Genomic DNA, 144,179 nt, shown 5'->3' on the forward strand with positions numbered 1-144,179 from the left:
TGAAATATTCACCAGTGGTTATTCCGCACTGCTGGGCTGCGATCAGTGCCACAGATTAAACTATTAACTAAACTGGAAACGAATTTACGCGCGCTTGTATTTCGAATTTCGATTCGAGCCTACTTATTTTGTTTTTTTTTTCAATGGCGATAAAGATAATAAAGCGAGGCCATTGTTAGTCTGGGAATTGCGTTATAATTTTATAGCTTTGTCATCTATACGCAGAGACGTTTTTTAATACTTACAGTCTGGCAAGAAAGAGTAGAAATTAACAGGGGCCTAGTAGGTACATGTAGGTACTTATCCGTTTCTAACATGACAGACTGTAAGTAACTTGTTACCCACATTTGTTCGTAAGATAGTATCATCATGATAGTATATATTTTTTTGTATTTCTAAATGGCCGCAGGATGCGATTTTTACGACCATGGAAAATAGGTACGCTTTCTAATATTAGAGTAGATTAGAGAGTTGCTCATAACATAAAGCCGTGTTCAATCCGCTACCAGCAATTTCCCGCCAATTAGCTGTTGCTAGGCAACCAAACTGTGATGGCGGATCACACACAATGCCCAGTATTGCAAGCCAACTGGAGCCAACAGCGAAAATCCTATTCGTTGCAGCGCTGATCTTTTTTTGTGTCATTTTTATTTGAATGCATGTCGCATGCAGGTGGTAAATTGGCGTCCAAAATAATTAGGTATATTTTTAGAGCTATCGGTTTGTAAGAAAAACCTTATGTTTTGTTACAGGTTACATTAATTACTATTCATCATTATTCTGAGCATCCTATATTGGTAATATTACACGAAAAACTTGAACGAATTTTCATGAAATTTGGTATGCCGGAATGTGATACGATGTATGAACACAGAGGCAACTTATCCCGGAAACCAGATTATTCTTCCGGGGTTTTCAGCCTTCAGTTTCAGGTCCCTTTCACAGGTATAAAACTAAATGAACTGTCCAAAATGGTTTGTACATAAGTTAACTTCTCTCTTGCACCTGTATACAAATGCTAAATAGTTTGGACGGTACTTTAAGCTGACCCCATTGATGCAGGTACAGAATAAAAGTGCATTGTACGAACAACATAGGGTGACTTTACACTGAACACCTGTAAGAGATTAAATATAATTATTTTGTGACACTTCCGCTTCATCGGACCGTGTTAATTAACAATGAACGGTTGAGCTGCCATTTTCTGCAAAGTGAGCAGCGTTTTAAAAAATTACACCTTCATACTTATCCGATTAAATCTTTTATAATCAGGGAATTGCCTAAAGAATATACAAAATATATGATTATGGCGTACCTAAAGGGCATAAGATGGTTTCAATATCTGTACTAAAAATATAATGCTGTAAAAAAACGGAAATGTATCCGAATTAATTGTGTCACCACAAATGTGTTAAACAGATTTATCAGTCGATAAGCAATAGTTATAAAAAATATTTGACTAGTAAATCTAGATTTCATAACTAATTATATATCAATTTTATGGCATCAATTTAAACTTTAATGGCGATACAGCTCCCAAGTCTCACAAGTGTTTTGAACAGTCAACAAGCTATTACAATATTCGCAATCATTACAACATTACCACACAATAAACTGCAATTCTTATCGCACCAAACAACGGCGACAACGAAACAAAATGCCAAATGCCTTTTATGAGTTGCCATTGTGTTGCGCTAAAATGACAAAATACCGGCCATATGGGTAACTCGTAATCGCCTGTCATTAAGAATAACTACGAAGGGTTGCCAGTTCGATTCCCCGTGCAATCCTCGAAGGAATAGATACATATTATGGGTGATCATTTATTTTAAATGCCACTAAATTATGCCAAACAATGTAGAGGCCTGATTTGATGGTTATCGGACTAACCGCGGTTTATATTGTATTTGGCCTAGTGTGAGCGTGTTGTATTAGATATTATATTCAGTGGTTTGTTTGGTGACGATGATATTATAATGTTTGATTTTAAATCATAAATATAATAGAGATGACAATCAAAAAATGCTGATTAAATTAAATTTTATCCACAACGTTCAAAACCCTTGTTTAAATTAAGTGGGACGCGACATGCCTCTCAACATTATAACCATCTCAGGTGGCGCCAATACAGTAAGTAAACACATTTTTATAATTATCTGCTTTAGTCATTCAAACTCTGGTGAAAAATAAATCAGTAATCTTCTAGTCGACCGATCGGTGGAGTTACACTCGCGAGAGTCGCGGGCGATATATAAAATGTTCCGTTTAATCTTTTGGTTTCGAGAAGCTTCCATAGCGCTAGTTTTGCAAAACTTAAGTCACAGAATAGGGTAGCAGTGGCCTCAACTGCTAATAAATTGCATCGCAGGCGGCGGCGGCGGCGGTGGCGGCGCGGCCGGGCAATGCAAATAGCCAACTCAAACATCGGACCCCAAGATCATATTTAGAAACTTTCCTCCAGGGAGCAGGGGTTGCTGTGCTGTGCCTGCGTTTATTTCTACTGTGTTGAATTGGGAAGTCAATTTACGGATAGATTACCATCTGATCACGAGCATTACACATGCTCAGTTAGTATTCAGTTGTATCGCTAGACCCGAATAGAACTAGCACTAGGAGGTCAATGGATTCGGATATGTAGAGTGGCGCTGGGTATTGACGCGTTGACAAGAATGAAGAACAACTGTGACCACCATCATTACTGTACGCGCTAAAACAACACCCAAGCAAGATACCTAACAATATCCTTTTCATCCACACAAAATACATAGAGTCAACAGCCAACAGCGCGCGATGCGCCGCCATTTTTGTCTCTTTAGCGCGTCACTACATAAACAGACTAATAGCACTAATTAAGGTCGTGCACAACGTTTATTAAGCGCCATTGTCGCGCGTACAATTACGAGCGAGCTATAAATTGTGTTGGGAATATTTAATAATAATTGGCTCGGCTTTGTTTAAGGGGTGGTGGGCGGCGCCCCCGCCGGTAGCGATAGCAGAACTCGGACCTCGAATGTTCTGAATTTGAATGTGGGGCGGATACGGAAATAGTTATTTGTTACTAATTAAGGCCGCCTTTTCATGGCCGCGTGTCTCACAAACTGAAACTGAACAATGCTCTCGCTATGAGGCCACGTTTGCTTTTGTCCAATAGGTATAGACTATATCAGGATTTTTGGTAGGGATATAATAAAATTATACCTACCTAGTTTATGCGGGAACTTGGAAAGTTTGATTCATGTCATACGATGGTAGTTTAGCCTCTTTGGTAGGACCTATGCTTTACTGTAGGGTACCTCAGGCTTTAATTGGCTGGTTTTTACAGCATGCTGAACATGAACAAATATATTGTATTTTTTTACTATGCTATATAAAAATATCATGACTATTATTTTTACACCAATGAAAAAACATTATTAAATAGCATAAATGCAGTGTTCACATTAAAAACCTATTTCTTACAGACAATCCTTGGGTAGATGAGTGGAACACAAAGCAGTCGTTTTTGCTGTCGGTCCCGGAAGCGTGTTAAACCCCGCCCGTACTGTCGTCATAGTCCTGAGTTATAATTGTCGCGATAACGCGCCCGAGTAATCGACTCGTCCGCTTAATGTACACAAATACTTGCCGTTTTATACATACATAGGTACATAATTACATAGGGACTTACTTACATACGCTTTGAAAGTAAATAGGTATTGTATATATCTGACACCGTTCTGACTGGCTAATTAGTAAGTTCATTATGCATTTATTAATACAATACATCTTCCATACGCAATGTTTAAAAGTTCAGAGATGTAATGTATAGTTAAAGTCCGACTTCAAAAATATTCCTTTCTTCTCAATAAAAGTATAGAGATACGGTTCGTTATCTATATAACTTCAGAACAAGCGTCTCGTCATACGTATTACTTACTCATTAATTAAACTAGTTAATTTATAAATCAACCCGTCAAATGAGTTAACATTAACACCGATTTAACTGTTAATCCTTTAATTGTTACAAAACTGTCACATGTTATTCATTAATAATAATTGTTTCGATCATTATTACACTTGTACAAATACAGCGAATAATTTATAAAGATCGAAATCAAGTTACTATCATTAATAAAGATTACAAAGCTTTATAAAATAGCTTTAAAGTGTTATAAGTAGCAGTAGAAAGCTTACTGTAAGCTATGAAACATATTGTCAAGGTGAAATATTTATTCAACTTTTTGGCTATAACAATATCTATTGTAGGTGTGGAGACACTGGTCTCTCAGGGTCTCTCCGAGAAGTTCTAAGTAACCTAGGTCGTCTGCTGACTTTCTAACGTGAGCTTGAGTGGCTTATCAGCTATTCACCCAGTAGGCATTTCACGCATAGTGGCCCACGTTAGAGATACATAGATAGGCATATTTTAGATAGGGAAACAAAACAAGCTGCCTTTACACCCTATCCAAAGTTAATAAGTATCATTTGCTAAGATCGGTCCAATTCAAAAGGTAGGTGCTTAATTTCGTGAACCTTTTCTGACAAAATTAACTTCGAACCCGAGTGGCTGGTATCGTAGCACTCGGAATTACCCAATCAATCCTTCGACACTACTGCATAAGGAATAGATAGGGGGGGGCCTGTTCTGCTAATTTTTAAACATTCACCAGTAAACCTAGACTCATCGCAAGGACAAAGAGCATAAGATATGCAAAATTAGGTAATTTTACTATTAAGTATACTAGATAGTATAAACGGGTAAACATACCGACGGTTAGCGACTTTTTTTACATACATGGAAAGGAATAAGTGGGGCGGCTTGCTTATAAGTCGTCCGTGCCTACCCCATGGGGGCTTAGGTATAGTCGTGAGTGTGGCAATAATAACTACTTTTATAATATTATCTACGCCAACGTTTTATATAAATAAATCACAAGACTCGGGTTCGAATCAAAGCACAACAAACAGGTGAATAAACGAACAAATAAGATCGGAACCGACAACTTATCAGCGCGGTACATTTGTGGGGTGCAAATGTGACCCCCGCCCCGGTGGGGGGTCTTGAGTGATCTTGGTCCTAACTGATCACTGCCATCATCCTTACGGATAAGTTCAAAATATTTTTTTTAATGTGTCGGGTAAGATTACATTTGACTACGAGTATGGATAATTAGATATAAGATGGGATAAACTATTTTTAAACCTACACTTTAAATATTAGTTTTATGCAATGTAAGATGAATGATTTTTTATTTATTTTTTATTTTATTTATTTAGGTCTTCTTACAGCGAGTGTAACATAACATGCCTTGTTTATAACTTACGTCTACAGATTAAAACTAATTACACAGGCTAATTAAAAGTAGACATCACATGCATTAGTACATACAGTGCCACAAACCTATCTGTTCCGGTGAGAGTGAACTACATTGATCCATATCTCATTATTTACTAATGAATTATATATTAATATAGATTAGATGGGTTAATTAAAACCACAAGAGCGAATTACCACTACTGGGAAACTTAAAATCTTATAGAATGAAGAAATATTACACATTTACGTGAGCTGTCACCGGAACAGATAAGTTTGTGGCACTATAATAGTTATTGGTACTTACTGATTATACTATAATGAAGCTATGTATTTCGTACGTAAATAGGTATTTAACAAAAAAGAAGAAAAAAAGTAACTAATGTGACGACAACATTGTTAGCGTTGTTTTTCTGATAGGAGTAGGTATACTTATAAGTAATATTACAATACAAACAGCATATTACAGAGTTAGTAGGTAGGGTCAATAATTATTCTTGTGAAGTAATGTGCTTCTTTATTTTTGCAACAGAGTCGGTAAAAATATCTATAGATCCGCTGTGTTTGTTTAAAATTTTACAAAGTCTGGGAATAGCGGCATTAGCTCCGAGGACTGTTGTTCGCAGCGGGGGGCACAGAGGTGTAATCGGTCTGCGTGGCAGGTTGTACGGCACTCTAAAATTAATTTTTGCCAGTATGTTGGGACAGTTGATTTTACCATTTAATAATTTAGATAAAAACACTATATCTAAAATATCCCTCCTTTTCTCCAGCGTGACCATCTTAAAGTGCTTGAGCCTCATGTCATACGACTTCAACTTTTTCGCTTTACCTACGGAGAACGCTAGATGCCACATAAAGCGCTTTTGTAACCGCTCGATCTGTAGAATGTGCGTAGCATAGTGAGGTCGCCACACGACACTAGCATATTCAACAATACTTCTCACTAGGCTATTGTACAAAAGTATTTTAGTGCTAGGATTTTTGAAATCTCTAGAATTTCTAATAACAAAGCCGAGGATGCGAGATGCTTTTTTTACCATTTGTTCTATGTGAGGAACAAACGTGAGCTTACTGTCGAAGTTTACACCCAGATCCCTGATTGAGTTTACATTTTTTAGTGCAGTATTATTTATGAAGTATTCTGTGAAAATAACATTAATATTCCGCGTAAAATGAACATAGAAGCATTTTAGTGGGTTAAGCTGCATACCATTACGCTCGCACCAGACCAGTAAATTATTTAGATCTTCTTGTAGTTTTTCGGAATCTTTACTTGATTTTATAACTCTAGCTATCTTGAGGTCATCTGCATAAAGAAATGGGATCGAGTGATTAAAACAATCTGGCAAGTTATTAATAAATACATTAAACAGAATGGGGCCCAGATGAGACCCTTGTGGTACCCCTGAGGAGATATTGGATGTGGATGATTCATAACCAATATAATGATGAATATATCTATAGTTATCATAAATTAAGACATTGATACGTGTGTAAGTAGGTATATGTATTAAAATTAAGGGATATTAATTATCGAACAATGAAGTGAAAGTAACTACTACTAACATTCATAGAAATTAAGCCTTGTTTTAAGAAGAAATCGTTCTTATGGTTTCCTTTGCTATTGAGAAAATAAAATAGCTAAAATAGATAAATTATAATATAAAACACTTTTTAACATTTTTTTTATATATGACAACAATCAAAGACATATACATATACTTACATAAATTTCAGTCGCCATACTATTATTATCCGCAAACTTCTCCTAAGTACCATAGCCCAGATACCCAACGGATCACGATCAGCTGGGACCCTCCGGGCAACTTAATCACGGCCCGGCGCACATTATTCAGAAGCGGGCGGCTAATTGCCACATTTGTACCGTTTATTCGCGAACTAAGTTTCGGTTGTCGACTTGAGACAATGGATCGCTGCTACCTGGTTACTGTTCCCTCCTTGTTATGAGCTTATGGCGATTTCTCTTTCTCTCTCTATCTTTCAGGCTATGTATTCCATATGGTGTTTTGTCTCCTGTATTCAACCGGGCCCCATCGTCGTCATTATGTCTCTATTATACAGAGTTTTGAAAAAGTGGTATAGTAAATCGAAATATCATGACTCAGCTCGTCGTTATGAACAACGTTTTACTAAGTGATGTAAATTCTTTGGAAAAAAGTTGGTATGTCTCCCTGACATTGGGGTGAAAATAGGGCAAAAGTAATACGCCGAAAGGCTCTTTTACACCTTGTAGAGACCCATTCTAAGTGATACAATAACCATAACCCACCCTTCTTTAAAATCCCCGATATCAACATGAAAAGTATTGAAAAGTCTAGGTTTTTTAACGGCCTATGTCCCATGTTTGGGACCACTACCACAGACAGGTACACACACATAAATAATACACAGACACGCAGTTGCACATCCATGTTAAACTTAGAACACCCCACTTTTTCGTCGATGGTTAAATTCCGCTTCCGCCTATCACCTGCCCCGCTTCCACCAAGCAGATGGGCGTGAGAGCTCTCATTAGAGCGAGCTCCTTTCAAACTGCGCTACTTCAGTACCAGACGAGACGCCGTATTAAATTATGTACGCCGCGCAGAAACTACTTACAGACAGATTCCGCCTCCGTATACATATAGGTATGTTTGTATGTATTGCTGATGTCTATATCTATAACTTTGTAAATAATAACGGTATTTAAATGCACATTTCGCCATATTTAGACCCTGTTTCACAATGTCTGGTTAGTGGCTACCTGTGAGTTAAATACGTGCTGTCACTCTCTGTTATATTTTTTTTGGCAGTGACAGCATGTATTTTATCTCAGCCACTAACCAGACATTGTGAAACAGGGCCTTAATGTTATTTTTGCAGTTAAAAATACGAGCATTAAGTTTATGATAACAGCTCCTTGTACGGTCTTCCTAGGTTAAATTAATAAATAAATAAATAAATTACTGTATACTAAATGCATTTTCTTATATCAAGAAAACAGAGATATCAAGTTTAAAGAACACAACATAAAATGCCAGATTTCCGCCGGTTCAAACCAGCTATTTATTCATTCTGAAAACTTTCTTCAAATCCCGCACAAGTAGATTTGTCGATATGCAAACATATTTGTAAGTTTAGTGGACGCCGCTCAGTCCTCTTTAAACACTTCAAATAGATTTGTACCCGCGTAGTATGCGGTTAGGTAAAATGTGTTTATTTGTATTTGTATAACTATAGGTTATTTATATAGCTGCTTTACCCAAACCAACTACTTACGAGGTTGAAATGGACACCTGCATTCAAGTTTTGGGCAGACAATTTATCTAAGACATGTTTTAGATAAATTATAGTACCTATACTCTTTCTACATTGTGACAAACAATTAGACCAGAAACGCACCCGGGGACCTAGGTACTTCATTTAATTACGTGTCAATAATCCCAGTATTCAGACTTTAAACTCGAATAAAACAAAGAGCACCTAGATATACACTTCCCCTGCAAAGGATGCAAAAGGGGTAGAGTGATAGTCTCCGCGATAGGGTGAAAATCCCCAGATTTAAACTTTTTGCGTGGAAACCTCAAACACACGAGACGTGGTAAGCTCTTATCGAGTGTGCTCCGTATCCGTAGATTCCAATATACTTATAGGATGTATTATTGAATTTTTACGTGAATTAGAAATATAGGTATATGTCACTTAAAATTTTGATTGATGTCCGGTTCAAAGTCTGAAAAGTATCAGGTGAGCTAGCTACCAAATAAGTTCTAACCAATCCCAAAAAAAAAACACAAACGACCCTGATTTCAGATTTTGCAGGCTTCATCAAATACGCCTGAAGGGGATCCGAGGCCGTTCAGAAACGCCAGCGCTGGTGGGCGCGTAATAATTGATGAGTGCATTAGAGACACGTGTTCGCCATCTTTTATTCAGAGCTGAGCTGGTTTCTGAACGTGCGCCGTGTAAGTTGGCGCCGCGATTTGCGAACGAACATTCAGTGTTCCGTGTTTGAAATTGTAGCTTAGATGTAACAGTTTTCGTAGCTCTACTCTTATAGTGGTGCCATGGAATTAGGGAACAGGTCTGTGGCTGTACCAAGTCTGTATAGTTTATTGAACAGTGCACACTAAAAACAGATATTTTGAGATCTACTCATGTGATGGCACCATTCAATTTAATCATGAATAAATGGATTTTTTTAATATAAAAAAACACACACTCACACCTTGTACTAATATACTCCCTTGCGGGGTAGGCATATTTATATTTTAAATTCAAATCCTTATTTAAGTACTTTATACAAACTAAAGGTTGAAACATAGTGCCAGTTAGTGCCTGCTTCAATGTAGATAAAGTAGTGCATATATAGCATACCCACGCGTCAGATAAAATATCATTTAGACAAAATTTCCGACCAACCTATTTGTTTTTTTTGTATCAACTTAAAATTGATACTTCACCAACTATACAATAAAATAGGTACTTACATATTATTATTATCATATGATATTATTGATTATGTTACGATCAGATTGGATTGCGTAAAAAAAACTGCTACGGGCTACAATAATGCTACGCAAGTGCTACGACCCTGGCTACGACATGCTACGAAATGCTCGTAGGCTTCCTCCGTAGGCATTTAATTTAATAGTTTAGTTTTTTTTAAGTTGTAATGTTATTACTTACCGTTTTTATTACCTTTATCTTGATCTTTGAATGTTATAAGTGGTAGAATGATTTTTATTCAAGCAGTTATTGGCAAAAAGTCTGTTTATTTTGTTTTTAATTGAAACGCATATACAGGGTCGGGTCCTTTGCGTTAATTGAATGTGTCACAAGTTTAACAGGCTTTTAATTTAGGCCACGCATTAAAACTCCATCAGAAACGGTCGAGCCGATCCTTTCTAAATAATTTAAAAGCATATCCGAACCGAGACACTGGGTTGTGACGAACAGTACTGCAACTTTTATTAGTTTTGTCATGACTTAATTTGTGAAATGTAAATTTGTTGCCTACAAATATACTAATATGCTGTACGTCTAGTACAAGCTATAAAAGTTTACGTTTTCTCGCATACAAAGTGGCTCCTCTAGTGAAAACTATCATTAAACTTTTGACTGATAATGTATGCAGATGACAAACGGAAAAATAACTTTTCTCGTTTTCAAAAATTGCAAAACCCGTACTAGATGCTCTGATGATTAAACTTCTGTGAAATCTTCATGATTTCGGCTGCGTCCCCTATGGCTACAGGTAGGCAATCTGTTCGCCCGTTACTAGGTACGAACTAAAAACACGATTAATAGAGGTTTAGCAGTATTAAATACCTTGTGCAATGTGCATCTGCCAACCACCTATTAAACCTTGGTTAGTATTTACTCCTTCTTGTGGTAAAACAAATTTGAATTAAACATAAAATAAAACCGAATTACTCATCAGATTTATTTATTTATTGTTTTTATGGAGAATCAATAGCATGATCTTACTTAAAATAACATAAAATAGCTATTTAATATATTATTAGACAAGCCATTAACAGATTCCCACAGATAGATACAAACGAATTATACCTACCTAAGTGCCAATTTCATCATAGTCGATTAGAGCTTAACCGGGTATTAGTGGTTGACTTTTGACATATCTGTCAAGAATTTGATATGGAGACTAAGTATGGAGATGACATATAAATGATCAATGATTCCTGGTCGGTTAGATAACCGACAATGGAGAAATTGGCACTTAATGTGGTAAGTTACCGAACTGTCGCCAGTGTACCCGGAGACCCGAAGGTCTGACCGTGTGAAAGTGTGCAGTTTTTCCTCCGTACATTCTTGCTAATCTGTGTCGGGTTCGAACGGGGTTTTTTTAGCCTCCAGCACTGCGGAGGGTATTAAAACTTGTATATCGGATTAGACGAAATTACTAAGTGCTAGTAGGAGAAAAGGGTGGCTCTTTTAGCGCGATATCCGCAAGGATTGCTGTACTGTTGATGTGTTAGTTCAATGCGTTGGGAATTTTAGTTCGATTAAAACGCCAATAGTAGGTAAATCATACACATCAAGAAGAGATTTCATACACGATTTCAATTCAATTCTTAATTGAATTGATAAGATAATCATTAAATATGAATTCCCAAAACAGTCCCAAAACTTACTTAAAACGACATTAGAATTTCTAAGTACAGTGCTAAAAAGGAAATAATTCAACAATGTTATTTTTCGCGAGCATAAACCGCGACCGCAATTTTACAAAAGAAACGAGAAACTTGGAGCGAGCAAGCGCCCCCCGATACAAAGAGGGGGGTTCTCGCAGCTCGTTACCATTCATAATTCACCTCGAAAACTCCTCGTACGTTTTCCCATTAGAAATTTTATAAGGTTTTTATTGCACGATGTTATTTCGTCGCTCGCTCCCGCCAAAAGTTTTCGCGCGACGTTTGACAGCTCGCGAATGCGGGAAAACGGTTGGATGCGTTCACGGGAATTTCGTTTTACTTTTTAATAATTCAAAAAAGGTTGGTAGGTAAATATATTAACCGCTGGCGGGGTTTCCGTTTCCATTTATTTTATTGCTTTCGTTAGAATTTAACGGAGGCTTAAGGTACGTTTACGTAATCTTTCGTTTTTTTTACTATTACAATACAAAACTTGAATTTGTAACCTATTTAAAACGGGAGATACTTTAATGTTAACTGTAGAATAAACACTTACGTCTCATTCAATACCGGATTATACAAGCCTCCGACTCTGTTTTAAATTTAATCAAAACTACTTAATTTTTGATACGTTAACTCACTTCTGCATCTCAGAACAATAACACGCCGTAAACTGAGACAATCGGGCTGGGGGCTGAAAACTTGATTATTGCGATCTCCCTGAAACAACCCTCGACTGCGGAACAACGGAGCCGGGAAACTCCCGGATTATCCCGGAAAATGATCCACTCCAACACACCGGCTACTTAAACTTCCAGCAAGTCTTGTTAAGGCTGATTTTAATCAACATTTAGAAGCTACTTGGCTTTGCTCTGGGGAATGTTTTTAGTTGTTTCTTGTTGTGCAGTTTAGTTGGGTAAACGAAGGTTAAAATGTCATGAGAAGCTGCTTAGATGAATACTGGAAATGTTGAGCACATTTAAATAAACAAAAACTAAGCATATGAAAGTTACACAATCTAAGTATAACTTTTTTTTAAATGTTGGTAAACCTCCTTTTCATAAACTCAAATCCTAAATCCCCAAACCAGTAGTTATAGCAGTAGTGGTAGGTACACGCCTGCATATCGCCGGCTAGCCGTCGACCTCTATTAATTAAAGCACCGTGTAAACCGAGCTTTATCGCTCTCGGCCGCAGCACCCAATTAGAGCGCGCCAACAATGTTCGCGCCAAAAATTATACAACGCCCGCCATTAGTGTTGCTAGCTGCGAGCCTGAAATTGGCATAAAACTGTGTGCCAACTGGCAATGTCCTCTTTTTATTGGACGTAACTTTTGGGGTGTAGAGTACGTATCTATGTAGATATACTGTAAAGTTTTGGTATTATTTTTTTCTAATTCAGGGTCGAATAATTAAAGTTCAGATTTCAGAACAATATGTTCTTACATGGTACCTACCTACCTATTGGTAGAGGTGTAGGTAACTACCGAACTGCATTTATATTGTATAGTAGAAGTCAGTCAATCATAAGTACCTACCGACAGTAAATGTTAGCTCATATCCTAAACTAAAACCGTTAAATCATTATATTTTTTTGCTTCAATTGATAGGCAGCTCTAGCATATTCTCCTATAATATGCCCCGAATTCTGACTCCTGTCGGTATTTGACAAACGAGTAGCGAGCCGCGTTCGGAAACCAGTCCAATTTGATGATCGATGGCCGCGACCGATACGTTGCTAATGTGATTTTAATTGCGGCTGGGCGTCAAAGTTTAATCACATTTCGCTCTGACAATGATAAAAATCTAAAATATAAGCGAATATTTCAAGCGAGGGGTTTAAATAACAATGTAAACGACGACGACAAGTTTCTAATGTGCCTCCAATATCCCATTCATCAGCCGAGGCGCCTAAACACTGCCAGCGGCCGCCAGATAACCGCGCAGTAAACCGACAACAATACCCGGCCTCGCACTCAATAAAAGATGATAACGCATGAAATATGAACCCACGACACCCCACAATACACTTAAACACACCCGAGCGATATTCAACTTTAACGAACACGCTGAAAGTCTAAACTCACTCAACAATCACCTGCCGATCCACCGTTCTGAAACTGAAGGAAACTTAGCATAATAAACGAGCAGCAACGAAAACAAACCGCATACAGCTCACGAATACAGCCAAATTTCCCAAAGAAAATGTACCAAGTTACACCGTTTCGGAACGTAGCGTTGACGGCGCGAAACAAAAGCGCGGGAACCTTCGCCATTGGTGGAGAAGGTGGGCGGGCTCCCTGGTAATATGGCGGAGATATTACCGAGGCAGGGAGGTGTTCAAGGTGCGCGGGGCGGGGTAGGGGGGTAGCCCAGGAGAGGTTAATTACCCACCGGCTGATAAGGCAGCGGCTCGCTAATTACGTACTTATGGCGGACTGAAATTAAGTTATTGTTGGCGGGAAAACGACGTTCACTTTGTTTGCGTTCCGTTTTACGGATATCCCGCTCGGCGGAGCCCGAGAGTAATGGAACAAAATTGGCGGCTATTCAGTTTTATCTTTTATGTCTAAGTCGGTGGGTCGTTCCGAGATAATGGAATGATTGTTCAAACACTGAGCGCTCCCGGGATTCCGTTTAATCGTTTAAGCAGATTTTTGTTTTAAAAAAGGTTCTGAAACTTTTCTCCTGAAAGACTGACGACCTTCTTTTATTCACGAAAATATTCATTTTATTTTCTTTGTTAATCCGTAATCCGAAAACGAAAGCGTAACGTAGAACACTCTCAAAACAGAATCGCTGACACCGCCAGCTGCGCCTACTTTCCAAATAAAATGCGATAAAATAAAAAGATGGCGTCGGAGAAAATGTACATATTTACCACAAAAGCGGCTCACGAGGGGGATTCGTCGGATCCGTGCCCTGGTTTTATTTTTCCAAGCTCTAAATGGAGTCGGTGGAGCATTTAAATAAGCTTCGCGGACTGAAGTATGGTAATGTTAGGGGTTCCGCTCATCTGGCATAATCTTTATTGACCAAAACTCATTTCGCATAACTCGTATGGTCTAAACTTTTTTGGTCGAACCATCACTTTGCCAAGACTTATGTGGCATAAGGCTCGTTTCGTCTAAAACTCTTTAGGCACAATCTTTAAACACCTAAGTTTCGTTTGCTCAAATTTATGTTCGTCTATACCTATGTATAATCTTGTTTCTCCTAATGTTATCTTAATAAATAATATATTAAGTATGTAGTAAATGTACAAATTGTGGTATTTTTCTCCTACATCCCGAAAATCACGATATTGTATGATCAAAAAATCGAAAGTTAACGACCAATATAATTATTACAAACCCCATGAGATCGAAACCTAAAAATAGGTGCGACGACGAGCAAAGCGAGGAGGAGCGTGTTAGGTGCACATGTTCATCAAAACCTAAGCGGAGCGCAGCGAAGCGGAGCGGAGCGTTTTCCAAACAGCGGAAACAATACAAGGCACCAGTTTGCGCTATGTAGGGAGACGCTCCGTCAAAGTTAAAGCCAAACGAATATTATTACTTTGTATAAACCTATGCCATAGCATTATTAGGCTATTCAAGATTTGGCCATACCATTATTAGGCTAAACAATGTTATGCGAAATAACTTTTTACTAAACGAGATTTATGCCATACGATTTTCGGCGTAACGAGACTTTGACCAAACGTTACTATGCAATATGAGATTAGACAAAAAAATCTTATGCCAAAAAAGGTAGAACCTAATGTTAGTAATACGCAAGAAACCGCGCGCCTCTGTCACTTCCACGGCCGCCATCTTGAATATCCTATTTGCTCCACCGAGGTGTGATACGAGATATTTCATTTCAATGTTTGGATATGATACGCTACTTTGGGAGAGTACCATAAGTATGTCCAGCCAAAACATATTGCGCTACATAATTGGTCCCATAGTGAAAGGTGCTCAGCATGTAGGTGTAGGGTACATTGAGTAGGCGACGGGAACATCACTGATAAAATGCCAGCCTGCCATCATTAACATCATCCCGTAAACGTCCACTGCTGGACATAGGCCACTCCCAAGGAGGGCCACAAAACTCTGCCCTCAACATTCCTCTTCCAGCCACATGCCGACTACTTTCGTGGTTACTAAAGGCCCATTGTCACTTCAGCTTGCAGCTTGCACATCTCTATAAAACTACCCTGGAAAATTATTATTATTATTATTCATATACGCAGGCAGCTATGATACAAATCTAATGTGCCTTATCCAATATCCCTCCTTGGTATATTCGCATTCACGACTGAAGACTTTTTGAAAGCATTCGCTGAAAGATTACTCATCGATTTCATATCAAGTTGGGGAGAATCACACTTTAATAATGCAGGAGCTTATTCTCCTTTGTTGGGAGACATTTACACAAGTTACAATAAGGTGTCTACATACATAGGTATACCTACATAAATCCATGTTTTTTAAGACTGTACATAAATTTTGATTTGGGTAGTAGAAGTTGTAGTGTGATAGTAGTAAGTAGAAATTATTTATTTTATTTACTCCATTTCGAAATAAATTTTATACTCGTCAGTTGTTCCAGGACTTTTGAAAATGCGGTAGCCTTCTTATTTTTTTATGTTTTATGTACAAAACTGTTTAATTCACACCTAATTCATAAGCGAGGTGAGGTCTACCCAAAATATCTACGCAAAAAACCTTTTTTACCGTAATTTGCGGTAGGCGTTTCGGCTCCCGAATGTCTCACGCCATCTTCAAAGCGCCGCCACGCCACCTAGTGACATAATTAGGAACAAATTATGATTAATAAAAAAAACGTGCGGCGCGGGAGTCGGCTTTTTCATGTACCGGAACGACTGAAAAAGTAAGAAATCTGTGGTAGAGTATACCATTATAACGTTTTAGACATGGCAAATTAAACATTTCATACAGGAAATGCATAATGACAACCGAATGGTATAGTGGTTATAGCATCTCGTTATTCTATAGTTATAGTGACCCTGACTGCCATGTCGAAGGTCCCGGGTTCGATTCCCGGCAGGGCTGGGCAGATATTTGTACTTGGGTATTGTATGTTATTAATATGAATATAGTTAGCTAATTTAAAAAGTAAAAAAATACGTGCAAGTATGCCATTTTTCTATTCCCTAAAATACAGCAGACTAAATATAATTTGGATAAGAGTTAGTTTTTTTAACTTTTTATTCTTTTTACTTCACACTTAGCGGCGCTAGTGGGCCATGACCATGCCATAAAACATTCCTACCGCATCCAACTATCCCACCTAATTAATGGCTCTACAAAAATACATTCACTTAGCCATAAAACACACACTAATTTAAAGTCTATTATTACTTACGTAAAGTTCTTATTAGTTAACGTTGATATAACTTCCGTATGCTGTAACTCTGTTCATATTAGTGCGACGGCCTCCTTTGATCAGAAAGGAAGTGAAATGGAACGCCTTAACCGCTTGCAAGTGATTTTGGAACGCAGCGTTTAATTCAAATGTGCCGGTTATCGCTTTCATAAATATGTGTCTGAGTTGTAATAATTATAATTAGGTGTATTATATTTAATTTTATCATTTCAAATTATAACTTAAACTTACTAACAAAAGGCTGTTAAATTTTATTATAAAATGAAACAATTAGTTTATTGACGAACCCTACCATTATACCATATCAATACTCGTAAGCTCGTAATGTAAGCTCGTGATTAATGAATCCTTCAAAATAGTTAATACAAAATTCTCTTCAAAATTTAATTTATTCTAAATGGCTTTTTCTATATTAAGTTTAACGGCCCTGGAAACATGACTTTTAAAGCCAACACTTAAATTACCTACTAACTCTACACCTTTTTGAAGGCCTTACAGGTAGGCTAGATCCTACGCCAATATCACAGTTTAACAAGTGAAATAATTCCTCTCAGCCCCGGGTAGTGGGTATATAATCACCCGGGATCGGGTAATCGCAGCGTCATATCAATCAGTCAGCCAGAAACAATCAATTAGGCCGCCGGCCCCTTTCAATTATTCTAGCAGGCGGAGTCGATCGCTGCGGCACTACCGACTTGCGCACGAATATTTGTAATTGACGTTTATTTAGTGCATGAGTGACAGACTGACAGTAGCATAAGTTCGTAGTTCAGGTTAAAATCATAGTCTATTTTTTCCCCTGGGAATTCCAATATGTATAAACTTACCAGAAAAACTAAACACATAATGACATGTAAAATAAAATAAATATATTTTTAGCGCTGTTTAAATAGAAAGGATATTATTTATTTGTACATAAATAAGAACAGATGTTACATAAATTACTAATAAATTGGCCCAATAATCATAAAATAATGTTTTATATGTGTAGTTACGTTTAAATACCAGTTAAAACCATAAAGTAATAGCTTTTCTGGAAGTGCAGATTTTTTTTCCAACACAAACGCTTGTTGGACGAGTAGCCAACATGAATTTTAACTTAAATGTCCATAGTACCGCAGCCGTGTTACTAAACGTATCCACGTGAGGGGTCAAATCTCATCTCACATGGCCACAGACACCTGAGCCGACCGCCAGAATGCTGATAGATCACTGGAATCCATTAATTAAGCACGCAGAATGGATATTTCATTTCTACTCCTATTGTCTTGCATGTCGCTTAGTCAGGTAGAGGTACCTACTTTCTTACAGGCACCTACCTAGTTCAGCGTGGAACCTTAACGGGTAAACATGATTGAAGATTCTGGGTGAATAAGCTGTGGCTGTAACCAGGCAAGGAAGAAGGGGGATGACTGCATAAGTTAAGGTTATGATCGATTTACACGAACCATTCCACTACAGGAATCTACTTTTGCCATAATCATTGTCATTATCCTCTTTCTAATCGCTATGAAAATTATTCTAAATCCAAAACATCAAATTAATGGCACCTGTCACCCATCAGTTCTTGAATACAAAACATTAACCACATTAACATGCAAAAAATATGGATTTTTTAACACCGTAGCGGTGATTTTTATGTAGAATAGAATGCTTTATCATGCACACTCTGACGGTTGCTTCAATAGTAATAGGATTAACATGCGTGGTGCTGCTGGTACTTCTGAGATGGAAACTGAGGGTATGCTCTTACATTTCCTGTTGTTTTTATAGCCTTGACCTTTGGCACTTATGTTATTCATAACACAGTTGGCACCTTGATTAGTGATCTAACCCTTACACAAACAAAAGCAGTAGGTATTTGCACCTACTTCGGTGCTACCTCATGATTATAAGTCAACAAGCGAGCCTGATTTCCATTCAGCACTGACTGGCATCCTCTCACCTTTGCAACAAGTGTTTGTCACACCGACAAACTAAGAAGAAAAAAGAGATTGACTTTTCATACATCCGTGTCACCAAAAAACCTTTTCTTCTTGCATAATGATGTACTAAAGCGTTGCAAGTATTCAATAGGCATAATATCCTTTAACCCGTGTAGCGCCGCGCCTGCAACATCGGCAAGAAGGCCAGCTGTAAGTCCCTGGCCCCCGCCTGCTCCCCGGACCCCGTGCGGCTGGTCCATCGCCTCTGTCCACACAACAACGTGCTGCAGTCCATAGAGGTGGAAGAGAAGGACAGCCTTGATGAGCATCTGGACGTTCTGGCGAAGAAACTGGCTGAGAAGGTTGGAGAAATTTGTATTATTGTTCTTAGTGTTACTGAGGGTGATGTTGGGTTTCATGTTTTATATAGGTAATTCTATTTGACTTCAGTCTAGTAAGTGGTTGTTGTCATCTGAATACGACACTCAACGTTCACTCACTCAACTCAACGACATTTACCTAGATAGAAATCAATGTAAGAAAAAGGGACACAATTAGCATTTTAAGTTCAATCGTAATCGACTTTGTGATGCCATAATTTCAGGAAGGCCGTCTCCGCATATCAAAATACAAGATTCATCAGACGCAATGCGAGATAGAGAACCTTCAGGCTATAGACCAAAATGTGCGGTCAAAGTACCAGGAGATCATGGGGTCTCTGCGGTGTGACCTGGTCTCCAACGAACAGGAATGTCACAGGCTGCAGGAACAGATCGAGTGGGTGACGCGGCGGAGAGCACAGATTAGACAAGAGGTCGGTACACGTACTTACGTTTTTTTTTATTTATCATATTCCGGTTTTGGCGATACACCATTTGCTACCCTTTGATATACCAGACGATCCTGTACAGATCACCGCCATCACCACCAGTCAAATATCTGAGCAACATGAGCTTTAAAATGGATCTCAGCTGGCTTATCAGCTGTCCTCACGGCTAATCTGTACCTTTCATTAAGTGATTAGCAGATAGACCAAATAACTCTTTTATAGGCCTGCCGGTTCCAGCCTCCCCTAATCTATCTCCTTACTCCAGTGATCCCTTTAACCATTGTACCAAAACCATCAACACATCCTCCAGGTAAACCGAGGCAAAGAGATGTACAACAAGGCGGCAGCAGAGCTGGCGACAAACCTGGCGGAATACCAGCGAGGGCGGGCGGACCAGCCGACGTCATGGTGCGCGCAGCGACGCCGACAGCCGCCATCTTGTAGTGAGCGGCGGCCATCTTGTAGCCCCGTGACGCCATCTTGCGGTCACAAGGTTCTCGAACCTAGGATTGCGCCGTTCTGTGCTAGACATGAGGATTGATAAAAATGTTGTTTGTGGTTTTTATGGTGCGGAAATCATGGTTGTGATTATACTTTTTTGTTATGACGTGACTGTTTTGGTTATTGAAAGGGACATAATATGCTAGACAGTATATAGTAAGTACATAATTAAGTACCTACCTACCTACATAAGTACCTACTAAAAAAATATTCTGTACACCTACCAAACGTGGGTACTTTGATAAAAAGTATGAACTGAAACTAAAACAGCAGCTAAACAGTAGCACGCGAAGCTACGGAGGCAAACCGCGCGGCCCCTTTTATCATCACTCGTTAATTCCGAGGGTTAAAATCCCCGAAAAAGTGAGCACTTGTCTTGTTTACAAGGTTTTAGATTTTAATTTAGATTGGGGTTGCAACTATTGCGGGCCACAACGACGTAACAGGCGTTCTATTATGGTGGGGAATAATAGGTCTTGTTACCTACACGCTTCGGTCGCTGGATCATACGATGGGGTAAGTAGCGAGGATCCATTAAATTCACATTCGTATGCGATCACCTCATACAATATCATCGAGTCCTGATGGAGGGTGCTTTGTGAATAATTTTGCGGCAATCTGCTCGCATTTGTGTCGGAGTTAGATAAATTGATTAATTTCTATATTTCTATGCGAGCTGTCGGATTAGTAATTGCTTCATTAATGAATGAATTGGAATGTAGGTTATGTTATAGGGATATGTAGGTATTTATGTACGTACATAAGATATTAATTACAATTTTCAGTATCAAATAGCTTCAAGTGTATCAAGTATATGAACTGCCCAGGTAATTTTAAAAACATCAAAACCAACCGAATTTTAAACTACAGGCATTTTAAGTTCACAAACCAATAAGCTACCTTTTACCTTAGTATGAAAGGAAAAGCAAGAGACCTTTATTACTTAAGTAAGTTGGTAGAGGTAGGTATACATAGTTAACTTCAAAATTAGAGCAGTTATTTAATTAACAAAACAAATAAATCCCTATTGACACATCTAAATGTTTGCTAATACAATTAAATAGCCCCCGGCTAAAACAAACGCTCGAAAAGAAAAACAAATATCCAAATTGAACAGTAGTTGACTGACAATCTGTGTGTTTGCTGAGCACAGATGTGACTGTGGAATAGTGTGTTTCTATAATCGAAAAACTATGTGGTTTTTTCTGTTATTTTATAAGCATTTATTACTTACCCTACAGTTCCTTGTTCCCTCTTTGACCTTAAAACTTGTGAAAGTTTAGGTATACTTCAGGCAAAGAATGTATTGGTATAAAACAGTAAAGTAGTTTTTATCGCAGTTATCGCAAAAAATATTACTTACCTAAGGCCTACGCTATGCCTACGCCTGCTACGGCGCGGCGTAGCCACCGCGTAGCAAGCTGCGTAGGCCTTCGCTCTACAGACACTCGAATTGCTGTGTAAAAACTTTGTTTCAATTTTATTAAACAAATAATAATAAATGGTTTAATTGTGTAACCGTTATTGCTTGTTAACCTCACAATGGTTCTTCGACATAACAAATACCCATAGTTACGTAGCTACCTTTTTACCACACAACAGATTAGATACCCCTTCAATCTAGGAGCCTGCAGTAATCTGGCGACACGGGCGACGACGCCGGGCGAGGCGTCTTTGTGAGCGACTCATTTTACGCGCCACTTGCTACGCCGGCAGGGCCCCTACTACCACCGCTGCTAATTGTTAGTTGGAGTTGGAGCTATTGAGTTTCACGCGAGTTTGGACGATAGTATAGCTACTGAAACATATTTCAAAACTGTAAGCAATGTAAGAGCAAATAGTTTCAGACAATCACTAGTCCTGAATCCTTTAACAATGTTTCGTTATGACAATTTGCACCAAACTATCAGTCCGACGATATCGTGCAAGTGTAGTTGTAGAAAAAACATCCGTTGGCTCAATCGAATCAAGGCGAAACGATGGCGGCCATGTAATGTATTTATAAATAGAAGCTCATTTAATTAAATTTAATAATTCATCATCTAACCTCGCATCAGGGACGCTTAACTTCAGCGCCCTTCAATATTTCACCTATAATAATAACTGTATGATTTCTCCCTACAAATACTACGGCGAGGTACAAAGAATAAAACCTCTAATAACCTAATTATTATAATTTGGAATAAGATAGAGATATAAAAGACCCATATTTCATCTAAAACCCGTAGTAACTCCTCGTCTAACTGAACCGTGACGGGAACGTAATCGATCTAACTCGAGCGATAAACGATGTCTACGACGTTTTTATACTTCCCTATCGCATGTATAGTTAATAAATTAATAATAGCATATCATCATATTATAAATACTTATACTTACACTTACTGTGTTTATGAGCAGTTTTAAAAGTACGAAGAAAAAATCTGTAGGCAGATATCCTGTAAGTAAATGAAACAAGCTACTTACTTTAAACCTAAATAGTACGATCTTTAACTATCTATACCTAACTATACATACTGGCTATAGGTAATTAATACCAGTTTCTTTTTACAGAAAGGGATTAAATCCTTTATATAATTTTTCAGTGTCTCACAATAATTAGCTGAAACACTCAAATTGTAAGCCGTTTGAATTTTTATGCCTTGTTAATTTTCACCCTTTGCAAAAAGATTACCACCTGCCTTAGTGTGACCTTAAGTGTTGTAATTTTCAGTGATGGCTCAATATTTTAGATTAAAAAAAATCTTTATGTTTCATATATGTTGCAATAATTATCTCTGGCGTTGCACTATTGCAATCAACATATTCAGCACATATGCCACATATTAGGAGCACCCTCGTAATTAACTTAAGTGCAAATAACAGACAGTAACATTTATAAAGTTTTTGCAAAACCAACGATATTTTAAAACCGCACTATTTTTATGACTATTGATGAACTGTACATAATGATAGTAGTTAGTAGGTGTACCTCTACCTATCTAAGTAAGTAGGAAGCAACCCCTACAAAACAATACCTACACGCAAAGCCGTTCAGCCTGCGAGTTCCATTTCTATTTAAGTCGTTTAAGTTTAATGATATACACTGGCGAGATGTAAATAAAATAAAAATGCAAATCTGAGTGCTTCCCGCGCGCTCCCTGCCGCCGCCGCCGCCGCCGCCTCCGTCGCGATATTATGAGAATGATACTGTTTTTAACTGCGTTCAAGATTTCCGTTTGGTTCTCCAACTGTTTATTTTGGATTCAATTTAGGAATTTCGTTGCGATTACGTCTTAAATATGTTTTCAGTGGACAAGTTTTAGTTCAGTACATAACCGTAAGCATTATGTGGATAGCAAATATGAAGGTATTTATCCGAACTGAAATGACTATACCTACCTACTACTACCTACCTACCTAACCATCCAAAATTCTTCTAAATTATGATAGGACACAAACCTCGGTAGGTAAAAACCATTGTACTTGTAATTCTATGGTAAAAGCCTACCTCATTCAAACAGGAGAGACATAGGTATTTTGTAAAATGGACAATGGGATCTGAAAAACATGTTCAGTCAGTACCAGCAGTCCATCCAGTAAAGCAGATTTTTCTAGTTTAAATAAAATAAACAAAATAACCTCCATTTAAATTCGCGCCAAAAGTTTGAGAAGGACATTTTTTCCGTCTCGTAATAAGCGCATTAGGGGTGGAAAAATCGCAGCTACCCGAAACTTTTGGCGTTTTCTTTTTTTTACATTAAGGACAAAAAGGAAAAGTGGGAGCCTACTTAGAAGGGTGGTACAACTTTTAAATCCTCTGCATCCCGTATTTTTTGTGTAAATAAGTTTAGTTAGGCGACGTCCCTCCAGTCTTGCTTTGTTAAGTGGCTATCTGTAGGTAGGTATGTATAGGGTAGGTGATAGATACATTTTGATCGAGGCAATTTAAAAACAAACGCTGCCTTCACAACTATATTACTCCGCTTAGTGAAATATTTCTACTGACGTGTTGTAAGACTACGTGTAAGTATCTGTGGCTATGGCCACCGTAGCCTGGGTAGGCCTAGGCCCCATTGCTGCGGTGAGTGGTTTTCCATACAGTGGATCCTGAAAAATATAAGGAAACAACGCAGCGCGGCGACGCAACGCAACAATGGGGCCCTTCCCTCAGCCTTAGCTCCGTCGTGTTCTATGAACTAACCATGCTGGGGTTGTATGCAAGAACTTATGTTGACATCAAATAAGGAAGTGATTAGTTTGAAATTAAATAATATTACCTAAAAGCGTAATTATTATAGGGTCCTGTTTTATCTTTTGATGCTGCCATGGTGGTTTCTGCGTTCATATTAATTTGACTGAAGGAAAGGATTAAATTAAAACCATAAGTACATATATGGTACATATCCATGATTATTATGTTTATTTAAAAATAACTTACTAAACTAAGCGAACCTAAAATTAGGACTATTCTAAAATGCATTTTGCCATATTTCAGTACGATATTTAGATGTAGTTTAAAAAATATATTAAACAGTGTTACGACTTTAATTTCATATTACCGTAAAATAACATTTATTTTAATAAGTAGAACAAGATTCTGCACCGCAATTATTACATAAAAACAGTTCAAACATAACTTTTGAATCATTAACTATGTATCTATAATAATTTATAATAGATCGTTTAGATTCTAAACAATCAAAATAAATTAACGATTTTTGTGGACTTGCAAAACCTAAATAGTAATTTTAGTGATAAGTCTTAGCAACCTCAGTTGTGTTGAGGGTAGCGTCCTAAATCTTATAACGAGATCATATTAACGATTTCATACAAATATGTACGCAAAGGCAAAATATGAATGATAAAGTTTTTGTGTTAAATTAATTTAACAGAAGTGATACCTTACCTACCGATTCGGTAAATGATTTTCAAAAGTAAGTCTATTTAATTAAATAGTAACATTATGCGGATATTGCTTTATTTGCTATCTTCTTCGACGCAGTAGTCTGTTTCCATTACCACCTGAAATAAACAAACAAAAATAAAATTCAGCCTATAACAATAAAATACTAGAAAGTTATTTTTTTCCATTGTTACAATACCACAATACCCCTGAATGTTATAAGTTTTTATCCCGGAAATCCCACGGAAGCCCTGGCCCCAGTTCTATCATCTGTCGTAGCGGTAAATCATCCTCGTTACTCAACGTCAATTTAGCTCATATAAACACACCGCAAACCCCAGTTCCGTACTTATCGCAACTATATTTTATCTCCATCGATAATGGACCCGTGCAGCGGGGAATGATAACATTAAAGTTACAGCAAACACGGAAAGGGATCGTAACCGTCGTTAAAGTATTCCTCATATGAAACTCCCTACTGCGACGCGCAACTAATGAGAATCGTAACGTAATCGCCTCGCCTCATGATTATCTCGCGAACGCCGCCGCGCCGTTCCGTTTACGTTACGATTATGTGTGACCTTAAGAGGAATGCAAACGACAGTTTCTTCGTACAAACGTAGTCCCCTGTTTCCTCCCTGGATAATGCCACTAGAGCAATTAAATAAGTTTTTTATATTTAATCTATCGTGACCGTAGCTTAGTACGTATGTTTTTCTTTTGTCACATATTAATTACAAAAAAAGATATGAACCTTTAACCCACTTATGCCTACTGTTTCTTTAAAGACACACACATATCAAAACAATGTGTGTTTCTTCTCCTATAAAACTACACTCACGGGCAATGAAAAGGTTCCACTGAGAAAAGCACCAAATTACTTCTAAACGGAAAAGGCTAGCTTAATGCTGTCTTCTGCAACATTGAAGTACATTTAACAGAGCATCGGGATATTACCAACTAAAATCAGTTATATTTTGTTCCAATTTTAAATTAAATCTTTGATAAAATTGGGGTCGTTTGTTATTGGCATTTTGTGAGTGGAACTTTTTCATTGTCGGGCAGTGTAATTTTACGACATTTCTTTAGAATGTAATAGTGAACTCGCCTGCATGTCGGCGACGGCGCGGTCCGTCTCGTGCGCCTCGTCATCCTCCTGGTCCACCTCCACCACCTGCATCTGCGACTCGTCCACGTCTGAGGACGGAAGATGGTATGGGTTAGGATTGAAGGCTTATGTAGTGTTGGTGGCAGAGATATGTGATCTCTTAGCGGTCACATTTTAAGAGTGGGTCAGGTTTCTTTGTTTTTATTATTGTTATTATAAATCATTTTATTTCCAGACTATGCTATTAACAACAGGGGCCTGAAGTTCAGGAATCCATTGAAAACAGTACTCGAAATCTGCTGGGCCAAAGACGAAGGTGGCAGGTAGTGGCTGGATGAGGAAGGCCAAGGACAGAGTGTTGTGGCGCCCCTTCAGAGGCCTATGTCCAGCAGCGGACGATTACGGGCTGAAGATAATGTCGATGAGATTTGATTCACTGTGATGTACAACCAGTAGCTTACATTTTATTTATAAACCTACGGTCTTATTCATAAAAAAACCTTAAAGTACGTTTACTGAGCTCATTAACTACGGAACACTCTAAGCCTATTTGACGTTTCTTAAAAATCTCTATTCATAATCGTTCCGTAAACCTTCAATAACTATAGTGATGCTAATAGATTACACAGACCAAACATTTTGACATTTACCCTATTAAGTTGCCGGTCTGACGAAACCATAAACAAAAATAGCGAAAACTTTCATTCATTTATCAATCTCTATTATCTATGTTAGCCACGGCGCGGCACTTAAAAAAGTTTACGTTGGCTTAAAGGCGCAGTGGCCAAGCCAAAACCCACAAAAAAAAAAAAAAAATTTTTACGTTACCATGGCAACTTATTTTCAGCAAATATTAACTCACAACAAATGTCAAATCGTCAATAAAGCAGAACAGCTGTTGACCGGCCGCCATGTTTTTGTACAATAGGAGGCTTACGGAAGGTGTATAGTAGGGTCCAGCCTACTTTAGCATATCAAGGTTTTACGAATCAGTTGGAGAGTTCTTTAGCGCTATTGATCGTTTATGAATAAAGTTTTTTTGACATTTGCTTATAGCAGGCCTATAGGTCTCCCGTAACTTTTTATGAATAAGACCGCTAGTTTTTGAAAACATGGAGCCCAAAAAAATATGGATGTTTTCATTATAAATCCAACCTACGTCTAGCTTACACTAAACTTTTGCACTCTTGTAACGCTAAACACACATCAGCTGGACCGACCTTCGCTCATCTGCACGAGTTGCAGCTTCCCGTCCACGACGGGTCCGTTGAGCACGCCCGACAGACCGCTCACGTTGATTTGAAGACGCACCTGGGAGTGGAAATAAATTTTAGTTTTGTGGTCTTGAATATCTACGGCTTCTCGCAAAATCCGCCCGCAACATTAGCCTATGGTTTTGGTTCAGCTTTGCTATTTAAATTATTTGAACAAATTTTTATTTTTAAATCCTTATTACACTAGCGAATTGCGAGCGGATCCGAAAAGAAGCGGAAGTACAACAAATGCGAAACAAAAACGCTGCGGCTGCACAGCGAAGACGTTGTGGACGCGTTGCGTGATTGTATCCGAATCTCCTGATTATGATGACACATACGTATTCTCACATTAATGTCTCGTAACGCACTGAATGTTCATACACGACAGTACAAAATCCGCATTCGCAACGAATTTGCTGCGTATTGGTTGCGCGACCGCTCCGCATTGAAAACTCTCGCAATACGCTAGTGTGATAGGGCCCTAAGTATGGATAATATTGTAATCATTAAATGAGTTTCACCTTCTTAGCCTCCTGCTCGAGCTGCTGCTGCAGGTACACCTTGTGGTGCACCTTGTTGTGGTACTTGATTCGCTATATATGGACGCACCTTTACATAACCTAACCCCGACATTCAACAATAAAAGCAGCATAACTTTTGAACGGCTAAGCCGGTTTGATACAATATGGCTCAGATCACTCGGAGTAACATTATCTATGAACTGCGCGTAAAAATAGGTAATAATAATAATTAAATGAAATTTACCTTCTTAGCCTCTTGTTCAAGCTGCTGCTGCAAGTATAACTCCTTGTGGTGCACCTTGTTGTGGTACTTGAGGTGGTGCGCCTTCGTGAACTTCTTGTTGCACGGACCGCAGCTGGGTGAGGGAAATTATTAGTTTAGTGATCAGTTGATTGCTCTATGACTAATGGAACAAAACAAAAATATGTGTGTAAGACAAAAGGGGATGATCACATGCCATTTCGTGCTAGGTTTTATTCAAATTCGAAAAAAAATGTTTTTATACTTAAAATGTACCTATAAATAAATGTTCGTCCGGCTGAAGAAACGAAAAGAAAGTTAATGGGGTCACAAATCATGCTCGCTTCAACCCAGAGAGGCCTATAACAATGAAACTAAAGTGTAAAACTATGTCCAACAGTGGATGATTAGAGGCTGATAATCATGGCCGATGCCAATACATTGGTTTACATATGTGGATCTGTATCTTCATCGTTTCCTTTTTGATTGCCAATAAATTACAGCTGTACTTATTGTTGATTAGTATTGATATTTGATGGCGTGATAAATTATAAATAATGAGTACTTACGAGTATTTCTTCTCCCCCGTATGAGTGAGCATGTGGTTGGCGAGCACATACGAGTACGTGAAGGCCTTGCCGCAAACCGAGCACTGGTAGGGACGCACTCCCATGTGTAACCTGACAAGTTAAAGCGTGTGTTCGATAGATTAAAGAAAGTATATGAAAGGAGCCTGTATGTATTGAACACCTGTAAAACTTATGGATGCAATAAGTGTGAGTATTGAGTATTGAGCCTCAAGGTAATATCAACTGTACCTTATATACGTCTGGCGCACCCTGGGCATTCTATTCTATTCTGGGCATTTACTGTTATGTTTTCCAAACAATAACCTATGAGGAAATCATTTATAGAGTAAAAACAATGATGATGATATTTAATTTATTTTGATATCAAGAATATTAAAAACAGCTTTAAACTCACCTGTTACTTAAACGCACGCTTGCAACGATACTGCTAATCATGGTTCCAGGATTTTATGATATAAGTTATAAGTGAAAGAACCACTATACAATACCTACCGTGTTGTGTGCCTAATTCTCCGAAGCGTCTATCGCAGAGGGCCTCTTGCACGTGTGTCTACGGGCTAGTCGTGAAAGAGACAGCTTATAGCTCTTTTATTTTATCCCTGTCCCTTAAGATTGAAAGAGACAGCCCATACCTCTCGTGTTTCTGCCTAGTGCCGAAGTCCCCGAAGCGTCTATCGCAAATGCGACACTTGTACGGCTTCTCTCCCGTATGGACCAGCATGTGTCTTCTCAGAGCCTCCTTCAGCACACACGAGTAGCCGCAGATGCTTCGAGAAGGCACGGGGGTTGTTACTTGTGGTTGGGGATTGTGGATGCGGCAGTACGGTTTTGGAAAGGTAGATTGTTTAGCTGATGTAGAAGGATTAATCTTTCGAAAGTTTAAGGGCCAGTTTGAATGCCAAGCGCACAATAGACAAAAAAAAAACAAATTAGACCATAACTACATCGACGGCTTGCAAATTTTAAAACACATTTGACAAGCTTGCTACCTAATCCAAAACCGTACCGCCTTCGTGACATATCGCACCTTATGAACAACGCAACGCTTGACGGACGGCCCTCTTTTATACCCGCATACGCTGTTTCGTGAAAGTTTTTTTTCAGTTTTTTTTGTAGCAATGATTGCACTGCGTTTTTAAGGTTTTCAGGCTGGAAGTTTCAGGTTTTTATGTCCAAGCTACGCTTATCTTTAAGCCATCTCACACTTCCAACTCAAGCCAAACTCCAAGCCCAAAAACCCCAAAACCCGCAAACTTCAAACTCATAACTCGCCTCTCGTGCTTCTGCCGGCTACCAAAGTCCCCGAACCGGCGGTCGCAGATGCGACACTTGTAGGGGCGCACGCCGGTGTGCCGGATCATGTGCCGCCGCAACTCCATGTTCAGAACGCACGCGTACCCGCAAACGCTAGGAAATTGAGGTTTTTTATAGGCTTTTTAGTCTGCCGAATCGGGGAAATGCATTTTGGTGGTACGCTTTTCATACGGCCGCCACAATTGGATCTTAAAATGATGCTTTTTAGACTTGAATTGAATAGTAGTTTCAGAGCATTATGGTTATATGGGAACCAACAGAGTCGTAAATAGACCGTGGTGGTACACTGTATGAAAAACGTTAAATGCAAAATGTATTCCAAAGATTCGATTAGACTGTTGTTGAAGAATTTAATTGTTTTGATTATGAGACACCATGGGTTGATGCTTTTTAGATAACTGGGCTTTTAGACTAGAAAATAGGCCTGGAGATTGTAATAATGTCATTACATGGCTTTATGTGTATAAGTTTATGGTGTCACAAATATTTAAAATAGTTTTATTTAGTTACGCGGGTGCGGGTGCGCTATGCGATTCTGAGTTTTAAATATTGATACGATAAGGTTTAAATCAGCGTATGCGGAGGACCCGTTCGTCTTAGTGGGAGCGGGTTATTGGATTTGTACATAATTATCGCCCTTTTTACATAATTATCAGCTGTTTGTAAAAAGAAGGCTGTTCGGAACTTGCTATCGTGGCAAACAATTTCGTATAAAAAATAGATTCCGAGCGTCCAGCAAGCGATAATAATATGTACAAATCTTTAATTTTATATGTATTTGAATATAGGTATTATGATTTTTCAACGCAGAATGATTTTCACCCGCACCCACGTTTTACACAATAAGTACATAACAAAAAGCATTAAAATATTAAAGTCGAGAAACGAATAAAAAATGATGGCCCCAATCACCGTGGAGGTTCGGGCAGTCTGCTCAGGGTTGCCATATTAAAGGGTGTGCGAGTAAATATTTGGAGCCGCATTTTGGATTCGTTTCTTTATCGGCGCGGCTTACACTTATAAATTAAGATGGTTCTCACACTGCCCTGCATATCGTTGCGTGAGTTGTGAAAACGAATAAACGCACGTAAATGCGTTTTACAGCATGTTTTCTTTACATACTTAAGTACAAGAAACGTTCGGACACACAGTCACACAAGATGTAGCGTGAAGGCTAGCAGTATGAGAACCTGCCTTATATTTAGATCGAAACATTCGCCACAGGATAATAATAAAAAATTACCTGCAAACAAACGGCTTAATGCCAAGATGGCGGCGGATGTGCGCTTGTAAAGACGCGTTGGACGTGAACGAGGAACCACACGTTTCGCAAGTATGTCTGAAACAATGATTTATTATTATTACTTATTACTATTGAAAGGTGGTATTTTTCATGGTTCAAGTATTAGCTGCAGTGCTATTCAATATAAATATAATATGTTATTAGTACAAAAAGTTAATGTTTTCTCAACTGGATATTAGGGAAATGTTGAATAGAATGTAACCCTAATACACATAAGTCTCTACACTACTAAATATATTTAAGTATGCAAAAAATAAGAACTTCCATTCTCGTCATTTAACATAATTATGATTAAATATTGATTATGTTATTTCGTTATACACACTCTACATTGCGTCACATATTCACACAAAAACAAATAATTAGAAGGCAAACTCACGTCTTCTCATAGCTATACTTCTTCTTCTCGTACTTATACTTCTTCTTTTCCTTCGGCTTGGGGTTCAGTATGTGGTCTGGGATGGGCTCGGAGAAGGCCATGATGGTCTCCTTCAGCAGCACGTCTTCACCCGTGTCCTGCTCCACTTCCTTCGTTACCTTGGGAGGTCTCGGGGGGTCGGTCTTGCGGGGACGACCGCGTTTGCGCTTCTGCAATGATTGTTGAATGAGAGTTAATAGTTATTGGAGGAGGAGGGCAACCAGTGCCCATTGCCATTGTGGTCTAAAAGGTCTATTGTGGATTGGAGTGAGTTAGGATGTATTTATAGTGATGTTGATTGATGGCAATGATAGCTATGTATTTACATATTATGTAAAAGTGAATATGCAGTCACCCTGTATTTTTTTGTCACTTAGAAGATTTGGAAGCATAGAATAACGAGTACTAGTACTACTGTACTTGTTATTCTATGGTTGGAATTGTACTGCAAAGTCATTTACGAAAGGGAAAATCATGTCATGTTCACCGTAAAATGTTGAATTTGTAATTTACAAATTCAACATTTTACTGTGAACATATGACATGATTTTCTTTATGAAAATTAGTTGGTAATTAATATCTATGTCTACTTACAACAGGTTCTTCTTGGATCACTTCCTCTTCGGACGGCTGTTCGTCCGCCTCGAAGTCTGGGTCGTCATCAGGGTAGTCTGTAGTGGAAGAAAAAATATAACTTGTTTGTCAAGTACACAAGATTAATTGAAAGATGTAAAGATTATAATATTAGGTGAACTGGTAGAGAATGCTACTTAAGTTCGCCTTTGTACTTATTATTTGTTTTATGTACAATAAATAATTTATCATCATTATATTTACCATCTGAAAAGGAAGATTGATATTGAGCCTCCAAAGCATTACCAGTCCTACAATAGAATAGAATAAAATATACTTTGCTTTACCATTGTCAGCAAAAGTGTCTTCATCCTCTGGGTTATCCTCAGATTCCTTCTTTATGTCATTGGGGTCAAAGTTCAACAGTGATGTCAGTGACGGTTGCTCTTTCTTCACCGGTTTTGGCTTTTTGCGAGTGTATGGTGATAGATCTGAAAGTAGTAGACATTTTTGTGTGGTTTATATTCTACCAAAAATATGTCCCACCAAAGGACTTATAATTTTGTAATTGGGGTTCAACATTCTCTTACCCCTGAATTTTAGACACCTTAAAATAGGTTTAGAACTGATGGGGTGATATACAAATTCCAAAAATTATAACATTGTTTTAAATTTACAATATGGTCTATCAATTTAAGGGTTAGTGTATTGGTGAAAAATAGTAGATTTTGAGTAAGGCTTGCCACTATAGTAAAAGGATATGCCTCCAGCAGTCAGTTGCTGACTACATAGTATGTACCAGACTATAATTTCCATCTACATATATCGCTAAGGAACATGTCCATGCTTTTAGCATTAAGTCCACCTGATTGTACAGTAATTACTTCTGTATATGTCGCAGGCATCTGGTTTAATCTCCTGTTTGATTGAACCACTAGCCCGTTCATTGGATGGCGCTATTCAGTTGTATGACTAAAGGACAACTCGTCAAGTCGTTGATTGCAACGTTCGACGTCTTGACTGAACGTCATTCAGCGGAGTCGTTGAATGGGATATAGTATAGCAACTTTGCCTTTAATGTCTGGTTAGGGTGAACATGACCAGACAAGACTATGTTACAAAGCTCTTATCTCACAAATTAACTAAACAATAACAATAAATGTACCTTTATATTGTTGTTTATAATTATCCAGTTACGCCACATTTTTTTCTTTGAAACTATCCGCCCGCGGCGTAATAATAGGTAAATCCATGTTGTCACACTATTTTAACACAAATAACGCACTTTAAAGCTAATTTATTTGCAAAAAACTAACAATATAGGTGCTTTTTGTGTCAGCTGTTAGCTGTTAGACGCCATATTTGTTTTGTTCACCACCTGACTGATTTTAAGTCAGCTAACTAGTTGGACGTTTTGTGACGCTTGTGCAATCAACGTTCGGTCTAGTCATACAACTAAGCAGCGTCATCCAATGAACGGGCTAGCGGTTCAATCAAACAGAAGATTAAACCAGATGCCTGCGACATATACATATTGTGCAATAAAAGAATAAATAAATAAATGTCATACAGCACTGCTGCACTGGATCTATTTGTACAATGGTGAAACATTTATGCAAACAAAAACTATTTCACCCAATATAAATAAGTTCATAAGTCTTTCACTAACCCAAAGGTTGGCTGAAAGAGAGCGCTTTTGGTGATAAAGCTGCCTGCTTACTCTTAGTTGTAACATAAATTATGTTGTGTTTTCAATAAAGTTATATTATTATTGTATTACAAGTACCAATTTCCCCCTGTTCATTGGGATATTTCCGCGGGCGCCCCCTCTTCTTGGGCTCCGGTGCCTTGGTGACGACCGCCTTGCTGGTGGTCTTGGTGATGGTCCGTGTCCACGACGGCTCGTGCTCCACAGGCAGCTCGTACTGGAGGAGGACTCCATTCTCTTGTTTTATTGTTATCACTTCTGTTTCGTTTGATGCTGTAAATTAGGTTATGTTTTAGTTTGATGTGGCTTTAGAAAATTGAAAATGGGGTTTGTTGTTCATGTTGTTATTTAGGGTTTTTCATGACATTACATTGGTACAGGGTGAAATTTTATAAGTGAATTTACGATGTAAATAGAAACAACAGGGGTAGTTAAGAGTTGCTGTACTATACAATGATATGTAGATGGTTTGTAAAGGATTTATTTATCTGATACATACATTGTGCCGATTTATTGCCTTCTGATACGGCAGCCGAGGTCCTGGTGAACTCATCCAGACACTCTTTGAGTGTCTCGTTGGAAGATAGGCATTGTTGTTTGAATTGATACGAAAATGTAAGTCGATCCACACAATTCAAACAAATCAGCGTCGGTAAACTCTCGGTTTTGGACACCTAAAATTGAACAATCATAAGATTATTTGTTTGATTCGCCCTTTCAAAACATTGGAAATTCTGGGATGTCAGCTAAAATAGTCTGATTTCAATAAAACACCTAAAATAAAACAATATAGCAACATTTTGAGGAAAAATACATGGGGTGGCCATCGCAACCATTTTGTATAGCAAAATTTTTCAGTATCAGTACCTCAACTCCGCAGCAATAAGTGTACTTATCAGCCAGTTGTTCATTATTTTCGTCCCAATCAAAGAGTGAAACCATATCACCAGTCTCTAGACATACACGACACGTTAATTGCCAATCCATTTTATACAAAATTCACTGTAAAACACCCTAAAACAGAATAATTAGCTGCATTTTCTGAGACCGGAAATGACGTATGTGTGACGTAGCCAACATAGCGACAAAAAAGTATGGCGTCATTACGTTCCAATACGTCTATCATATTTTTTAATACAATAAGATTGTAAGTTATTCTCGGTTATTTATAAGTTACTTAAGTTTCTGTTAATTATAAATAAAACACATTACACTAGTTAAAGAAATTTTTAGGTTTCTTTTCTTTGTTTTTTTTTTCATTACTTTCAGTTTGAATAAACGTCATTTAAATAGTATGCGTAAAACAAAACTGTATAGTTCTGACTGCGTTCAAACAGCATGTACCTTCAGAATAAGGGTGCCCGTCTACCAGACATCTACATCACGTGGATATACGTATTTGCGATTAGATGTTTTGGCGGAGAGTTACGTACAAATTTTGTGTTTGGCCACCGCACCACCCACTGGCGTCGCGTCATCGTGGGCGCGGTCTCAATGAGGATTGCTTGACTTGAGATTACGCTTGCCTTGCTTAACCAAGCAGTCGCACATAGTCGTTCGTTGTCAAGCGTGTAAACATAGCTTTAACAACAAAGGAGGACATTATGAGAAACATGAACGCGGCCTTAGTGTTGCCAACTAGTGTTATTTTCTCTATGTTGCCAACCTCAGCGTCATAAAATTTCTTCCTTCCGATTTCCGTCCAAACGTCAAATTTTCTTGAACATCAACATCAATCAACCATTCTCGGAGTAAAAAAAAATCCACAACAACAATAATGAATTAAATAAAAAGAGTAACTCATAAATCTTGATCACAATGGAATTGTTTAGATCAGAACTATATTACATATTTGTAAGAAATGAGAGCAGTTTGTGGTGGCATCGATTAACGGGGGCGTTTTCAGTCCGATCAGGTAAAAATGTACATTTAAGTAATTTTCTGAAAAGTTCCTGGTATTTACATTTATTCGTGACTTAATTAAACATTATTTACGTGTGTCAACCACACTCGTACCCAGGAAATTTATAAATTTCAATAATTAAAAGAAGCCATAGTAAATGTTAATAATTCAAACTCTAAACAAAGGGAAGCGATATTCAGTTATTGAGACCTCTGATAAGGCTGTTGGAAAATTAAAAATTTTCTAGATATAAGAAAGAAGTTGAAAAGATGCTTGAGGAGTTCCTTTTGCTACTTTGCCTTCTCAGTGACCAAGCCTTTGTGAAATGGTGGTAGTGCATTATACATTCAATTTAAAATAATTTGTTATTTTATTGCACAAATATAAAACATAAGTGTACAAAAGGTGGAATTAATGCTAATATATTTTTCTACTATTCAACCTACGGGACTTATAGGAAGACCAGTAAAAACATGATTGCAAAAGAAAAGATTGACAACAATTTATTATATTATTATTTATACAATTGATTAGACCAAACCATTTTTTACAGCTTGGGACTTATCAGACATTGAAGATATAGAATGTATGGGCATCACGGAAGGTGTCATTGGTCTGGTGGAACTCCCCAATGTATTTGAGCCTCGATTGATGATAATAAATGAAACCGAGCCAGTTGGCCAACTCTATTTCCACCATACAATAACTAAAATAAAATCTATAGTTCTACTCAATATGGGCCCTCATAACCAGGAGTTTGAACTAACACTTTGCACTAAACACCACGGAACCAAAAATGAACCTAAGAGAACTATAAACAGGGGATTGTTTGAAAACTCTGCGTTTCTGAACAAAACTGTGGGAGCCGTGCGGAATGTGAGCAATACTATCAAAAATTCAACACAACAGGCTGCTACACAGGTATATTTTGCAGTATATAATTTATACATAATTTGTATAATTGTTGTGGTTTTCTAGTTTGGTGAGGATGTACTAGCAGGATTAGGCCAGGGTAGGAAAACAATCTATTCATGTTATTAATTCAAATATTACTTTCAATGGATTTTTATCTACTTTCAACATGTGGAAAGACTATGTATGGTGCCTTATAATCTGATAATGATGTTTTTTCCAGGTGAAACACACAGTGATAAAGAAACAAAAAGTATACACAAGTTCAGAGCAGAGAGTGGATGAGCGTTTCGAGAAGCGCCTCATAGATGAGTTATACAGGGTGTTTGAGGACAGCGACAGCTTCTACTACTCAAGGACATTGGATCTGACCAACAGCCTGCAGAGGCAGTATGCGGTTGAGGAGCTCTTGGCTGCGGAAGAGGGGGCTGAGACTCCGGTCTCTGACATCACCAGGTGGTGGAAACATGTGGATGACAGGTTCTTCTGGAACAAACATATGCTGAAAGATATTATTGAGCTGGGGGTAAGGTTTCCTATTTTGTATGTGATCAAATTTTATAGATTATGGCTTTTTGTATCTTATTCCTCTTAATATTTTGTGCATTTGAAATGTCTACTCCAACCATGCTGATTTTATCTGAATTTGTGCCTATATTAGCCACAAAAACGATTCCATACATAGTTCACAGTTGTCTGAAAGAGATTACTTTTCTGTATTTATATTTTTGTGGCAGTGAAGAGTATTTTTAACCAACTTCGAAAAAAGGAGGCCATTCTCAATTTGTATTTATGTTTTTTTTATCTACCCCAGAGCCCAGCCTGCGACCAGTTCATCCTGCCCATCATCCAAGGCTACGTGGACCTGGCCCAGATAGCCGTAGAACCAGCCGACGAGAACCCTCTGAACACAGAGTCTCTGAGCGCCGCGAGCTCCTGCGATGAGACGTTCACACTGGGGCTCGTGTCGCGCCGGTCGCGGTATCAGGCTGGCACCAGGTTTGTGTAACTGTGGAGATTTATGATATAAGCTGCATTGTAGCTAGGAGACTGAAATAATTTTTTTTAATGTTAAATTATTAAGTTTCGAAAATATATCATGTTGGAATTTAAAGTTGAATTGAAAAGAATGAGGTTCTCCAGTGAAGAACAAAAATAGAAAAAAATAGCTATTCCAATCCAACATGAGGATGGTTAGAAGAGTCCATGACGGGTCTGTTATTTGTTTATGTTTACGTTGCCATTTTAAAGTTCCAACCCTTAGTTCAATGTATCTTTTTATTTGAATGTGTTTAAATACTTTTTTTATACCTTACTGTACCTCAGAGGTAAACAGTAATGAGTCCACTTTTTAAGAAAATCTTTTTTTAATCTATTGAGTCTATTGAGATTGTGTTAATGAGCTCTATCACATAACTGAAAAAAGAGACTAAAACTGTCTACCTCTAAAGTACAGCTATGTATATATGTATATTATTATATTTATTCCGTGTAGATACAACCGGCGCGGCATCGAGCCGGGCGGCAAGGTGGCCAACTATGTGGAGACGGAGCAGATCGTGTCCATCATCTGCTCCGACACCATCCACCGTGCCTCGTTTGTGCAGGTAAATAGCATTTACAAAAAAAAAATCGACTCTAGCTAGACTTAGCTTTGGACGGCAGGGTCCCGTTCGCGGCTTCGGCAACTGTCTTTAAGCCTAGTCAGAGGAAAACGTCGAATTGCCCACTTACCCGATAACTCTCTCAGCTCAAGCTGGTTTGTGTTTTGGTCCACCAACCCTACTGCGCTGCGGGCCAGCGTGGTGGACTAGGCCTAAAACCCTTCCTTCATTGAATGGAGACCCGTGCCGTGGGAATGTGATGATTTGTAATGATGATGATGATGATATCGATTCTAGCCAGACTCTAGTTAGTCTGGCCAATAGAGGTCTAGATTATAGATCTCCATTGGCCAAAAAATCATGGAGATTGTTCAATAATGAAAAATATCGTAGATAAAGTCAGATTATGCACCCTTACAGGCCTTACATGTACAGCTATAAGAAAGTCACAAGAATAATTATTAAGTTTTGCTTATTCTCACTCAACATTCTGATATAGTACAGTATTTATCGGTGTTCGTGCTAATGAACCTTCATATTTATCGCGCTCACGTGTTACATGTAATTTTATTTGTGTTAACGAACTAATTTCGTTTTCATCAAGGTCGTTTTTTAATTGTTTAGCTAGAATCTATAAAGTAACAATTCATTCACCTATTCAACTAAGTAAAAAAGTTATTGTTTTTTAAAGTGGATTCCCCCAACATCATTTCTGTTTCGTAAATTATAAGAAAGACAAGAATTTACTTTACTTCTTTTACCTTGTTACAGCACGTAATACATATATTTTCACTGGAAAGTATTATGAAAGTAAAAGTCTGGTTATGGTCTGATTAACATAAGTTATTATAAATTACTTATTTGTTAACATAAAATAAATGACTGTTGTGCTGTAACTACTTAAACTTGGATAATTAAACCATAGACCGGAAAGGGAGGCGGTTATACTTTCGACGTATCTGTGTGTACATCTGGCTGGACCATGGCTGGAGCTATACTTCTGAAACGGATGAAATGATTAGAATGAATTCTCGAGATTTTATTTACGGTGTAATTTTCATGATAAACATTGTTACTTCTTGCAGGTGCGTGGGTCAGTGCCAATATTCTGGAGCCAACCCGAAGTGAAGTTTAGACCACCGCCGAAGTTGGATAAAAGTAAGTAGCGATCCACACATAGTTCGTACCTGCCTATTTCATCACACAATCGAATAAAATAATCGTTGCGTTTTTTGAAAGACTGAAAGCGGAAAGGGTCTTTGCTAAACTATTATTTACTTAGAAAATTTACAGCGTAAACAAAAGTCTTATAATCTATTACATCGTTATATAGTAAGGCCAATTACAAAATTCTCTTCATAAACAACATAGTAACAAGGGTGCACACTGTGCAATTTTATTTTATTTAAAACTTAAATTTAAACAGGCTTCCTATAAAATGAAATATTCACCGCATCAAATTTGACTTTGTATTCCAATGAAACATTTAGTCCATCATCATTTTCCACCTCCATAAAATAACCCACCACTAACCACCACAACTCCGCCCACAGCCGTAGAAGAATCTCAAGAGGCGTTCAGAAACCACTTCACCGAAGAACTAAGCATCTACAAGCACGTCTGCATAGTGAACCTGGTTGATCAGACGGGCCGAGAAAAGGTTATCTTCGACGCCTACAGCGACCATGTGTTGATGTATAACAGCCCGGATATTATCTACTCGACGTTTGATTTTCATCAGTATTGGTGAGTATAATGTTTGATAGATAGTTTGATATGCTTCGACTATGAAGGAAAACAGATAGAGATAGATGTCTATGTCATCTAGAACGTATCCTAAATTTATTGTACTATTGCGCAATCGGCATACCTAAGCACACACACACACGCACGAAGAGTTTTAAAATCTGGCTGGTATGGATTTCTCCTATTTTGTTAAATGCCTAATCTCCAATACGTTTTGTTGCGTTCTACTGTCATATGTGACCTGTCAGTGTGAAAACCGCATTGTAACCTCATAACCATTAAGGTGGTTTTTAACATCATGCGGATTTCATCACGCACGCGGGATTGCACGCAATTATCCTGCGTCTCACGTACATATTTAATGCGTTGCAATGAATACTTGTATGAAAGCCTGCGAGGCAATCCCGCGTGCGTGATCAAATCCGCATGCTGTTAAAAACAGCCAAAGACAAAATTCCCTTGTCAACAGCCGTGGCATGCGCTACGAAAACGTCAGCATCCTGATCAACGCTCTCGAAGAGGTCATCAGCAACATGCGGTTCTGTTGGCGCGACGAGCGAGGCCTCATCTGTGAGCAGAGCGGAGTGTTCCGAGTCAACTGCATCGACTGTCTCGATCGCACCAACGTCGTTGAGGTGAGACGGATGTATGATGACGTCATCAGCAACATGCGGTTCTGTTGGCGGCCTCATCTGTGAGCAGAGCGGAGTGTTCCGAGTCAACTGCATCGACTGTCTCGATCGCACCAACGTCGTTGAGGTGAGACGGATGTATGATGAACATAGATGGCAGCACTTCCATTGGCTAGCACATTAAATGGCTACTCTTAGACAGCCATAGTCAAGTAGGTATTGGAGCTGCAACTAAGTTTCCTGGGACTGGACGCCTTCAACTATGTGCTCTATCAATAGTACTTATAAATCCTAAATTCTCTTATACACTGAAATAGCCAAGTACGTCTATTACAGACGGCTATAGCCAAGTACCTGCTAAGGCTTGGCACTCCTCACTCTGTGAGCTCTATGAATGGCATTAATGTGGCTTAAATTCCCTTCTTGCAGACGGCTATAGCCAAATACGTTTTGGAGCTACAACTAAGTCGCCTGGGAGTTGGCACCCCTGGGGCAGGCCTGCCGCGGGCTCTAGAGAGGGACTTCCTTACTTCTATGGGCTCTATGACTAATATTATTTATTACAGAGACGGCTATAGCCAAATACTAATAACACCATTCTCGTTGGTTTCCATTTCGGGTTTTAGTTCCGCCACTCACCCTTCCAAAGCAAACAATTACTTTTTTTAACATCCTCTATACTATCTTACACAGACGGCTATAGCCAAGTACGTGTTGGAGCTACAACTAAGCCGCCTAGGGCTGGGCGCGCCTGGGGCTGGCTTGCCGCGGGCTCTAGAGAGGGACTTCCTGACTCTGTGGTCTCTATGACTTGTCGTAATGAGGACTATAATAATATTGTCTATTACAGAGACGGCTATAGCCTCTATCTATGTGTATAGTCAGTCTCAGAGAGCGAACTAAATATTGGAGCTAAAATTAAGTCGGCTGGGGTTAGGCGTGTATCCATTTGGTCTCCATGAGCAGAAGTAATAATAATAGTAATATAGGATATAATTGTCTAATACAGACGGCTATAGCCAAATACTAGATAGCACAATTCCCGTTGGCAGCCTTATCACATTTTAGTTACATAGTTATTTGACCGTAGGCATGCATAATACAATAGTATTCCGCCACTCACGCTTCCAGTGTACATAATTACTCTTTTCAACCCCCTGTATACTATCTTTCGCAGACGGCTATAGCCAAATACGTGTTGGAGCTGCAACTAAGTCGCTTAGGGCTGGGCGCCCCTGGGGCAGGCTTGCCGCGGGCTCTAGAGAGGGACTTCCTGACTCTGTGGGCGGACAACGGTGACGTCATCTCGAGACAGTACTCTGGGACTAAGGCTTTGAAGGTTAGTGGAGATTTGATAGTGAAATATAGCTAGAGATAGTTGTAAGCTACAATATCTTTGGAATTAAGAAGATTTGTGGAGTAAATGTGCATATCTGCTATAAAGCACAGTATAAGCTCCGTAATATTATACTATTGCGCCTAATCATTCTTTATTTTAACTGCTGGCACGTCATAGAACGTCAAATAACAAAATGAATGTTATACGTACTTTCAATTTACAGGTGACGTCATTATTACATTAGGTCACATCAACATTAATTCGACAAAGTTGCTGCGCAATAGCAATATTTGGGGCTTATACTATATAATTACATAATTTATTTAATATTCACAGGGAGACTACACAAGAACCGGTGAGAGAAATCTAACAGGGATGATGAGAGACGGGGTGGCGTCTGCTTCCAGGTAATATAGTCATAATATTTACGCTTTATAATAGAGTAAACTTTAAGAAATATTTCAGGGATAGGTTATGTCTTAGCTGATATAGCTACTAGGTATACAACACTGTAGATCGTGCCTAAAACGTTATTTTATTGGCTAGTTTGAGTACCCCCTGTATACCTATCAGAATTCCTGTTTTAAAACTGTTTTATATTTCTAAATTCAAAATGGCGCCGTTTCCCGCCAGATACGTCAACTGTCATTTCCGCGACGCGATTCGGCAATTCGCAATCGACCTCATGGTCGGCCACCCCGTCAATATGGCCACTATAGACGAGCACAACATCTGGCGAGACATTAAAATGGCTACCAAGATGGTGTACGGAAATCTGGAATCAGACAAGCCGAGGCTAGAACTAGTGCCGACATATTTCGGCCACACTTTGACCAATGAGTTTGCCTCCGCGGAGATCGCATACGGATTAGGGAGGTCAGTCTCTGATTCCAAATTTGAAATGATGATGTTTTATTTTTCAGCTTGACAGTTCTTTTGTTTTTAATTTGATGCGTTCGGAATTTTGATATGGGAATGACGTTTGCAACAAATCTGTAAGACTTGTAAATAAATTATTTTCTTGCATCGTGGCAGGCCTAGATATAGTGTTAGTATTCTTAAATCCTTTGATTCTAATCTGACTTCCTTCCTGCCCTATTTCTAGTAGAAGTTAACAGCTTTGTCGTAGCTAGTTGATTTTAACACAGCATTAACTATAATAAAACGAATTTATAAAGCTTACCTACTTACTGTCTTAAAATAAATTCTAAATTAATCAATGATTTTGAATATTTCTCTAGTTTTTTATTGAGCAAAATAAGCTGTGAACGCACGCAAAATATTTTCTATTTTCTAGTCGTCCCATTATTTTTTTAATAATCTGTAATGGCGTCACATATACAGTCGGTAACTTTATGACGTACTTTCCTAGCGGGGGTAAAGAATCGACTAAGTATGACAGTTTTAATATTATACTCTATCACTGTGGTGCGCTGTGTGCAACTGTAAATTTGGCACAACATATTTTATATTTCCTGACAAAATATTATTACGGCTGCCGTTTTTTTGTTTACAACTTATAACTATTTTCCTCTATAACATGAATCCGTTGTTCCAGATACTACCTGTCGACGTTCAAAGATGCGCTCCGTCAAGTCGCGATCGACGCTATGACGGGAGAGACCAGGGAGATCCCCGAGTCACTCATATCCGACGACCGGCAACTGCAAGTTTATAATGTCATGGATGTGAGTATTGTTCGCAGATTTAGTTTAACACATTTTACACTCATGTTGATTAACAACGTCGCATAGTGGCGCCATGACGGGCGAGACGAGGGACATCCCCGAGTCACTCATAGCGGACGACCGGCAACTGCAAGTTTACAATGTCATGGATGTAAGTGCTATTATTAATCCGTTTATTTATATGTATATACACAAATTTACTTTTACACATTTTACACTTATCTACAAGACGCGCTCCGACAAGTGGCGATAGACGCGATGACGGGACGGGAGAGACCCGGGATATCCCCGAGTCACTCATAGCCGACGACCGGCAACTGCAATAATATAATGTCATGGACGTAAGTGCTGGCAGCTCAGATTTTGTTGTACACATTTTACACTCATATCTAAAATTTTATTCCACTATCACGTTTTTTTGGCGCTCATTCGTATGACCACGGCTGTAATCCCCGTAAAGGTAGGCAGAGGTTCACACCCTTTTTTCAGTGTTGCACACAAATTAACGTCTCGCTCATACTCCATTATGTATAACCAAACGAGGCGTAGTGACGATAGACGCAAATTGATTTTTACCCATTTTACACACATATCTAAAATACCATGACGGTCGGGACGCGGGACATCCCCGAGTCACTCATCGCGGACGACCGGCAACTGCAAGTTTACAATGTCATGGATGTAAGTATTGCTACTATAAATGCAAATTTAGTTTTACACATTTTACACTCATACCTACAATTGTATTGATATCGAGCGTCTAATCAGTTTTAAACTTCTACTGAGTCACTCATAGCGAAAAACAGGCAGCTGCAAGTGTGTTCTGGCGAAAAGTGGGTGCAGCAATGCACCTCTGCCTACCCCGCAATTGAGTACATTAGTACAAGGCGTGAGTGCGTGTTTTTTTTTCTGCAAGTGTGTAATGTCATGGATGTGAGTAATGATAACTATGTATGGACACAAATTTAGTTTCACACACATATCTAAAATCATGCTTGTACCACGATTCGAATGAAGCTGAGCGAACAGATTTTTTATTTTACTATGTTGTCTCAACTGAAGGTTTTGTATATCATCTTCCACATAGACCATTATGTAACACGCAATAATATAAATTCCCACAGTTAAAATGGTTTGATCATGCGCTTAGCGTGCACGGTTCAAGTGCACTATGGAAATTCTTACATTGCATGTCACTTAACAGTAGTGCTTATATAACCTTTATAGGTTGAGGCTGATACAGCATATCCTTCTTGTTCTTGTAGAACGACTAAATTGACAACATTTCAAATAAAATGCTCACCGATTTTATTTTATTTTCGACGAGATATCACAAATTTAGATGACCCGTATTTTTTTATTTCTTAATATTTCTATGTTTTAATATATTTTTTTAATTTCAAAGTTTAAAATATTTATAGTATGAGTGACGTCACGTCGAGGCTTTGGATAAAAATATTTTCATTGCCTGCCTAACCTAAAAAAAAAAGTTGGATGACATTAACTTGACATGAACAAGGGACCAATCAACTTCAACTTCAACTTTATTTTGTGGCAAGGACCAATCACGAACTTCCGTCATTGACAAGGACACATAAAAGTGACAGACATTTGAGTGATGTTTGTCATTGTCATTGTCAAAGTGACATAACATGTTTTTTTTTTGTTCATGTTTTAGAAGTAAAAGCGCGTTTAATTATTATGCCACATCGTGATGTCACGAATGATAATTTAGATTTTTATGTTTTTCTCTGAAATAAATCAATAGAAAAATCGGAAACATTTTTTTTTGTGAATATTAGAGCCATATCTCTAAATGGTTTTCGAATTTCAACTGTATAAAATTTTGAAATGTTGTCAATAATATTGGAGTTTTACCTACCATTAAAACTCTTATTATGTTTCCAGCGACATCTGAAATCCATGTTATGAGATAGCATCTCCCTTATCGTCACGCCAACTTGCAGTTTTCAAATTTTCGCGCCTAAATTCCACGCTTCTCATTGGTCAAGCACTCGGGCGGCGTCACTTCTAGCCGTCAAGTTGGTGAATTTTCCGCCATTATATTACCGAATAATAATAATAATGCAGCGCCAGGTAGCGCTTGCTGGATTTCAGATGTCGCTGGAAACATAATAAGAGTTTTAATGGTAGGTAAAACTCCAATATTATGTGTTCCGTAGCGACATCTGAAATCCATGTTATGAGAAATGTCTGTTATCACCTGGCGGCTAGAGATGACGCAATAATGTGAAGTAGGTAGGTACTTTGATCATCATCAGATATAAAGCTGTGATGAGAATTTAGGTACTAACTATGGAAATACCAATGAAATGGAGGAAACCATATTATATAATAATACTAATTTATTGGAAATAAATTGGCCATGAACCTATAGGACCTAATCACAACAAACTTAGAATAATTATGTACCTATTTAGGCATGTAATATCACATAATAATTCTGTTAACAGAAATCAATTTTCTAAAAATATAATTATTATCACACAAAATATTCTTATCTCAATCACAATGTAACAAGAACAAGAATAGAATACTAACAATAGAGTATTACACAGATTCAAAATATAATGACAAGGAACGTTTGCCCTCATTAGGTTTAACAACTGGTAGCAACTCTCTTTGATAAAACTTACAAAAAGTTATCTCAGATTGCCAATTGGCTCTAGAAATAATGTCATTTACAGGATATTGTTCTATCCAGTTTAAGGAAGAAACAGCTGACCGTGTACTTCCTGGTGAAGCACTTATACCGGAATCCTTAAGGCAACGTCTAATCCATCCACCAATAACAGTAGCCGAAGCTGGTTTAACTTCTCCTCTACATGTTAAAAATAATTCAGTGAACTGTTTCCCCTCTCTCTTAATACTAGACAATTCTAATAAACGTCTTAACCAGCAAATTACATCAATATTATGATCTGCCCCCGATAACAGCTTCCAACCTGACTGTTGAAATGAGTTGGTATCTGTTTTTGAACCAAATACAGGAATTAGGACTATACTATTACCATTGTCAATTAAATGTTCATTGTCACAACGCAGCAAAAGTTAAATCATGTACCCTGCGCCCCGAGTATAATAGGAGTAAAACAGCTGTTCTCTTAGTTAAGTACTTCAAACAAAATATCTACCGGTGGAGAAGAATGTTGTAGATATTCTATGAGCACCCGTGCATCCCAGATGGGTGCTTTCATGGACACAGGTTTTGCTACTGAAATAGCTTTCAAATCGTGTTTTACCACCGGATTCTGTGGTATTTTTTCCTGAGAACTGAATTCACACATACTAGAAATTACAGATTTATGAACAAGAACCGATTTGAGGTATGCCCCAAAGGCTGAAGATCCTTTCTACTGCTGGGCTGAGTAAATGCTACTCTGGAGTTGGTCGACCGCATGACAAGCAGTTTGCGTTGTAACAGCCTGGAAGGTACTGTGGTAACAGCATAATGTCGAGCTCGTTGATGAGGTCCAGTAGTGTCTTGGCTAGACCATGTAGGGTCAACAACCTGGTCCCTCCTTCTTTCTTGATGTAGGCCATAACTGTCCAGTTGTCGCTCTGCAGTAATACTGTTGAATGTCTGTCTTGTATTTCATTCTTATGGCACCTATAACAGCAAACATTTCCTTTAAATTGCAATGCCAAGACATCTGAAAACTCTCCAACTGGCTGATGACTTTGGAATCGTTTATTTGGGTTCCCTGTGCCTGGTCTGAGGCATCTGTGGCCAGGTAATATATCACTTGATGTGGTTCGTGGATCAAGGACGGGATGTGCAGATTCTGTAGCCACCACTTTAGTTCTATTGAAACCTCTTCTGGAATCTATAACTCTGTCTGGGGGCATAGTTTGAGTTTTTGACAGTGTCTTTGCATAAAACGGCAATGCAGCCTTCCCCGGTGGGTGATGAAGGCTGCAAAGTTGAGTTTCCTTAAGAGGCGTTGAGCCTGCTTTAGGATCCAACTGCCACATGCCAACAGACGAGTAATTGACTGTTGAATACTGTCTGTCTTTGACGGTGGGAGGGACTTGCAGTTTGCGTGTGTGTCCCAACCCACACCCAAGAATTCCAGGCTTTTTGATGGAGACATTATGGACTTTTGAAAGATGATGATCCATCCTAAGCTTTGTAGAAGATCTATGGTTGCTCTTGTGTGTTCTAAGAGGATCTCTCTCTTTGCACTGACTGACAAGGCATTAATCGGCGAGATACACAATTATGTGAAATCCTCGAGTCCTGAGGGTTTCCGCTATCCAATTGGTGATTGTTGCAAACATTTGGTTTATCTGAGCAGTCATTCTTTGCGACATCTGTGTATGGAAACTTATTATGTTTTCTGCTGACGGTATAATCAGTGGTGGTTTCGTAAAAACTGGGATTCAAGCGTATTTTATTAGTTTTAGTACTACAGGTGGCGCCATGAGTGATTCCCAAACGTGAAGGTAGTATTAAAGGCACCTACAAACGGCGATAAGTCATTTTTTATAAGATTTTTTGAATTTATTGTAATGGGACTTGTTTTTGTTATCGAACTTTTTGTCTCCCCCTCTTGCTTGAAAACCACGAAAGGGCATTGGCTTATAAGACGGATGAGCAGAGTGTGCCGGGGGCACGGGATGTACCGACTGTAACGGCCTAGCACTGCGCGCGGGTTGTCTTGTCGGCGATGTAAAGACCGATAACCCTGACCTTGAAGTCGAAGGTTGTGGTTCAGTGTTATATTTCACGGTAGCACGCTTTAACTTGTCAATACCGCCTATTTTATTGATGTACTTTGCCAGCATTACTGGATTAAATAAATATTCAGATGACGGTGGAATATTGTCTACGCCCTGACTGATATATTTATCGCCAATAAGTTTCAAAAGTGCCCCCCTACGTGCCGCAATACATTCATTTCGCTTTCCGCAAATAATCTGTAATATATCCTGAGACACTAGTTTATACTTAGAATCCTTATCAAAAATTTCTTTCATTTTCGTATACAAGGTAGAAGCTGTTATCGGTTCATTGACCTTTGACGCCCAGTCAATAACATTTTGCAGTGAAGAATTAACTATTTCATTTTGAGTTAAAAATGCATTCGATAATGCTGCAATACTACGCTCCATACGAGGCCAGTTAATAAAGGAACTCGACTCGTCGGCCAGGCTAGCCAATTCTTCGTTAACTTTTAAGTCTACGAACGCGGGACACGCTAAATATTTCTTTTGGGTGTCAGCATATCGCACAGACTTCCAGTCACTTTTGTTAAAGTGTTGATATTCCACAAGCTTAGCCACTCTATGAGCTGGCGCCGCCGGAACTAACGGTTCTTTTATGCAAATTGATAAATTACACACCTCGTCATTTGATTGTGGTGGAAGTAAAAATTCTTGTGGCTTTAGTTGGTTTTCCTTATTTGAACTCACTAAGTCAGATAATTGACTTACCAGCTGCTGCGACAGAACTTCAAACCTTGTATCGAGCCCAGAAGAACTCGATGAGCGGACACGGGAGCGAGTTGTGCCCCGGCGGCGGCGGTGGCGCGGGCGCGAGCGCGAGCGCGCGCGGCGCGTGCCGCGGCGATTCTTGCGGCTGCGGCGCGCGCACTCTGATGAGCTGCTGGCCCTGCTCCTGCTGCTGCCACTCCGGGAACCAAGGCTTCGGGAACTCGACGTATCTCGACGTCTCTTACGAGAGCGAGAGGGCGGCGGCAGAAGACGCGTGGGCGTGGCGGGGGCGGCGGCCGCGCCGGCCGGGCGCGGCGCCGGGCCGCCCGCCTCCTGCACTTGCGTGTTGTGTTCCTCTGGCGCGCCTGCTACGGGGGACCGCAGCATGTACACCACACACTCATTTTCTTCGGAAAGGCACGCCTCGAACCCGTCATTTTGAGTTGCGGAAATCACTTCCGCGGTCGAATTGCACTCATCTGACACTGCATCCATCTTAATTTTGGTATTTTCACACAACACGCGAGACGCGAACAAAATCTTGTTGAAAATTTGCTAATATTTCAGTTAAAACAAGATTTTGAAAAAACTGCAATGCGTACGACTTTAAGTTGGACGCAATAATGGCGGAAAATTCACCAACTTGACGGCTAGAAGTGACGCCGCCCGAGTGCTTGACCAATGAGAAGCGTGGAATTTAGGCGCGAAAATTTGAAAACTGCAAGTTGGCGTGACGATAAGGGAGATGCTATCTCATAACATGGATTTCAGATGTCGCTACGGAACACATAATACCCGATATTCTGTTCGCAGGCGCACACGGAACAAGACACGGCGGCCATGGCGGCGCACGTCAAATGCCTCATAGAGGACTGCAGGAAGCTGCTGGTGGACAGCGAGCCCGTGCTGGGCGCGTGGGGGCTCGTCGACGCGGACCCGCAGTGAGTTGTTGCGACACCCTGTATATCTATGTCTCATAGAGGACTGCAGGAAGCTGCTGGTGGACAGCGAGCCCGTGCTGGGCGCGTGGGGGCTCGTCGACGCGGACCCGCAGTGAGTTGTTGCGACACCCTGTATATCTATGTCTCATAGAGGACTGCAGGAAGCTGCTGGTGGACAGCGAGCCCGTGCTGGGCGCGTGGGGGCTCGTCGACGCGGACCCGCAGTGAGTTGTTGCGACACCCTGTATATCTATGTATCATAGAGGACTGCAGGAAGCTGCTAGTGAATGCTGTAATGAGTGAACCCTTAAGCCCCATCCACACGCTTGGCGAACAATGGCAAACAGCCAACAGCAAACAGCAAACACTGACGTGTGGATGGGTGTTTGTCGTTGTTTGCCTGTTTGTGTTTGTGTTGGCCAGTGTTCGGCATCGGTGTCGGTTTTTCTTGCCAGATCAAAGGATGTTTGGCGAAGAGTTTGCTACGTATCCACACGTCTGGCAGCGGTCAGTATGCGCGCTAGCATTGCGGGAGGCGGACGTGTCAACTTGCTACACTTTTTTGTTGGCGCGCAAAGCGTAAAAATGTCTGATTGATCAGCACCTACGATTCTGTAATTTTTGGAGGCTTATCAAAATAAAAATATAAAACAAATTAAAGCCCAAATAAAGCAGTACATTGTACGATAGAATAGAATAGAATAGAGTATTGCTTTATTGAACACCACATAAATCAGACATACAAAAAACATCCTCCTCTCCATTATACATCTCCCAGACGCGGAGTTACAGGAAACTAAAATGCCGTAAAGAATTCTCATTGCACAATTTTCATAGTTTATTCTTTTCTCAGCACGGGAGACCCGCATGAGACAGAAATAGACACTGTCCTCCTCCTCACATCCACGTGCTACCTGTGCGGCTCCTACGACGAGCCGCGAGACCGCTGGGGCGCCGCGCGGGTGCCGCTCGCAGCCGTCGCCAGTCTGGAGCTGGGCGCGCCCGCCACTAACACTGTATGTATTCTATTTTAATTTAAAATAAAAACTCCCCACTACAGGGAAAAAAACAAAATTTCCCTAAAAACATGGGAAATTTTACAAAAATATGAAATTTTATCCCTTTGAGATGGTCTTAGGGGTTACGAATGTATAGCGTGTTTGTGTAGTTAAATTAATACTATTTTAATTTAAAATAAAAACTCCCCACTTTTAGGGGAAATAATATTTTCCCTAAAAACATATAAAATGTAAAACAACTTTACAACAGTTAAGTGCCGAGCGCAGCAAGGCCATAGTCCTTCTACAAGCTATACCAAAATAAAACCAGCCGAGCGCAGCGAGGCATCCGACAAGTAACCCTGCCATAAAGAAAAGAAATCCGAGCGAAGCGAGGCATTACGTATCATAATTATTATTAATATCAATAAAGAAAAACTACGGGAAAAGTCCCGTTTAAGAAGTGGAAGGCCGAGCGAAGCGAGGCAAAACAACCTATACCATCAATCCAAAACCTAGAGAGCCGAGCGGAGCGAGGCAAAACTACTGAAATCAACATCCGAAAACCCGAAGAGCCGAGCGAAGCGAGGCTAAAGCACAATAAACAGCAAGTGCCTATGAAACTGCAGAGCCGAGCGAAGCGAGGCAAAACAACCGAGACTACCATTCCGAGACCTGGAGAGGAGCCGAGCGAAGCGAGGCTAAACTACTTTAATCACCAACTGCCTGTTTAACTGGAGAGCCGAGCGCAGCGAGGCAAAACAATCCAAACCATCATACTACAACCCCTGAAGAGCCGAGCGCAGCGAGGCAATACAACTTAAGTATTACCTTACCGTAAAAGAGGAGCTGAGCGAAGCGAGGCAAAACAATGCAAACCATCATACCGCTAACCCTGGAGAGCCGAGCGAAGCGAGACAACACTACTCATACCCTCGTCAACACAAGTATATATATATAACCTGAGAGCCGATTGAGGCAAAGAAATACCTTTAATGAATAAAAAAGATAGACAAAGGTTTTCGCGCGTTTATAGTTCCAATTATGGATTAAATTGAAGTAAACCATAGTTCTATAAAAAATAGTCTCAAACAGCAAACCCACGTAAGAAAGTAATGAATAAAAAAGCCTTTGAATTTCGTTGCTATGACAAAGTTTCTCTTCAGGACAGAGTAAACTAATAATCGAGAAGCTAGAAAAACGCGCGAATGGAGGTGTCTCAGATTTATGAGGTGTTAAAGAACCCAATATTTGTACACAAAACCATGTCGGCTGGATACTAGGTTAAGTTTACGAAACCAAAAAATGTCCATATAGATAAGTTTCTCTACCGTATTTTTGTGAGACAATCCGTAATTCATAATGAAAATATTTTTCAAGGCAAATATTAACATTCCTGTGGAGTTTTTTTATGTAAAGCCAAATAAAAAAAATATCCGTTGTACACTCCCGGGCAATGAAAAAGTTTCACTGACAAAATGCTGACACCATACAACCCCAATTTTTACAAAGATTTAATTTAAAATTGATTTAACAATATTATTACCGTTTTAGTGTGTGATATCCTGTTAAATGTACGTCAATGTTGCAGAAAACGGCATTAATCTAGATTTTTCCGTTTAGCTTTTCTCAGTGGAACCTTTTCATTGCCCGTGAGTGTATTATGGCAAAGTCAATACCCATCTGTTACCAAATTTCATGAATTTCAAGTTAACTGAAATTTGAAGGGAAAATTAAACCTCATAAAATATTCGATTTTTATAGTCAAGTGAATAACCGTATCTCACCAAAATTCATACTGAAAACTGTTTCCCACGTCAAAAAAAATCCTCAGTACCCCTTTTATAACGAAATTCATACTGAAAACATTATTTGATCCAAAACAAAACACAACAAGGACTTGCTACGGTTTGTTCAAGTCAATACCCTGCCGAAACCGAAATTCAAACTGAAAACTAATCCGACCTGAAATAAAATCATCGGTACCCCTTTAATAAAGACATTCATAGAGAAAACAGTTTTTAAGGCGTAACAAAACGCAAGAAAGATTTGCTACGATATGTTCAATAAAGTCAATACCCTGCTGAAACCGAACCGAAAGCATCAAAGCACCGCGCGGCTGCTTGCAGCCCGCGCCACAACGCGACCTCTAGTTTATTTATTTATTTATTTATTTATTAACATAGGATCTCCAGCTAGTTCTACAGTATACATGTAGACTCGGTGCTGCTACTAACATCCACGTGCTATTATATGGTCCGTGGTTCGCCATGAAAGTTACGTGTTATTTCATGCAATTTTGCGCGGAAATATAAATATAGTTAGTTTTTCGTTTTTATCAGGTATATAAACAGGTTTTATAATACATACCTTATACATAACTTAATACAGTTGAGTGTATTTTCCTCTTTGATTATGTACAACGTTTTCCTTTCTGTCTAAGAAAATGTTCATCAAATACCTGCTACAGGAACAGTAACAGGATGAATCTTACCTTAACTTACAAGTACAATATAATATATTACCTTAAATGAATAAATACAAACTATACCCTCCTCAACAGACACTATTCAACGTGGGTCGCAAGTCCACACCGGACGCGCCTCCCTGCATCCGCATCAACTACACGGTAAACGGGGAACCAGGATACTTCCACATGTTTCGATCCACCACGCTGAGGTTCTTCAATAATATGGCAGTCAGGATTCACACGAGGGAGGAAATGATAGGTGAGTGAATTTATTCTCACATGTTTCACAATTGAGGGTTGACAATATAGTACTTGTGAGTGGGGAGCCAGGCTACTTCCACATGTTCCGATCTAGGACGCTGAGGTTCTTCAATAACATGGCTGTCAGGATTCATACGCGGGAGGAAATGATAGGTGAGTGAATTTATTCTCACATGTTTCACAATTGAGGGTTGACAATATAGTACTTGTGAGTGGGGAGCCAGGCTACTTCCACATGTTCCGATCTACCACGTTGAGGTTCTTCAATAATATGGCTGTCAGGATTCATACGCGGGAGGAAATGGTAGGTGAGGAAGATTTATGAGTGCAGGTTTTACACTCGTGTTGTAAGACAAGTGTATTTATTCTTTCATGTTTCACATTTGACTTGACTACAATAATAACGTAGTATCGAAGTTGACCAGCTACTTCCATATGGATTCATACGAGGGATGAAATGATAGGTGAGGAAAATATAATTATGTATGAATGAATTACTCTTGCATGTTTCACATGTGTCATGTGGGTTGGTAAATTAACTACTAACTAACTAAAAATGGTTATAATGTGAGTGGGAAACCGGGCTACTTCCACATATTCCGATCCACGACGCTGAGGTTCTTCCATAATATGGCAGTAAGGATTCACACGAGGGAGGAAATGATAGGTGGGTGAATTTATGTTTGCAGGTTTTATATTCGTGTTGCAAGTCGGGTGGTTTTGTTCTTGCACGTTTCACATTGATTAAAATAATAACGTAGTATCGAAGTAGATTTAGATTAATACTTAGGTGTACGGGGAACCATGAATATGCCCACATGTTCTGAGCCTTAAGATTTTTCAATAACATGGGTGTCAGGATCCATAAGAGGGGAAAAAATATAGGTGGGTAAAATATGTGTTAACAGGTTTCACATTTGTATTAAAGAGTCGGGTGGATTTATTCTTACATGTTTCACATTTACCCTAAAGGTTGCGTAAAAAATAATATGAATTACACAAACACATATTACGTATGTTCGGTGGAATGTATTTTTCTTAAAACATTACATTCTAATGACATATACTTGATACAAAACTGTGTGTTTATGACTATTGTACATGTTTTGCAGAATGTCTACACTCGATCTGTGAGTCTATTCTGGTGGCGCGCGACGTTGCCAAACTGCCACCGATACCCTTTATGCAAGGGGTTGCTATGGAGAAGAAGAAATCTAAGGTAATTCACATATTTAACATACATTTATGCAGCATTATGCTCCTGATTGTGAGCCACCCGCTTTTCGCTGTGAATTTGTACTCATGCGAACCACTCGTTTTTCTAAGCCTCTTTTGCCCAGCCTTTCACACATACTGACGTCCCAACATACTCGACACCTTTCAGGTGCCTCTGCAAGGGTTCGTTGTCGACGTTGTTGATAAACTCGTTTAATGCGTGCTCAACAAATCACAACGTCAATTTATGGCAAATCGCGATACGTTGACGTTTATGCACGTCGATAAGGAACCCGTGCTGCGGCAGCAGCTTTACAGTTTATTGAACAAACTCTATACTATACTCCCATTCCCAGGTGCACCCTACAGGAGGGCACAGCGTGGGCGGGCGCGCGTCTCTATACCTCGGGCTGTCGCGGCTGCCGGCCATCACCAGGCACGTGAGCGAGGCGCAACTCGTCGCTGATATACGGAATGTTGGTGAGTATTTTTACACCATCATGCTATTAAATATGAATCAAGTTATGCACACGAGTTGCCGATAAGGCGAAGAAGACGTTCATCATCGGCCAGTATATAATATAGTTGTAATACGAGTATAATAATCATCGACTGCTGGACAAGACACAGGTTTTTCCCTAGTAGATGGATTACCATAATTGAAACCTATTCCTGCTGTCATCGTAACTCCCATCTATTCCGCTTCCTCTAAAATCAGCTTCCCTCACTCTCCCCACCTAAGTTTCCTTACCCTATCCGCCCTATCCTATATATAGGTCCGGGACCCAGCAGAGCACCATGTGTACTCCAGCGACTACTGAAGCTAGATCCAAGGGAACTCTTCAAGTGTTGTCGTCAAGCCGCTACGCAGACTGTTCGTTTGTTTGGTTTTAGTTTTTGTAATCTTTTAGAGTTGACTACATCATCCGCTAGATGGCACTAATCAGACTTTGTTTACATTGTTATTTAGTTATCAGAATCGTCGTTTGTCTTTAAATTAGAGCGTTACTGTATTGAAAGTATTACAATTATATTTAGTTAATTAAAATAGTTGTTGTGTATTTATATATTTGAAGAATCCATTTCCGCCGATAACAATAGTTTTTTTTTAAACAATAGTTACTTAACAGTAATTCTTCTCGTTTCAGGATCGAAAGCTCTAACGAACATGTCGGAGCAGTTCAGCAAACTGAACCGCCTCGGCGCCAGAGCCAAGCCGAGTCTTCAGCTGAAGTTCGACCAAGGAACCTCCAGGACCAAGAAGATATTCACTCTGGGCTCAAACAGACACCCGCAACCGCAACAGAAGAAGAAGGGAAGCCTGTCCGACGGACTCAGCTCAGACTATTCCTCAGACGACGAGAATAGAACCAACATATTTGAGCCAACGTTGGACAACTTCGAAAACAACCAAGTGTATATAGGGAAAGCTCAGAAAACGGAGCCAGATAACGATTGCGATTTAATCGAAAATCCTCTCTATTCATCCAAGATTGAGCCCAGCGAGCCAGCTCAGGACTACGACACTGGTTTGGTAATGAAGTTCGATTCGACGTCCAGTAAAACCCCGATGACGTCTGTCAAACGGAACCCTTTCGACGAATCAACGTCCCCAAGACCAGAGATAACCATAGACAGCGTTTCATCGAAGCCAGCGCCACCTAGTTCCCTAGTCTTGTCCCAGAAACTGTCACACAGTTCCAGTGATTTAGACAACCAAGGGATGTCAACAGATGGCGCTGGCTACCACATGCGATCGAACTCTCAGCACGAGATCACGCTGAATATCGCGACGTCTCACAGCGAGTCTGCACTGAAACAGTTGAAGACGATGACCAGCCCGATGTCGAGTGCCACGAGAGATATGGTTCTGTCGCCTCTGTCGAAGATAGCTAAGGGAGTGCAAAATCTGGGCGCTAATCTGGATCCTAGGAAAATTAAGGTATTTTTTTTTATCTTCTTTTGATAATGTGATGATGTTTGTATTCATCACGACCCACCATTCGGCCCCACTGCTGGGACACGGGTCTGTTTCTAATGAAGGAAGAGTTTTAGGCAGAGATATGTCAACCACTTACACAACCACAACACTGTGGTTTTCTTGTCTAAGGTTTTAGGCCTAGTCCATCACGCCAGCCTAGTGCGGGTTGGTGGATGGTGATGTGTGTATTATAGGTGATAATTGATTAAACAATATATCAAATGGTTCCATAACAGTGTAATACTACTTACACTCATTTATTATTTATTTTATTATAAATTACACAAAGTTACATTTTATATAAAAAGACAGTTACAGTGTGACAAAAACCAGTTTAGGTTTGACCGCACACCGACATTCGCACGGCTTCACTCATTATATTACATTGTACATTGGTCTTAAAATACTTAAAGATAAGGCTTACATTCTAACATATTATAAATAACATCGAGACCGTGTTGTTCTATGATGAATAACATGCAAGAGTAGTTGTTTGTGATTTAGATTGGATTTGGATACTTACTTTCTATGTGTATCAACATCATCAGCCCGTACTCATCTAAGGGTATGAATAAAATTATGTTTATGTTTTTCAGACTTCGCCAACTGTGAAGTACATTTCGGAACAACAATACGAAGAGCACAGAAAACTTCAGGAGAAATGGCGAGATTGTAAAACGCGCCTTGTCGCCCTGTAAAACGATAATGCCAGGCGCAAATTTCCCGTTAAATAATGTATGTGTTAGAAAATTGTTCAAAGTGCGTTAGAAAAATAGGAAAATGGATTTAGGAATCCAAATTTACCGCTGCTCCGTAAAAAACAGTATTAAATTTATGGTATAGATCAGTTAGACCTCTGGCTATGTTTAAAAACATGTACTTGTTCCACCGTTAAATCAAAATTGAAATTAGTTACTTTATTAGATGGGCCAGTTCAAATTATTATTGCTTAGACTTTGAGTCTCTTAGGTTTTAAATAAAATTGTTCTTTAGACTTTAATTTTAGTGAATTCTTAAAAAGACCCGTACAATTGCACGTTACCAACGTAGATAAATTAAAATTCTAAATGAATAGTAAATTGTAGAAGGGTAAATATGCACTAGATTGTCACAAAACAGTACCGTTTTAAAGTTAAATATAGAAAACTCGCTGGCGAGTGTGTTCTAAATTTAAAAAAAAACCTTTTTATGATCTCACTTATTTGCTATTTAGCATACTTCAATATTTGACTAACCCAAAATTATAAAAAAGAAACAATTTAAAATAACTGGTTACATAATTGTGGTTATCTACTCAATAAACAGTATTAAAATATAAGACAAATACAAAAAAAAATAGTGTGGGAAAAACAAATGAAAGCCGCTCTGTATCAAAATAATAATCATCAGCATATTAAATAAATCAGGATTTGCCTATAGTTTTAGTTGAAAGTTTCTTGTAAATCCGTGTTAGATGGTAGTATTAATATTTCTGTATATTTGATGTTGTCGTCCTATTTACCCCAAAAGCATGAAACAAACTTTCTGTATAATCAAACAATTCTAAAACGTTATAAATATATTACCTACCTTAACTTTTTGAACAGTATTAAATCTGTAAACTGCTATTTTTAATAGGTAATATAACCGCACATTGTATCATTCTAACTGCCTGTTAACTGATGAATTAATATATTCTAATAATGCTATTTAAAAGAGAGCCATAATATAATGCAGCCTAGTTCTTAGCAGTAAAATCCTATATATTCCTAAATAAAGTTGTTGTAAAAAAAAGTGAGATTAAAATATAGACCTAGTTTGCTAGAGCTCACGGCTAAATAATCAATTATAACGTAATGCAATTAAAATATAACGTTAATTATAGAAAGTAACGGTTTAGATTATACGGTTTTATAATAGCTTTGTATTTAGATAATGTTTGAGTAGATTGTAGCTTGGAAATGGAACATCGAGGCAATATAATATTCTGAATGTAGCCGAATTTATTTGGTATTGTTATGCTATATTTTATATATTTTGGTATTGAAACGTAATTCTGTTCATACAAAACATACATTTCTGTTACACATGACATTTCTATTATCAATGATATCATGCTTGAGAGTCACGTTTTTTATGATGTTGTTCAAGCTACAGTTTTATTATATTTTTCTTGTAAAATTGGTCCATTCCATGAGTTTGTATTGTATATTTGACACTTTTTGTACAAGTTCTTCCACATTCCTTAGTCAAGAATTTGTAATGTAATTTTAACGCCAAACGACAGATAAATTTTAATCACTTATTCTTATTTACTTATTTATATTTTAATGACGACAGAAAAATTAAATTGCTTTGAATTATTTATATTAAAATTATAATTATGTTTAAATATACTTAGGTTTATCTGTGATTGTATTATTTATTACATAGAACATACAAGTTGTAAAACAATATTGAAAAATACCATTGTAAAGGGCAATCTTTAATTTAATTACAATAGAAAATTAAAATAAATATAGTGTAAAGATTTTACTTTTGCTTTCACGTTTTGTTTTAATTACTGATGCCATTATTTATAGAACTCAGTAAAACTGTAATGGATATCTAAATCTAATTTATACCCATTTTTTTAAAATATATTTTATTTTTTTTATTTAAAAATGGATACCCATTACAGTTCAGCGCCCAAACAACTTCATAAATAGTTCTGAAGTTGGGATTTTGTGCTTTGTCAAACGAACCAAATGTCAATGAAATAATAAATTAATAGGCGGTTTGTTAGTTTGATAAAAGGTACCTTCAAAGTCGTCTAATCAATGCACATCGGACCTAAAATCAAAAAAATCCAACACAAAGGGTGTAGAGGCGCCCCTACAGAAACATTTACATAACAGTATATATGTCGCAGGCAAATTGTAAGATCTCGCCGTTTACATACGGCGTCGTCAGTTTACAAACGCTCGCTATTTTGTAATTTGCCGAAGGCATATTGATAACTCGTTCAATCGTTCTGATTTCGACGTTCGTTGCAGTTTTAGGGTGACCATGATAAAACACAGTTTGAACTTTGAACAAATGGAACATCTGACTTTTTTTCAGGATTTCAAGTAAGACTTTTTACTTTTGTTTTCTAAAGTAGGTACCTAAGCAGGTACTAAGTTTAAATATTTAAGTAATAAAAAGATACATAAATAAAAAATGTAGTCATTTACACAGAACAATAAAACTAGACATTTCCAGATAAAAACAAACACTGGTGCCCGAATGCACTAAACTTAGGAAAACGCTAAACCCTTTACTAAACAATTTATGGAGCTCTAAATTAATATCCTGCATGTGTCCTCCGTACACCGGGATCTATGGATAACGTAGTAGTTTTTAGGTGCGGGATAACCTCTAAAACTTTGTCGTTTGTCTAGGGCATTTTTACTGCTCCTGCACTGCAATAAGAGGAATTATAAAAATTTATAACAACGGCCATTTTGGCATGTCCCTCAACTTCTTTATTTATTTGCAGGCATTTCTTTCCTTATATTGGTAAAAAATGCCTTTTAACTGCAAATATAACTTATTGACTTTATTTTAAACTAAAATATATTTAAATACTGCTTAAACAGAATTTTTCAAAAATATTTTAATAAGTCACCACCCACCATTTTGCCCTGTCCCCGGCATAAAATGAAACTTGAAGCTCAATTTATTCAAAAATTTCTTAAGTAGCCGAACTTTTGGAGTGGTTTTTACGGAAAATCTACTAAATAACTATAGTTTGACATCATTAAAAGTGCGAATAATAGCCGTTTTATATTTTTAAATCGAAAACAATTTCTGCCCTGATTTTGATACTTCCGGAAATGTCGGTTTTGTTACCGCATTTTTTCGTATAGAAAATTTACCAAATGCTTATTTTTAGTTTTTAAAATATGGCAATACTAAGATCTTAGACATTGCCGGCTTAAAAAAATTAAAAATGCCTCCGTGGGTAGCTCAGTGAGACTGTCTTTATTACCGGTCGAACTGTGACCAAATTTGTCGTCAGGTTTGTTACTACCGTAATCAATTATTTATTGACACATTTCTTACGATAAATTAATATAAAAAGGCATGGTTAATGCTTAACAAATTGTGCTATTTGGTTTATCACTGCTAGTAACTGAACGGCTCATATATTTTTTCAAAGGTTAGGTGGGCGTGTTTTGTTACTTCGGTTTTGTTACTGAGGGTACGGTAACATATAGATGGAACGAAAAAGTAACAAAATCGACAGGTTTACATGGCGACTTCAATAACGGAAGTTGCATTGCTATGACTGTATATTTATTGTTTTTTTTTGTTATAAATGTGGTTTTTCGAGCGATATAACCCAATTTAGAGTTTAACTCTATTATTAAGATGTTTAAAGTGAATTTCATGTAAAATTGGGTTCATGTTCTAAATTTATCATGTTCAAATTTTGTGCTGGTGTCATGTAAACCAAGCCCAACAATTTTGTTACCGTCCGTTTAGTAGCTGTCCCTGAATTCTGTTCGAAGATTTTGTACTATTTTGTCTAAAACTCTTTACTTTTATAATATTTTTGGTTCTAATTATTTAATATTAGTTATTCCCCAACCTATGTAAAATTTATAAATGTGTTGTTGTTTAAATTACGCCTATGACATTAAAAATTATTCTCGATTTGTTGACTGTGGTAACAAAACCGAGACATTATTGGATTTTTAACTGATTTCTAAAGAATATAGGACTTTTTTCCCTTGATAATGTCATTTAAGAAGACTGTGACTTTCCTTTAAATACTTTAAATTGAAAGAATACCTAAAGTTTAAATTAATTATTTAGGCCCCAAGAATGGTAACAAAACAGAAATTTATTCATACTTACCGTCACATTTTTACATTTTATTAAATAAGTACTAAACATACCGTAATTACACAATAGATTTTAATAACTATAGATTATAGCGGTGTTATTTCATTTACTCAAAATATATTACAACACCAAAAAATAAAAACATAACATTTTCATCTGTTGTTATAAATTTTTATAATTCCTCATAAATGACTTTAAAGTCACAATTATTTGGTGAAAATGCTTCTACACTTGTAATATTTGCACTGTTTTGAGTATTTATTGAGTCACAGAACCACTACTTGACGCCATTTTTGTTGTCGTGATCAACAGCGCCGCGCGTGGTAAGAACCAGAACTAAATTCTTCAATTTGCCGCGGCATTATGTAAACAGCTTATGGATTGTAAATGAAATGTTTTGGCATATTATAAAATGACACGGCAAAATACATTTTGCCTTCGGCATATTACAAAACAGCGAGCGTTTGTAAACTGCCGACGCCGTATGTAAACGGCGAGATCTTACAAAATGCCTGCGACATATACACAGCAATAAATCCATAGACAAAATAATATTTAAATACTCCCATGATAAACGTATGAATATACGCACTACCATACATCTCCATACTGATTAAGAACCCGACCAAACTATCGGCCGACTAAAAGTCTCCAGTCTGCGGGGGGTCTAAAAGTACGTGAGTACGTAGTATGTAAACAACTGGAGCATTTTGAAGTTAGCTGACGTAGTAACGTAGTAGTTCCCACGGGAAAAAAGCGGAGCTCGCGTGATATACTAGCCCAATAATATACATACATACATGTATCGCACCCACAACCCGACGACGACAGCGAACTATGTGAGTGTGAAACCTGCTTTATCATATTTACAACGACACATTTTGCAGCAAATAGTATGTGGCGTAGGATACCCTCTTGAACCCACGACCTCACGAATGAGAGTACGAGGCATTTTTATTTATATTAGTAACTTCGTAGGTAGATTCGTAAAGGCGTCGGCACGGCACATTAGCGGACGCGGCTTACGGACGCAGCTCTCAGCCGCGACTGATAATGTGCACGGTCTTTTGGGACAGTCGGTGCCAGATCACTCTCGGACGTCTAAAAGCTGAACGAGAAAGACGTCCGAGAGCGATCTGGCACGAACTGTCCCAAAAGACCACGATCAGTCGCATCCGTAAGTTGCGTCCGCTAGTGTGTCAGCACCCTAAGATCTGTGTGTCAAATTGACAATCTTTACCGTCTACTGAACTGAACTGTCAATGTCAAATTGATTTGCGTTGCGTCAATTCAATTTGCGATTCCTTGTGGTTTGTTTTTGTGCGGGTTTTGTGCCGCTTTTAATGAAAACTAACATAATTACTATTATTTCACTAACAATTCAACAACTTTGACAAATTACCATGGATCCCAAATCATTTTTTCATTCTTGGTGCAATAAAAAATCCCTGAATCCATCTTTCGACGTCCGAGCTACTGGTAAGTTTGTACTGTTTCACGACGTTTACTTGGCCAGTTTATCGATTGATCGTATTGGATCTGCAATAAATATAATTTGTGGGCCGTGTAGATAGCTGCCCTACCCAATTTTGCTTTGACAAGTATGTTAGCACAAACTAACCTAACAATGTTTAGGGCCCAAACATCGTCAGCGGTTCCTGTGCGAAGTCCGCGTCCCTGGCTTCACGTACGTGGGCGCTGGCAACTCCACCACCAAGAAGGAGGCGCAAGTGAACGCGGCCCGCGACTTCGTCAACTTTCTCGTCAGGTCTGGGGAAGTCAGCCAGGCAGAGGTGCCCGATGATGCGAGAGTCAAGACAGAACCGAGCGACAATGCCGCGCCCTTCGATAATACGCTGCAGATGCAGAGACCTGTGTTTCAGGTTTGTTTTGTAAACATTTTGAAATATATGAGCCTCACAAGGGGACTTATTACCTTAACCTGTTCCTTACAACACAACAAAGACAACTTACAACTAATATTTAATTTTTCTGTGTTTTTTTTGTTACCAAATATAATGCACTCCCTGAAGCTAAAATAATGATCAAATGCAGGAAGGTATGGGCCCAGAATCCATGGGTCCTGCGTACCAAGCCTACCAAGGAGAGAACGAAAGGCCCGGTCCAAGGTTCACATACATGGACCGCTTGCAACAACAGAAGAATGTGGAAGAAGCTGAAGATCTGGATGTGAATGCTGCTCTCCACGGGAACTGGACCATGGAAAATGCCAAGTCCAAGCTGCATCAGTTCATGCAGATCAATAAGATATCTGCAGACTACATCTACAAGGCTGTTGGGCCAGATCATACACGGTTTGTTTGTCTGTCACCAGACATTAGTATACACTCACAAGCAATGAAAAAGTTCCAGCAACATATGGAATATCAATGGCAGGTGGAACTTTTTCATTGCATGTGACTGTATTTTAGTCTTATGAGATTATATTACAATGTTTGTACAGTTCTCCCATATTAATAATGCGCATGCAAATCTTCGCAAACTGTCGTATTCCCGGAAACACCCGAATCAGTGCCTTAAACAAAGCACTTGCATTTTGATCCTTGTTCGAAAGAAATAGTAGTCAATATCATGTGACACATAATCGAAAACAATTTGGGCGGTCGGTGGCTGTCACCGATCAGTCAAGGGTCTCAAGGTCAAGATCAATATTACTTTTGTGGAATTATAAAGAGCTGCAATTACACATCGTTCTTGTTATTTTTTTCAAATGTGAATTTAATTTCAACTTTAATTATTTTTGACGATGCCATATTATGAGGCACATTTAAGAATAAAATATACGTCACATTGATAGACTTCACTTTGCCAATAAAGCCACACCCAAAAGTTTGTAATTGTAATATTATTGTGAATGATCAGCGCTGTAAATACTTTTGAACTGAGATTTTAATGTAAACATTTTTATTAATGTGAAATAATCAGTGCTGTAAATACTTTTGAACTGAGATTTCAATTTTTTTATATAAACCTGTGTTTGAAATCCATTTCTCCTTATAATATAAACCTTGTGTTATTCAAACCTTCTTTCATCTATCTTTACATCAGCTTCAGTAAGACACTTGAAAAGTACCTACTGTAACATTTTCAAAGTAAAGTTTAATATTATGGAATATTATGAATTATCGAATCAAATTTCGTTACTGATAAATCAATTATCTCTTTTAGCACCAATTACATAATTCTACTAAAATTTCATGAAGAAAATGCACTTAACCACTCTAAATACATAATGGTTTTCTAACGCTCGGGAATACGACCGTTGCGGAACAATGACGAAGATTTCTATGTGCATTATCAATTTTGGGGAACTGTACATAATCTATTTCTTATAGTATTTATTTTGGTTTTGTAAGTTCTTTTAATGTCAATTTAATTTTTAAACTTATCTACTTATAGCTTATACATTGATTGTTCTTTTATGTTTGTTTTTGCTAAGCCAATAATTATTCATAAAGTTTGAAAAATTAATGGCTGCTATATTTTTTAATCTGGGAAAGTGTTCAAGTTGTTCAATACAATACATGCAAGTCTAACATTGAAAAAGCCTTCAAATTTAAAATGCATAGATATTTTACAAACTATCTGATGTAAAGTTTCTATGCAAATCATAATTCTCTCTTATGAAGCTATTTTTGCAATAAATAGCAAAAAAAGCTTCAAATTGCTGTCATGGCTTGCTTGTATTCAGGGAGAAACAGTCACATAAGACAATGCCAAGGCTTGTATTTTGTCTTTCACATAATTGAGTTTCACTCCATTGATAACCCTTTTGTATCTGTTTTAAAAACAATTAACCAGAGTTTAGTGTTCTCAGTTGCTGTAGATGTTTAATCTATGGAGGTATAATAGCACTGTTTACATTCAATGATATATGAGAGTTAGCAGTGCAAAAGAAAATCAGTGAAAGACAATATACACATTTAATAGCCTAGACATAGGTCCCCCCCACACTTCCTTACATTGTAATAAGAGAGAGATTTATAGAGCAAACTATATGTACTTAGACTGAGACTTATGACAAATTAATTCTAATTTGTCACAGCCATTTACATGCTGGCCAAGGCTGGACTAACCTGGACAAAGAAACTTACTATACACATAGTTCCAAAAAAGCATTCTAACATTTTCCTAAATACTAATAATACCTTGGTATGGTTGGCCAATGTCGGCCCAGTCACATTCTGCCTTATGCTAGAACTGTCGGAATTAAGTAAGACTTAGGAAAGTCCATTGCTCTTTAGATCTCACCCTTAGAACTGCAAGTGTGGAGGGAACCTAATTTGTCTTAGTTTCTGTTTCTTCCTGACAGGACTCAAATAGCAGCCACTTGTGCCAGATGAACACTTTCTCAGAGATCTGTTTTAGCTTGTTCCATGTGTGAAGGTAAGATTATCGTCATTTAAAGTACTTCTAAAATGTACCTACTATAAAAATAGTTACAACATACAAACTATACCGTCATCCCAATCGTCCATTGCTAGATATATGCATTTCCCAAAGGCTTCCTTTCCCGTCACTATCTATGTACCTACCTACCCATGTAATATCGTCAGTCCAGCAGGCAGAATCTTTTCTACTCCTAATGTGTTCTAGATCATAGTCATGTTCTTGTATTACATGGCATATTTATAAAAAATAATATTCAATCATTGACTTACTGAAAATCTCTTTCCAATTATTTACTGAGTTACAAATTATTATTAACACATCAAAAACCATGATAACCCAGGTATTTACCAAAAATACCTAACTAAGATAACCCTGCAACACCCACAGGAGTTTCTGCTGCGAGATGTCCATATTCGTCCGCCAACTGAACCGCAACATCACGGGCAGAGAGACCGCGTCCAACAAGCAGACGGCGAGCAAGTCCTGCGCACTGTCGCTAGTGCGCCAGCTGTACCACCTCGGCGTCATCGAGCCCTTCAGTGGCACGCTCAAGAAGGACAGGTATACTGTTGATGTCCCTTTCTACCTTCTTCCCCTTCTCTTTACTGGTATAGATATTCCCCTCATAGGTATGTATGTATGTATATATTCGTGCGTCAACCACAATATCACGAGCTGAGAGATCGCTTCAAACAAGCAAAAAGGCCTCAAACCATAGAACTAGGTGTTCCAGGAAGTCCTAAGTAACCGAGATCGTCTACTATCTTTCTAGGAGCTTAGGTAATAGGTAACTAAATAGCTAGTTATGTACCTCATACTTGTTCTTCTGCCTTTGCCGATCTTGAAAGGGAGTAAAAGTACTAAAGTATGAGTGATATTCATCACACTAATAATGATCATGTTTATTTCAGATCAGCAGAAAATCAAATGAAGCCGTACGAGGTCCGAATGAGCCCAGAGTTAGAGCAGCAACTTCAAGACACGCTTAGGGGTAAGTAATACGAGGTATAAAAACGAATGGTATAACATTCACAAGGTATACGCCCATATGATATAAATTTATTAAGTATAACGATCACTGTGCATAACAAACGAAAGGCATAATTACTAAATACATAATTTCGTAAATAATAACGTTCAAAAAGTATAATTTCAATTGATATAACGATTAAAATGCATAAAGTTCATAATATATAACGTTTATAACATATATTCTACAACGGATATAATTATCATAATGTATAATGGACAAAAAGTATAAATGATTGTCGTATCGTATTTTCATTATTATTGACGTTATGTGGGGGAACGCTCCGCTCCGCTTCGCTGCGCTCCGCTTTGGTTTCGACGAACATGTGCACCTAACACGCTCCTCCTCGCTTTGCTCGTCGTCGCACCTATCTTTAGGTTTTGGTACTAGGGGTTTTGACATTATTATTATTATTGACGCTATGTGGGGAGACGCTCCGCTCCGCTTCGCTGCGCTCCGCTTTGTTTTCGACGAACATGTGCACCTAACACGCTCCTCCTCGCTTTGCTCGTCGTCGCACCTATCTTTAGGTTTTGGTACTAGGGGTTTTGACATTATTATTATTATTGACGCTATGTGGGGAGACGCTCCGCTCCGCTTCGCTGCGCTCCGCTTTGTTTTCGACGAACATGTGCACCTAACACGCTCCTCCTCGCTTTGCTCGTCGTCGCACCTATCTTTAGGTTTTGGTACTAGGGGTTTTGACATTATTATTATTATTGACGCTATGTGGGGAGACGCTCCGCTCCGCTTCGCTGCGCTCCGCTTTGGTTTCGACGAACATGTGCACCTAACACGCTCCTCCTCGCTTTGCTCGTCGTCGCACCTATCTTTAGGTTTTGGTGCTAGGGGGTTTGACGGTGTTGGGTAATTAAACACAGATTATGTGATATATGTTAGTATGTTTTATGAACTTTATACTAAATGATAGGTATATATTTTAAACGATATACGTAATGTATGTTATACGAATTGATATTAGTCCTCGTAAGTATTATATATTTTGATTTTATATAAAATGTACGTTATACCAATTGAATCTTATACCTTATGAAAATATAGATTTTGTTGTTATACGTAACGTTCATTATATGTTGTGAACGTTATTAATGTGAAATTATACATTTCGTTTTTATACGTCGCAATACGCACCCCACGCTTAGAGGTATTTTAACAATAAGCACATTATAGTATGGCATCCCTATAAATAAAATAAGTACCTAATTCACTATTCAGGAACAGTATTTAGGTCTCTCGTTGATTGGCTACGCATTGATTCATCCAGATGAAATTCTATCAGTATAACACCCTAACGCTGCCACTGGTACCCGATGTAATTAATATCTATCTATCAGACTAACTGATAGGCCATAGCTTAAGCATCCGTGCGGTATTGGTATAATTGTACATATAGAATACTAGCTGTTCCCGCGCGCTTCGCTTCGCCTTAAAAAGTTTTCCCGTGGGATTTCCGGGATAAAAAGTAGCCTATGTTTTTTCCCAGGGTCTACACCGTATGTATACCAAATTTCATTCAAATCCGTTCAGTAGTTTTGGCGTGAAAGAGTAACAGACAGACAGACAGACACAGTTACTTTCGCATTTATAATATTAGTTAGGATAGTTAGGATAGCATACCTAGATTACCTAGCCTATCATCATGGTTTCCATTGTTACAGAGCTGAACATCACCCCAGTGGAAGTGGGTCCGTCGGTGGAGGCGGCAGATGGAGGCTCCACGGCGCAGACGCTTTTACAGGTATAGTACGTCCTGACCTAGAGCGTTATGTACCAATGTTGAGATTAATTTTTTAAGTATCAGCCATGCCATATCAGTGTTCCACTTGCAAAGGCTATTTAAAAAGAATAATTACGCGCATATTCTCGCATTATACAACGCAGCGCCCTGGTGGTCTGTATCCCGAAACACAAATTATAGAAAATATATAGCCAACGCCCCGTCTTCTATAGACTGTAAGTGGGAGGGGAGACGGCCATATAACATGTTACATCGCCGTATTGTGTTCAAGCTTTGTAAAATACCGTTACAAAGCTTTGTCCGTTGACAAAATGAAATGAATAATCAACATTTGTTTTGCCTTCAGGTGGACCGAGTCCGCAAGATGATGGAGGCGCGGCACGAGGCGGGCGGCGTCGTGCCGTGGTCGCCGCCCGCGCCCAACTGGAACGCGTGGACCGCGTGCAACATCGGTGAGTGTATACAAGATGATGGAGGCGCGGCACGAGGCGGGCGGCGTCGTGCCGTGGTCGCCGCCCGCGCCCAACTGGAACGCGTGGACCGCGTGCAACATCGGTGAGTGTATACAAGATGATGGAGGCGCGGCACGAGGCGGGCGGCGTCGTGCCGTGGTCGCCGCCCGCGCCCAACTGGAACGCGTGGACCGCGTGCAACATCGGTGAGTGTATACAAGATGATGGAGGCGCGGCACGAGGCGGGCGGCGTCGTGCCGTGGTCGCCGCCCGCGCCCAACTGGAACGCGTGGACCGCGTGCAACATCGGTGAGTGTATACAAGATGATGGAGGCGCGGCACGAGGCGGGCGGCGTCGTGCCGTGGTCGCCGCCCGCGCCCAACTGGAACGCGTGGACCGCGTGCAACATCGGTGAGTGTATACAAGATGATGGAGGCGCGGCACGAGGCGGGCGGCGTCGTGCCGTGGTCGCCGCCCGCGCCCAACTGGAACGCGTGGACCGCGTGCAACATCGGTGAGTGTATACAAGATGATGGAGGCGCGGCACGAGGCGGGCGGCGTCGTGCCGTGGTCGCCGCCCGCGCCCAACTGGAACGCGTGGACCGCGTGCAACATCGGTGAGTGTATACAAGATGATGGAGGCGCGGCACGAGGCGGGCGGCGTCGTGCTGTGGTCGCCGCCCGCGCCCAACTGGAACGCGTGGACCGCGTGCAACATCGGTGAGTGTATACAAGATGATGGAGGCGCGGCACGAGGCGGGCGGCGTCGTGCCGTGGTCGCCGCCCGCGCCCAACTGGAACGCGTGGACCGCGTGCAACATCGGTGAGTGTATACAAGATGATGGAGGCGCGGCACGAGGCGGGCGGCGTCGTGCCGTGGTCGCCGCCCGCGCCCAACTGGAACGCGTGGACCGCGTGCAACATCGGTGAGTGTATACAAGATGATGGAGGCGCGGCACGAGGCGGGCGGCGTCGTGCCGTGGTCGCCGCCCGCGCCCAACTGGAACGCGTGGACCGCGTGCAACATTGGTGAGTGTATACAAGATGATGGAGGCGCGGCACGAGGCGGGCGGCGTCGTGCCGTGGTCGCCGCCCGCGCCCAACTGGAACGCGTGGACCGCGTGCAACATCGGTGAGTGTATACAAGATGATGGAGAGAAACATATTTGTAAAGATAGTCCACTGTAGGATATAGGTCTTATCCAGGACTGTAAACTTATTGTCATAATCTATACGCTTTTAAGGCAGTTTAGCTTAGCTTACATAGGTGACACAGCTTTAATCTAGATGAATATTAATTTCAGACGAGGGTCCTCTGGCCACACGAAGTCTGGAAGACATCAGCGTGGATCTCGAGCAGACTCATCGCAGCATGACGCAGAACAGTCAGATATACCAGGTTTGTGGTGTAGCTTGAGGCTATAGTCGTCGAAATATAATAGGCCCGTTTGGACAGCTACACAAATTTGCCATTTACTCTTGATTTACTAGATGAAATACATAAAAAGATAACATAATCTCGCTTATTTTTAACGGCTGAAAGAAAAAAGAACTTTTATTGTTTAGATTTTTTATGATTTAGATTTGATCCTATACATTTTCGAGCTGTCCAAACGGGTCTATTATATTTCGACGACTATAGTTTATAACTGATCAGATGGTTTTAGGAGAAAATAAAGGGTCTTGAGTATCTTGACAGATAGATGGACAACAAGGATGATATATACGGGTTCTATTATTATTAGATTTTGAGGTACAGAACCCTAAAAATCTAAGTTTGAAAAGATGGCGCTGCCCTACTTCTCATCATCACTTTTAAAGCCAGCTTTCAGTGGCGTGACAGAATGCCATAATACTCGTAAGTTTTTCAGCCACTTCGCTAACCTAGCTACGAATTTCGGTAACCGCCTCGATAGTCTTGCGATCTAGAAGATCTTGCGATCCCTTGAGTTTCTTTCCCCCTCCCCCCCCCCCCCTCTTCTTCGTAAAGCGTTTTCGGAATGGATTTATATTAATTTACAAAATACCCCCGAACTTTCCTTCTTACAAGGATGAATTACACGGCACAAGAGCAATACTATAATGGCACTTACTCTTTCAGGAGAGCTTGCGCGATCGTGAGACGCTGCCTATATTCGCGATGCGCTCGACTCTGATGGAGGCTATCAACGACAACCCCGTCATCATCATCAGAGGTAATACCGGATGCGGAAAGACCACGCAGGTCAGTACTGTCACACGACTTTTGGTTTATAATTTACTACAACGATACAGCGGAGTTCGATACACCGATTGTATGAATGAATATCCAAAACAAACATATACCTACACTAACATAAGTCACCGTAGTCATGTACTAACTCAATGCGGTAGTGAAAGGATTAGCCAGTCAGCGCGCCAACGTCCTTCTCCTTCTCGTAAAGCCAACAGAATTAGGTGATATGACCAACTGTAGTTTTAACATAGGGTTCTTTTGCATAGCTCAGCTATCCCTACAACTTTAGATTTTCTTGCCCCCATCGTTCTCCTAGAATATAAAAGCCCCTTTCTTTCGAATGGGTGATTTCATTTTCATTTAACTCTTTTTCACAATCCTAACCTTCCCGCAGGTATGCCAGTTCATCCTGGACGACTATATAGCTTCAGGGCAGGGCGCGTGGGCCAACGTGTGCGTGACGCAGCCGCGCCGCATCTCCGCCGTCAGCGTGGCCGAGCGCGTGGCCAGCGAGCGCGCCGAGGAGCTGGGCAACTCTACTGGGTGCGTTGAATCTTCTGGAACCTTCTGCTAGTGTCTAGAACATTCGACTAGTGTCTAGAACCGTCGACTGGTGTCTAGAACCTTTAATGGTGTCTATACCTTTTACTTGTATCTAGACCCGTCGATTGGTGTCTAGAACCTTCGATAGGTGTCTAGAACCTTCGATAGGTGTCTAGAACCTTCTACTAGTGTCTAGTTTCGTTGCCTGGTATCTCGAACCTTCGATTGGTGTCTAGAACCTTCCCCTAGTGTCTAGAACCTTCTACTAGTGTCTAGATCCCTCTGCAAGTGTCCAAAGCTTCTTGTAGCATCAATAGCCAGGCTGCGTGGGCCAACGTGTGCGTGACGCAGCCGCGCCGCATCTCCGCCGTCAGCGTGGCCGAGCGCGTGGCCAGCGAGCGCGCCGAGGAGCTGGGCCACTCCACCGGGTGCGTTCAAACTTCTAGAACCTTCTGCTAGTGTCTAGATCCTTCTAGAGGATCTGGTCAACTCTACCGGGTGTTTTGAAACTTCCGCGAGTGTCTAGAACCTGATACAAGTGTCTCAAACCTGATACAAGTGTCTAGAAGCTTCCGCGAGTGTTTTGAACCTTATGCTAGTGTCTAGAACCTTCGATAGGTGTCTAGAACCTTCTACTGGTGTCTGGAGCCTTCTACAAGTGTCTTGAGCCTTTTACTAGTGTCTAGAGTCATCCACTGGTGTCTAGAAACTTTTACTGGTGTCTAGAACCTTCGACTGGTGTCTAGAACCTTCGACTGGTGTCTAGAACCTTCTGCTAGTATCTAGATCCCTCTGCAAGTGTCCAAAGCCTCTTATAGCATCAATAGCCAGGCTGCGCGGGCCAACGAGCGCGCCGAGGAGCTGGGCCACTCCACCGGGTGCGTTGAACCTTCTAGAACCTTCTGCTAGTATCTAGAACCTACTGCTAGTGTCTAGGAGCGTCTGCTAGTGTTTAGAACCTTCTCCTTCTAGCAGAGAGGGCTGGGCCGCTCTACCGGGTGCGTCGAACCCAATACTGGTGTCTAGAACCTTCCGCGAGTCATTAGAACCATCTACTAGTGACTAGATCCCTCTGCAAGTGTCCAAAGCTTCGTGTAGCATCAATAGCCAGGGTGCGTGGGCCAACGTGTGCGTGACGCAGCCGCGCCGCATCTCCGCCGTCAGCGTGGCCGAGCGCGTGGCCAGCGAGCGCGCCGAGGAGCTGGGCCACTCCACCGGGTGCGTTCAACCTTCTGGAACCTTCTGCTAGTGTCTAGAACCTTTTACTAGTGTTTTGAAGCTTTGACTGGTGTCTAGAACCTTCCGCGAGCCATTAGAACCTTCTTCAAGTGTCCAAATCTACAAGCATATCCGCCGAGGAGCTGGGCCACTCCACCGGGTGTGTTCAACCAAATAGAAGTGTCTTGAGCCTTCTACTAGTGTCTTATTCCTTTTGCAAGTGTCCAAAGCTGCTTGTAGCATCAATAGCCAGGGCGCGTGGGCCTACGTGTGCGTGACGCTGTCAGTGTATACATATAAGAACAATTCTACTAGGCCAATTTTACATAATAATACCTGATGACTGCGACCATGAAACGAAACCTACTATGACCAAATTAAATAACAAATTATTTCTATTTACAGATACTCCGTGCGATTTGAGTCCGTGCTGCCCCGTCCTTACGGCTCAATATTGTTCTGCACCGTCGGTGTCCTGTTGAGGAAGTTGGAAGGCGGACTTAGAGGAGTCAGCCACGTCTTGGTTGATGAAGTAAGTTGGTCATAGTCAAATTGTAAAATCCCTAACTATGCCAGTAAAATTAACTTCAATTAACTATAAAAGCTTCACATACGCTGAGTTGCAGAAATGAACTTTTAGCAAATGTTAACCTTAAATGTATTGCTTCCTTGCTTTGAAAGTATAAGGACAGAAAGAGACATACACACGGCAACGACAAATGGTTGGCAGGGCACACTAACGTAGTGTATGTGTGCACACTAACGTTGTCTTTGTGTGCATAAACGCAGAAATCGGTTTACACACCAGTAACAAACAGCACACACACACACACAACAGCACAAACGAGTTTGCGCGTAGGCAAACGCCCGTATACCAGCTGTGACATAAAAATATCAAACGGTAGTGTTAGTGAAATAGTTATGAAATTGATCTGAAGCAAAATTTCACTGCCCGTGTCTATACACTTCGTAGCTCATTGGTAGAATGTTAGACTAATGAAACATAGGTCTTGAGTTCGAGTCCACGGATGGTTATTTTTATTTAACTTAATTCAAATTTTGCGTTAATTTAAACGCTGTTGAGTATAAAATTAATATATTTGAAACTGACAAATGACTACAAGCTGCATAGCTGTCGACTATTTCTCTTCGCCTATGATTCGTTCGGTATATGATTCGTTCTTCATTTGAGAATTAAAACCATTCTACCCTCATACAATATGAATAAACGAAATTTGTTTTTAGTTTTAGTGACAATTCACCTCTGCGTCTGCAAAGTGATTCACTTTGTGATTTGTCAATTTAATTAATAACTCTTCGCAGTCACTATGGAAAATCACTTAACCATGTTCAAAAAGGCGGAGATAATCGTATTTATATGAACAAAACATTACAATTAGTGAAATCGCAAGACGTTTAACGGTAAGTAACATAGAATTGCAAATATTTTATTTGACTGTTAGAATATTTGTATTTGTATAAGCTAAGTATTTGTTTTTTTTTGTTTGCAGAGGAGAACTGTTCAATTATGGGTTCACCGATACGCAGATTCGGGACATGTAGACAGACAGTAGTCGTCTATACGGATGCATCACCACGCCATCGAGAAATCGTAGCTGCACATAGCGCTGATCCGTTCTGCAGCACCCGTTCTACGGCCACAAAACATAATCTATCCCTACAAACCGTACGGGTTCACTTGCGTGCTGCTGGGTTGCGGTGTCGGAGGCCGACGAAGAAAATTGCTCTAAACGATCAGCATCGTCGAAACAGAGTGCGTTTTGCGACTGACTATTTTAAACTTTGATTGGTGCAACAATGTGGTGATATTTAGTGATAAAAAGTCCTTTAAGTCAGACAAGGATGGACGTAAGATATTATGAAAAAGTGGTGAAAATTATAGTTATTGGGGTTAGCTCAGTAATTTTTATTTTTCCATTTGTATAAGATTTTAGTTATTTTGTTAAATACTTATTATTATTTACAATTATGGGTAAGCCAATGTGTTAATGATGTTATTGTTACTGAGGTTGGAATAAGTTATCTTATTTCTAGCTAATTAACATGTTGATTCATATAACTAATGACTTGCCTATTTACTTTAGTAAAACAGCCAGTCCATCCTTTTCTGATGTTTATTATGATTTAAAACAGCTAATTGAAAATTTTCCTTATTAATATAAACTACAACTATGTTTTAAAACGAAAAACAACAAAAACGTAACATCCTTAATGTTTATGTTACGGCAAGAATAAATTTGGTAATTTTAACACTTAATAACTTGTTTCATTTACTTTCTGTGTTGCTTTTATTCGTATTTACTACAATACTATTATTAACCATCTTAAAAAATAAATTAAATCTATAAAAAAAAAACAAAAAAGGAATATTGTAAGATCAGTGGGATTTGATCTACCATACCGATTATTGTAAGTCTTGTATCATACCAACTGAACCATTCGATCTATTACAATGCCTTGCAAAATTTTGCTTCATATCATAAAAACAATGAATCATTGTCACTGGCACAACTACATGCTTACAATATCCGTGTGTGGCTTGCCCAGAACTAAATAATTACGTCGACGTCGCCGACACACACATACACTACCTACGTTAGTGTGCCCTGCCAACAATTTAACGTTGCCGTGTGTACATGTATGTATATAATTGACAACATTTCAAATAAAATGCTCACCGATTTTATTTTATTTTCGACAAGATAACACAAATTTAGATGACCCGTATTTTTTTATTTCTTAATATTTCTATGTTTTAATATATTTTTTTAATTTCAAAGTTCAAAATATTTATAGTTTGAGTGACGTCACGTCGAGGCTTTGGATAAAAATATTTTCTTTGCCTGCCTAATCTAACAAAAAAAGTTGGATGACATTAACTTGACATGAACAAGCAACCAATCAACTTCAACTTCAACTTTATTTTGTGGCAAGGACCAATCACGAACTTCCGTCATTGACAAGGACACATAAAAGTGACAGACATTTGAGTGATGTTTGTCATTGTCATTGTCAAAGTGACATAACATGTTTTTTTGTTGTTCATGTTTTAGAAGTAAAAGCGCGTTTAATTATTATGCCACATCGTGATGTCACGAATGATAATTTAGATTTTTATGTTTTTCTTCGAAATAAATCAATAGAAAAATCGGAAACATTTTTTTTTGTGAATATTAGAGCCATATCTCTAAATGGTTTTCGAATTTCAACTGTATAAAATTTTGAAATGTTGTCAATTGATGCCGACATTAGCTTATAGTCCATTTCTACAACTCAGCGTAAGCTTCAGGAAAAATATAAAGCTACCTGTACTATCATTCCCTCTCGCTCCCCCGCAGGTGCACGAGCGAGACGCCGACACGGACTTCGCTCTCATTCTACTACGAGACATGGCGCACACGTACCCGGACCTACGCATCATTCTCATGTCTGCTACAGTAGATACGACGCTCTTTACCAAGTACTTCGGCAACTGTCCCGTCTTCGAGGTAAATTAATAGTATAAAGCAAAGCAACTTCCAGCGTCTGTCTATATGTATGTAAGCTTAGATCCTTAAAACTACAAGCCAGATTTCGATGCGTTTAAAAAAAAAAGGGATTTATGAAGAAGGTTTATATCGAATTTAACCTAGCTCGGTGTAGTGTGTAATGGAACCTAACTTCAGTGGTTTGGTAGGTAGTTCTCCAACTGGGAATTTATATGAGGTGTAATCTAGCATACTGCCATCTATCGTCAGTTGTTGGCACTAGCTAGTATCGTCATTTGATTCTGCTGCGAGACATTGCGCACACCTACCCGGACCTGCGCATTATCCTCATGTCCGCCACTGTCGACACTACGCTCTTTACTAAGTACTTCGGAAACTGCCCCGTCTTCGAGGTAAATAAATAAAGCACGGTCGCTAAGCACAGCGAAAAACGGGCATTGCCCTTTTTAAGGTCTTCGCACATTATAACAACTCCACGCCAACGCGGCAGCAACTCTACTCACACTCCTTTAGTTTTTCTTGACATTTAGTGTACGATGCGTAGGACTAGGCCACTCGTTGTACACTACTTTATAATCATGTTTTGAAATTAAACCTTGAACATATGACACAGGGCTTAAATATCAATGTCTAGCATAGATAACGTGACCATTTATTTTTTTTGTCAAAGCGGGACACCTGCGGAATTTCATATCCCTCAAAGATACATATATTATCTTCTTATCTTTAAGCTCAGTTTGCTCAGTGCATCAATGGGAGATTTTCAACCATAGACAAAATCCATAGACAAAGCCGATTATAGATGGCGCTAGTAAAACTTCATACTCAACAGCACTGCATATTTTTTTAGCCGGCATGGATTCCAGTCCTTTCAGCCAATACAAAAACCCAATGGATGTGAATTCAACCATATGCAATAACTAGCTGTTATATTATGCATAATATTAGGTGTTAACTAGTTTAAGACAGCTTTGTACCATTTATGACATCTTCCGTCCCCTCAGAAGAATGCAGCTAATAAAAAACGACAGGCCGGATGCCATCTATTGGTCGATTTTGGAACTTTTAAACGTCAAAAGAAAATCTCCCATTGAAACTGCAATCCCTACGATGACAGAGTGAAATGTGAAAGAGATGCATGAATGGTAGATGACATTTTTTTTTATATTTATCTAATAATCTTGTAAATTTGGTATATTTAGGATACCTAAGTACCTACTTACTATGTTTTTATAAATATACCAGACGGGTACACTACATAAATCCAAATTACTTTTTTACGAATATGAAAATAACGTTTTTTTTTAATTATGAATTTCATAGTTCTAGTAAAGTTTTCGAATAACGACAATTACGAAAAGTTGATAAACGAACAACAGGTTTATTAAAATGACCAAAGTAAATTTTTCGGATGTTATAATTTCGATGTTTTAAAAATGTACGATTTTTTAATATATCGAATTGTTTAAATAACTAATCCCGAAGTTTTATTATTCTGAGAACACAAATCTCCGAATGTAACTTAGTTAACAATTTAACAATTGTTTTTGCTTCGCTGCGCTCCGTTTTGTTTTTCAACATCTTTGCTAGTCGTCGCACCTATCTTTAGGTTTAGGTCCTAAGGTTTTAAGGTTAAACACCGTAAAAATCCGAGCAAATTGTTTTGTTTTGTTGTGTAACTTAACAACAAATACTACAAATAGTTTTCTATTTAACAATATTTTTACTCTATATTTGAAACGCTCCGCTTTGTTTTTCGATATCTATGTGCACCTAACACGCTTCTCCTCGCTTTTCTCGTCGTCGCACCTATCTTTAGGTTTTGGTTCTAAAGTTTTTGAAACTTTCATTTTATTATTGTCAAAATCACGAATTATCATATTTTTATAAATCGATATTTTAAAAATCGTTATTACAATATTTTGTAAATTAGGTACTTACATATTCGGTGTTTCAAATTCGGAAAAAAGTTTTACGGAATTTTTGAGTGTTCTCATACCAGACGCTACAAAATTCTTAAACATCATATTTTTATTTTTTTTCTAATTTGAGTATTTTAATTTAAAGTTCTTATCAATATTTGCATCTTATCTTATTTTCACATTCATAAAGGTTAATACAGATTACTTTTTTGGAAAACATGTACTCCCATGCTTTTCTTCTTTGTTAGGAATTGGTAGGTAAGCGAGATTTTATATACACGATAGAGCAAGAGCGAGTCAATGAACGAACTTACTCGCAGATTCTCGGTGGAACTCGGATTCATATTACTCCCTATAGTCTATGTGAGTAAGTGATAAGAAAATAAATATTTGTCTCAAGTGATTAAAAGAAAGAAAGGAAATATGGGATGAAGTTACAAAATGTAGGTAATTTAAATTATCGTTTGGTCTATTTAAGAAAGCGGGACATTTTTGCCCTCGCGGGGGACAGCGGGACGGACAGCTTGAAAGCGGGACTGTCCCGCCCAAAGCGGGACGTATGGTCACGTTAAGCATAGAGTCGAGTCGCCGGTGAGTTTTTATAATGTGCGAAAACCTTTATATTTGTCTCTGTCGCACGCGCACAGTAATAGTGCCCTCACTCTCGAACAGTGACCTTGATGGCCGGCGGCAGACATTGTGATTGGTTGTTTTGTTGATTGTAGCAAAGGTCAAAGTTAAATGTTCTCTGTGCTTGCTTTTGTATGCGGTGTTATACAACGTGTGATACTTTGAAGCGCATCTTTATTCAAAAGGGCCAGGTGCAGTGACTTTGTGGGCTGCTCTCCTACTGATAGCCTTCAGAATTTATATGAGGTTCTATTATAATTATTTGATACTGCAATCTAGCATACTGCCATCTATCGTCAGTTGTTGGCACTAGCTAGTATCGTCATTTGATTCTGCTGCGAGACATTGCGCACACGTACCCGGACCTGCGCATCATTCTCATGTCAGCTACAGTTGATACTACGCTCTTCACCAAGTACTTCGGCAACTGCCCCGTCTTTGAGGTAAATAATAATTACAAAAAAAAGTTCGCTAAGCACAGCGAAAAACGGGCGTTGCCCTTTTTATACTTGTCTCTGTCGCACGCGCACAGTAATAGTACCCTCACGCTCGCACAGTAACCTTGATGGCCGGTGGCAGAGAGTGTGATTGGTTGTAGATGCAAATGTCAACATTCTCTGTGCTTGCCTTTATCTGGGGTGTGATAGTGTAGAGCGCATCTCTATACAAATCATCTACGAAAAGACAAAGGAGGTTGTAAAGCAATCCCCTTACATAGATCATTTTCAGGATAGAAAAATATTTCCCTAATGATCCACCCGCTTTTGCCCTCAGATCCCCGGGCGCACGCACCCGGTGACCCAGTACTTCCTAGAAGACTGCATAGAGCTGACCAAGTTCACGCCGCCGCCGGACACCAGGAAGCGCAAGGCCAGCGGCAAGCGAGCACGGAACGATGATGAGGACGATGATGATGAAGGTATACAGGGTGTTGCAATTAGATATAACATGCTGCACACGTAGGTTTCGACTGTATAAGAAGGACCTTACTGAACTAAGTTTAAAGACAACAATCTCCTGTCATTTGCGAGTTGCTAAAAACAAGCGAGCCAGCAAAAACGACGGACTATAAAATCCTGCACCTATGACTTATTGCAGGCAGGATTTTACTAGCCTTATAGATGTAGATGCCAGACTGTTGTCTGACTGAAGGTATAGTGCCTGTAGTTTATGACCGAGTTGTCGAGAGCTACAGGTCACTATAATGTATATCACGTTGTTTAGAAAACGGGTTGCTAGCCTTATTCTAGGCCTAATGCGCTTTATTTATATCTACGTAGTTATTGCTCACCTGGATCTCCATATCGACTGAAAATGGTCCCCAAAACCTATAATAATATAACTAAAATAACTATGTTGTCGTCCAGGCGTAGGCGTGGATGAGGAAGAGGACATGAACAAGACGTGCGAGCTCGGGCCCAACTACTCGCCCGCTACTAGGAACGCCATACAACAGATCTCCGAGAAGGATGTGAGTGGATGCCATTATTTATTAGTAAACCTGGAGAGCCAAGCGATGCGAGGCATATCTTAATTCCTAACTCGCTTCGCGCAATTACTACTTCGTTAACGCCCTTTGCTTGGCTTTCTTTTTTATTCACCATATAATTTCAAATTTCAGTGGTATATTTTGATATTGAATGCTAAGGTTAGGCTAGCACAAAGTCCGCGTTTATGTATGGGTTGTGCTCAAAGTTATACCGTAAAACGTTATACCGTAAAACGTTATAGGGGTAGGCCCTTTTTCCTCTTACACATACAGCTTCCTTCATAGGTTGTAGGAACCTACATACAGCTTATAATAACAATGACTACCATTCCACAGCTAAGCTTCGAGCTGATCGAAGCCATTCTCCTCTACATCCGTTCCCTCGGCTCCGACGGCGCGGTCCTAGTGTTCCTCCCCGGCTGGAACCTGATCTTCGCGCTCATGAAGCAGCTGCTCGCGAGCCGCGTGTTCGGGGACCAGAGCCAGTACCTGGTGCTGCCGCTGCACAGCCAGATCCCGCGCGACGAGCAGAAGAGGGTGTTCGTCACGCCGCCACCGGGGATCATTAAGGTGACGGTTTGTTACTGTTTAGGCGGTGAATAGTAGACTCTTATTGCGCGTATTGAGCAGATGTAGCTTAAACGGTGATTGTTAGACTGTGCGTATAGCGCTTAGGTCAGTGCGTGTGCTACTAGCTACAAAACTAGGTGCCTCAGGGCGTATAAAGAGAGGAAGCTGATTATCAGCGCCGCCGGTAGCTTTTTCTATGGGTTATTTCCCTACCCTTATCAGCGCTGATTGAGCTGGTTCGTCAAAAGTATGAAGCATATAGAGTAGCGCTCGCTGATAGCAAGCGTTTTTTCTGTATACGTTCTCAGCCTGTAGGAAGTTTTTCATAACGGTCAAGTAGAGAGGTAGTATAGCGCGTATACCGCTAGATGGCGACTCTGTCGCGCTATACATATTTGCGTTGAAAAGTAAACGCTGATTGCGCATATAGCTGTGAAGTAGGCTTTTTCTACCTACCTAAACCGCTAGATAGCGACTCCCCCACGCCTTACATCTTCTCATTTACTTTTCACTGCTCTAACGGTGTAAAACACTTTATTTCCGTATTCAGGGAACCCCTGAATCAGCAGAGGAAGTATCTACATAAGGTTTAAATATAGGTAAACTGAAGGTCTGCTTCCGTATATTCTAATTATACTTCACATTTCCCTCAAGAACATAAAATATAATCAAACTTAGTCCTCATCCTCATGTTTATTAATTACGACTTATCCCATTATTCACTGCCATGTATAATTGTATATTCATAGTCTCACAAATTAAATCCTACATAATATGATTTCCTTCCTTCATTGGAAGGAAACCCGTGCCCCAGCAGTGGGGACGTGATGGGTCGTGATGATGATGATGATGATTTCCTTACAGGTGATCCTATCAACGAACATAGCCGAGACGTCGATCACGATCAACGACGTGGTCTACGTCATAGACTCGTGCAAGGCCAAGATGAAGCTGTTCACGTCACACAACAACATGACGTCATACGCCACCGTGTGGGCCAGCCGGACCAATTTGGAACAGGTGAGTTTGAGGAGCGAAGATTTTTCGCATGCGCGATGTAGGATTTGATGATATTGGTTAACGCCATCTTTAGGAAGAAGGTTGATCGGTGATCGAGCTTCGATGTTATTAGTAATCTTCATCGTGCCATAATCTGCCACAGAGTTCCTTCATCTTATTTTAGTGGCAGTATTAATAGCTCTATCAGATAGAATCTATTGATGACTGATAGCTACTTTTATACGGCTTCAACGCATAAATGAGTTGCTAACAGTTTTTGCTAGAAGTACTAGGACATCTATATATTGTGTGGAAAATGAATGTCTTTTCTTTCCTGTACAGCGCAAGGGGCGAGCGGGCCGCGTCCGCCCCGGCTACTGCTTCACTCTATGCTCCAGCAAGCGATACTCGCGCCTCGACGAGCATCTCACCGCGGAGATGTTCCGCACCCCGCTGCACGAGCTGGCCCTCAGGTGACTAGTACATAGTGGACATAGGCCCCTGCTTCACTTTGGTAGATGCTGCTTTGTCTGAGCGTGACTATTCATTTTTTTACTGCAAGCTTCAATATCTCTAGCTACCGATGACTGGTAGTTACTTTCATACTATTTTGACGCATTTAAAGTTACAACCTGTCTACCTACCTGCCTACCAGTCATCGGTAGATAGAGTTATTGAAACTGGCAGTTAGGCAATCCCTTCGGTGACCGTTATCAATCGACCAATAATATAATCTTTTACAGTCTTACCATGTCACCAGATCTGATATTTATTTTATAGCCAAACCAGGAATATAAAAACCCTGTATTAAGAGCGCCACATTCGCGTTGAGGACTGCAACACTAAGTATAGTCATACCAATGTGAATTGGCCAAGCTCAAATTTATAATTGTAATTTTTTATGATTTATTTTGAAAAGAGTGTCAGTAGCGCAGTGAGAGGATATATCCTATGGGTTCTTTGGAACTTAAGTAAGTAACATGTGTACCAACAGTCTCACGGCGAAGGAAAACATCGTGAGGAAACCCACATTTAGATTACAGTTGTATTTACATTGTAGGTACTCATTAACAGCAATTTGAAAATAAATAAATTGACCTAAAGGTATATTTGCTGAAATGGTTTTATTTTATTATTATTATTATAGGTAAGTAATAAGAAAGTTAAACCCATTGCCTGAATAAAATAAGTGTAGGGATAATCAGTCAAATCTATCTATTTATCAACCGATTCATATGATATGTTATGGTCAGATTGTGCCAATGGTTGAATTTCAGATGTTTCGGATTTGCTGTCGCTTGATGAGTCGCTTTAACTGCCATCAACATTAATACTTAATCCATTTAAAAAAAAATTGTTTTAATTATTGATCCTCTACTTCTGTAATTTTCTTCTATGTTGTCTTTCTATACCTTAAAAACAGTAGTTGATAAAAACTAAAGCAGTAGCTTACAAATTTGCCAAATTCATTTGCTCTTACTATACTAAATACCTACCAGTAATTTTGACAATAGTATCAGTTATGTTATCAAGAGAAATAAAGTCCAATCCCACGGACTTTTTCTCCGACAAATACTTGTGTATGCGGTAAATTAATTTCTTTTTATGGCTATGGATAGATTTCGGCATTTAGAAACACAAAAAACTCACAAAAGCTTAATAAACCCTACGCATTGACAGCATCACAGTTTGACAGCAATAGACAAATGAGTTAATGATACCAGTGCAAGAAAAAAGTTCTATTCCCTTTCCGCAATATGGCGAGGGTTTTTATATTCCTGGTTTGGCTATATTATCTAACACTTTCTGTTGTCGGTCTTACCACATTTCACTGTTCTGATATTTAGCATTATCAAACACTTTCTGTTGTCAAAAATTGTCTCACGCTCACCTTATTCAAATTTTTTATGCTAATTCATTCAACTACCACTATAACATTGCCTCTCAATCCCCAGCATCAAGCTGCTCCGCCTGGGCGCCATCGGCCACTTCCTGTCGAAGGCCCCCGAGCCGCCGCCACTGGACGCCGTCATTGAAGCCGAGGTATACGCTTTACAACACTTATTATATCAGTCACTCATTACTTGCTTAAATGACAACACTATGTAGTAAAGTTTAACACTTACCTAAGTGACAATACTATGGAGTAAAGTTTGATACACTTAATAAAAATTTAATGATGTATACGCGTGGTCTTGCCTACCTCTTCTAAGACAGAATAACAAATTATAACAAAAATTATTAGAAGCTATATGTTTTATAACATGAATCTGAAAAATATGTATATAGAAAACAACGAAGCGCGGCGACGCACCGCAGTATTGTAGCCTCGCCCATATTGTTAAAAATTTTCATGAAATAAAGAATACCTATTGTAAATTCCAGGCTCTGCTGCGCGAGCTCGGCTGCCTCGACTCGGAGGACGCGCTCACGCCGCTCGGCGCCATACTCGCCAAGCTGCCTATAGGTGAGTGGAACAGTACTATACATACTGCCACTAGACGCCGAGGTAGGGACTATACATACTGACACTGGACGAGGAGATCCAATGGAGTTAGGCAGATTATGTATCGCTGAAATCAATAAGTATGGCTTTTTTGATACAGACAGATATGAAAAAATCTGTTCCGTAACTGAATCTTATCACGTCGGGGTCACCAATTCGCCTTTTCGTTAGTCTAAGATTATTAAATATTCATTGGAACACTTATACCATTTTCCAGAACCAATGATATGGGTGACACTTTAAAATTTTCCATTTAACGCATGAATACTATTGCAAAATCTGTCATTTTATTGACAACGACCACATATAATATATATTCCTTGAGTACACACTTTGGTAAAATGGAACGTACTAGAGACGGGACACATCAAAGTCGACATTCTGAATCGATAAAATATTAGAATTTTTTACATTGTATAATAGTAAGTAGGTATATAGTATTTCTTACTTACTTTCTCATCAAGAGCTTTAAAACAAACTATGATGTTTTTAATCAGAGTGCATATCTCTCTCATGCTGCCTCTCAGAATAATAAAAATTTTAATATATTTTATTAATAATCTACCTTCATGTATTTCATTGATATCCTTCCTATAATTTGAGTAAAGTTTAATTTATGGTTTTATTATCCTATTGTTGTTGGAAATTTTCGGTCTGTTTTTTGTCAATTTGTTTGTTATTTTTGTCAAAATGCCGAGAAAGGCTGTTTTAAACTCGGAATGTCGTGAGTTTGTAATTCATTTGAGTTTGGTTGATAGAACAAAAACAATTATATTACAGGACTGTGACTATTTGGCTCGGATAGATTGTTTGCAAGATGAACTAATCATCAATGTCGGTGTTTAATCTGACACATACAAATTGACCCGTACAAATGTCGATAGAATTTTACTCTCGGACATCTCTAAAACTGCCAAACTCAAAACGTCATGAAAACGTCCCCCATATCATTGGTTCTGGAAAATGGTATAGAGGAGGATCCTTAAGTTTTAATGTACAATACGATCATTGTAGTATTTAGTATCGCACATGCATTGCGAAAATTGGCTACGTCAGTCCCATGAGAGCCCTGAACGAAGCTCTCGCTAGTCGTTGTGGCCGAAAACGGTCTGGCTAGTGATAGCACTATAGAGTATTTTATAAATTACGTATGTTTATCCGTCCCCAGAGCCGCGCCTCGGCAAGATGATGGTCCTCGGCTTCGTGCTGGGCGTGGGAGACCCCCTGGCGACCATGGCGGCCAACTCAACGACCTTTCCCGAGCTATTCAGCCTGGAGGGGGGGCGGCGGCGGCTATCGTTTCACCAGCGAGCGCTGGCGGGCGACCGCGCCGCTGATCACGTCGCCATGTTGAATGCTTTCCAGGTAGTCTAGTCTATTGTCTGTGGGTGGTAATAATGTTTATTTATTTATTAATTTATTTACAAAAAACTAACACTATTATTACAGTTACAACCAATTCAATAGTGTAGCTACTTAACATAATTTTATATACTTAATAATAATTTAAGGTCCAGAGCTAGACCCACAAACAATAACATTTAAAAACAAACAATTAAAATACAGGAGCCTCCCTATCCGTAACATATAACAAACAAAGCAACTTTCGTGAATTCACTCAGCGGACAATGATGAATGTCCGTCCTATCATCGATCCTGTTCAAGAGGTGTATCGCGCGGGTGACGGGCGCCTGCCGGAGCAGGGCGGTCCTGCCGCAGGGTGCAGCAAACGTGCGGGATTTACGCGATCTTAAAGAATTGCTAGGCACCGTCAGCCGCAGCTGCTGAAGTATACTGGGATTGCCAGTCTTTCCTCTCCATATCCTAAAAAGGTATGATGTCAACGCCAGATCACGACGAACTTCCAACCTATTGTAACCTACCATTCCTAGCACGAATAGAGTTGGGTACAACAGTGGGTATCCGGGATAGACTCCGTACAGTTTCATGTAGAGAAAACGTATGAATTTGTTCTGAATCTTGTCAATCATGCTACTGTACTTCACTTCACTAGGAGCCCACACTACGGCGTTGAACTCTAGTTTGCTACGAACTAAAGCATTAAATAGAGCTTTAATGGCCGTGATATTTTTAAAACCTCTAACTGTTCTGAGCACAAAACCCAAAGTCTTAAACGCTTGTTTGCATACTCCCGTTATATGTTCCTTGAACGATAAATCCGAAGTCATTCGCACGCCGAGGTCCCGTACCGAGGTCACTCTCTCCATTGGGCTCCCCCCTAGAGTGTACTGATGTTGTACCGGATTTTTACTTCGACTGAAAGTAATTACGCAGCATTTGGAACCATTGAATGACAGTTTATTCTCACGACTCCACTCCTCGACATTATTAATGTCCTGCTGGAAGCGAATCTGATCATCCTGACACGAAATTGGGGCGAACAACTTGAGATCGTCTGCAAACAATAGACAACCCGAAGATTGCACGACTTCAGGCAGATCATTGATTAAAATGATAAACTGCAATGGCCCCAGGTTGCTTCCCTGACTTACTCCGGAAAGCGTGCGGTAAGGGTCTGAGTAATGGTTTCCACATTGTACGTACTGTTTGCGATCTATTAAATAGCTCGCAAAGAATTCCAGCGTCTTCGGAGTGCATCCTGCTCTTGCCAATTTTAGAAGAAGCACGTCATTATCAACTAGGTCAAAGGCCTTACAAAAATCGAAGTAGGCCGCGTCGACCTGCACCCTCTGATCTACTTGTGGTGTTATGGCAGTGACAAAGTTCAGAAGATTCGAGGTAGTGCTACATCCTGAGCGGAAACCGTGCTGAGCATCACTCAGTTGCCCTTTAATCTTTGTATAAATAACCTTATATAGAGCGGATTCGAAGACCTTAGAAAATGTGGAAAGAATAGCCACCGGTCTATAGTCTTTGACGTCAGTTCCTCTGCTGCCCTTTGGCACCGGGATGACTCTAGTCAATTTCCAACAGTCTGGATACGTGGAACACCCTAAACATATATTATAAATGTGACAGAGCGGGCCCGCGAGCACCTCGCGGCAGTCTCTAACTAGGTATGGTGGAATGCCATCCGGTCCAACCGCTCGCTTGGGCGCGAGCGCCCGCAGAGCGTCGCTCACGGCGGCCGGCGCTAGCGCCTGCAAGTGCACTCGCGCCGCGCCCTCACTGCCGCCCGCGCGCGACGCCTGCGACGCTGATAATTCAGGCGCTCGATCACAGTAAACTGAGTGAAAGTACCGAGCGAACTCAGTAGCACACTCTTCGTCGTTTAAAGCCGTCCCATCCTTTTCAAGCCTAGATTTATTTGAGCTTTTGTGCCATCCTTCATCGACACTGCCCTTCTGCCTACATTCTGTGGTGCCAGAACCGGTTTGTTTACTGGCCGCCGCGTCATTAGAACTACCGGCTACGTTGTTACCGCGCGAAGACAAAACGGCGGAAAAGGACGGTCGGTTCGATGGTTCTCGCTGTCCGGACTGGGTTTTAGCCGATTGACCGAGTGATTTAGGTTCGATATCTAGACTCACACTTACAGGTTGCTTAGGTAATATGTTAGGTCTTGTGATATTATCCTTTTTCGACTTAACGATCGTATCAGCATAGGTCGTATTCGATAATATATTCGACTGGGACACCCTGCTTTCTATGTCGACTATGTACCTATCACGATCCTCCAATGACTTTTTTAATTCATTTATTGACTCAGCCATATCTTTTACGACATTGGTAAGCCGTTGGACATCCTGTCTAAGAGGTAATATTTCCTTATTTTGAGTCCTAAGAATCTGAAGTTCATTTTGAATTCCTAGTAGCAGATCCGATAAATTACCGTCGAGAAGGTTATCGTGTAGTTGGGTAAGCGAATCATTTTTAAGGCTACCTCCACGATCGCCGCGAATCGAGTTTACGTTGCCAATATCCATAGCGGTTAGATCGGCTATCGCCATACTACTCTCGGACACATATGTTGTATTCCAGCCCTCAATGGAAGTACGTATTGGAGTGTTTAGATTGCCTCCTTTAGGTCGCGCGCTTATGCATATTGGGCATGTCCAATTATCTTTAGCTTCCTGGGAGAAAGCTTCAAAAGTTGCCTGACTTATGTTGACACATTCCAAGTCAAAGGGTTCATGACATCCGCTACATTCCAGTGAGATATTCGGGGTACCAATTGTTTTCCCGCAAGCATTACAATTAATTGCCTCCATTTATTTGTACGTAAGAATAATGTTCAACTCACGCGCGCTGCATACTGGGTTACTGGGTCAACGACTCGATGTTGCCAGAGAGAGATAGTTCGCACCGCTAGCCGCACAGGTGGAACAGAGATAGCACCTGTCGGCCCGCCTCGTGTCAACGCACGCGCAAGGTCTTCTTGTAGGCTACTTCGATGCTCGCTGATGGATTGTGAACCCTATTCACCACGTAATAAACACTAATCTTATTTCCTTTTAGATGTATTAATTTAATAATTTCGCGTAACACGTCCGCTTCGCACAAGATAAATAATGAATAAGAATAGAATAGAATAAGAATAATATTTATTCAGAAAACTATAGGTAGTATTTTAAAAATAGGTCAAATCTTAATGCTAAATGTAGATGAAATACTGCTCTGAACTAGGAAATAACAGAGTTTTTCCTGTGTTTCAGATTAAAAAGATCTTACATAGAAGAACTTAAGCATCTAATTAAATAATCTTAGTTAGGTACTAAACATCTTATAAATAAGTTTAAACAAGGCAAAATTATGTAAAAAAAAGAATGTGCAAGGTAGAAATAAAATTGTTTGTTGAATAATTGTATAATATGTACAACGTGCAGAGGTGACCGTATCATCATTTATTAGTAAACTGGGTCAAGATCGATAGGTATTAAGTAGGTACATTATAAAATTCTTCCTCAAGTCTGTCTAGATTTAGTTTAATAATTGTTTATGAGTAAATTAGCTTAGGTACGGGTTAATTATTATGGTTAGTAGGACAGTTCCGTGAGTTCTAATACCTATGTAGAAATAATCTAGTTCATTAAATTAAGATATAAGACAGTATATAATATTACACATGAATATAAGTTAAAATTTTGACTACTTAATAAAGGCGCCTTCAGACGTCTTCATAATTAATTGACGCAATGTAACGTTTTTGGGCTATAACCTTAGCTGGGCATTCGGCTTCCCCCGTCTTGTGATTGCAGGGCTTGTTGAAGTGGAGGCAGGTTGCACATTTTGGCGGCTCAGCTTTTTTGGTGCATTCACTCTGCACGTGGCCTCTCTCCCCGCAGTGGCCGCACGTAGCGACCGTCTCCCGGCACGACTTGGCCGCGTGGCCATACTGCTGGCACTTGTAGCACCTGGTCACAATTGTGAAATCTTTCACAGGGCAGGATGACCAGTTAAGAAATACTCTTCCTTGGGCTATGAGGGCGTTGCGTATCAGTGCTGGAACTTCGATGATAAAATTGCAGGTCTTAGCATCCCTCTTACCAGATTTATGGCTAATGGCATAGTATTCTGAATTTTAAACTGTATTTGTTATAAAACATCCTGCACACAGTCTTGGGACTGGGAAGTATTTATTTTTTAAATTAGACCTGATAATTCGAATCGGTATGCCTATTGTTATGTAGTACCAGCGAAAAAGTTAGCCAGTCGTTTAGTTTTCAGTGTAAGTATCTGCACTTGGCTATTTCGAATGGAACCTTTGGGCATATACCCAAAGTCTAAACATTTATGATGATGATGCATTTTATATGAAAGTTGAACAGAGCAAGAACAAGAGCATTCTTTCAACGTTGCTAATAGAACCTAGAGTCTCTATCACAGGGGTATTTTTTGCATAGGTAAGCATGCACCTGATCTGTTAATTTTTCCTAATGTCAAAATCCGCGTAACCTGTTCGGTTGTTCGACAGATGTGGGAGCGCGAGCACGCGAAGGGCGAGGAGGCGGAGCTGCGCTGGTGCGAGTGGAAGGGCGTGCAGCAGACCACGCTCAGGGTCACGTATGAAGCCAAGTATCAGCTGAAAAGTAAGTTCAAGAATTCGTAAAATTACATTTAAAGATATTTTTTTTACATAAATTGAGGCATGTAGTTTATAAGTACCACAAAATTGTTAAACCCATGTTTAATGGGTATTTGACTCTGCATTTCAAAGATGTATGCATAAGGTATTTGAGTATTTGACAGAGGACAAGTAATATGCCGCTGTGTTAGTGCGAGATGATTGACTAGAATGCGGCAAAGGATGCGCTCCGAATCCTCTCTAATTATATTTGATTCTCTCTTATTAGATTGACGATTGATTCAAGTCATTTCTACATAAGCATTGTCAGTCTGAGAGGAGTCAGTTTTCTTGACCCAGACTGTAACACACGGTACATGTTTTGCAATGTGATACCATCGTCACTTCTTCAATCCTACTCCTCTTATTCCAGACATCCTGACGACTACGATAGGGTTCCCCGAGGAGTGTTGCATCCCGCAGCGATGGAACCCTGTTGGACCAGACCCGATGCTGGACCTGGTCATCGGGGTGCTGTGCATGGGATTGTACCCTAATGTGTGTCTGCATCAGGGGAAGAGGAAGGTAAATTGTGACACTGTTCCTATCGTCACGTTTGTGTGATACCATTTTTCAGGGTCTCACTCAAATCATATGATACGTGTGACAAAATGTATTGTCACAGATCTATGCATGCCAGTATAGTGACCGCCATTGTTATTTTAGATAGGTAGTTAGTAACCCAGTCGCATTTGCGAAAGACGGTATGGAGGATAGATAGTGAGTTTCTGACACTTCCACATGCAACCAATAGCAATACTTGATGTATAGCGCATATCGTATCGACTTGACAGTTTAAATCCGTCATCATCATCATCATCAGCCAATAATCATCCACTGCTGGACATAGGCCTCTCCCAAGGAGCGCCACAACACTCGGTCCTCGGCCTTCCTCATCCAACCACTACCCGCCACCCGCCTAAGGTCGTCAGTCCAGCGGGCAGGAGGGCGTCCCACGCTGCGTTTGCCTGTTCGTGGTCTCCACTCGAGAACTCGTCTACCCCAACGGTTATCGGTTCTTCGGCAGATATGACCAGCCCACTGCCACTTCAGCTTGCATATTTTGACAGCTATGTCGGTAACCTTAGTCCTCTGACGGATAACCTCATTTCTGATACGATCCATCAGAGAAACCCCAAGCATAGCTCTCTCCATAGCACTCTGAGCGACTTTAAATCGGTGGACCAGTCCTACCGTCAGTGTCCACGTCTCTGCACCATACGTCATCACTGGCAGGACGCACTGGTTGAAGACTTTTGTCTTCAGGCTCTGAGGAATGGCCGAGGAGAATATGTGACGAAGTTTCCCGAATGCAGCCCAACCCAGTTGGATGCGCCTTGCAGCCTCCTTGTCGAAGTTGCTTCTGCCTAGCCGAATAGTCTGCCCGAGGTAGACATATTCTTGCACAACTTCGAGTGTTGCCTCACCAACGGCGACCGGCTCCGGTTTGATGTGAGCATTGTACATGACTTTCGTCTTGTCCAAGTTCATACCGAGGCCAACACGTCGGGAAGCAGCATTTAGGCCACTTAGCATCCAGCTAAGTTCCTGCAGAGATTCTGCCATACGAGGGCTACACCGAAAAGATCGGGAATAGAATACTTAGGAATAAATTAGAGTGAAACCTTTTTGGTGTATCAAATGTAGTGTTTTTTCAAACATAATTCCATTTTCGAATTTTAAAAAAAGTAAAAAATAAAAGAGTATTGACCATTTGAATTTGACAAGTCGGTGTAAAAAATGGAGCTTATAGCTGAACACAAAAGAGTAGAGATTAATGTTTTTGGAACTAAACAGATTTAAACCTGGCAATAAAAAAAAACTCGTGATTTGTGGTCTGTTTCTATGGTTTGAATGTCAAACTCGCCCTGTTCCTGTATAAACAAATCTAATTTTGCTTAATTTTGGAGTTTTGTGGATTGTTGAGTTTGTTCACGAGGTGAAAATGAATAAAACCATTCGCAGCGAAGCTAGACAGATGATTTACAGCGTTTACCTACGATGTTTGACGGAGAATGAGGCTGGAGAAGTATTAGTCAATATATACGATGTTTTTGAAAGAGCAGCGTTTTATACTGGTGAGTAGGTGCTTAATTTCTAACCATTAACATACATTGCTTATATTTCTTGTAAAAAAGTACTATTTTGATGTAATAGAATGCCTTTCAATGTGTATTTGTTATTCTTATAGAGGTTAGAAAATACTAGTGTCAAACGTTACATGACATCAGGGTCTGGATGCTAATGTTGTTAAAACATCAGGTCTAGATACTTTTTTACTAACCCCCGACTCAAAAAGGGTATCGATAAGTTTTACAGCTGTAGGTGTCTATGTGTGTCGGTCTCTCCGTGTTAGAGTACCTATTGTAAAAATATGTGTAAGAGTCGGTATAAATTCCCCAGACATAATAATTGGCAAGTCACTGCTTTTCTGACCAATTAAATAATTTGTTGCAGGAAAATCGGTAAACACAGTTTTAGAAGAATTGCCGGGGCACATTTGAACTTTTTCCTGAGCAAGAAAAAACTGTAATAAAATATCGATGTGTGATACTATCACTTTTCTCCTATAGTAATTACATAATGGGATAACCAACATAAATAAAAGTTACAGTTGATTTGATTTAATGAAATTCATTCAAGACTGCCCCCCTCTCCCCTACTAATTTCTTCTCTTAACATAAACCTCCCCAAAAAGTGGCATTTTATAATAGTAAATATTTGATTTTTTCTGCTAAAGTATCGTGATACTTTTGTCCGTTTTCTATACTATAATAGTGTGGCCACTTTCTTAGATTGCCACGCCCTCAATTATTCTCTACTCTTTTATGTTCAGCTATACGCGGGAACATTTCCGTGCAATAATTTTTCACAACTTTCGTCGAGGTTTATCTCAAGAACAATGTCTCGCCGAGCTTGTTTCTATTTATAAACTTGAAGCACCAAGTAAAACGACTATATATCGTTGGTATTCTGAGTTTCGCCGTGGACGTTCCTCTCTTACCACAGTCCCTTCTACTGGTCGGCCAAAAACAGCGGTAACACAAGATAACATCGATGCTGTACGCCAGTTAATAAAAGAAGATAGACATGTGACATACGAGCAGATTCGGGCTTCTCTCAGCATTGGTATGACAGCCATTCAAACCATTTTACATGAAGAACTGGGTGTCAAGAAGTTAGTTTCGCGCTGGTTGCCCCACTGTTTGACCGAGGAACAAAAGTCGGCTCGTGTTAATTGGTGTCGATCTGCTCTGCAACGGTTCAATGGAGGCAGTTCAAATGCTGTCTACAATATCGTCTCTGGTGATGAATCGTGGATTTATTCATATGAGCCCGAAAGAAAACATCAATCGGCAGTTTGGGTCTTCGAAGGTGAGGTCAAGCCAACAAAAGTTATTCGCTCACGCAGCGTGTCGAAAAAAATGGTCGCTTCGTTTGTATCGAAAACTGGCCATGTGGCTACGATTCCATTACAAGAACAAAGGACGGTTACTGCTGATTGGTACACAACAGTTTGTTTGCCGGAAGTCGTAAGAGAACTTCGTAAAACTAACCCGAATCGTCGTATAATCCTTCACCCCGATAATGCAAGCTCTCATACCGCTCGCAAAACAAGAACGTTTTTAAATATGGAAAACGTGGAGTTGATGGACCATCCTCCGTATAGCCCTGATCTGAGCCCCAATGATTATTTTACATTCCCAAGAATTAAAGATATGCTACGTGGTCAACGGTTTAGCGGCCCAGAAGAGGCGGTCGAAGCTTAAAAATCAGCTGTTTTGACAGTATCCACTTCAGACTGTTTCAATGATTGGTTTAATCGAATGAAAAAGTGAGACTACTTTGAAAAACAATAAAAGTAAATAATATCTTTGTACTTTTTTCTACTCCCGATCATTTCGGTATCGCCCTCGTAATAACGATGTCGTCCGCGAAGCGGAGGTGTGACATGTACTCGCCATTTATACATATGCCATGTCCTTTCCAGTCCAACGTCTTAAAGACATCTTCCAATGCATTGGTGAACAGTTTCGGAGATATCACATCCCCCTGTCTCACTCCACGTTGCAGTTGGATAGGTCTTGTCTTGTGGTCCTGTACTTGGACAGTCATAGTAGCGGCATTGTACAGACATCTCAACACCTCGATATAGCGCCAATCGATTTGGCATCTCTGCAAGGATTCCAAAACTGCCCAGGTCTCGATGGAGTCGAAGGCTTTTTCATAGTCAACAAAGGCTAGACACAGAGGCTGATTATACTCTTCGGTCTTCTGTATAATCTGCCTTACTGTGTGGATGTGGTCTATTGTACTAAAGCCTTTTCGAAACCCAGCCTGCTCTGGGGGCTGGAACTCGTCTAACTTTTGGGCAAGACGGTTCGTGATAACCCTTGAGAACAGCTTGTATACATGGCTTAAAAGCGAGATCGGTCTATAGTTCTTCAGAAGGGTTTTGTCACCCTTCTTAAAGAACAATACCACGACGCTCTCAGACCATGCCTCCGGTGTAATGCCATTGTGAAGAACCGAATTGAAGAGCCTCTGGAGCTGTTCGAGGATTGCAATACCTCCAGCTTTCAGAAGCTCTGTAGTAATTCCGTCTTCACCCGGAGCCTTGTTGTTTTTAAGCTGCTCAAGGGCTATCCTAATCTCGCCTATGTCGACGTCAGGGATGTCGTCAGTGTAGTGGCGTATTAGTAACGCTCTGGAATCGGTGAGCTGAGCCACAGACTTCTGCGCGTGTGAAGCATAAAGTTGTCCGTAAAAACCTTCAATTTCGGCAAGAACCTCCGGCTTAGAGGCAACGATATTACCATCTGCAGACTTCAACTTCGTCAAGTGGCTTCTCCCAAGTTGCTGAACGAAGACTTTTGTCCCCCGATTTTGCTCAATTGCTGCTTCTATGGCGCGTGTGTTGGAGCGACGGAGATCTCTTCTTATCAGCTTCTTTATACGCTTGTTGAGTACCCGTAGTTCTGACGAAGTGTCACCTGCCGACGGAAATTCGCGTCTCTGCCTCATAAGCTCGAGTGTCTCGCTTGAAAGTTTAGACTCCTTGCTTTTGCTTCTCATGCTAAAATGTCTGTGGCCCACCTCACGAAGAGCCTTCACTATTTGGATTGTATCCGCGTCAATATCCGTAGTGGTTTCCAGCGATTCGAATCGGCTCTGTAGTTCTCTCTGGAAGCTGGTGTTGCCAGCTCTAATTTGGTGCAGTGTGGGACGAAGGGTGGACTTCACCAGACGTCTCCTCTCCAGCTTGAAGTTAATATTCAGAGTACCTCGGAGAAGTCGGTGATCACTCCCAGTTTTAAACCTATTGATCACTGAGACATCTCTGAATATGTGCCGCTTGTCAGTCATAATATTTCATCGGCCTTCGTCGAGAACAGACGTACATGGCAAATAAATAAATTAAATAATCGCTTGCAAAGTCGTGAACTAGATTTGTTAAATGTGTTAAAAAAATAATGTCTCTTGACATAAGTGCACTATAGACAATAAAATGAGTGCGTCGACGCCTCGCAGCCCGCCGGCTGCGCCTGCAGCCGCGCCCTCCGCTCCGCAGCCAGTGACGAGTCCACGCAGGGAATGTGCCCAGATACTGTCCACTCCAGAGATCCAGGACTACATGAACAGGATTGACTGTTGTTTAAACGCTATCTGTGCTATTGCTACCGAGGGAAAACTAAATACCGACCAAAAAATCAGAATCCACAATTTATGCCGGAAAGTAGGAAGTGAGACCTCACATATAGCGGTTCTGTACCAGGCTTTGGGGCAGAACACTAGACAAGCCTATACCGCACTGGACGCAGTTCAAGATAAAAATAACTTGTCCCAAAAACTCGAAGACCTTAAGTGCATTATAAGTGAAGCCCCAAAAACTCATCCCGGAACCTCAACTTTCGCCGATATCCTGAAAAAAGGCCCATTGCCCCATATCCAGCCCAACCACTCAAGTTCCATAGCTATCTACCCTAGTGACAGAAATAAATCAAGTGAAGACACTAAATCTCTAGTCCAGACAATTATTAGTCCCAACAACATGAAGCTGCATGTCACGGGGTTACGAAAGACGAGAAATGGAGGTGTCATCATCAGCACTGACACGAAGGAGGATATCGAGAAGTTAAAACAGTCGAAGCAGTTGGAGACCTCTGGTCTTACCATCGATGAGCCCCATAAACGTAAACCCAGAGTTGCTATCATAGGAGTTCCTGTGAAGATGCAGGACTCAGACGTCTTCAACTACCTCTACCACCAAAACCTCGCCGACAAACTCCAGGATACTACACAAGAGTCCTTTATGAACAGCAGTAAATTAAGCCATAAATCTGGTAAGAGAGATGCTAAGACCTGCAATTTTATCATCGAAGTTCCAGCACTGATACGCAACGCCCTCATATCCCAAGGAAGAGTATTTCTTAACTGGTCATCCTGCCCTGTAAAAGATTTCACAATTGTGACGAGGTGCTACAAGTGCCAGCAGTATGGCCACGCGGCCAAGTCGTGAGATGAGACGGGGGATGCCGAATGCCCAGCTAAGGTTATAGCCCAAAAACGTTACATTGCGTCAATTAATTATGAAGACGTCTGAAGGCGCCTCTTATTAAGTAGTCAAAATTTTAACTTATTCATGTGTAATATTATATACTGTCTTATATCTTAATTTAATGAACTAGATTATTTCTACATAGGTATTAGAACTCACGGAACTGTCCTACTAACCATAATAATTAACCCGTACCTAAGCTAATTTACTCATAAACAATTATTGAACTAAATCTAGACAGACTTGAGGAAGAATTTTATAATGTACCTACTTAATACCTATCGATCTTGACCCACTTTACTAATAAATGATGATACGGTCACCTCTGCACGTTGTACATATTATACAATTATTCAGCAAACAATTTTATTTCTACTTTGCACATTCTTTTTTTACATAATTTTGCCTTGTTTAAACTTATTTATAAGATGTTTAGTAACTAAGATTATTTAATTAGATGCTTAAGTTCTTCTATGTAAGATCTTTTTAATCTGAAACACAGGAAAAACTCTGTTATTTCCTAGTTCAGAGCAGTATTTCACCTACCTTTAGCATTAAGATTTGACCTATTTTTAAAACACTACCTATAGTTTTCTGAATAAATATTATTCTTATTCTTATTCTATTCTATTCTATTCTTATAATGAAGTCGATTTCGTTTTTCGTCCTACCATCGGGGCTTGCCCATGTCCACTTCCTCTGGGGCTGTTTCTCAAAGAAAGAATTCATCAAGTACAGCCCCTCCCTTTCGAGGAAGTCAACAAGCATTTGCCCTCTCTGGTTTCTGCTACCAAAGCCATGAGGTCCTACCCTCGATTCGTCGCATTCTTGTACTCCCACTTTGGCGTTGAAGTCCCCCATCACAACGGTGTATTGGGTCTTAGCAGTACACTTGATAGCTCTAGAGATATCTTCGTATACTGCTTCGACTTCTGTGTCAGAGTATGCCGAGGTTGGTGCATATACCTGTACGACCTTCAAGGAATACCTCTCGGTTAGTTTTAGTACTAGGTACGCTACCCGATTCGACACACTGCTGATCTCCACTACGTTGTTGACACGGGTCTTGTTGACGAGGAATCCTACGCCACCTTGGGACAGTTGGTGGCCCTCGCGATGGTAGAGCATGTGGCCGGACTCCAGGGTCATCGTGTCCTCGCCCTCTCTACGGACTTCTGATAGCCCTAAGATGTCCCATTTTATTTTGCTAAGCTCTACCTCGAGTTCTACCATCTTCTCGTCCTCTCTCAGTGTCCGTGCGTTGTATGTCGCCAGTTGTAGTCGTTGATGGCAGCCATTCGTATAACCCGGGGATTCTTCGCGCCCCCTGCCCTACCGTTACCTAGACCGCTGCCGTAGTCAGGAATAGTAGGGCTGCCGGGAACTGGGGGCCGGGGCTTTGGGTGTGACTCCATGGAGGATTTTGCCATAATCACCACGCTTGGCAATGCGGGTTGGTGATCGCAGGGCTACACTTTTCGTGCCGGTGACGCTGCTGCCCATCGCCGGCCTATGGGATTTAGTGTAGCTGTTTTTGGATGGTTATACCGCCATCATCCGGTCGCCAGAGCCTCGTCTGTTATTTAGCAGGGTGCACCACGGGCAGGTGAGGTTGGCAATTGGTTCATTTCGGATGTTTAGAACCCTTACACCCCTTTTTTTTAATCCGTAGTCCAGTCCAACCATCAGTGTTGACGTTTCTGCACCATACGTCATCACTGTACGTCCCTGATTTCACTAATCTAATCTCCTACCCCCAGGTGCTAACAACAGAAGGCAAGCCGGCGCTCATCCACAAGACCTCAGTCAACTGTTCCAACCAGGAGCAGAGGTTCCCCTCACCCTTCTTCGTGTTCGGAGAGAAGGTCCGCACCCGCGCCATCAGTTGCAAGCAGACCAGCATGGTGGCGCCGCTGCATCTGCTGCTGTTTGGTAGCAGAAAGGTTGAATGGGTAAGTGACTATAATAATAACATAATATAAAGATACACGCTTTTTAGTCCGTCCGGCTATAAGCGCCTTCGCTACGCTCACGGCGCCGCTGCATCTGTTGCTGTTCCACAGTAGAAAGATTGAATGGGTAAGCAAAGTATAAAGTAACCCGATTTTTTTAGTCCGTCTGGCTATTAGCGCCCTCGCTATCCTCAGGCGATAATGACGCGTTCGATCAGTGACAAGCAGACCAGCATGTTCGGTAGGCGGAAGGTTGAATGGGTAAGCTATATTAGTTACTTACTTTACAGTAACCCGATGTTTTAGTCCCTCGGGCTATTATCGCCCACGCTACGTTCAGACTACTTTGGGCACCATCTCCTATCGGAGGTTCAACTGCTAGAGCCAGGAGCAGAGGTTCTCCTCACCGTTCTTCGTGTTCGGAGAGAAGGTCCGCACCCGCGCCATCAGCTGCAAGCAGACCAGCATGGTGGCGCCGCTGCATTTGTTGCTGTTTGGTAGTCGGAAGGTTGAATGGGTGAGTAATAATAATAATAATATGTAGGGTCATCAATCCTTCATCAACCCGCTTTATTAGTCTTTATTAGTATCTGCTCTCGAGTTCTCGAGTATAGACCACGAATAGGCAAACGCAGCGTGGGAGGCCCACCTGCCTTGATCAAAGACGATGACCACAAGTATATTTTTTTGTAAAGCCAGGTATTTTGTCTTTTTATTTTCATTTCACCCTTGAAAACTTTTATTCAAGATATTTAAATGCTAAAAAAGGTCGGGAAAAAAAGCTAATTTCAAAAAAGAAATTCCGGGTTGCAATGGCATTAGTCGTACGTACCTATGTACAATTGTACATGGCCACACGTATCCGATGTGTGTAATTGTAAAATAATGTGTTTTTAAATCCGATAAGTATGCGTACTACTTCGAATCCTAATCATGGAGACCATAAAATACGTCGTATGGAATGAATATTGTGAATACTGAAACAGTGTAACAAACACATACATACATGATATAAAACCGAAAGGGTCAAGGGGGTCGCGAAATATTTTTTTATTCCAGGGGGGTCGCGTCATGAAAAAGGTTGAAAAACACTGCTTTAAAGTAACCCGATTTTTAGTCCCTCGGGCTATTAGCGCGCTCGCTACGTTCAGTCCTCTTTGAGTACCATCTACTATCGGAGGTTCAACTGCTGGAGCCAGGAGCAGAGGTTCCCGTCACCGTTCTTCGTGTTCGGAGAGAAGGTCCGCACCCGCGCCATCAGCTGCAAGCAGACCAGCATGGTGGCGCCGCTGCATCTGCTGCTGTTTGGTAGCAGGAAGGTTGAATGGGTGAGTGATATGTAGAGACATCTCACATTGCCATTGGACCCCAAGCTAGACAGAGACTGGCAAAGTAGAAATATAAATATATTTGACGACCGAATGGCGTAGTGGTTAGTGACCCTGACTACTGAGCCGAAGGTCCCGGGTTCGATTCCCGGCTGGGGCAGATATTTGTTCTCGGGTCTTGGGTGTTGATATTTATATTTAATATATATCCATCTATGTATTTGTGTAGATATATCAGCTGTCCGATACCCATAACACAGGCTCTGCCTAGCTTGGGGTCGGATGGCCGTGTGTGAGATGTCCCCACATATTATTATTATAAAGGAACCCGCTTTTTCAGTCACTCGGGCTATTAGCGCCCTCGCTACGTTCAGCATCTGGTAAGTGAAATATAAAGTAACCCGTATTTTTAATCTATCGGGCTGTTAGCGCCCATAAGCTGCTGTTCGGTAGTAGGAAGAGTGAATGGGTAAGCAAACTATAAAGTAAGCCGCTTTTTTAGTTCCTCGGGCTATTAGCGCTCTCGCTATGCTCATGCGCCTAACAGCCATCAGTTGCAAGTAGACCAGCATGCATGCACCATGCAGCATCTTCTGCTCTTCGGCAGTCAAAAGATTGAATGGGTCAGCAGAAAATACAGTAGATTTCCGCTAGAAGGAGTGAGTAAGAGAGTGAGCTGAGTCAGGAGAAGAAATGGCGAAAGAAACTCCCCGAGCATCGGTTTAACTTTTCGTATTAAAGACCTCATAAACATCTGCCCACAGGTAGACGGCGTGGTCCGGCTCGACAACTGGGTGAACCTGGCCATGGACCCGGGTGCGGCGGCCGCAGTGACGTCACTGCGGCCCGCTGTGGAGCGCCTGCTGGAACGCGCCGCCGCCGAGCCCGACGCCGCGCTGCAGTTTACTCCAGCTGAGCAGAAGGTGAGTTGATACTGTTCGAGAAGTGAAAACTAAACGCGAATATGTATGGCTCGCGCCGTCTAGCGGAATACACGCTGTTTTGACGCAGCGCATTCGAAAGGTGCCGGCCATCTAACGAAGGCATTTTATCAATTACCTATCAGCTACGAGGATAGTGTACACGACATGCTCAGCAACTTTTATTATATTCCACCTTTCTAATTGCGAAAAAAGCAGCTGTTCCGCACATTTCGCTGCAGTATGTAGGTATTTATCATAGTATAGCTTATCAGCTAGTAGGTGTCATGTATCCATGATACCTGGTGGTGTGTGTAGACAGCTGGGTGAACCTGGCCAATGGCCATGGCCACAAAAAAGCAAAACTATACGGTTTTTTTTAAGAGCGTGAGAGGCGCCACCTAGCGGCACAAGCGTTGTAAAACTAAAGCGCGTGACGTTTCAATAAAAAATCCCCAATTCACATATCAAAACGCCACGCCAATGTATCACACTAGCCTCGCGGGTGGTGGGTGTAGACAGCTGGGTGACCCTGGCCATGGACCCTGGCGCGGCGGCCGCGGTGACGTCACTGCGGCCGCCGTGGAGCGCCTGCTGCAGCGCGCCGCCGCCGAGCCCGGGGCAAGCTGCAGCTCACACCCCCAGAGCAGAAGGTTAGGGAGACAGTCCGAAGACTTGGCTGTAATGCATATTCATCGACATAGATAAACGCCAGTCACCTATACTCCTTGTGCATTATATTATGAGTTTATCTACGAAGAGGTAAACCAGCTGATGCAGTGGTGACAGGACTGAACGATAGGATAAGATACTGACCACTGGGTCACTTTGTTTGTGCAGTCATTTTATTAAATCAAATTTCTTTTTTTTATTAAAAACATTTCTTCAAACCGACGTAGCTGACCTGATCACCTAACCATAGCGACCAACACTTCAAAGAAAAAAAAATAACCACTTAACAAGATTTTCTTTCGCTACAAACAAACTTTAACAACCCTAATTCTCATTCCAGGTGGTAGACTGCGTGAAAGCGCTATGCGTGATGGACGCAGGAGACTACCAGATCAAGCGAGATGTGAGCGCTCCTGACTTCCGCCCCGACGGGCCCAAGCGCGGGGCGCCCCGCGGCTGGGGCACCAGCGGGCCTAGGGGCGGCTTCGGCGGGGGTAACACTGGGTTCGGCGGGGGTAACACTGGGTTTGGCGGGGGTAACACCGGGTTTGGCGGGGGTAACACCGGGTTTGGCGATGGAGGCGGCTTTGGAGGTAACCGTGGAGGTTTTGGAGGAAGAGGCGGTTTCGGCGGAAGAGGGGGCGGCTATAATAACGGAGGGGGTTTCAATAATAGGGGGGGTTTTGGACGAGGAGGGTTTAGGGGCAGAGGGCGTGGGCAGTGGTAGTCTAAATACCGACATTCCGACAATGAGACGTTGGTTAGAACCAAATTGACTTAGTATTACTTGTGTAAGCTGTGACGTGATAAGTAAATAAATATATGAAATAACGTTCGTGGTTTTGTTCAAATGTTTCATAGTCATAATCTGTATGGAAATAATTAAAACACAGCTTTATAGTTTTAGGCATGTATTCAAATCCTTGCAAAGGTACACAAGATGTCTACTCCACGCCTAAAAGAAAAGCCTTAGCTAGTCCGTAGGATTCTGCACCACTATAAGTATAAAATCTTTGTCTGGAGCCACCATAACTTCGGTCTTCTTGCTTCGTATCCTCAGGAAGGTCAGTTCGTTTGTGGGATCCAAGTCTCTGACCACAGACCTAGCTTTGTCAACCAGAGAAGACATCAAACCGGCGTATTGTACCGACGTGTGGTTGTCTAGAGTGGTCTTGATGGGTATACCTTCGCCGTTCACGATTATTACGCCGGCTACACCCTTGTGGAGGGTTAATTTACGGACGGTTTCTTCCGCTTCGTTGGCCATTTTGATAGGTAGTAAACGTCAGATCAGTTGTTTGGTGTTGATAGTTATATAGAAACTGTTTGGTCAGCTGGTAAAGGAGGATCTAATAAGGACGAAGCTGTATTATTCCGAGATTTGTACACAATACATACTACGGTTATTATTCTGAGTCGATTAACTTTAATAATTAGGGTTCTAAAACGAATCATTCAATATTTACTATTAAACAAATAAAACTAAATAATTTAGAAACTTTATTTTGTATTAAAACACACAAATAATACACCACACATACACTCTTCATCATGGTACATTTTTATAGGGCCCGTTGAGCAATACAAAATAAAATAAGACTTTGACCCCATGGTTAATTATGAATCTGTCTGATAAACTTATACATATTTCGTTCAAATAAATTAACATTATAATAACTACTACTCTTGGGTAGGGCTGTAAGAAGAATAGGAGGTTAGGTACTCGATTTAAATTAATGTATCTATGATCTTTCAATATTATACCTACTTTCTTCTTTATTAAAAGTAATAGATTATTTTAAGGCTTTAGGTTTTTTAGGTTGTTAGCTGTGCAGTCTCATTTTATAACTTTAAATAACTATACAAAGTAATAGTAAATTGTTGTACGAGCGCTAAAAGTAGTTATGACTTCCGCACTGGTATCGCACGATGCCGACGTTTTACAGTACATTTGTGAGTTAAGTTAAAGTAAATGTCACATTTGTTAGTAAAAGTAAATGTCACAAAAAAATCATACAAATATTCACGTTATTTTGGTAGCAAAACTTTTGTTTCGGGTTTTTATTTCTAGAAAAAACTGGCGTATGTTATTTTTTTTTAATTGAATAAAACCCAGAGAGTTTACAAGCGCAACGTATAAAAAAACTGATTTCTTAGATACTTATTCATATAATATGTATACTAGTGACTCTTCGTACCTCTGACTATTCATGATAATAAATAATTATATATCTCTTTAATATGGATTATTATGCTTTAGAATATGTATGATAGTAGACATGGCTAGTAAGAAACTGTCAGAGAAAGGTATAAGTAAGTATACATTATTCAAACATGAATGACTTGAAAGAGAGCCTAACACCTTTAGCAATCACCAAAAAAAAAGAAAAGAAAAAGAATCCTACTAAAATTAAGGGTCGGCAATAGGCAATCGAGGGTTGGCATTGTCATAGAATTATGTAGTAAATGATGCTCTACAGCCTTGAAAAAAATCACACCGGTAGTCGAAGAGTCTAGCTAGGTGCTGAATCATTCGAATTTAAGTAAAAGCTTATGGATAACTGTAAATTAAATTCAGGATATGACAAAAAACCAGTAAATGACACTCCCGTATTGTAACAACTGTGTCGTAATCATCAAGAGATTTCATATGATTTTTATCATATTATAAAGTTAAAGGCTTGGACTAGGCGCTAAATACCTTGTTTTTTAATAAACACACACTTATTTTGTGTAAATTAATCCCAAACTTGAGCAATTTTTTTCCCTCAAATCTTCATACAAATATCTATGGCGGTTTTCTGTGTTATAAAATCATAAACACAAGTGACGTTTGACTCAGTTGGCCGCTGGCCTCCAAAGAAGGGTCACGTCGGTTTAGGCAGCACTGACAGCTCGCGATCTTATCGTGTACAGATACAAAATCACTGCACATTGGTTGTCATTGCACTTTTTCAACTTTTATGACACCAACATAATTTGATTTGAAATTGAGGAAGCATAATTCTTCCAGTATATTCAATACATTAAATTAAATTAGATAGTGTGCAATATTCTCGTGACATTACAGTCTCGTAAAGGTCTGATGAGGAGCAGGAATATAGCGAATGGATCTAAGTGATGACAATACGCACGAACATTAGGTTAGGGATCAAAAATACAGTCTCTTGGTGCTGGTTGAGGTATGGTCTCGTGAGGATCTGATGAGGGCAGTAACACGGTGGTGGCTCAATTTTATTTCAAAGATGTTAATAGCTAAAAGCATCGAGTTCGGGCTATTAAGTATGTTTTTCAGAGAGAGGGAAAGAGATTTTATTTTTCCTCTGGATGTGTTAGGTTTACTGGATTTACTAAGTTCATTCTGTTAATGGCATCAAGTTGTTATGTGTTCATAAGTAATAATTATTTATTAACAAAATGCTGTTGGTTCTCCACGAAAATGTAAAAATAAAAATAAAATAAATAAAAATAAATTCGTAACGTAAAATTGTCAATGACGGAATTTCTTCTATAGACAGTAGCCACAAAAAAAACAAACGATAGATGGCGTGATTTGAAGATAAAGATACATTTATTCGACACATAGACAGCAACAACAAAAAAAATACAGATTTAAAGAAAACAAACACATACTTATACAAAACATCAAAGAAAAAAAAGGATACACATCAAAATAACTGGAAAAAATATAAGCCCCAATTTACTTGTGTGGGACAGGGAGTACCATAATATTTTTATTGGGTTACTCCCCATCTATGCGAAATATCAGCTTGATATCTTTACCCGTTTCTGAGAAAAAGGGCGGTGACAGACGGACAACAAAGAGATCCTATAACGGTTGCTTTTTTTCTTTTGACGTTCGAAACCCTAAAATTAAGTAAAAATATTATGCTGCTACCAAAAAATGTACATTTACGGTGGCCTGCGCCTAAAAGTATACAGGCGGAGTTTTTAAAATAGCGATCCCTGATGATGAAGGGACCAGCTACATCTGTTATAAATCCAGGGACGTGTTGTGTGTGATGTGTGTAGCAGTGGTGTTTATGTGGATGTGCTTGAGCAGCATGTGAGCTTGAGATCGCTATTTTAAAAACTCCGCCTGTATATTTTTAGGCGCAGGCCACCGTACTTACAGGTATTGAAAAAGCGGTATATAGTACTAAACAAATTATAAACAAACAAAAAACCCGACTGCACGCTAAAAATATGAAAACAAGTCCCAATGTTAATGGAAAGTATCGTAGGCGGGGACCAGCAGAGGGTTCACCATTAAGCTGAATGTTACTTAGAAAACGGCCTTGAGTGGCGGTCAAGTTGGTCCCCGCCTGCGATACTTTCCATTAACATTGGGACTTGTTTTCATATTTTTAGCGTACAGTCGGGTTTTTCGTTTGTTTATAATTGTATTTTTTTATTTGTAACTTTTTAGTTGTTTTTATTTTATGAAATTTTACGTCAGTAGTTCATGATCATTTTTTATTTCAATAATTTTGGTGTTGTTATTTAAATACCTTAAATATGCATATTTTTATAATGTGAAAATCAAGCCCTTTCATTTGATACCTTACACGGCAAAGTTGAATTATTATTTTTTCGATCATCACGTTATGTCCTCTAGAGGGCACCATCGCGCCATCAATACACTTCTAACAATACCTCATACATCAAAATCTATCAAGCCGTTTAGGCTACAGGAGAGAACAAAGAAACAGACAAACATACATACATACAATCAAAAAACATTACCCTCCTCTTTCGACAGTCCGGTAAAAAGGAGTAAGACAGGGGGTCATTCTGAACTTTTGCTCTACGAGTTTTGGAAATTAACTTTGTTGGACATGTGACTTTTTACCATGGAAAACGAATATTTTTTTTCGCGAATTTGCAAATCTCGTAGAACAAAAGTTGTTCAGAATGACCCCTTGAGTCATCCCCTTTTGGCTTAGTATAGCCCTTTTGCGACACTATGTATTTACTTTGCTTTGTCGTCGGGGTTCAGTTGGCTGGAGAATGCCCGAAACTTATTATCTACACTTTAATACTTGTAGTTACCTTTCTACAAGTAAATACCACATTTGTTTGAGAAAGCTAATCGGGTTCCGAGTATAGAGTTAAGTGGCACCCCTATTAATTTCTACTCTTTCCTGGTGCCTACCAGTGTAAGTAAGAATTATACTTACTTACCCTAAAATCACCCAAAATGTACTTGAACATAATTGTCAATAAAGTTGGCGAGTAAAAGTTTATCGACCCACTGTGCAAACTTACATGTGTGCGTGTCACTGCGTGTGCTGTGTGAAGAGCATTGAAAACCCAAAATTGGCGCGGCACGTCACCATGTATGGGCCCTTAAGGTCTTAAGATTTGTAGAATTTGATCTACATTTTTTAAATATCACAATGCGTTCAGAATACAATAACCGGAATGTCGAAAAAAATATAAATCAGTGAACAAAAAAACTCTGAACGCATTTGTCACATCAAAGCGCGCCAAACAAGCGAAAAAGTCGCGTTCGTAAAAAACCAAACGCGACTTTTCCGTTTTTGGCTGCGTTCAATATAATCGTTTTCTCGACTGCTCCTGTCGTTTCTGGTACCACATGATTCCGAGTACAACCAGTACAATCAGTACGATCGCCACAAACATCATCCAGAGGAAGGTCTTGATGCCCGACATTGCTGGCTTGGCGTCGTCCACGTGGTCTCGGGGCGCCTCGAATGAAGCGGCTGAAGGGATTATGTTCGAGCGGTCTTCGTCTTTGTTTTGCTGTGGGTGAGAGAGATATAGTTTATGAGAATGATGGAATGTGGGAATGGCAGATAATGGTTACTGTATGAAACAAGAATAAGCAGATTTATGTGGGTCTCAAAATTCGCTCGTGTTTTACACGATCTGTAGCACACTATACATTCACAGGGCACAAAATACAGCGTACGAGCCAAAATATAGCGCCACGATTCTTAAGCTGCGTACAGACCGGCCCAACGAACGCCCAACGATGGATATTTATCATACAGGGCAGATTGCAGCAACGAAGTTAAACGAAACCCGTTCGTTGGCGTTCGTTTGGCCGGTCTGTACGCAGCTTTAAAGAGCACGTAATCGTCAGTGCTGCTATCTGTATTGAAGCGCATTTCTCTTAATCCAACTTGCTGTCCTAAATAGTATTGTTTTATAATATTATAATTAGGTATGTCTGCAACCAAATTACCGTCTCCAGCAGATCCAGCTCGTAGAACTTGATAGCGATGATGTCGTGGTTGTCGCTCAGGTCGCCGGTGGACGCCGACGCGCCGAAGTAGTAGCCCGTGGGGAGAAGGACACCCTCCACTCTGAAGCACTCTTTCCACGCGTTTTTGCCCTCCAAGTCCGTTGACACTGGAACAGAGAAGATAAAGTTTAACAGGGTGTTTATAATGGTATTAAGCAGATTTATAAGGCGACTGCGAAATATTTCCCGTGAGAATTCCTGCGGGCTAAAAGCCTGCCAGGGTGCCTGCTTAATTTTGGCCAGCTGCGTGTGCGCGCTGTCGCTTTCGTGGTCGTAGCGATACCGACCACGGAGTACCCGCCACCGCCGACAGATGGCGGTAATGCAAGTTACGCGGTAAATGTATGGACGGGGAGAGTTTAGTGTGGAAATCTACATCGCGGTATCAAAGTTTTATAGCAAACTGTAATAAATAGAAATTCGCATCGGTAACTATACAGGAACCGTCGCTTTTCAGAGGGATAGCGCTTCGTATACTTAACAAACCTGTAAGTGTATATCATCTCTGTACACAATAGAGAGGTGCGTGTCATGCGCCAGCTTGCCCTCGCAGCCGGCCAGCTGCGTGTGGGTGCCGTCGCGGCGCAGCGAGACCGACCACGGAGTACCCACCGCCGCCGACAGATGGCGGTATACGCAGATAATATAGACCATCGCCGACAGATGGCGGTAAATAGCGAAACGCAGATAATTTTTGAACATCAGAGTGGAAAGCTACATCGCGGTATGGAAGTTTTATAGCTAATTTGTTTAAATAGACATTCCTTGGAAGCTGCCTATAGGGAATGGACACTTTTCACAGCAAAAGGGCTATGTTCTTCGCATCTACATACATAAAGGTAACGAACCTGTAAGTGTGTCGTCCCTATACACTATAGAGAGGTGCGTGTCATGCGCCATGTTGCGCAGCTTGCCCTCGCAGCCGGCGAGTTGCGTGTGCGTGCCGTCGCGGTCGTGGTCGTAGTGCAGCGAGCCGTTGTTCACCATCGCAGAGATGTATGGGTGTTGGTGCTGCGGGGAAATAATACAAGAGAGGATATAGTTCAGTAAGGTAAAAGTCCTCACCATAAACATCAGCCTGTAGCAGTACACTGCTGGACGTAGGTCTCTTCATAAACATCAGCCTATCGCAGTTCACTGCTGGACGTAGTTCTCTCCCAAAATACGCTACTGGATACGATCTATAGAAATAATATATTTTGAATTTTGATGGCCATCCAAGGGTATCTGAAGTGAAATGTTGATCATGAACAGTTTATCTGCAGCTAGTGTTGTGACAACTCACAGTATGAGCGCCGTTGTGGTTGCTGTAGGTGTCGAGCAGCACGGCCAGCCCGCTGAAGTAGTCCTTGGAGCCGAACACGGGGCCTTGCTGGTTGCGGTCCCGCACGTACCTGGACACAAATATAAACTTTATTTAATTCATTTAAAAATGAAAACTTTTAATTGTCTACTTACTTGGTTTACAATATGTGTTCCTGGCTTCTAAACTAGGATACCGTGTGCTATGGGTAGCCACATCTTTCGTTTACTTACTTAAATTTAATTTAACATTAGTATTACTGTTACAATTTCCAGATAAGTTACATATAGGTTATTCATTATCACTCGCTATTACCGCTAGCGTAAAGGTAAATACAAAAGTCTTCCTGTGGCAATAACGGGATAAAAGCCATGTTATATAGAAGCCAACAAAATGTTATCCTAAATTTCTTTACAAAGTTAAGCTATGTCCAGCTGTTTACGTGTGAAAGAGTAATTCCATCCGTACTTGTAGGTACTTATGTATATTTTAACCTAAATGAGAAACTCACCATAGCTGGGACTCATGCTGAGGTCCCAACACAGCACTTAATTACTTCTGTTGGTGGCATACCAAACCTATAATCTGGGTCATCATCAGCCTATAGTAGTCCACTGCTGCATGAAGACCACTCCCAAAGCACGCCACTGGATCTATAGCTTTTCGCATCAAATCAATTCCAGACAACTTTCGCAAGTCTAGTCGTCAGCCTCTTTCCTACTTGCAAGAGGATTTGAGTGCTGTTAAATGTACTAACCAAATGACAAGTCCATCGCCGAACAGGTCTTTCCCTCGTCCATGCACCTTGAACTGGACTTGGAGCTCCCAATTTCTGGTCTCACACGGCTGGAAACATGGAAAAAACATTTGTTACTTAATAATGTTGCACCAAAATCTTAGTGTTAAATCTCGATTCAAGCAATAAATTTCTATGGATTGATGTTTCTTAAATAGAGATTAGACACTAAGGTGGAATTTCACCAAACGCTAAACGTATTTAGTAGCCTGTCGTGTCAATATTTGATTTAAATACAATTTTAAATACCTTTAGCATTTGGTAAAAGTGACCCTAAATGTAGACTTAACTGTACTACCACAAAAAAAACCCTAACAATGAGTTAGGGTAGCTTGGATGTTTTCATAAATACAATGTAATACATGCAAATTTAAAAACTCTTTGTTAGGTATATGCATAAACTAGGGCATAAGTAAGATAAGAAAATCATGCTGCATGCATTAGTGATATGACTTAAGTATTTACATTTGACATTGGGACAGTTGTAGTTTATTTAGGTATACCAATATCTATGTATCTCGTATGTACAAGCTACCACCAGTGTTAAAGAGTGCCCTATCCCGTAAACTGTATACACAAACAGTTTGGAGGGAAAATATGTTACTGTAAAAGTAAAAATATATTTGATAGACTCAAAGCCAGTAAAATTCCCCTATGACATTGTTAATTGGGAGGTAACATGTCTTGATAAAAGTAGAAAACAGCTAAACCAATTTAGTTAAAATGGTTTTAAATTATTTGTGGAAATTCAGAGTATGTTTATAAGGTTAGTGGATTAAAGAGTTGTAGAAATAAACATGAATATAAAGTTAGTCCATGGAGGAATAACAGATAAATGAATGATTGATTAGTCAATTTATCTAAAATGAGGTAATATAGTAGGTAAGCTTAAAGATAAAAAAAACAACTGCTAGGTAACAATGTACACAAAAATACTTAGGTATTAAATAACAACACATGTGGTTAATATAATTGCCTGTGCTAATATATTGTATTTACTTAGTGAAAGGTCAAAGTCTATTTACGATACTACTGAGGCAAATTAATATGTTGGTTACTAATTCTAGTAAAGAAAATAATGATGGATTTACTGATAAAACTTTGTTATTTTAAGGGGTCCACTAGGGTTGATACTGATTCTTTACATACTATTTGCCTTTTTTAAAACCCATATTTTTAGAGTGAACTTTGATAGTCACCTTGTCATCCTCAGTCATCATTGTTACTAACTAATGCCAAATGTATGTCTACTGGCTTTATTTGAGATACTGTTTGTGTTTATTTTGACAAAATATAATTAGAAACAATGAATTTTATACAAACTACTGAGAAGGAAGGAAAATTCCTTTTGTTCCTTGAACCATAACATTTCAATCCTAATAGGCAACTCGAGTAATGAGTACAAAACAAGCACTATGATAACCAAAGCAGTAGGTAGATATGTTTAGACCTGGTGAGTCACTTACCTTAGTGTTCCAAATAGCCCCATTCTTTGATTGCATGTCTGGTGTAAGCCGCACATAATTTGAGGTTACTATAGCACTACCTGTGAAGTCCCAGTAAGGAACAGTTACCCCGGTGCCTGCAATGAAAAATAACACGTATTATTCAATAAATTCACAGTTTATATCCAGTCAAAGTCAATCAAGAGTAAGGTCACTCACCTTGGTAAGGTTTTGTTAGTGAGTGCTCTCTTCTCACATAGTCCCTAGTATTCCATTCCGCTAAAATACTAGTAGTAAATATGGATACTAGAAGTAAGTGGGAATAACTAAATAGCTTACAAAACATTTTAATAATGGTATTTATTTCGAGAATTTGCGAGCAAATAAAGTCAGTCACCACTCGCCAAATCGGCAGAGAACTGTTTGACGTTGACCACAACGTGACAGCTGTCAATGATGCGTCACAATTTCAAGTGTGACTGTCAGTAACAAAGTTGCCAGATAAGATAAACATATTTATATTATTATTTTTGTGTGGTGGTGCGGGTTCATGCTATGTCAAGGAAAATTACTTTATGCTGGGGATGGTTACTGTCTTTGCCAAAAACCAAAAATGGCAATAATTTTGGCAAATTTACTGACCAGTAACCGAGTATTTTCGAATTTGCCAAAACCGTCATGTATGACGGTTTTGGCAAATTCGAAAATACGAATAGCCAAGTGGGGTGGTAGCATTACAAACTATAAAAAAAACTAATCCGTCGATAAAACAGGATCGTCATCAATGCTTTCTTTAAACGCCCTCTGCATTACTCTTTGGTAAACTTAATAACTGAAAGTATGCTATGAGTAGTTATAAAAAACTTCAGACTATTTCTAATAGATGGCAGTAATTTTATTTTTCTTTAGAATTTAATTTTATTGTGATTATCAATGATGAACAAGGCTGTATCAGAGACATTACTCTATGATCGAAGAGTGGTGGCCAAGGGAAGGGCGGCGATCGGTCGGTAGACCACTTACCCGTTGGTACGAGGAACTAGGAGAGTAACTGGACCAAACTGGATGAATGTGGTAAGCACGTCCGTAGAACTCCAGTTGGTTGGCATAGGCTGATGATGATGATCAACATGAACGGTAGCGCCCTCTGCCAGTGCAACCAACTGAAATATCCGAGAAAATTCTGTAAAGTGGAGTGAGAATAAACTGAAATAAATGGGAACGATATAGGTACTTACCTAAATAAGTTTACGTTTTCTGAGAGCACACATGAACATAATATATTTCTAATGTTAATATTTAATTATTGATAATTTTATTCATACTTAATAATCTTTCCAAATTAACTACGTAATAGAGAGTCTTTTAATCTACACCTATAAGAAACCCAAGATTAGGTACCTACCCCCCTACCCTATTATAGTTAGGCACTTCTCCCATAAGTAAAAGTAAATAAATACTTTTTAATGGGCATATCATAATGATAAAGGTCACCGTTCAGTCATATTTAGCGTCATTCGCTGACTGCTCACTGCCCAGTGCCCCTGTCCTATTCTATTATATTCTCTGTGGGGGTGTAGGTACCTGCACCTGACTCTCTCGAATGGTATCTTTGTGTGTGCATACACCCAAGGTATAACTAAACTGCCTTCCTAAGCTTGGACTATTTCCCACCACGTTGGTCCAATGCGGATTGGTGGGTTCACATAATACTATCTAGACGTGCTAAGTATATCTGCATAATTATCACAATAATTATGTAAGTAAGTATGTAGGTTTCCTCTCGATTTCCTTCACCGTAAGAGCGGTGGTGTATATTATACACTTCTAATTCCAAAGAAATTATTGATACATGTCAGCGCCGGGATTCGAACTCGCTTCTTTCAGAGGCAGACGCTTACCAGACTGAACTACCAACGCTCTATGCCCATGCCCTGTGTCCAGGTGCATGGCATACGGCACTCTAAGATGCTCCTCTCATGCACCCCAGAGATTCATTGAGTACCTAAGTCAGAGATTGGTTACTTAGATGTTGGCGTAAATTGTTAGAATATGAATCTAAATTTTAGTGAAACCCATTGGAAAACGCGAAGTAAAGATCATTCAATCTCGTCGCGACAAAAAGCTCAAAGTAAGTAGAGCACATTTAAAAGCTCTTGTTTATAATTATCTGCGGCGGGTGTACAAAAATCTGACCTCAAAAATACAATTAAAGGCGGGGCACTTTCGCCGACTGATCTGCACAGGCTGGGTGTGCCTCACTTTCCCCAACTATGATGGATGCACCTACTTTCACGCTATGTGGACCGAAGTTAAGGTCAATACCGCGGGTCGATGACACTGTAATTTGCACAACTTTTACCAGAAGAGATGAGGTTGATGAACTTTTCGTCTTGGCCTGTGGATTTTGGGTGGGGTTGGCTAGGTGTAGTGAGTGGAAAATGGAAATGGTTATGTTTAAGTTGCTAGATAGTTGATGTACCGTCGGGGAAATCCACATTTGTCTTATTTTAAAATAATATCCAGTGCGTATTTGCGCAACTTGTCTTGTAAGTGTGTGAAAAAAGGGCCTTATGTACGTATTATTGTATATTGTATTATAAAATATAGGTAAGTATTTGATGAATATCTAGTAATTCATACTTATCATATAATTAAGTACTTACTATACTTGTACCTACCTACTTGCAGAAATAATACTAATTGTATAGCGACCCCCCTCATAACTTCAGGCGTCAGCCGTAAGTACCTACAGTTTAGTGAGACTAGTTTATAAAATTATCTCAATTTTTGACGAACCGTGATTAGGATTAATCAATAGGTTTTCAAATATTTGGTTTTTGCACTTGAATATTTAGAAGAATTAAATAAAATTGCCAACGTTATTACTACCTAAGTAATACCATGGAAGTAATAAGTACTTATGTACGTAAGTAATTAGTACTTATTTGCTAATAAGGTGTTCTACAACTTTTAGAAATTTGCGTACCTAATAAATATATGAGAACTCCATAGAAAGAATTAAGAAACCATATGGTTACGTGACTTTTACTAAGTATGTCGGAATGTATTATAATCAAACTGAATTGATACTGAATCAAAATAGAGGGTAAGTAACATGATGTACAATTCTGTTACTTAGTAATAAAATTATGATGCGTAATTTTAGTCTAAACGTAAGTAGTTTTAGGTACATTTATGTGAACTTAAGTACTGACACGACACCAAGATCATTATGTATGTGTATTTTATACAATTACAAATTAGTTACAACTAAAACGTGTACAGACCTAGGTATTGAAGTTTGCAATCTTTAAATTTGTAGTGAACACTTACCCCCTTATTTATAGAAAAGTTATAGGACGTTTTAGCTGTTAACAATTGTTTTTTGACATAGAGGGATAACCTCTCTGTCAAAAAACTAATTAATAGCTAAAACGTCCTCCTATAAGTTTAAAAAAGTTATAGGCAATATCTTTTCTATGAATAAGGGGTACCCTATAGGGTGTCACCCTATCCATTTACCGATTTAACCTAACACTTGTTACCGGTTTTATTTATAAAATATAATCGTAGGTAGATAAGTACTCCGATAAATAGGCGACTTTAATATCAAATGCACAGATCTATGGAAGTGTATCGGCCCACAGTCACCATTTTCACTTCCACAATGTCATTGACTCGCATCTCGATAGGAAACCTTTCTAAAGGGAAAGTGTTAGAAAATAAGAGTACGGAAAGCAACCCTGAAGGTCAATGGCCGACCTACCACAATAAGTGACCAAAATCTAGGTTAAAGAAAGCAGTGAAAGTGCGACCCTGATCCACTTGCGCTAGTACATCACTCCTTCACTATCACTCGGATTCTTCTTTCAAACTATTCGGCTCCAAGCACTTAAGCATTGAAGATGATTTTGAAGATTACAGGCTGTGTCAGTTTTGCTTACGAAAAACGAACAACGTTCTTGTTTGCATGATACCTTTCACTAGATGGTTACCTCTAGGGTAGTATGTTGTTGTTGTTTAAAAACACTGAGTAAGCAATTTTTAAGTAGAGCAGTGCTTGGTTTGAGCTTTCTATTTGACGCAGAATCGCGTCAGCATCGTGTATGCGTCAACAGGAAAATTAAGACTTCCTTACGCGATTACACTAAGTAGGTATAAGCACATTGCCAGGTATGTATCTATAATTAATGGCTTCAAAAGAAACCCCTCGGAGTTCTAGATTGAGCACACTAGATATGTGAACCCGCCAACCCGAAGAGGAACAGTGTGGTGGAAAATGTGTAAAGTCAATTAATTAATTTATTTTTTTGCACATCATTGTACCAGTTTTTCTGTACCTCCTGTAGGTACGCTGGTAGAAAATGCTCTTAGCATTAAGCCCACCTTTTGTGCATTTATTATATATTTGTGCAATAAAGAATTAAATAATAATAATAATAAAGTCCTAGGCTAGCTCCTGGAATCGGCAATGGGCAGTTATGCATCTCACCCTACCGATGCATCATCCATTCCGTAGCTATGATATTTCTAAACAAAATGACGCATTTTTATAAGAGTTTGTTGTGCATGATTTTATTTCCTATATTCGTGTTATTCCATGACATGTTTAGCGGATATCAGATCTGATCCTACATCAGCCGGAGTGTATGACACTGATGGACACAAACAAACAATGAGTCACAGTGGCCGCACTAGTAATGTCTGTCTGTTTGTCCGTAGGAAGTGAAAGTGCGCGGGCGCATAGAAAGCGGCGGAGAAAATGCCCGCGAAACAAAATGGCGGAGCGCGGAAATACGACGGTCATGACTTTGCTCTTGAGATTGAGTTTCAACTTCTCCGATGGTACTCGTAAATACCTACTGAAGCAAGTATCGGGATAGGTAGTACTAGTCTAGAAAGGCAACGGGGAGATGATGAGTATCCCCTAGCTTTGCCCTCTTGGCAGGTTATTTAAACGAAACTTCACACAAAACGAATTAATTTTTGAAAATCTTGTCACAAGGATCCCTAAAGCATCAGGTCGGGCTATTGCAATCTTGATTTGTCACATAATGTCCTCGTATGAGTTAAATGCACAAGGAAATGTTTGTAGTGATGTGACTTGTGACTGACTCAACTTTAGTATTAGTAACATTATACACTTTCGAGCTATGATACTAACATATACATATATACCGTGCCTACTAACAATCTCTGCGTCTTAATTGTTACTTGAATAAATGAATTTAATTATTTTTATTATTACGATAAAGATTCACTTAGGTACGTTGCTAGGTCACTGGAACTTTTCATCATAACTAAACGACAGGTGCAGGATGTACCAAAATCTTGAGCTATATTCAGGCTTATGTATTCGAGCTTATGTACGGTCGCCTGCGCCTAAAAGTATACAGGCGGAGTTTTTAAAATAGCGATCTCAAGCTCACATGCTGCTCAAGCACATCCATATAAACACCACTGCTACACACATCACACACGTCACAACACGTACCCGGATTTATAACAGATGTAGCTGGTCCCTTCATCATCAGGGATCGCTATTTTAAAAACTCCGCCTGTATACTTTTAGGCGCAGGCGACCGTACCTAGGTACTAAATATTTTATCGCTTTACACGAACCCATAAGTACTTATGTTGATGATAATATTTATGTGAAGAAGGTGAGCTCAAATGGCAGTAGGCTGGTCTACTGGTCACATCTTTCAAGGCTTTATATCCGAGGGGGATGACGTGCAACAGATGGATGCGGGAATTGTTAGAACGCATCCAGTGCCCTGTTTAGTGTTTAGTGATAGATATAAGCCTTGTTCAATATGGATAAGTAATAGCCGATAGTGAGATCGTCAAGTTAAGTAGAACTGAGCATAACATGCAGTCCTGTGATTATCTGAACGGTCAATGCAGAAGTTAAAGTTCATCTATAAAGTCATGAAAACGGAAGTGTAAAACGGGTGTTTTGTAGAGTTCTTAAAATATTTTATTTATTGGTATTAGATTTTTTACATTGCTTACAATATTTTTGAGAAATCCTACCACAGCCGAAACGTACATAAACTACAAAGTACTATTTAGCAAGGTCCCGTTTTACAAACCATCCAAATATGGCTCGACTTGTACTCATTAAAAATACGATGGCGATACGGCTCGCAACCTATCACGTGAGTACAAATGTACAGCGAAAACCTCTGACTACCCGACTACCCCTTCGGGAATTACAGTCGTGAGAAAATGTATGTATGTAAATTATAAAAATTAATTCCTTATTTTCATGATTTTATATGGCTATCTGGCCCTGTAGCACGGGACGCTATTAAGACGTGACAAAAGTTCTCCGTCGCGCTCGCTCTCGAGGCTGCACGATGTGTGTGAGTGCGATGCAAAACTCTTGTCACGTCTTAAATGCACCCCGTACTAGCCCTTCTGGTAAGGTTTATTACCAGATTATTTGAGTCAATCTACTCCCTGAATGAAAATTCAGCTAATCATGGTGTCAGGTTATATAGCATAGTCTGGTTCTGCCATAGAACTAGGAAGTACTGCGTACATAAGATTCAATTGGATTCTGCTGAACTTGACGGTCTCAGGTAAAGTGGCAGTAAAGATTAGTCACTGTTAGACATTTAGATCGATAGCTGAGTGGTTATATAGATCAGTTTCGGTTGGTAACTCGCAAGGTGTCAATGGACTCAGAAATTCAGCCACCACTACAGGTTTTTATATTATATGTATATATTATGTACTTATATCTATATACGTAGAATTTTTAGACATTTATTACTCTAATTTCTGTTAATCTGGATTATATAGACGTTTAGCTCTTTTTACATATATTTATAGCGGATGCTCGTTTGCAACAAACTTGATTGAGCCTACTCACTACGAGTCAACGAACGGCTCACGACCTCCGCGTAGCCAAATTTCACATTCCACAATCCACACATTTCTAGAATACCACCCACTCCACTCGTTTTCTAGCACCTAGGTATGTGGTAGGTGCTTAAATAATATATTTTAGGAATCCTTCTAAAGCCGAAACATACATAAACTACAAAGTACTAGCATGGTTCCGTTTGATCAACCATCGAAATATGTATCAAACGACCCGGCACTACAAAGGTTCACCGACGATAATTTTAGATATTTCCACATCCATGTTACATACTCACTTCCTACTCGTTATACATACAACATTCCACGCATAGGTATAAATAACCAGGCGTGCAAAAGGGACAGGTGTATGAACCCACCGACTCTCTGTGACCGCGAAATTATTTTCAAGACTACACCACCTCAGGCCGCACCCACACTCGCGCGCGCCGCGTCTACACACTCGTCTCTCTACCCGTTTGCCAATGTGGTTGTGGTCGTGAGAAACTTGCCCTCGTGCGGAAAACCGGCCCAAGCAGCTCCTCGCAAACCACCAATATATAACGTACTGCAATCGCAAGACGGCTGAAAGTGGCCATCAGCTAAAAAGGTGTTTAGGACCTTCTACTTGTACACGGTATATGGTGGAGTTGCTATCTTGTTCGTAATGTCCGCGAACGGAGGTACATTCAACTTTTAGCCCAGTAAACTCTACAAGTTCATTCACCCACTGCTTATTGTCAACTGACGTAAAAGAAAAGAGACGGTGAGCTCGACAGATAGCGCCGTCTCGTTCACTCGTTATTGAAGTTTAGAAGTTTTTATCGCGTGTTTAGTTGTCAAAATAGTGGTTACCTATTGCTGAGCTCTGGTCGCCTGGTAGGTTTGACGGTCTACGTTGTCTGCCTCGATAGATGGTTCGTCTACGTTTGTGTTATTTACTCATCGATGTTATCGATATTGAATAATGACGATAGCGCATTATCTTTCATGTTTTATAATGAATGACATATTATGTCATTCATAGATAATACCAACATATTTAGGAAAGATCAATTAGAAAAAAATTGAACTAATAAACATAACGTATCAGCTAAAGAAGCTATATCAGTAAATCAATGTTCTTACTAGCATACGGACCAAACTACCAAAACATCATAAAGCATGCCTACTCCCAGAAATCAATGAAAAGCAATCCGATGCCCTACACGTAGTATTACGAAACGCTACGCGCTATGCATATGAAACCCATCTATTACTGATTCTCAAAAAAGTTCACACGAAATACGTAGGTATATCGAAATGCTTAAACTTGACCAGCATAAAGGAACTCTGGCCCTTAAAAAATATCTGCTATTCCGACTAAGAGGGACTGAGAAGACGGCTCTAGAAGTAATGGTGTGGTGAATACTTATTGTCTCTATATTTACGAGGTGGGCACACCGGTTTTTTTAATGGCACTCCGAAAGACATGTTAGGCGGAACTTTTCTACTATACCTCTATACGTGGCTCAAGACTTTATGTGTTTGTATTAGCAACTAGTCGCATGATTCCGTATTGAAGATACTCAATGTATTTCCACTTGTAAGTAATCCAGTCCCCCTTTTATCAACCAGTGTAGCTAAATAACTTGAGTTTTCTTTTAAAATCACTGTGTAATATACATATAAGTAACTTCCTTTATGGCAACTGATCGTAGATTTACTTCATATTATGTAAAATACAAAAACCCCTATTTACAAGATAACAACGATGATACTCGTATATCGTATCGCATCGGTATCAGTTTACATACAATACAACTCAATCGCTGACAGCTCACATACATAGAGCTGAGACACAGAGATAGCTAGTAGCAGCGCCGAGATCTCTTCGCGGCTCTCCGCTCCTAGTACCTCGCTGGCCGATGTTGGACTATTCTTATTCCTTTCATCGTCAACAAACACACTCTACATGTGTGTCTATGACAGATGCTGTTCCGTACACGATGTGTATGTAAGGTTCTGTATGTATGTGTATTTTTGTGAGATAAGGAGTTCAGACTGCCTACCTACTTGTATATTCATGTAGGAAGGTGCATACTGATAAAACTTCTACTTCTCTGATACTGGATTTGTGTCCCACCATGATAGAGCGAATGAAGCGTGGGACGCCCACTAGCACATTGGAAGTAGTGGCTATATAAGAAAAGTGTCTACCTACCCAAGTTTCTACCTATCCTCCTAGAGTTCGAAGCGTGAGCAATTATACAATGGCTTTGGAGACAGTAACCAGAAATTCCAAGAATAGTTTGGATGTAATGTGTACCCTGTGGTTCTTGCTTGATATAACTATATATTATTTTTCTTAACTACCGCTCTATCTACAAGGTTCAATTAAAGTGCACATGGGATAAAAACAGCACTTATGTCCTCCCGGCCACCCCATAACTATGTTTACCTTGTGGAGACATGCGCCGGCTAATGTGCAATTAGTATGTGGACTGTATCGCCATTGATAGACGATAGTATTTATCTGGAGAAGACGAAACTTTATAGATATAGGGTTCTATCGCATATTGACGAGTACGAGGAGTACATTCGCAAGTTGCGTAAGGACGTCCCAAATTATTTAAGAGATTTTCTTTCAAATATTTTAAGAGAAATAAGCCAATAATTTTTAAGGACGCTAATCTGTAAATTGTGATTTTTTTCTATACTTATGGCTATTTTCGCAGCAACAGACCTGCAATAAGCTACAGTACAACACTTATCTACTTCGAAAGTCATTTCTGGCTTCACGTTATTTATATGTATTTAATGTTATTTTGCCTCGACTGTTGTTTACGGCGAGGATTTACAGACTGTGTTACAAATAACTCACTTGTAATGTCATACAGTGCTTTTACCAGTTAGAAAGCACATTGGATATAACTGGACGAAGCCTGTATGCAACATTGTAAGTAGGGCTAGCTACAGGAAATATTTTTTTAAGCCAACTAAGACTTTATAAGAACTTTAAACAAGAAAAATGTGATACTCTACAAACTGTGATACTCTACTCCTAATTTTAAAACCTCTGATTTCCTTTTCTGGGAAAACTATCTTGGTCATATCATTGTGTTCTAAAATGTGCATAAGTTAAATAATATACTAAGATATACACAATTTATTTCGATTCATTTCCTCTTTACCCTACTAAAGAACATAATCCCTAATTTGACACTAATTTTGCTTACAGATTTTTCCATCCTGAGCTGAGCCAGCCCTGCAGTCTCGTCGTGTCGGTTCCCAGCAGTGCGGCAGTGGGCTAAAAGTGCAACGTCCGCCGCCGTCCTTACACCGCCACTTGCCAGTGCCCGCTGTCTGTCTAAGGAGAAGTCGGGAAAAACACGCTCCGTGAGTGGCTGGGCGCCACGGTAAAGCTGTTGTGATAAGATTTGCCGTGAACTGTTGAGATGCTGGCTAAGATCATCGTCTGTGTACCTACTGGCAATCTTACTGATACTTAGTACAAGTTCTTATGACTTATTATTACACTGTAAGTTTAAATTGATATCAGTTAATGACCAAAAGCGATGAAGAAATAAGTTGTAAGGGTTAAGTATAACTCTGAATTTTCAAGAACTTACACCTTGCGTTGATGTCTTTTGAACGCATGTGTGTAGGGCCTACGAAGCTCGTAGCCCGTAGCCGTAGCGGGGTACTACGAAATTCAAAATAGGGATTATTGTTTCTTTTTTTAAAGAAAATTGTGATATTATAGACCGTATACAATGAGAATGGCCTGTCATATTATTCGTATCATATCGCATTGAGTACCAACCTATTCCAACTTAAGTACGGATGTTTAAAGGTATTAAATCCATTACTAAACGAAGTAGCATAACCGGCTGTAATAATTTAAGTTCTACGTTGTGCCCAGTTCTAGCTAAACATCTTAATAGTAATTTATAGCCAAATTATAAATACTAGAACCTGTTACGGAGCTGCGTACACTCAAATTTCCCACCATTATTCATTAATCAGGCATCCATATTTTTGACGCGAATGACCCTTTTACTTTTTCCAACGCGGAAATGCAAATACATTATAGATATGGAGAACAAAACCTGTTATGTATTTTAAACTTGTTTGTTAAAAAAACTCGTACTAAAATGTATGCGCGATCGAGAACCGCGGTACCAGGCGTAGAGAGAGAGCAGGAGGTGGCCAGTCAATCGAGTACCCACACACACATGCATACCTCATTACGTATCGCCTACGCAATCGTCCACACATAGATAAGCGTTAATTACTTCCCTATCTCTTTCAATACACGATATTCCATAATTTCATTTGAAAACTGAAATACCTGCTATCTCTTACTTTTAAAAAGCCAATTTCAGTGTTACAATGTGAAAAGTTATACAGGCAGACGTAGTCTGAAAGTGACAAAAACTCGGAAGTGTCGTCTGGAAGCTAGTGCCTCGAATGAGTTATCATTATCAACATTTCTCACGCTTCTTTCCATTAGTATGCGTTTGTGCGGGTGTGTGTGTCGGCCGCGGTGTGTGTGTGTGTGTGTGTCTGCCGGTGTGTGGAGGCTGAGAGCACGAGAGTGCTTCTCTCGTTCGTTCAACTTTTAGCCCAGTAAACTCAAGTTGGATGAGCCTATGTGTATAGCAGCTATAGTGCTGGATGCTATACATTCTGTTTACACCACGGCCTTTGTTCCCGCCGCGGGCTCAGCCCCGCCGGAGATTCTGATGTGATACACAAGATTTGTTGTATGAGGAAATGCGTTGAGAGACGCGAAATTTATGGATTTTAACCCGAGCACGGAGTATGCATTTGTGCTGCGGTTTTTCAATGCTCGTTTGATAAGAATGTGGAGTTATTGTTTCTTTGTTACACCACTAGACGGCTGGAGTGTTTTTTTAGTTAGTTAGCAGCTATTAGCTGCATATCTCGCTTCTATTATGCAAGGAGTAGGATTCCTATCGAACTGAATAAATGCTTAGAATGTTATTAGCATGGTAATTGGTGAGTATAGAGTATACCTAATTGGTATTGTGAGATAATCGCTGCTGACACCTTTACTGTAAAGACCATTTAAAAATGCAAAGCTAGGTAGTATGTTATATCTAACATAGATGGTATACAGTTAATAATTATCATCTATGTTAGATTTTTTAAAGATACTTATTAATCTAAATATTCTGAACAAATGGATAAATAAGATAATAATTTATATATAAAATGTTAGAAGGGCATATTAACGTCAAAACTATTTTTATACTCAGTTGATGAGAATCTAACAAGAACCAAACCTAATTTCGTTACCCTTTGCAAGTTATACAAATGTTTAATTTATTTCAGTCAATCATAACATAATGCAAAAGCGTGACAACACTTTTGCCTTAAAAATGCCTAGAAAACAAATCTAATCCCCAGAAAAAAGTTGTACTTAACACAGAACATAAACAAATAAATACACAAAAGTTCCATCCAGTAACAAATGAGAGTTCCTTGAGTAATGTGATATGATCGCGAGTGCTGAGACAGGGTTCCGAGAATGCCTGTTGATGACCGGAGTCACGTATGTACGGAGTACGGAGTGGCTTCGTCACAAAATTTAGCTGGACTGATTCACTTGCATTCGTTTTAGTGGCGTCTGATGAACTGATTTTAACCAAAATAGGTACCCATTGTTGATAAAACTATAGGAGTTTGTTTTCAGTTCTCGGTTATTGCAATCCGATGGCATTTCCTTAAATAATGGCACAGCGTCTTTGGAGTGGCTTTTCGCATTCTCTACATCTTTATGGTAGAGACTAAATTTAATTAGGGTAAAATAAAAAAATATGGTCTTTACCTAGCTTTATTTACTAAAATATTCTTCCCTGTTATGAGTAATCATGTTGCCTGGTTTAATCGTTAAATACATAAAAATAATTATGCCCTTATTTCAGCGCCACCTATTATCGAATAGCAAAACTAAAGATCCTTACACCAAGATGATGCCTTATGTAGATTTTTATGAATTTACTTTCAAAATTATCTTAAGCTCATGTAGCTTAAATAACCTTTATGTGAGCGTGATAAAATATTTATTTATATGAATTATATAATATTATTAAATTTTCAGTTACTTATAAGTATATAAAGTACCTACAGTTGAAAACAAATTTTATATATTTATTAAAAAACTCGGCATAGGTAAATTTTCTTAAGGCCAAGCCGTGGCCGTCGATACTACAAGAAGAAGAAGAAGTAAAGGGGCTAACCATAAATCATATTCATAACATTATATATACCATCATCCATAACCAACATAGCCTATATGCCATCCTCAGACTGGATGCAAGTTCACACACCACGAATACCAACTAACCAGCCAGTAAACGAATCCATTTATAAACTATATCCCTGTGTCAAAGGTCATTGTCCTCGGTTTTGGCGGGTTATTGCACGCCGCTTGAATCGGCAATGGCTGTGGTGGAGACGGCCATCAACGAAGATAGAGCAGGGGGGTCACTCTTAATCGACGAACTAACGAACGAACGAACGAGAATTGTCACTTCATCGGCACGCTTAATATACCGATATACACTGAGTTGCAGAAAGGATCTTTAAGTTAATGTCGGCATTAAATGTATTGTTGCCTGGCTTTGACAGTATACGGACAGAAAGAGACAGACATAGATTTGATGTCGACATTAGCTTAAAGTCCCTTTCTGCAACTCGGCAATAGAGTCGTAGTTAGCGCTGTAAAGGAGAATGGCCATTTCTCTATGGCGCCATGACCCACCAGAGCAGCCATTGATGAAACATATACTGAAGTGTAGCCCATGACTACAGTATATCCTGGTGTAAATTTTATTATTATGAGGCATGGGAGAACGAAGATATAGGTGCTGAAAGATCAAGTCTTTGTGCTGACTAGATGTTTCCCTCATACTAAGTTTTTTTTTAAACGTGGATTATATTTTTTTTATATTTATCCCTCATTTAGAACACCTCTATCATTGAATAAAAATAGGTTTGGTTAGTGGCTGTAATGCGGGTCAGATTTGGCCATTCTCATTTGCTTTCCTGAAGTTTCGGAGCGCTGCGCTATCTACGGCTCTGTCTCATTGTGTTTGCAGTGCCTCGTTCGTTCATTTTCTGACTGTATAGAGTAACCCTCCAGTTCGTATGCTCCTGCACAAGTCACTGCTGAAGGATGTGCAATAATACATATTCTGTTAGTCGTAGTCTTTACTGAGTTTAACAGACCTAAGAGCTACAGAAATTGAGGGAGCAAATGTTTGTAATATGCGTAGAAAGTTATTACCTGCGTAGAGCCAAAAGTTTATTGCCCGTGATACAAATTAAGAAGTCTCTAACTCAGTCATATTTTATGCCTCTCATCAGTCCATTTAATTAATAAATAGATGTTTATTAGACATTAATGAGCAAACTTAGGCAGTGGCGTGGTGTAGCGGCGAGGGCGGCGGCGGGGCGGGCGCGGGCGCGGGGTAGGAGGGGGAGGGGGGGGCTAGGACGGCCGATGAACTCAGTTTGCAACGTCACACTCCCCAAACAAAACGTCATACCTCCCCCCGAAAACGCTCAGCAAATATCAACTCTACCACGTGACGTTTCAGCGCAAAATTGTTCGGTTGCGGAAGTGGGATCATTGAGCTTTGGAGCAATTTAAATGTGGATTCGCTAACGTCTTAACTGAATATGGGCCGTGATGGATTTTTCCCTCTATTGACTGTGGGTTATGTTCTAGTTTCACTTGCATGCTGCTGGAGTTCGTAGTATAGTCGATAAAGGCATTTGACTTCCTGGTCCATCTCATATCAATTAAGAAGATTGGTTCGCTAATTTATTAGGAAATCGGAGCAGGTTGCTCACGAGCAGCTGGGCTGGGCTGGTCTGACTCCAGCCAAGCCCGCTGGTCTAAAGTAAGCTAAACAGTATACTAACCCAGTGGGCTGATTTATACCCAAGCTTATCATCAGTCATTACATTAGTACTTATGTCAGGACGTCAGTACTCATATTATAAATACACAGCTTTGGCACAGTCGAAAAAAAGTCATGAATTTTCATATATTTTTCACAATTGAAACATCAAAGTTTAATAATCTTTCATTGTTTGAATTCAATTGTTTTTGTAAATAATTATTGAACGCATGCGGCTCGCGTCTTCAATTATTAATTAGATTTTTCAACAATTATAACTCTAAAGGAAATACGTATTTCAAAAAACCGTAGAACAAAGCTATTTAAAATAACGCTTTCAGTCACCCATCCCCTTTCAGGTTACACCTCTTTTGCATCAGTCTGTATACTACTATATAGGAATGTATATAATATAATGCTATGACCAGAGTAAAATGGGCTAAGACGGTTCTACCTTTTTTGGCCCAAGATTTATTTGCCTAATCTCGTATTGCATAGTAACGTTTGGTCAAAATCTCGTTTCGCCGAAAATCGTATGGCATAAATCTCTTTTATTAAAAAGTTATTTCGCATAATCTTTTTTAGCCTAATAATGGTATAGCCAAATCTTGAATAGCCTAATAATGCTATGGCATAGGTTATATAAAGTAATCATATTCGTTTGGCTTTAACTTTGATGGAGCGTCTCCCTACATTGCGCAAACTGGTGCCTTGTATTTGTGGCCGGTATGTGGGAAACGCTCCGCTCCGCTTCGCTGCGCTCCGCTTTGCTTTTGACGATAATGTGCACCTAAAACGTTCCTCCTCGCTTTGCTCGTCGTCGCACCTATCTTTAGGTTTCGATCCCATGGGGTTTAATGGCGTTTGTAATAATTATAATGGTCATTCACTTTCGATATTTTGATCATTTAATATCGTGATTTTCGGGATGTAGGAGAAAAATACCACAATTTGTACATTTAAAACATACTTATAATATAGTATTTGTAAAGATAATATTAGGAGAAACAAGATTATACCAATACGAACAATCAGAGCAAACGAGACTTATACCCCATCCACACGCTCGGCGAACAATGGCAAACAGCAAACAGCAAACAGCAAACACTGACATGTGGATGGGTGTTTGTCGTTGTTTGCCTGTTTGTGTTTGTGTTCGCCAGTGTTCGGCATCGGTGTCGGTTTTTCTTGCCAGATCAAAGGATGTTCGGCAAACAGTTCGCTACGTATCCACACGTCTGGCAGCAGTCAGTATGCGCGCTAGCATTGCGGGAGGCGGACGTATCAACTTGCTACACTTTTTCGTTGGCGCGCATTTTTTTTTATGTATGTTCACCGATTACTCCACCGTTTATGAACCGATATTGAAAATTCTTTTTTTTTGTATTGGGTTGAGCTCGCAGGTGGTCCCATTTTTTTTCAGAATTTTATCTCACCCCTAAGGGTGGGTAAAGGGGTAAAAACAGGGTATGAATTTCCATTTTGGACACATATTAACCGATTCTAATGAAATTGAAAACATAAATATAGTTCTTGTAACAAAAAAATATGATGGTGACCTTGAGCTGATCTGATGATGGAAACGGAAGGCAGTCAAGGGAACTCCTCAACGGTATATAGCAACTACCTCGTGTTTAGGCTTGAATGATTCGTATTGATTAGTAGGACTTTTTGGTATCATTTGCATCTTACTTTTGATTAAAAATTATTGCAAATAAACTAAAAACTATAAAATAAAATAATAATTAAAAAGAAGAAGTCAGTTTTTTTTTAGATTTTAATTATTATTATTATCCCACCATCGTCTTTGCTTTCTTCTTATTTTCCTTTTTTCTTTCTCTTGCTTTAATTTATATAATAAAAATATGTCAACCCGAAAGTCAGTTAGAAAGCTCGTCGTCCGCCGTGTTTGCCGGTTCGGAATGTTATGAGCGTTCGCCGAGCATGTGGATGGCTGTTTGTGTTCGGTGATTGTGGTTGGTGTTTGGGACTTTGTTTGCTGTTTGCCGTGTTTGTGACAAACAGCAAGCGTGTGGATGGGGCTTTAGGTGTTTCAAGTTTGTGCCAAAAGAGTTTTAGACGAAACGAGTCTTATGCCACAGACGAAGTGATGATTCTACCAAAAAAGTTTAGACCTTACCAGTTATGCGAAACGAGTTTAGGGCAATAAAGATTAGGCCAGATGAGGGGAACCCGGCTAAGACATTTAGCATGCTTTCATTCTTTATGAAAATAGATATTTGTTACTGGTGGTTCTTACCTAGTTTCCTAAAAATAAGCTACATAGGTTCCTAGTAGGTTCTGGTTCTCTTCTTGATAAATTTTAATCTCAAAAGAACTATTATTATTGATGAAGTACGGTTACGTATTTTTTATTCATGAAAAGGTCATACTACAGTTGTATAATTACTGAAAGTTATACGACATCTTCCAAATCGTTATTCTAAATATTTCTAGTCCGTGCTCACAAAGCATTTGATTAACAAAATAAGTAAGTTTATGACTTTTAAATCTGACATGCGTGTGTTATATAAGCAAATAGAAATCAAAATGAACTGAGGATAGTTTAGATAGAGGCAAATTTATTTATGCTCACAGATAAACAGAAAATTAATAAGAAAATGCTGAAATCAAATGGCCGGCCTCATTATGTATGTTTAATTTTATTGAAAAACTGAAGCAGTTTAATTAAGTTTACTTAAGTATTCTGAAATGAAAAATAACTGCAGTTGTACACTGTCTTTCCAACTAGAAAATAGCTACTATAAATGTCGATGCCGATAAATGCCTGCATTTTGCATTAGTTAGCACTCGACTCGAATGACGAGTAATAGAGAATAGGTTCTCAGATCTTATTGGCACTGTAAATAATCCAATCAGCCAGCAATCCCAAACTCAGAGTCCAATCAGGACGAACTAAGTTGAAAATCTTTCTAATCAGTTGCTTACAAATGCGTAGCGTCCTGCACAACACTGAATGATGCAGTGAAACATGAGTGTGTTGTTTGTTAATTTGAATTTCAGCGGCGCCCGCGGGGCAATGCCTTCAGGACCTTCTGGAAAAGTTTTGTCACCTTCCGTCGCATCTCCGACTCATTATAATATGTGTATGTATACGTAATGTATGCACATGCAGATTGCACTGTCCACGCTTGTATATTGATCAGATTGCATATAGTTTTATAGCGAACTATGTTCTAGTTTCACGAGTTATTTGGCTGCTAAAACAACACCGATTTTAGGCACAGCTTCTTAAGCTTAAATGGAGTAAAACAATGGTGCAAATATGTCACATTTTGCTTGCGAGTGTATAATTTTACAAGATATTAAATTACTACTCACACTTTACGCACTTCGGGATAAATCTAGAATCTAGACATGTAGGTTTCTCTACGTTGTTTCCCTTCTCTAAAGCAATATTATTTTCAATTTTTTATCAGTATTTTTTCAGATTGATCCGACGTCAGCACTCTGTGTTGATTCCCTTGCTGCAAGGGTCACACTTCATGAAATTCAAATATATTTCAGGCAAGAATTTACATTTCAATCAACACATACATTGATGTTATTTGGTATTTATACAGAAAGCCGCCCTAGATTATCACATAGGTAACCAGTGAAAAATGCCGTACCATAAAAAAAATAAAACTCAAAGGCAAATTTTTGTCCCGTAATTCCCATGGGAAAAGCAAGTTATTCTATAGAGGCATCGTATCGTTGCATTTTCTGACCACCAAAATGGATGCGCTAATGTTTAGTATTTTCAGGAATATATTCAAATAGGTCGGTGCCCGGCATACATCACCATATTCAACATACATCCCTACACAATATGTATGTAAGTACTAAAGTTTGTTGTGAAATGGTCCTTCGGATGACTTATTCTCAGTTTATTCTGGTCTCATGTAGAGTCAATAACCGAACGGAGTGGGTACGTAATACAATTCAAAGATTTCAGGTTACGTAAAAATAACAAGGTTGATTGTTTCTCTTGCTACAACCGTTTAAGTATTTATTTATATCTACCAGTTAATGAATATGTGTATGACCTACATTTCCTTTAATAAATTACTACTCCCATAAATTATGTTATAATTTTATTGTCTAATCCATCCCGTGAGACATAAGGTCATCACCGGGGCTAATCCTAACTAATATTATAAATGCGAAAGTAACTGTGTTTGTCTGTCTGTCTGTTACTCTTTCACGCCAAAACTGATATGAATGAAATTTGGTATATTTATTTATTTATTGATGGTCTAGACCACGAGAAAGAACATAGGCTACTTTTTATCCCGGAATTCCCACGGCAAAACTTTTTAAGGCGAAGCGAAGCATGCGGGATCAACTAGTATTATTATATAATCTACAATAGGCATAAAATGTTCAATGGGAACTACTGAATGGCTGAATCAATTCTCATGAAATTGTTGACGTGATTGTGAAAGTTTTTTATCTAAGGAGGTAAAGTACTTAGGTACACGTTAGCATCATATTTATTAATTGAAAATATACAGGTAAGTACATGTTAAATAATAATATGAGCATTGGCGTGATAGGGAAAGATATCGATGATTTATAAAAGGATTCAGTTTAATTTCTATATCAGTAGATATAATAAGTGTATTGAGACTGCAAGTGTTGTGAAAATCTATAAACAGATTAATTTTGATTAATTTTATTACAATGGCTGGCAAAACGTTTCTGCTGTTTACATGTAAGTACATACTTTATCCATAGAATATTATTCCTAATGTGCCTCGTGCAACGTACTCATGAATGGAAGACTGGAACTTTGGTGTTGTGCATAATACAAACAGTCCATAGTCAATGACAGTTGGAAAATTTTCATTGCTCGTGAGTGTATCTCGATCATTATCGATACATATTCGAGTATGACCTCAGTATGACAAACACGCATTATTGACGTCATTAGACATGATTTATTAATCAGTGGATTTCAAAATTAAAGTACGCATTTGCACTGGGGGTACACATATCACTTTGGCTGTACATTATCTTCATCATCATCAGCCTATAGCAGTCCACTGCTGGATGTAGGCCTCTCCCAAAGCACGCCACTAGATGCGATCCATAGACTCATACAGTCCTCTCAACTTAAGCTGAGAATTTTTGTGAGTGATCGCCAAAAGCATCAAGCCGATTGCCACTCTATGTACACTAGGGGCGTCTTGCACAACAAAGTTAATCAAAATTAAATAGTTTGTCTCTTGCTCTGACAGTATAATGTCAGAGCAAGAGGTCATAGATTTAAATTTATTTAACTTTGTTGTGCAAGACGCCCTAACAGTGTGCACTCACACAAGTTGAATTCTCATTCCCAGCTTAAGTTGGGAGGACTATACATTATCTTATGCCTTCTCCATCTTGCAGTCCTCCTATCGGCCCTGCTGCTGGTCCACTCAGCACACTCCTGCAACTGTTCCCGGGAGCTGAAGCCGGTCTGTGCCCAGGGCAGGACCTTCAGCAACCCGTGCCTGCTGCAGTGTGAGAACGAGCAGAGAATGAGTCGAGGACTGGCGCCGTACACCGTGACTTGTCGCGACGAGTGCGAGCAGTGTCAATGAGGGTAGAGGTACAGCTGCTGAAGATACACGGGTTCGTTATCGACGTAGATAAATGTCACTTATGACGATACGATATAAACACGGTGCTGTTATTGGTGGAACGCGAGTTAAACGAGTTTGTCGACGTCGATAACGACCTGTGTAGCGGCCGCAGGGGTGGTCAGTTTTATTTGTCCCGAGATCAATTATTTATTTAAAAAATGAAATAAAATTCTTGTAATCTTACAATGTAAGCAATGCATTATCTACCCTTTAGTCGTAAACGATCTTTTTTTTTCGTGTCATTAATTTGTTATAAATTCCATGTTGTTATCTTAATTTTTATGGTTATTTTTTAATTTTAGCATCTCTTCCAGTTTGAAAAAAATATTGATATACATACTTAACAAGTTCATGTTTTATTGTGTCAACAGTTACAGGGAAAACATTATATTATTATATATTTTAAAATAAAGCATAAAACTTTTATTGTGTCCTTATTTTTTAGGTTAGGGTCGTACATAATCATATCGTCCACTGCTAAAAACATGTTTTTCTCGTGAAGCGTCACTAAATTCTGTCCTCAGCCTTCCTCATCCAACCTTTACTGATTATAACTGTTCAAGATCAATTTATACAGCAATTTATAAATAATTAAGCCTAAAATATAATAATTCTAGATTTCACTGATCTTTTTGTTGTGTAAAATGGTTGAATGCACAATATGTTTACATGAACCTCAGATGAATCGTAAATGAACTGAAAGGGTCATTGGAGGTGTGTTCAGTTTTCAGTCTTTTGCATGACATTATTTATAAACATAAAGTGAGCCTAAGTTTTAATGGTAGCCAACGTTTGAATTTTAATCTGCAGTACTAAGTAAGCATAGGCGTAGGTAATACTTTAAAAATTTGCGAACTAGGTACCTAATGCGTGCATTTTTTACATTCATCGGATGTTCTTATGAGAAGCTTTATGAAGAAAAAGTATTTATTTTATGTTTCAACAAAACAATAACATACAAAATTACGGATTTACTGGAGTTCACTTGACTACAGCGAAGTGAACTAAAATTATATTTATCATTCGCTATTTGTTTAGTCCATGACAGTCACTTAAAACATAATATCTCATAGGCCACTTCGGAAATCATTAATAATTTAACAACTGGCTTACATGTCCAGCCACAATAGGATACAAAGTGTGTGGTTTTGCCCAGTTTATGAAAAGTACATTTCTTTTGGGGATAAACTCGTATTGTCCTCTTAAGCTGCGATTGTCGGGTACAAGGTGCAAAAAAGCGTGTCCATCCGGATGACCGATTCGATTATACAGGGTGCCCAAGTGCACTAAACACTTGAGATATGCCTTGAGAAAAATGTATAGTATATTAAGTAATTTTTTCATCGCCGTGTTTAAAAAGGCTTTTATGTAACATACTTACAATTTAAATAAAGCTGATAAAATTATCCAATCTATGGGATAAAAATGAAACGTTACCCTTAATTCCTGAAAAAATACTAACTATAGATTAACACATGATACTACTGGAATGAACCTCGACCGCATCAGTGTAAGTTACTATTACTACTTATACCTTCTGTGTATCAATCTGTCTAACTGTACCTACAGGATGATGTTTATAAACACCCTGTATACACTGTAGTGTCCACATGGAGGCTGTGTCGAGGTGACAATGACAGGGCGACATGGTTCTCAAATCACCGACTCACGGCACGAGCCTTTTAAACGAACGAACGGGTGATCTTACAGCTGCAAATATTACACGTGTAAAAATGAAAAGAAAAACATATTTGTAAAAGTTATAACTTTAAAATACATCAGTGTTAGGTTTGTTGTGTTTATGTAATTAGTTAGGAATTTACTCTGAAAATTATGCAAGAGTTTTGACACGGTTTTTACAGAAATTTTGTACAATTGAAATAGAAATGCAGTCGTTACAGACGTTGCCTAAAATGTAAGAAAACATTAAAAGTACTGTAATAGTATAGCTGGAAAAACACACGTAATATAAAAATATCTTCTAAGCTATATTACTTAGTTATTTACGAATATTTAAATAGCGAAAGTACAAAATAGGGCTCATTTTTGCCTCTAACCAACATTAAGTAAGTATAATCTTTTCTTGTAGCCCATCAGTCATGCATGTCCACAATATGGTCAAGCACCCGTGCCTATAAACCTATTGTCCGTAAAAAAAAACTACACTAAGCCTTTCAACCTCCTTTCAACTCATTCTTGAGTGGGCCAGGCGATGTGGACTGTCCTTTTCGGCACAGAAATTAGTTTATGAATACGCGGACATATTTAATCTGGCGGAAGTGGGGCTGAGAAAGTTCCCTCATTGTCGATATCGATATAAATAATGGCGAGGAAAACATTTTTTTTGTCATGAACATGTTGATGAGAGATTTATACACTCGTGGGCAATGATAAAGTTCCACCAGTCCCATAGTGTATTGCCAACGTGGTATGGTAAGCCGAAATGCATTCTCAACAACTTAAATTTGTAATTCCCCCCATATTAAACGACACGTCACGCGATGATCGATGTCTATCGAAATCGTCCTTTTATTCGCACATTTTCACTAAATTGGTTCAGAATGACTAGAATTTCAAATAATTACTCAAACCGTTCCACTTCATAATATTAGAAGAATGAATTAAAAGTGAAGTCACGACCAAGTACATATGCAAACATATCGACACATGTCCCAACACTACAGAATTAAACATGCAAAAACTATGAATATGTTGCAAAATGGACGAATAGAATACGCAAGGTGACACGGTGACCACCGGCAAACATAGTTCCTGCAATGAAGCACGGTTCGATCAAAAATAGCCCTTCAAACAAAGAGGGTACAGATAAATTTGCAATGTCATTAGCATTACCAAGAAAAAAAACTAGTGTGTGAAAAAAACTGTAACTAAATGCTCATTGCATCCTGTGATCGATCGGTCAGCAATGTGCATTAATTGTTTAGTTTTATACGAGTATATGTGATCTGGAAAAACGGCGACTGAATTTGCAATTGGTAAATAATTTTCAATAGGTATCTATGAATTTCTGAAATTCAGAGGTCTTACATGGAACTTTATTGTGTACTGATCTGTACAGCTGTAAGCTGCATACAAGCTGTACATGTTAGGCTTCGAAAACTTATGCTTACTACAAATTCTATTCGTTAAACTCACCAGATGTTTTTTTCGGATTTCTCGCAACAAGTTTGATAACTATTTACTTTAAAAATTAACTATTCTGTTTTTTAAGCTGATTTTGCAATAGTCAGATAATTGTTATCTGAGGAATAAAATTGTTGCTGTCGCATCTGAAAGTTTGTATAGAGACATTAATAATTTTATTCCTCAGATAACACTTATATGTAACCATTAAAAAATCAGCCCTAAATGAAATAAATTTATTACAAACTACTTATTCTCCGTTCGGAGTAAGTAAGTAATTACATATTTACATATACAGATTTAATTTAATTTTCTACACTCATCAGTTTTTAACGGTTTGACAAAGTGTTAGTAGAACAAATTAGCAATTGTTACTAATTTAACTATTGGACTTTGAGTCTGAAAATAATTTTCACATAAATTTCTAAAATTTATTTACTTTCAGTTGAGTGCGTCATATTTTTGCAGAGAAGCATACGCTTATTACTTAGGTAAGTTAAGGCGAGTCACGGAAGCAAAAGGTGGTTTTATGTTATGTTTGCATATAAAATATGAATTAGGTAAGTCACAACAAAGTTAGAAAAGCCTATCTTGGTCAACCTTCTGGGCGTCGCCCGGTGGGGCGGCCGAGATACCGCTGGAAGGACGAAGTCGCCAAAGACCTGAAAGAGCTGGAAGTGTCCGACTGGTCAGAATTGGCACAGAATAGAGAAGATTGGCGTACTTTAATCTCGGAGGCCAAGTCGCTGAGCCAGCGAAGTAAGTAAGTAAGTACAACAAAGTTTATAATGTTTTGAATATGAAAGTTGACGAGGTAGTGTAAAATGGTAACTTATAGATTGTTGATAAATAAGGAAGTAATGTAAATTTCCGTTAGTAAAGCATTTAGTTTTATTAATATTTTTTAATAGGTTTATTACTTTATTATTTTATTATAAATTTCATATCACTTTTGTAATTCTGCCTCTTTAATATCCCTTCAGGAAGTCCATAAGTTATTTTTATATTATTTTAATTATGTTTTAGGATCGTACTATTCGCAAACCTTGTTATTTATATTTTTATATTCCCTTCCCACTTTTCCTTCCATTCTTCACACATCCTCCTATTCTATTCTATTATCTGTGGGGGTGTCAGTACCTGCACGTGGCTCTCTCGAGTGGAACCTTTGTGCATACCCCCAAGGTCTAAACTGTCTTCCTAATCTTAGACCATTACCCACCACGCTGCTCCACTGCGGCAGGTGGGTTCACATATCTAGATGTGCTAAATCTAGATATGCAGGTTTCCTCACGATGTTTTCCTTCACGAGAGATGGTATACATTGTACTTAAGTTAAAATAACTCATTGGTACATGCCAGCGCCGGGATTCGAACCCGCATCTCTTCGTGAGAAGCGGGCGCTTACCCGACTGAGCTACCGCATTCTTCACACATTTCCACCTTCAAAATTTTCATTCCGCCTTCGCCTTAACATCTTACATGTACTTATGAGATATTTCCGTGATTATCCTTCAGCCAGTGGTCCACTCACAGATGACGCACTCCTCACTGAAGTTGACAAAAGGATTATAATTTCTTTGCTATTTCTACGCAAATTTCTGACCGTGAAATATGTTACATTTTAACGTAATCTAGTAGAACCGTCAGGTGACCTAAATAAATTAAGTATATTATTAGCGAGCTAACTTAGTAGTATTATTTGTTGTGTATTAAATATACGAAACTACTACTACTTTGTAAAATTTTATCTTTTAGTTCAGTTTTCACAATTTTATTTACAATTAGATTAGGCTTTATTGTTAAATGTTAATTTATATTATAACCTTGAATAAATGAAAAACCTAATATATATATATATAGATGTGTCAAAAGTTAACCAATACTCCCTGGTTATGCTCTAACCGAGAATGGAGAAATTGGCACTTATTCTGTTTCGTCAGTTAATCCGTTGTTATATTGATATTCACTATAATACCTACTAAAATTATAAATTGAAAAAGTTGCAATCTAAGAAATAAGAAGTAGCAGCGCAAAGCTTTTTTTTCTTCACAAAAAATGCCACCCAAATTCGATTTTCAAATACACTTATTAAGAAGCAAATTGTCACTAATTCTTCTTTTACATTTACACAATTTGTGGCCAGTGGTGCAAAATTGGAAGAGGTTTAAATACTCCTTTCCATTTTCAAAATTTTGTTTCTTCTATTGATTGTTTAGTCTGGGTGGCGTGGTCTCGTGATACTTTGAGGCTCTGGTGGCCTTTTTGAAGTATTTATTTAAGGGATTACAAAGATTATAGGCGCTATTTGCTTCGCCATGGCCGCTATTGTTGTTTAAAGTGTATTTAGTTGCTTTAAGAATAGGATTTACGAAGCTACTGGACTGATTATTTCTTAAGCATATTAGTAAATATGTATACATAATTCTAGACTTTTGAATTTTCAAAAGACCTAAATTTTCAACTTTGTTTATACACAAATGGTTATAATTATGTTGCATACCCCTGTTGCATTTAAATTAAAAAACAAAACAATAATTATGTTTATAATTATAAATTGTTATGTAAAGTGAACAAAAGAGGTATACATAGATTTACATAGTAATTATGCATGGTAAAATTATTGATAATTTTCAGTAGGTAACCAAAAAAAAAAACTTAATCATTGTCATAAATTTGACTGTCCGAACACTGTCAAGTTATGACGAAGATTTATGTAACATTGCAACAATTGTGAAGCTAGTGAAAAAAAATATTAAAGGAAGCGGCGCTAACTTCTTATAGCACTAATCTCCAAGGAATCTCCTTTTAGCCCTTTACACAATATTTTTTTCTATATTAATCTTTCCTAATAATCCAAACCTTACAACTTAAACTTTAGAGTTGGTTTTGCAAACCAACAGTGGTAATTTTGTTTTACATTCATGACGATTCCAACAGGGTTAGGTACGTTTTTGAATACGAATCTTCTTAAACTGACCATAGAGATTCGTCTGACTAATCTCTGAATGGCCAGCATTGTGCGAGTCCATTCAACAGGAAGTGATGGCACTAGAGACTGTCCAATTGTCTATGGCTGAATGAGCATCCTCTTTTCATTTTAATATTAATATTGTATAAGAAAGTAGAGTGTTTAGAATTAAGAAAAAATATGCCAATTTAGATTCACTTACTAGAGCTAGACTGGATTGTATGTTGTCGAGTCTTCCACTTCCAGTCTTCGAAGGCTTTTTCTGGCCATGTAGCACAGGGCGCTATTAAGACGTGACAAGAGTTCTCCTTCGCGCTCGCTCTTGAGGCTGCGCGATGCAAAACTCTTAGGCCTTGGTCTCCTATTTACGCCGTAGGTCGCGTCCAGCGTCACACCGTAGGCCGCGTCACGATGCTCACTATAGAAATGTACTGATGCGGTCTCCCTCACACGCCGACGTTTGGCGCGTAGATGTATTGAGCATTGTGACGCGGCCTACGGTGTGACGCTGGATGCGAGCTACGGCGTAAATAGGAGACCCCGGCCTTATTGTCACGTCTTAAATGCGCCCCGTACTAGCCCTTCTTTAGTTTATTTGACTTCATTTTCAACCTACGGTATATAATACGAACTAGATGGAATGTCAGTGCAAAAGAAACGGCTCGACAAATAACTCCCCACTTCTTCCACTGACCTCTTATTTTAAATTTGTTTATTCACGAATTTACAAAACACGTGCTATGCTTAATTAGTTTGAAATTATAAGCTATTACGTACTATACCACTTATGCAGCACCCTTTAGATAAGCAACCTTTATAAGGTAGAGTTGATACGTCAATAGTTGAGGCATCTTTCATACATATCATTCTCACTGAATGTGTAAGATGAAAAAGTCTTTACAATATTGACTCTGTTTATTTAACTAAATCACTCCGTAAACTCATTTGCCAAAAAACAAGTTCAAATATTTGGCCAAAAATTACAATTCTTCTTTGTAGGTATGCCTTTGTGTTAACACTTGTATGAGCTTAAAAATAAATGCATTCGGGGATATTTAAGTATGTGTACAGTCAGGAAAAAAAATATGTCTGACACCACAGCGCAAAAACTCTAAATTTTATGATCTACTGACGTGTCCTGAAAAATACTTACTGCCAGATTCAATAACTCTATCTATCGATAGCTGACAGTTACTTTCATACGATTTTGACAAAATGCAACTTTTATGTGTCAAAATTGTATGAGTGTAACTGTCAGCTATCGATAGGTAGAGTATTGGAATAGGCAGTTAATTGGCAGTGATTGTATGTATCCATAAACTACCTACTATTTGCTTTATCTATCTTCGACCCATGAGTGTTAGAATCGAACTATTTGCACTGGGGTGGCAATCGACATAGGTATCTGTTTTGCTGACTGTACGTGTGACACGCATAAAGGATAATGCTAATTCGGTATTGAGCGTCTTCCTACGCCGCCGCCGCCGCCGCCGCCGCCGCCGTCCCGGCAGAAGTCATCGGTTCCGCGGGTCATCGGCATACATTCTGCGTTATTGTGAATTCGTCATAATAAGTGGTCACATACAGTATAGTCCTGGAGTTCACGACAGAAGTGTTATGTTAAAATATTGGGGTGCACGAAATATGCTTCTTCGAGTCACGTATCATCTGTCCACTGACTGATTGCCTGACATGATTGTTCTCTCAGAAGGAGTCAATTTTTGATATAAAAATGTTTTAGTCAAATGTACAGGGCGTAGGGAAAAAATCAGACTTTTAAAAAGTAAGTAAACATGACAAGGCTAGTCCAGCGCTAGCGTTTGTCACCGCTAAAAAGACCAGAAGAGACAGTGTTGTGAGATATAGGTACGATATGTCCTATCCGATAATAAACATTATTATTTTAGAATGGGCACAAATCTTTATGCTGCGCTGCCTATGTATGTTTAGATGCGTCACTTATCTACAATCATAATCTTTACATCTATTTATCTTGATATCTAAATATTCGTCCACTGCTTCGTAAGAATTTTGAGATTAACAGACCCAAAGCCTCCCAGACTATCTCCAAACCTTACTAATTCCATACGTTCATACTCTTTATTATGCAAATAGCTGAAACTGTTAACTTCCGTGAATAGAATCTGTGTCAGACAAACAAACGTATGTGAAGAATCTTGTCACCGAAATCTGAATATAAAGAAGCAATATTGAACAAAGAAAAGCGGAATTTATAAAGGTAGCCATTGACGAAATTCTCCAATGAACGTCATCCTATTGATCACGTATATGTAATCTGACATACAGTGCCACGAACTTATCTGTTCCGGTGAGAGCTCACGTAAATGTCTAATATTTCTTCATTCTTTAAGATATTAAGTTTTCCCGTAACAGTAATTTACCCTTGCGGTTTTAATAAACCCATTTAATCTATATCAATATATAATTTATTAGTAAATAATTAGATATTGACCAATTTCGGTAACTGTCACCGGAACAGATAAGTTTGTCGCACTATACATATTCGAGATCATACATACTAACTTGAGTCCGCGTTGTTGTATGAATGGATTAATAATAGATTACTTAAAATAATTATAATAATCCAAAATATTCATATAGGTATATTTTTTTCCAAGATACAAAAATGAACAGTGAAATGCAGTTCTTGTGTGTAAAGAAAAACTTTAAAGCTCTTTAGAAAGCTTTACAAGTGAGAAAAGTGTTAATGACTACAAGGTACCTACCTATATCAAAATGAGAATTTACAACATCCAGCAAAACGATGCAACCTCTTTACATGACAGTTGTCGAGTATCGTGTCTCGCTATAGTACTTGTTCTGAGGTCTCGACTCTCGCACTCACACACACAAGACGGTACCCGCCCGCAGCTTCCGCCTGACTTTCACTTCCGGTTGCGATGTTTTCGCGCGCATTTTCCGACCGCGCTGTGTCTTGATACCTCTGCGCTACACATGCTGCCTTGGTACTTTATTTACTTGTTGGTGTAGGTTGCATTAGAAAAAAAGAGAAGTATATAAATGTTTGTATGTATGTGTGACTCGGAATCGACGTTGATCAAAGCGTCGTCGCGCCTATGTTGGTAATAGCAATAGCACGCATGATTATTTTGACGATACGTAGGTACGTAGTGTAAAAAATGCTTATTGCGACATGAAAAACAAAGATAGATTCTCAAAACAAAACACTTCGATACTATCGGTAAAATACTACCAAATTACTTTTAAACATTACACAAACGACATGAGATAATGTTTAGTAACATGTTCAAATGTGGCTTCCACCTTCGTTGCCGATTTCAATAACTCCTCTTTTGTGAAATAGTGTTAGACGCATTATCTAGACAATCAACAAATAATTAAAAAAAAAACGTTGGTAAATGATAAATCTGAAACCTGAATCTACCGATGACTTAAATGCTTACTTTCATACACTTTTAACGCACAAGAAGTTAAAATAATTATATTATCTAAATCGTATGAAAGTACCTACATAACTGCTAATCACTTTATTAAATGTTTTCCCTATGAATAGATAATGGTTCCCGATGGCCGTCGCTAGAAAGTGGGACAGGATGCGATTGTGTGCACTGTGAATGTCTAGTTTCTAGACTTACATTGTTGGCTAACTTAAATCGTAGGTAGATTTAAGTTATTTATAAATATCCTTCTAATGTTGCTTCACGGGAAAACATTGGGTATTCTTTTGACATTTGTCTATGTAGGAAGGCGAAACTTTGACATTAGACGTACAAGTATTGCCTCATTTGCCTCATTTATATTATGCTTCTTTTTATCCCAGAACACACATGGGAAAACCTTGCGAAGAGGAAAACTCATGGGAAATGAAACTAAACTAAAAGTTTTCTCGAGATGGGGTAATGTGTAAATTATTGCAGTTAGTTATGCTATAACAAAACTTTGATGGTGCCATGGTGCCATAATGTTATCTCTTTCTAAGTTCCCTTAAAGATGTGTTTGTATCACACATACAGAACATAACCTAGTTCACTAAAGGTGTCAGTACAGTCAACACAACAGGTAAGTGTGCATCCCAGTATTTAAAAAAAATCATATCTGCCCGTTTCAGTAACTCGACATACTGCAAATATCTACGATTGCTAGTAGTTTTTTTATGTACATTCCTAAATGTATTACGAGTGCATTTTATTATGTAAAAACAACTGTTCACCCTGGATGAGAATACTTATCTCTTTGGTCGACTGTACCTAATGTCAGCGATGTGAATTGTCATTCTCCTCGTGTACATCATCATCATCAGGCAGTCTGGTTGCGTCGTCCCCATCCTGTGTCGCGGGTAATTCGCTAATTACACACTCACATAATAGGACTTTATCTAACTTCATTCAACATGCACTTCATACCATGCAACAGCGGTAAAGTGCGATGGGAAATGCAATCTGTAGTACACTGGTGGTTATGAGCGGAGTTTGGATAAGAGATTCGGCTTCGCTGCAGCAGTGGATGCAAGGATGATGGTTGGGGTCGTTGGTTTCTGGTAGTTTAGAATTAGGAAGAGTTTTTTTCTTCAAGCTAACTAATTAAAAGTTATGTTACGTAAGCATAACTCTGGGTGGTAAACGCGTGGCTAGGAAGAGACCATACTTAACTATATTAATGTCAGTGTTGTGAAGAGGCCTACGTCCAGCAGAGGAAGATTAGGGGCTGATAATTTTACAGGTATTGTTTAAGAATCCACCAATAGTGGAATAGAGTAGCTACAGCCATCTTCAAAAGTGCTTCAAGCAGTTGTCAGTTTACAAAGATGATCGTATCTAGCGCCTGAACATAACCCATTTATAAGAGTTTTGTTTGGTGAAATCTAATAGACTACGCGCCGCTTTCAACCGAACCTGCTGCCTGACAACATTATATATATTATCATAAAACACATCCCATTACTTCTGAACAAACTAACCATATCACCCACAGAGCATTATGTCATGGGATTACTAGTGTTGGCAGCGGGTCACCACGGCCCTACGCGACTGGCGAGCCAAGCGACCGGCGACCAATCAGCGAAGAGACAGACACTC

General features: G+C 39.4%; 6 protein-coding genes and 1 long non-coding RNA gene across 8 annotated transcripts; 4 read left to right on the plus strand and 3 right to left on the minus strand.

Moving 5' to 3' along the window:
• The first annotated feature begins 18,442 nt into the window (after positions 1-18,442).
• On the plus strand, positions 18,443-20,210 carry LOC105380397. The gene is made up of 4 exons (XM_038111635.2): positions 18,443-18,590; positions 18,951-19,136; positions 19,379-19,588; positions 19,914-20,210. Exons 1-4 carry the CDS (start codon positions 18,510-18,512, stop codon positions 20,142-20,144), a joined length of 708 nt encoding a protein of 235 aa, XP_037967563.2. The 5' UTR covers positions 18,443-18,509; the 3' UTR covers positions 20,145-20,210.
• A 4,279-nt stretch (positions 20,211-24,489) lies between these two features.
• On the minus strand, positions 24,490-35,098 carry LOC105380395 (zinc finger protein 436). Of its 2 annotated transcripts, none has more exons than XM_048630538.1 (13): positions 34,889-35,098; positions 34,521-34,695; positions 34,100-34,294; positions 32,661-32,804; positions 32,335-32,411; positions 31,702-31,910; positions 31,263-31,358; positions 29,338-29,472; positions 28,685-28,795; positions 28,119-28,230; positions 27,318-27,408; positions 26,098-26,186; positions 24,490-25,108 (listed from the first exon to the last, which is right to left on the minus strand). In XM_048630538.1, exons 1-13 carry the CDS (start codon positions 35,006-35,008, stop codon positions 25,064-25,066), a joined length of 1,599 nt encoding a protein of 532 aa, XP_048486495.1. In that variant the 5' UTR covers positions 35,009-35,098; the 3' UTR covers positions 24,490-25,063. The 2 variants fall into 2 exon arrangements, with proteins under 2 accessions (XP_048486495.1, XP_048486494.1); XM_048630537.1 differs by lacking the exon at positions 29,338-29,472 and adding an exon at positions 29,978-30,112 and having other exon boundaries at positions 34,889-35,097.
• A 613-nt stretch (positions 35,099-35,711) lies between these two features.
• LOC105390504 (phosphatidylinositide phosphatase SAC2) lies at positions 35,712-59,594 on the plus strand. The gene is made up of 18 exons (XM_038111596.2): positions 35,712-35,936; positions 36,478-36,845; positions 37,060-37,362; positions 37,651-37,835; positions 38,332-38,443; positions 39,526-39,598; positions 39,994-40,186; positions 40,656-40,821; positions 41,996-42,157; positions 42,494-42,564; positions 43,716-43,845; positions 50,116-50,243; positions 51,097-51,259; positions 53,805-53,970; positions 55,085-55,191; positions 55,544-55,667; positions 56,336-57,129; positions 57,765-59,594. The coding sequence occupies exons 1-18, from the start codon at positions 35,840-35,842 to the stop codon at positions 57,864-57,866; spliced, it is 3,444 nt and encodes a 1,147-aa protein (XP_037967524.2). The 5' UTR covers positions 35,712-35,839; the 3' UTR covers positions 57,867-59,594.
• Positions 59,595-63,301: 3,707 nt separating this feature from the next.
• LOC105390513 (dosage compensation regulator) lies at positions 63,302-103,583 on the plus strand. The gene is made up of 25 exons (XM_048630591.1): positions 63,302-63,498; positions 63,655-63,902; positions 64,075-64,334; positions 66,820-66,993; positions 67,344-67,423; positions 69,142-69,221; positions 69,568-69,673; positions 70,979-71,073; positions 71,776-71,898; positions 72,284-72,432; positions 74,056-74,182; positions 77,010-77,159; positions 80,486-80,630; positions 81,079-81,182; positions 81,537-81,770; positions 82,635-82,790; positions 83,112-83,242; positions 84,725-84,812; positions 85,155-85,236; positions 86,444-86,640; positions 91,172-91,286; positions 91,695-91,846; positions 99,641-99,832; positions 101,925-102,083; positions 103,093-103,583. Exons 1-25 carry the CDS (start codon positions 63,423-63,425, stop codon positions 103,477-103,479), a joined length of 3,810 nt encoding a protein of 1,269 aa, XP_048486548.1. The 5' UTR covers positions 63,302-63,422; the 3' UTR covers positions 103,480-103,583.
• Positions 103,584-103,646: 63 nt separating this feature from the next.
• Positions 103,647-104,055, minus strand: LOC105382520 (dynein light chain roadblock-type 1). The gene has a single exon (XM_011552415.3). The coding sequence runs from the start codon at positions 104,017-104,019 to the stop codon at positions 103,726-103,728; it is 294 nt and encodes a 97-aa protein (XP_011550717.1). The 5' UTR covers positions 104,020-104,055; the 3' UTR covers positions 103,647-103,725.
• A 4,059-nt stretch (positions 104,056-108,114) lies between these two features.
• LOC105382519 (vesicular integral-membrane protein VIP36) lies at positions 108,115-112,981 on the minus strand. Its single transcript, XM_048630658.1, has 7 exons — positions 112,787-112,981; positions 112,589-112,704; positions 111,084-111,172; positions 110,309-110,417; positions 109,872-110,034; positions 108,964-109,130; positions 108,115-108,518 (listed from the first exon to the last, which is right to left on the minus strand). Exons 1-7 carry the CDS (start codon positions 112,911-112,913, stop codon positions 108,306-108,308), a joined length of 984 nt encoding a protein of 327 aa, XP_048486615.1. The 5' UTR covers positions 112,914-112,981; the 3' UTR covers positions 108,115-108,305.
• An 18,938-nt stretch (positions 112,982-131,919) lies between these two features.
• On the plus strand, positions 131,920-133,410 carry LOC105382518. The gene is made up of 2 exons (XR_960536.3): positions 131,920-132,073; positions 132,751-133,410. It is a non-coding gene; the product is annotated as an uncharacterized LOC105382518 (long non-coding RNA).
• The last annotated feature ends 10,769 nt before the right edge of the window (positions 133,411-144,179 follow it).

This window comes from Plutella xylostella, chromosome 26, assembly GCF_932276165.1.
Source record: "Plutella xylostella chromosome 26, ilPluXylo3.1, whole genome shotgun sequence".
NCBI classification, from domain to species: Eukaryota; Metazoa; Arthropoda; class Insecta; order Lepidoptera; family Plutellidae; genus Plutella; species Plutella xylostella.

Excerpts from the sequence above, each read along its gene's own strand:
- LOC105380397 (XM_038111635.2), top strand. The coding sequence starts at position 18,510 with ATGCACACTCTGACGGTTGCTTCAATAGTAATAGGATTAACATGCGTG. Across the intron at positions 18,591-18,950 it reads TTCTGAGATGGAAACTGAGG|CGCCGCGCCTGCAACATCGG; the intron begins GTATGCTCTTAC and ends TAACCCGTGTAG. Across the intron at positions 19,589-19,913 it reads GAGCACAGATTAGACAAGAG|GTAAACCGAGGCAAAGAGAT; the intron begins GTCGGTACACGT and ends CACATCCTCCAG.
- LOC105390513 (XM_048630591.1), top strand. The coding sequence starts at position 63,423 with ATGGATCCCAAATCATTTTTTCATTCTTGGTGCAATAAAAAATCCCTG. Across the intron at positions 63,499-63,654 it reads TTTCGACGTCCGAGCTACTG|GGCCCAAACATCGTCAGCGG; the intron begins GTAAGTTTGTAC and ends AACAATGTTTAG. Across the intron at positions 102,084-103,092 it reads TTACTCCAGCTGAGCAGAAG|GTGGTAGACTGCGTGAAAGC; the intron begins GTGAGTTGATAC and ends TTCTCATTCCAG.
- LOC105380395 (XM_048630538.1), bottom strand. The coding sequence starts at position 35,008 with ATGGATTGGCAATTAACGTGTCGTGTATGTCTAGAGACTGGTGATATG. Across the intron at positions 34,295-34,520 it reads AGGCAATAAATCGGCACAAT|CATCAAACGAAACAGAAGTG; the intron begins GTATGTATCAGA and ends CCTAATTTACAG. Across the intron at positions 25,109-26,097 it reads GCGCCGTCGCCGACATGCAG|GTGGTAATGGAAACAGACTA; the intron begins GCGAGTTCACTA and ends TGTTTATTTCAG.
- LOC105382520 (XM_011552415.3), bottom strand. The coding sequence starts at position 104,019 with ATGGCCAACGAAGCGGAAGAAACCGTCCGTAAATTAACCCTCCACAAG.
- LOC105390504 (XM_038111596.2), top strand. The coding sequence starts at position 35,840 with ATGGAATTGTTTAGATCAGAACTATATTACATATTTGTAAGAAATGAG. Across the intron at positions 42,158-42,493 it reads CTGGGACTAAGGCTTTGAAG|GGAGACTACACAAGAACCGG; the intron begins GTTAGTGGAGAT and ends TAATATTCACAG. Across the intron at positions 57,130-57,764 it reads TGGATCCTAGGAAAATTAAG|ACTTCGCCAACTGTGAAGTA; the intron begins GTATTTTTTTTT and ends TATGTTTTTCAG.
- LOC105382519 (XM_048630658.1), bottom strand. The coding sequence starts at position 112,913 with ATGTTTTGTAAGCTATTTAGTTATTCCCACTTACTTCTAGTATCCATA. Across the intron at positions 109,131-109,871 it reads TAGGGACGACACACTTACAG|TGTCAACGGACTTGGAGGGC; the intron begins GTTCGTTACCTT and ends TCTCTGTTCCAG. Across the intron at positions 108,519-108,963 it reads AGCTGGATCTGCTGGAGACG|CAAAACAAAGACGAAGACCG; the intron begins GTAATTTGGTTG and ends TCTCACCCACAG.